This window comes from Rana temporaria, chromosome 7 (assembly GCF_905171775.1).
Source record: "Rana temporaria chromosome 7, aRanTem1.1, whole genome shotgun sequence".
Classification (NCBI taxonomy): domain Eukaryota; kingdom Metazoa; phylum Chordata; class Amphibia; order Anura; family Ranidae; genus Rana; species Rana temporaria.
In genome coordinates, this window is record NC_053495.1 from 47,955,117 (window position 1) to 48,099,295 (window position 144,179).

At 42.8% G+C, this 144,179-nt stretch overlaps 1 protein-coding gene across 3 annotated transcripts; it reads right to left on the reverse strand.

The window, feature by feature from the left end:
* Positions 1 to 11,724: 11,724 nt before the first annotated feature.
* On the reverse strand, positions 11,725 to 120,851 carry PPARG (peroxisome proliferator activated receptor gamma). Of its 3 annotated transcripts, none has more exons than XM_040359321.1 (8): positions 120,619 to 120,851; positions 97,780 to 97,934; positions 60,688 to 60,937; positions 56,547 to 56,716; positions 46,570 to 46,708; positions 24,744 to 24,943; positions 21,285 to 21,738; positions 11,725 to 12,434 (listed from the first exon to the last, which is right to left on the reverse strand). In XM_040359321.1, exons 3-8 carry the CDS (start codon positions 60,920 to 60,922, stop codon positions 12,187 to 12,189), a joined length of 1,446 nt encoding a protein of 481 aa, XP_040215255.1. In that variant the 5' UTR covers positions 60,923 to 60,937; positions 97,780 to 97,934; positions 120,619 to 120,851; the 3' UTR covers positions 11,725 to 12,186. The 3 variants fall into 3 exon arrangements, with proteins under 3 accessions (XP_040215255.1, XP_040215254.1, XP_040215256.1); XM_040359320.1 differs by having other exon boundaries at positions 97,776 to 97,934; XM_040359322.1 differs by lacking the exon at positions 97,780 to 97,934.
* Positions 120,852 to 144,179: the final 23,328 nt, after the last annotated feature.

Genomic DNA, 144,179 nt, shown 5'->3' on the forward strand with positions numbered 1-144,179 from the left:
CATTCATAATTACAACTGAAGATCTACGTTGGGATGGTTCATTCAATCTCATGACATCTTTATTATGTTATTTACTCACGATGAACAATTTATCACGTTGAATTTCTACATGGACTGATTGTTTTCATGTGGATTGAACATTATTACATCATGGTTATACCCTGTTGAGTATATATTATGTGGTGTTTTTTTACATTACACTAATACGTAGCGCTACACATTCACCCACACTCCTGGTTAAAGAAAGAGCTCTGTGATTGCAAACAACAAGCACCACTGCATATTTTAAGGGCATGCAGGTCCTCTTTGTTAAGGCTACCTTGCCAAGTGGACCTGTGTGCCCCGGAGACATGTGTTGGTGATTAGTCCTCAAAGAGCCAGAAAGGGGGGCCGGCAATTTAATAATATAAACAGACAGATCTCCGTTCCTTCAGGGAAATAGAGAGAGATCTGCTGGGCCAAATTCTCAAAAGAGATACGCAGGCGGAACTGCTGTTCAGCCTGCTTATCTCTGTGCCTAACTTTGGAAACGATCCTCAAAAGGCTTTTTCCAAAGTTAGGCAGAAGATCTGACATGTGTAAGACACTTACACGGTCAGATCTTAGGATGCAGTACCACATCCGCCGCTGGGGGCATTTCTCATTGAAATGCCGCTTTGAGTATGCAAATGAGGACTTAAGCAGATCCACAAAGCATTTCAGCATTGTGATTTCTGCGTAAGTTCCGATTTGCTTGCGCAAAACTAGGGCTGGTTTTACAATGTGGAAAATTAGTCACACCATGTAAAAGCCCATTCAAGCGACGGCATTTGTTATGCATTCCCGAGGGAGAACTCCACGGCAATTTGTAAAATCAAAACCGGCATGGGTTCCCCCCCCAGGAGCATACCAGGCCCTTAGGTCTGGTATGGGTTGTAAGGAGACCCCCCCTACGCCGAAAAATCGACGTAGGGGGTCCCCCTACAATCCATACCAGACCCGTATCCAAAGCACGCTACCCGGCCGGTCAGGAATGGGAGTGGGGACGAGCGAGCGCCCCCCCCTCCTGAGCCGTGCCAGGCCGCATGCCCTCAACATGGGGGGGTTGGGTGCTCTGGGGCAGGGGGGCGCACTGCGGGCCCCCCCACCCCAGAGCACCCTGTCCCCATGTTGATGAGGACAGGACCTCTTCCCGACAACCCTTGCCGTTGGTTGCGGGGTCTGCGGGTGGAGGCTTATCGGAATCTGGGAGTCCCCTCAAATAAGGGGGCCCCCAGATACCAGCCCCCCACCCTAAGTGAATGGATATGGGGTACATCGTACCCCTACCCATTCACCTGGAGGCAAAGTGATAGTTATTAAACACACAACACAAGGGTTTTTAAAATCATTTATTAGTCTGCTCCGGAGGCCCCCCTGTCTTCTTTAGCTCTAATACCAGGGGGGGCTTCTTCTTCCACTCTCCGGGGGTCTTCTCCGCTCTCCGGGGGGGGGTTTCTTCTTCCGCTCTCCGGGGGGGGGTTTCTTCTTTTTTCTTTGAAAATTGGCATGGAGTTCTCCCTCTCAGGAATGCATGCCGAGCGACGCTGTCAATATTTCTTTTTTTTTTTTTTGTTTTCCCGGCGCGTATTTTTTATTTCACCCGTCGCAACTTTATTGTCCCGTCGCAATCCACAAAGCCCGGCGTAAATTACGTTTGCGCGCTGCACGTCGGGAAAATTACATCACACGCATGCGCAGTACGGCCGGCGCGCCTCATTTAAATAGTAATCGCCCCCCGGAGAGGAAGACCGCCTTGCGATGGAGGCACTTAAGTTACACGGCGTGTAATTTCTAGGTAAGTGCTTTGTGGATCGGGCACTTAGGTAGAAATTTTAAGGCCGTGTAACTTAACTGCTGAAATTTAAGTTAGGCTACGTTTTTGGGAATTTGGCCCTGCTGTTCCTAGTGATCAGGAACCGAGATATCTCTCCTCCTCTAGTCAGTCCCCTCCCCCCACAGCTAAAAACACCTCCCTAGGGAACACTTAACCCCTTGATCGCCCCCTAGTGTTATCCCCTTCCCTGCCAGTGACATTTATACAGTAATCAGTGGCTATTTTTAGCTCTAATTGCTGTATGAATGTCAATGGTCCCAAAAAAAATTCAAAAGTGTCCGATCTATCCAATGCAATGTTGCAGTCCCGCTAAAAATCGCTAATTACTGCCATTACTAGTAAAAAAAATTATAATAAAAATGGCATAACCGTATCCCCTATTTTGTAGACGCTATAACTTTTGCGCAAACCAATCAATATACACTTATTGCGTATTTTTTTTTACCAAAAATATGTAGACGAATACATATTGGCCTAAACTGATGAAACATTTTTTTGGGGGATATTTATTATAGCAAAAAGTAATACATTTCAAAATTGTCAGGCTTTTTTTGTTTATATTGCAAAAAATAAAAACTGCAGAGGTGATCAAATATCACCAAAAGAAAGCTCTATTTGTTGGAAAAAGTGACATCAATTTTGTTTGGGTACAACGTCACACGACCGTGCAATTGTCAGTTAAAGCGACGTAGTGCTGTGTCGCAAAAAAATGGCCTGGTCATTAAAAGGGGCAAATCCTTCCGGTCCTTAAGTGGTTAAATCTATTTGGTGGTGACACAAAAAACTTATAAGGGATTTTACTTCTTTCCTACTCTAATCTAAAACTAGAAGAAAAAAAATGGTCATACAATTTATTTAATACATTTAAATTAAAATACTCTTGGGTAGATATGATTACTATGGGGTAGATCCACAAAAGGTAGATACGCCGGCGTAATTTAAAATTTCCCGCGTCGTATCTTTGTTTTGAATCCTCAAAACAAGATACGACGGCATCTCGGCTAGATCCGAGAGGCGTAGGTCTTCGTACGCCTTCGGATCTTAGATGCAATTTTTCGGCGGCCGCTAGGTGACGTTCCCGTCGTAATCCGCGTTGAGTATGCAAATTAGCAAACTAGACTTTCTTCTCTTCCACTGTGTTTGTAAAGGTCATGTCCTGACCATATACCTTCTGCACCAGCAACATTATAATATAGGGTAAAGCACTGCACAAAGATAGAGGTTGACTATTCAGACTTTTAATCATTCTAATTGAGAAATTTCATAAAAGTAATCGGGTTGCTATCAAAATCATGGAAGTAAAAACCTCTTTCATATTAACTACTACACAGCAAGCTATTTATAGTATTTACCTGTGAAGGCTTATTTTCACACCGACATCATAAAACACTCTAAAACCATAAATATAATCCTATGTGTCAATAAAGTGGGACCAAACTTAAAAGGTGAAACATTGCAATGTTCTAAGGAACATCTAGAACAGCCGTTTTCAACCAGGGTGCCCAGGTCAGGGTGCCTTGAGGTTTCTTCAGGGGGGCCTTGGCAAAATGCCCAAAAATGTATCAAAAATTGTATACAAGCCAGCAGGTGGATCAAGTCTCCCTTTTAGTTACACAAAGCCACGGGTTTTCATTAGGCACCATTACGCTTTTCTAGACACCGGCATCTTAACAACCAATGACATCATAAGTTAATAAGGAAGATGTCTGTTGCCTCCATAGCATCCTTGTTTGACCCTCCTCTCACCCTCAGCACTGGGGTGACATTAGCTGACTGATAGAGAGAAATTGAGGGAGAAGAGAAATATTGGAATTAATAGTCAGTACCAGTGTGCAAAAGTGTCCTTGCTTTAGAAGAATAAATAACCTCTAACTTTGGGTGTCCTACTTGTATGGATGTTGTTGCATTGCATGTAAAGCTATTAGAATAGTTTTTTTACATTTTAGAATGGGGTGCCCTGAGACTGTCCATCATTTTAAAGGGAGTCTCGACTATAAAAAGGTTGAGAAACTCTTATCTAAAAGTGTTGTAAAAAGCCCCTGCTCGCTCGGTTCCACTCTCCTGATACTCCTCTGCTGCTATTGAATCAGATTGCAGATCGCAACGTCTGATGGTTCGGTCATCCGATACTCCGGGACTCGAACTACAGCTATGTGCCATTCAAATCCAGTTGTAATAGCTCAGAACAAACACCAGGCAGGCTGTATGTAAGTTCAGACAGGAATCTCACTTTATTGGATGCACACAACACACTTTTATACATAGCAGTTTGAACACCCCGCCCAAACAACCACTTTCCTATTAGTCAATTGTAAAGTACATTCTAGTCCTCACTTAGGTCCTCTTGGCCCTGCCAAGAGGACTTGAAACAGGGTGAGCAGGGATTGGTACGATAGCTTGAATAGGAGGACTGAGATGTGTAGTGACACAAAGAAGTCTTAAGGCAGCCATACACGGTTCGAATTTCGAAAGAATTTTCTTTTCTTTCGAAAATCGTATCAAAGAATTTTCGTACAAATTCGTACGAGTTAGTGTGCTGCAGCAACAGCTGATTTTTGTGCGGCAAACAAATTTGAAGAATCTGACATGTTGTACATTTTTGGAAAAACAAACGATTTTCTGATCAATGATGGGAGAATCGTGCGAGAAATGTAATAGAAAAAAATGCGCATGTGCAAGAAAAGAATATTCCCGGAGAGAAACGAATATTCCCGGCAACATGAAGGTTTGGTCGGCTGAATTTCAAAAATCAATGGTGCCATCATCGGATCACAAAAAAAATGAACTTTCTGATTTTGAAAAATAAATGTGTTCGAAATTCGACTGTGTATGGCCTGCTTTAGGAAATAAAGTACATAAACAAACAAACAAACAAACAAACAAACAGTCAAACACAGAACAATGCCTTCCTTTCAGACAATGGAGCCATCTGGAGGGGGTTAGCTTTAAGACAGGGCAGATTACCCACCACTGTGTAATAGAATCAAAGGACAAATACTTGAGTATTTCAAGGATCATGACAAGTGTTAATTGTGCCTAAGCAGTACCCTGAAAAATGTACCTTTTGTCTGGATTCCCTCACAAATCATAGTATTGCACTTTCTGGTATGGGTGCCTAAGCACTCCCATGCCTCTTACAGCCTCATAGCTGTTTATCTGTAGTGTGAAATCCGCTGCCTCTGGCCGTCAGTCTTTGGAACTGGAGTTAGTGATGTCACTACTGTGCTGCTCACTGTTCTCCTTGCTGGAGGCTCTGGCATGAGGAAGCAAAGCCCTGTCTCCACCAGGATTGTTGGCGCGATATGCGGGCACAATGCAGAACAAGGCATGTGAGCCAATAATGGGGGAAGGGTCAGCTAAAGGGAGACCACAGATAATACGGGGGATAGTTATTTGTCCTCTGTCATTTTTTGGGCACCATTTCCACAGTTCAGTTCCCCTTTATTCTAAACAAATAACAAATGTGATATATTTCCATTCACATAGCTAGGATTGTTTTGTTTTTATGGGTCATGTTTAACTTAACAATTTCATAATCTATTTGTATCTTGCCATCTCAAAATTGTTTTTAAAAGTGTGATACGTTCGTACTACAATGCAAAAGCCTACATTATTCTGAATTTGTGTTCTTCTAATTCAGAATTATTACTATGATGAACTTCATCCTATTTGTGTTTACCATTCATACATTTCCCTTCCACCAATTTTCTCTTTTCACACAGATTGCCTCATTCATTTTTATGCACAGATTGTGCAACATCTGCCTTGTGATTGTGTTCAATGAACAGTAGGTAATTTAGGAATGTTGTATATTAAAGCAAAATCTTTGAAAATTTCAGAAGACTCCCCTTATCTACAGTCCATTGTATTTGACTTTCTTATTATTAAAGTGATTGTAAAGGCTGTTTTTTGTTTGAGTTTTTTTTTTACTAATAATTTTGATATACTTGCCTGCTCTGTGCAATGGTTTTAATATCCCCAAGAAGATTAAAAAACACTTACAAGATAAAGGATGAAAAGGAGCATGTAGTAATTGTATCCAGGTGATGTTCCCAGTATGTAATACTTCCAGTAGGATCCAGAAAACAACAGCCGGTGGACGCTGCAGGCTCTGGATACACAATAACGCTGTCTCGGTCAGTGTGGAGGATAGAGCATGGAAATTACCTCAGCGGAAGTGGGACGAAAACCAGCATGGAACACAAACTCGGAACTGCTAGTTGGTCATTGGCTGAAGAAGGAACCAATCAGCAGTTCCGAAATGCGTCCCTTTCTGATGTTGTTTTCTGGATCCTACTGGAAGTATTACATACTAGGACCTTCCTGCTATCGGAACATCACCTAGATACACTTACTATATGCTCCTTTTCATCCTCTATCATGTAAGTGTTTTTTAATCTCCTTGGGGATATTAAAACGTTTTTATTTCTGCACTTAGCGGTACCTTTGTTTGTTTTTCTGTTTATCATTAGAGATTGCTTGTCTCTCTCTGAGTGTGGCCCTAAGTGTAAGAAGATGTCTATCCCTTCCAAAACAGACTTTATTTGCTAGATCCTGATATCCGGAGCGCCCTTGATATATACTTTTTTTCAAGAATTTTAACTTTAGGCCCCCATGCTGCCACTACTGTTGAAACAACTGTATAACAAATTCATTGAAATGTAATAATTATGTAAGTAAGTGCCCTAGACAATAGTTTTATTTGCCAAAAACTGGCCTGTGGATAGGGTAAAAGGTGGGCCTTTCATAGGCACATTTCTCAGAAAATGATGAGTGATAGATTGCCCATGCTCTTGAAGAGATCTATTAGGTAGATTCACAGACAATCGCCTAAACTTGCGGCGGCGTAGCTTAGCGTGTTTAGGCTACTCCGCCGTAAGTTAGCTAGGCAAGTACATGATTCTCAATGTACTTGCCTGCTATGTTACGGCGGCGTAGCCTAAAGCAGGCGGGCGTAAGGGCGCCGAATTCAAATGTGTGTTGGGGGGCATGTTGTATGCTAATAGTGCTTGACATTATTTTTTTACTGCGCATGCGCCGGGCGCCTACATTTCCCAGTGTGCATTGCGGCTAAGTACGCCGCACGGGCCTATTGATTTCGACGTGGACGTAAACTACGTAAATCCCGATTCGCTGACGACTTACGCAAACAACGTAAAAAATTGAATCTCGCGGCGGGAACGGCGGCCATAATTTAACATTGTTATTCCACCTAATAGATGGAATAACTTTAGGCCTGCTAATGCCTTACGGAAACGGTGTAAATCGACTGCTGCGGCCGGGCGTACGTTCGTGAATCGGCGTATCAACTCATTTACATATTCTACGCCGACCGCAATGGAAGCGCCACCTAGCGGCCATCTGAAAAATTGCAATCTAAGATAGGACGGCGCAAGCCGACCTATCTTAGATATGTTTAAGCGTATTTCTCTGTTTGAGCATACGCTTATACTGATAAGTCGGCCTAACTCTACCTGAATCTACCTATAAATTTCTAGAACTGAGCCTGATATTTCATTTTTTCTTTAAAGGGACCATTTTATGTAATTCAGAAAAGGAAACAGTCACAAAACAATGTCTCAATTCTAAAATGTGCAAGGTATAACTAAGGGGTTATCCCTCGCATGTCCCAGTTATTCAGATTATGTCCAAAAGTTTGGAAATCTCAGCATCACACCTACAATTATCCACATAGTATAAAAGAATTCATAAAAATATTAATTAAACTGCGCTCTCTATTGAGTGTGTGCTATACACAAAAAATCATACCGTCAGTGAGTGCAATATCAAACAAAATCACTTTTTCTTCCTGCATTGTATATTCGCTTTTATATTGCCTATTGAGATGGAACTTTTTAATAAAATTGTGAACTTCCCTATGGGAGCCTGTTCTCTTCTTTTCATCACCCCACGGATGTCTGAAGATCTGGCAGCATGATCCGAGTTCACTAGGATCTCCCTTGGCTGAATCGTTGGAATATCTGCACCTTTCTGCACATATGACTACCTGTAATGGGTGTCACGGTTACATAGTAGGTGAGGTTGAAAAAAGACACAAGTCCAACCTATGTGTGTAATTATATGTCAGTATTACATTGTATAGTCCTGTATGTTGTGGTCGTTCAGGTGCTTATCTAATAGTTTTTTGAAATGATTGCTGCTCCCCGCTAAAACCACTGCCTGTGGAAGATAATTCCACATCCTTCCCGCTCTTACAGTAAAGAATCCTCTACGTAGTTTAAGGTTAAACTGCTTCTCTTCTAATTTTAGTGAATGGCCGCGTGTCTTTTTAGATTCCCTTAGATAGGTGATGGTGGAGGAAGATTCACAGACAGTCACCCCTAATTGTCTATACCAGCACAAATATTTTTTCTGCAAAGATTTATCTCTTTTGACATTGCACTTTATAGATATTGCACTCTATATTGGACACTTTATTATATTTGCTATTTATGCACTTGCACTTTATATATTCAATATTTGTATTGTATAATTTATAGCGATTGTCACTCGCTGGTGACACCAAGTGATTTTGTTTGATATTGCACTCACTGATGGTATGATTTTTAGTGTATAGCACACACTCAATAAGACCTGGACCATTATGCAGGTAAAGGACCTGGCCAGTTTTTGCGATTCGGCACTGCGTCGCTTTAACTGCAATTGCGCGGCCGTACGACGTGGCTCCCAAACAAAATTGGCGTCCTTTTTTTCCCCACAAATAGAGCTTTCTTTTGGTGATATTTGATCACCTCTGCGTTTTTTATTTTTTGCGCTATAAACAAAAATAGAGATTTTTTTTCCTCAGTTTAGGCCGATATGTATTCTTCTACATATTTTTGGTAAAAAAGTTGCAATAAGCGTTAATTGATTGGTTTACGCAAAAGTTATAGCGTCCACAAAATAGGGGATAGTTTTATGGCATTTTTATTATTATTATTATTATTTTTTTACTAGTAATGGCGGCAATCTGCGATTTTTATCATGACTGCGACTTTATGACGGATACATCGGACACTTTTGACACATTTTTGGAACCATTGTAATTTTTACAGCAATCAGTGCTATAAAAATGCACGGATTACTGTGAAAATGACACTGGTAGTGAAGGGGTTAACCACTAGATGGCATTAAGGGGGTTAAGTGTGCCCTAGTGTGTGACAGGACAGTGATAACTGTTTCCGATTACAGGAAGCTGTGATCACTGTCCTGTCACTAGGAAGACTGGGGAAATGCTTGTTAACAGAAGCATTTCCCCCTTCTTCCTCACTGTGACACGATCGCACGTATGCCCGCAGACATTGAGGCCGCGGGTCCCGCGGTCGGAGTCACAGAACTCTCGGCGGGCGTGCACGTCCACAATGCCGCTTCCCTGTCTGTGCCATGCTGTTGAAGTATATCGTAGTGCACTGGTCGGCAAGCAGTTAATTTTTTTTTTCATAACATAGGGGACAGAGTACCCCTATGTGATGATTTTTTAGTGACAGGCTCGCTCTCTCTCTTTCTAAAAAGGCGCTGCATGTCTTCTCTAGGTTCCACTGGATTTATTGCAATGCTAGCCAGGGAAAGTGACAAGGTGACCTGGAAGTGGCGTCATATACGTTGATTTCCGGGTCACCCACAAGAGGGGGAGGAGAGCAGACATGTGTTCGCTCTCCTCCCTCTACTTCACCCGCCGGCATCCGCTGTGTCGCTTTAAGGCCCGCAGATGAGCAAGTGGAGCCCAAAATACATGGTAGCGGTGCGCCATTACCGAAGGGGGGGAGTGTGGAAGCAATCAGACGGCAGCGCAGCCATCCGAATGCTTCCATCTGACAGGCTGGAGTCTCCTTGTCAGTTTTACACATAATCCAGGTGGTTGCAGACATCTGATTGTGTGTGAACCCCCCCCCCCCCCCCCGCTGTCAGGTCTATACAACGTACAAATCTAGCAGCGTAAGGGTTAAATCTTATCTGCCATATTACAAATGTAATAAAGTTGTGAAGTTATTGCCCTGCTTTGCATCATCAGCAAACACTGAGATGGAACCATTTATTCCAAACTCAAAACGGTTAATGAACAAGTTAAACAGAGCCCTGGGGCATGCCGCTCACAACTCTAGACCATTCAGAAAAAATATGCCATTAATCACCACCCTCTGGACTCGCCCCTGCAACCAGTTTTCTATCCAAGTACATACACTATCATCAATGCCAATTTGTAAATTTAGGGCCAGATTCTCAAAGGCGTTACGACGGCGCAACACCATTAGCGCCGTCGTAACACCTCATCTGGCCCCGGGTATCTATGCGACTGATTCTCAGAATCAGTTTCGCATAGGTACCCATTAGATCTGACAAGCGTAAGGCTGTTACGCTGTCAGATCTTAAAAGTAATTTTTTTTCCCGCCGCTAGGTGTCGCATCGTCGCTTTTCCCCGTCGTCTATGCAAATGAGGTAAGTACGGCGATTCCCGAACATACGCGAGGTCGACGCAGCAAATTAACGTCGTTTGCGCAGCGTACCCGACGCGTAAGGTTGCCCCTGCTAATTAACAGGCGCAACCAATGTTAACTATGGCCGTCGTTCCCGCGTCGAATTGAATAAAAATTAAGTCGTTTGCGTAAGACGTCCGTGAATGGCGCTGGACGCCATTTACGTATACATCTAGGCAAATGACGTCGGGGCGACGTCATTTAGCGCAATGCACGTCAGGTAATTTACCCGACGGAGCATGCGCAGTACGCTCGGCGCGGGAGCGCGCCAAATTTAAATGGTGCCCGCCCCATTTGAATTGGGCGGGCTTGCGCCGAGCAATCTAACGCTACACCGCCGCAAGTTTACAGGTAAGTGTTCTGAGAATCAGGATGTAAACCTGTAGACCTGCGGCGGTGTAACGTAGAGCTCATATATTACGCTGCCCAGGAGCAGCGCGAATGTATGAGAATCTGGGCCTAAGTGTTAATGGGGTACTGTATCAAATGCCATAGTGAAATTTAGATACACTACAGTGGAACCTCGGATTGCGAGTAATGTGGTTAAAGAGCGTTTCGCAATACAAAAAATGTATTTTAAAAAATCCTAACTCGCTTTGCGAATGTGTTGTCTCGCAAAATGAGCAGGATTCAAGCCAAAGGGATGTGCAGTACCGCATTTGTGCTGAGGTGGGAGGGCGCGGGAGCCAAGCGGAGCTGAACAGCGCTGTTCGATAATGCTCGGAAAGACGCGGAAACACTCCATTCCCAAGCCTTTCTGAGATTTGCCAAGGTCAGCCGGTGTCCTCTGCTTTTCCGGCCGTTTCCGAGGCTCTCCCTCCTCTGGCCACATGCGGTATTGCATGCCATTGAAGTCAATGCAGAACTAATTGTTTTCGTTTCCATTGACTTCAATGGGGAAACTCGCTTTGATATGCAAGTACTTTGGCTTACGAGCATTCCCCTGGAACGGATTATGCTTGTAATCAGAGGTTCCACTGGATATCCAAAGGCTTCCTTTATCCAAATTATAACTTACCTTCTTAATAGAATATTAAAAGCTTGGTCCGGCAAAAACGATCTTTCATAAACCAATGCAAGCAAAGTCAGTGATTCTCACCCCTTCCCTACTCTAACCAAAATCAATAGAAGATGTTTCCTTCAGACTCACTTTGCGAATATATGATATTTTTGGATAATTTTGCAGAAGGGGTGCCGCTTCTGGTAATGTTTTGATATTAGCATTCTGTATTATGTATCTATGCAATGCCAAAATCTTGGTAATCTGTAAAAAATGTCTGCCATTGTAAGAAATTATAATGAAAGAATGTGGTCAACAATTCAGGGAAGTTCTATTCTGTGCCATTTACCATATAAAGTATAGTGTCACAAATGAATATCAATCCACCACACATATCCTTTTATAACACATTTTAATATTAAAAGGTAATTGTACATTTGTTTTATAAACCAGTTGCATAAAATAGACCAGTTATATGAAAGCTTTGTGTCTTTTAAGGCTTTGTCACAGTAATGTTTTTACTGTTTTCCCTCATAAAAATAGTGCAAATTGTAAAAATACATAATTAGAAAAAAAGTTTAGTTCCGTACAGGTACTGGCAGGTCTCTTGTAGATGTGGGTTGGCACAAGTCTTTGTAGATCTCTTGTAGAAGAAGGAGGTCATCACAAGTCCTTGTGCTTCTCTTGCAGATTCGAAGGTTGATTCCATGGAGGATCTTGTTGCTCGCTTTAGATGTTAATCATATTTCTACAAGGTCTCTTAGCTCTAGAATAAGTGTGAGTGAAGAATCTACACAACATCTTGTAGAGCCATTGCGATGATCGCTGAATGAAGTAATGAAGGTATTGTCAGATGTTCAGTACAAATCCTTATAGATTTCTTGCAATAGTGGATGAAGGCTCATCTCGGCCTCCGTTTTCCTTATAACCTGCAAATGCTGAACATGCTCTGTCACCACTTGTCTAAGGTCCGTCATCTTTTGGAGAAGTTTAGCAAAGAGCTGGGAGGAGTCTGGGTGGTTTATCTTAAGCTGTAGCTCCAACGCTTGTAGCATTGTGTCCTGAATGTCTTCTATGGGCTTCACATTTAACAATCCGGGACGATCTGGAAAAAAAAAATACAGAAAATTGAAGAACAACAATTTAAAAATGTCCCATTATGGTTGAACTGTAGGCAGATATGACACAAATGAATACAATTCTGTAATTACAGTATCAATAAAAATAAATAAAAAAATTCACCCAGTGAAAGTACCAAGAATTTATCGGAGGATATCGGAGAACTGGAGAAAGTGCAGAGAAGGGCAACCAAACTGATAAGAGGCATGGAGGAGCTCAGCTATGAGGAAAGACTAGAAGAACTAAATTCATTCACTCTTGAGAAGAGGAGAATAAGGGGGGATATGATCATCATGTACAAATATATAAGGGGTCCATATAGTGAACTTGGTGTTGAGTTATTCACTTTACAGTCAACACTGAGGACAAGTGGGCACTCTCTACGTCTAGAGGAAAAGAGATGTCATCTCAAAATACGGAAAGGTTTTTTTCTGAGTACTAAGATTTGTAGGTAAAGTTGATCCAGGGAAAATCTGATTGCCTCTCGGGGGATCAGGAAGGAATTTTTTCCCCTGCTGTAGCAAATTGGATCATGCTCTGCTGGTTTTTTTTGCCTTCCTCTGGATCAACTGTGGGTATGGAGTTGGGTGTATGGGATTGTACTGTGTTTTTTATTTTGTTTGTTTATTTTTTTGTGGTTGAACTGGATGGACTTGTGTCTTTTTTCAACCTGACTAAATATGTAACTATGTAATTCCTTTACATATGTGGGAGAGGAAGAACCAGTACAAGAAGCCAATCAAATCATGTGCTGACAGGAAGCATGCTGAAGACAAAGTAACATAAACACAGAGATAAGCTCATCATTGTGCTGCTTCTCTTTTCACTGTCCAGTCACAGGCTAAAAAGGGGCCAGAATGATATGGACTCAGAGGAAGCAGATTGAATAATGCTGACCATCAGGCTGAAGACATCTAGTGCCAGCAAAAAGTACTATGGGATCAATCTCAAGATTGAAGGTGACTATTGCAAAAATAGCTGACTTTGCTATTTTTTCTTTCAATGGGCTGTTCATTTTTATCTTGGCATTTTTCAGTGCTACTTTAAAAAAAAATTCAAGCCGATGCCATTGTTGCCAGACTGGCAGTGCAAGCTGTCCGCTGACATCCGACCCGATCCGATCCGCTAAAAACAGACGTATGGGGACACGTATCGGATCGGGTAAGATTTGATAAAAACGGACATGCTGTCCGTTTTCATCAGATCGCTCCATAGGAGACAGCGGTGCCCGACAAGCCCCCTCCCCGCTCAGTGAGCAGAGAGGAGCTTGTCATCCGTCGGCTCAGCGGAGATCTGCGGACAGATCTCCCGCTGAGCTGGCGGGAGCAGGCGGACTCCGTATCGACGGAGTCCGCCTGTGTGAATGAGGCCTTACAGGTGCTGGCTCTGCAACAAATTAGGAAGGAAGATAAAGTCCTGGATGGCCGCAAACCGTTGAAGGCATCTTTCTTGATATCTTATGTAGCAGATGAAATCCATTACAGTTACTTCATGTTACAGAAGACAGGAAAAGATGCTGATGCGTTTCACACCGTATGGAGGTGCTTAATCAAAGCTATGATTAAGCACCGTCATACGGTGTAAAACGCATCAGTAGCTTTTCCTGTCTTCTATAACATGAAGTAACCTTATTTCACACTGGGGCTGCTCCACATTAGCAGTAATGCGCAGCTAGTTTTAGTGGTACTTTACCGTCGTTTTAGCTGCGCTTTTCGGTCGCTAGCAGGCGCTTTTAACCCCCACTAGCGGCCGAAGAAAGGGTTAAAACTGCCCACATTGCAGCGATTGCAAAGCACTTTTCAGGCGTATAGGAAGTGCTGCCCATGCATTCCAATGGGCAGGGGCGGATTAGGAGCACTGTATACAGCACTCCCAAACCACCACAAAGATGTTGCTTGCAGGACTTATTGTAACATAGCACAAGCGCACCGCTCCAGTGTGAAAGCACTCGGGCTTTCACACTGGGGTGGCATGGGAGGCGTTTTTCAGGCGCTATTTTTAGCGATAAAGCACCTGAAAATTGTAAGTACAGTTAAGTACAGTTAAGCTGATATGCAGTATATTACATTTTTGGTTTAGGGGTTTAGATATGTGTTATTTATGATCGTGTAAATGCTCCTAGGAGGAAAGATTATTCTGTCTGTATATTGGATTTAATTGGTCAATCTTGTGTCCTCAATTTAACGCACATACTGTATATGAGCAAACAAAAGATGTGCTGGCTTTTTCTGAAACAGAGATGGTGACAGTAAAACTTTATAAAAGTTGCAGTCTTCTTCTAGTTTTTATTGCTATATGTGTTCCTATTGTCACTGGGAAAGTGATTAAAGTGTATTTAACCGCTTGGCGACCATGTCACAAACATATACGTCAGCAGAATGGCATGGCTGCACAAAGCTTTGAATTTTGCACCGTGGCGGCGAGCTTTGTGACCGTGCCCACGGGACCTGCAGACTCGATGTCTCCCGGTGTCCCGCGATTGTGTCACGGAGCTGCAGAACAGAGAGATGCCTGTGTAAACTTACCGTTTTAGAGAGCGATCTTCTCCGCTGCTTCCGGGTATGGTCTTCGGGACTGGGCGTTCCTATTTGATTGACAGGCTTCCGACAGGCTTCCGACGGTCGCATACATCGTGTCACGAGTACCCGAAAAAAGCCGAACGTTGGTGCGGCTCTATACAGCGCGTGCGCACCGACGTTTGGCTACTTTCGGAAATAGTGACGCGATAGATGCGACCGTCGGAAGCCTGTCAATCAAATAGGAACGCCCAGTCGCGCAGCCCATACCCGGAAGCGGCGGAGAATATCGCTCTCTAAAACGGTAAGTACTGCTTCGATTTAAAAAAAACTACCCGATTCCCCTTGACAAAATAAGCCTCAATCTAAGGTTAAAAATTAACTTTTCGGGTGAACCTCCACTTTAAGCCCTGTACACACGGGCCAGAATCTCGTCAGGAAAAAAACGTTGTCTTTCCTTACGAGATTCTTGCCAAGAATCTCTTGCCGCCCGAGTGTACAGACACTCCTTTTAAAAGAACCACGGTTCTTTTGAAAGGCAAGAACGCGGTGACGTCATCACGTACGACGAGCGTCGTCTTGCCGCCATCTTGCTGCACCCTACCTATGCCTAGGAAGCTACCGCGCATGCGTCAAAGTCATTTTGAGCATGCGCGGGTTTCCACGGCGACAGGTAAGTATACACACTCTCGGGTTTCTCGGCAGGAAAACACTCCTGAGAATCACAGCGAGAAAATAGAGAGCAGGTTCTCTATTTTTCTCATCAAGATTTTAGGCAGTTTTCTTGACAAGAAACCTGAAAGCATCATACACACGCTCGGTATACTCGGCAAGAAAGCTCTGCCAGCAGTTTTCTTGCTGGTTCTTGCCGAGTAAACCGAGCGTGTGTACGAGCCTTTACAGTACATTTATGGCAGAGGACCATTGCCCGGAATGCAGAATTCTTGCACTATGGACATTCGGCCCTGGGCACCTACCGACCTAAACATTTCTATTGTTAGTTGCATCGTCAAGCCCTGTCCCGCCACAGCAGCTGTAAATTTCTCATAGAGTTTGGCAGCCTGCCTGTGCTCACAGCTAAAGGCTAGCGCTCCATGCATCGGGGCTAAATGCCCAGTGTGCTTGGGACTTTAGCGTGAAAAAGAAGGACAAACTATATAAGCTCAATGATGGGTTCCATTTAAGAGGGTGTCATAGGTGCATTTATTACAAATTCTCTGTAAATTATAAAGGCTTTAACAAACTAATAGCTAGATTCACGTAGGGCGGTGTATGTTTGAGCCGGCGTAGCGTATCGTATTTACGCTACGCCACTGTAAGTTAGAGAGGCAAGTGCTGTATTCACAAAGCACTTGCGTCCTAAGTTACGGCGGCGTAGCGTAAATGTGCCGGCCTAAGCGCGCCTAATTTAAATTGTGAAGAGGTGGTCGTGTTTTATGCTAATGAATCGTGACCCGACGCGATTGACGTTTTTTACGAACGGCGCAAACGCTGTCCGTGGACATATACCAGTGCGCATGCTCCAAATTACGCCGCAAAGACTTATTGGTTTCGACGTGAACGTAAATTAAGCCCAGCCCCATTCACGGACGACTTACGGAAACGACGTAAAAATTTCAAAATTCGACGCGGAACCGACGTCCATACTTAACATTGGCTGGGCCAGATTTTTTTGGACTAACTTTACGCCTGAAAACGCCTTACGTAAACGGCGTATCTTTACTGCGACGGGCAAGAGTACGTTCGTGAATAGGCGTATCGTGCTGATTTACGCATTCTAGTCGTAAATCAGCATACACGCCCCTAGCGGCCGGCGTAAATAGTCAGCTAAGATACCCGCAGTCGTATCTTAGCTACATTTAAGTGTATCTCAATTTGAGAATACACTTAAATGTACGACGGCGCAGATTCAGAGTTATGGCGGTGTATCTACTGATACGCCGGCGTAAACCTCTCTGAATCTGGCTATAAATATATACATTTATGAGATTAATGTAATATAATATCAGATTGTATTATATAGTACTGAACAAGACCATAATCTACATCTAGACCTGGTTTAAACCTGCTGTATTTATATAGTCTACAACTACAAGGAAATTAGCACAGTAAACTTATCCTCAGATGACATGGCTTTAATCTCACGTTTACTGGACAGTTACACTTTAACCAATCTGCTTTCTCTGCCTAATGATGATGCCAACTCTTATAAAATCTGAATGTAGCTGAGCGCAATGGCACAAGTCCTGCCTAGTACTAGCGACAAAGCCAAAGCACCAGGAAAGAAGAGAAGCAGCTAGAATATCTTTTCACTGGTGTCTGGTAGTGTCTATGTAAACCCTACAATGGACTACTCTTATTTGGTCCATTTTGGTCTGTTAAATATACAATTGAAAAGGTTTGCATATATCTTGTTGTATCTGTTCAATATTTGCAAAAATATCTGTTGATCCTGCCAATAATATAGTAAGCTGATATCTTCATGTGCTCCATGGCTCTGCTACACTCTTATCAGTTACATTGTTCCCAGTTTTTCTGTGAACTACAGAACACCTCCTGCTAGGTTATAGAGAAGAGGAGAAGGAAGGTGTTCTGTAGCCCTGCCCTACAGTGGCAACAATACTCCTCAAAGATACAGTATGGTGAGTGAGCATTGTCACCCTAGCACAGAAAGTGTGTTACCGCCGAGATCAGCAGGTAAAGGGCAAAAAGCTTGAAAAAAAGCTATACAGGTTAGATGATGGTCACCTGATCCTACCAGTTTCGACTCTATCAAGCTACAATATTTACAGTAGAAGCCCTAGATGGAGTGGGTATTATGTATCTGTTACCACAACTGAGATATGTATGTAGCGCCCTGCTCCCAATGATTGGTGTGCTATGCTAAATTTAGAGGGCGTCTGAGCCTATAGTTGGGCTCAGACTTTACTAATTCCATGGAAATTAGCCTCTGTTCTGGCTATGGTTGTGCTCGAAAGAAGTTTTCCCCTGTTGCCTGTAGGTGGCGTTACCACCTCAGGCTCGTGTTGGAACTCGGACGAACCATGGTGTGTTAAGTGACCCTTCTCTGCAGCAGCCCAGTGGGAGTGGTGCCCCGCGGTGCATACTGGGAAGGGATACTTAAGGGGCAGACGCCGTTTTTCGGGTCCTACGCCTCGTGGCCCTCCTGGCACGTGTGTGTGATTCCAGCCCTGGGACCACGTTGGTCCGAGGCTGCATCTCTATCGGGTAGGCCCAGCTATGCTGGCAGGGGTCTATGATACTAGAAGGGATCCCAAGCTGTCCATCCAAGTGGGGGAAGCTTCTTAACAAAGGAAACCGGGGGAGGTCCTGCCCTGGAGGAGCCCAAGCGAGGCATGCTGATGTCTCGGGATAGGCCTGGTGACCTCGTTATAAAAGGATCCACTACTCAATTTGTCTTACAGTCCGCCGGATCGGCTTAAAGGCTCTTTGACTGTAAGGCAGGAAGTTTGGGACTTAAATCCTGTGGCAGAGGATTCCTGACTATCCATTTTTTGTTCTCAGACGGTCTGTGGCAGAGACTGTTCTCATACTGTCCGTGCATCATTCCGGCTGCTGGGCCATGTAAGAGGGGTCTATCCAGGAGTGAGTGGTGAATACAGGAACTTTAGATACATTTTGTGCATTCTGTACCGCGTACCTGAACCTTCCCCTTCTCTCCTTCTACCTTCTACTTTCTTCACAAGTTTTATGCAGCAAAAATAAAACCTAACAGTTGAAGGTTTTACATCTTGTGTGGACATTGCAATTTTTACAGACTTTCTTCCCTGGACAACGAACGTAGAGGTAATGTGCAAAACCCAATTTAAACCAGCAGCTCCTTTGGGGGTAGTGCTACACATCCCTTACTACAAGAAAACATAGTTGCAATTTGAAGAGCAAGGAGAATCCCCAATTTTTTTTTAGCAATACATTTTTATTTAAAGTTATTGAGAATCCCCAACTTTTATTATGTGTCTCCACTAGGAGATATGCCCTTGCAACTTATTACAGTGGCAACTGAAATAGTTTGTTTTTCGCCTTACTTACTAGGACAAACAGAAAGAGTAAATCTCAATGGGGACACAGGCAGCAATAAAAGCTTAATAGGGGTGCTAACCTATAAATGGAATGGAGTTCCAGTTACCTACTGACTATAGTAGACATGTTAGACCAATCATGCTAGGGGAAAGACTGAACAGAGCTGATCCATTAAAGGCAGGCCATACACAGAGCAAAGAAATTCGCATGATTGCCCCGTCAACACAGACAGTGTCGGGAGGGGAATCCCTTCAGCCGATCCATTGTATTCTACCAGGGGGGGCCGCTTACAATGGATCGGCGGGAGGGAAGACATTGATAATTGCAAGTGTCTATATATTCAACTTGTTTATACATGTTCGAATCTTGGCTGGTTCCTGCTGAACCGGTTGAAATTCAAACCATCTATGGCTGACCTTATTCTCCCAATACAATTATAAAATAAGGGTGTCTGCCAGTGGCGGCCTGGCCATTTGCGGCGCTCCGGGCACCACCCCCTCTCTCCAGCCACCCCCTATATGACTAATGGATAGATTCATGCATGGCATGAAATCTATCAACGGCTGACGCTACCACCCCCTATTCAGGCGTCCGGCCCCTTTCCGGATGCCAAGCACCTGAATTACAGCGGCGTGGGTATATTTTTGAAGCGCCTGATTAGAGCCATAAGCTCTAATGGGCTTCAAAAAAGGTGAACTCATGGTGAAGAGCATTGCGCTACGAGCCCACCCAGGTGTTGCAACAGCAAATTAATATTTGCAGTTGTAACACTGATCCCCAATCCAGCCAATAAGAAGCAGGTCTGAGACTGGTTCTCTGATTGGCCGAAAAGAGAAGACTCCCGATTGGCCGACCGTGGAGAGCAGGGGAAGGAGGGAGGAAATGGAAGCCAGAGCCAGGAGGGAGGAAAATGAGGTTGAGCCACTGCCGCTGCTGAAAGAGGATCCGAAGCGCTGATTACATGGCATGATTCAGTGCACCAGACCCGCCGACTGACGGGGGAGTGGAGTTTGGTGTTACTGTTTGCTGCCCCCCCAAAGGAAATAATCGCCGGCAGCCACTGGTGCCCAATTCATAGATATGTGGGCAATACAAGTGTATACATCAATGACGTCAACAGAGACTTGAGGCTGTATTGAGAATGCATGTCTGTCTACTGTTTATGCATGATGTGCCGGTTACTGTATAAAAGAAATAGACACTTGAATATTCTTGCAGAAACCTTTTTCACTTATATAACCAGTTATTCCTTGTCAAGTAATTTAGTCCTGGAGGAAATGTTGCCAATGTGCCATGATAATCATGTTATTAATGGCTAACCAGGCCTCTGTGTGCATGTGATTCTATGCAATTTAAGCTCTTCATGTATACCGTTTTATTTATAAACAAGTCGCTTGCTGATTATAAGTTCCTACTGAACATGTAAAAAGATCAAAGGAATTCTTCAGTTTACCATTTATGAATAACAGGGAGGACAAAATAAGGCCACATTTGTTATCATTTCTAAGGAAAATTCATCAATTGAGAAGAACATGGGCCATTGCTGACCTTCTGAAAATCATAGTTGCCTGGCTGTCATGGAGAATCTCTGGTTTCAGTATTTTCTAAGTCACTGACCCAAGAACAAAAATGTGAACTATTGCAGCTGACCAATACCTTCATTTTGGGGCTGCATTACCACACACATATATATATATATATATACACACATAAAAAGGTGAGAAGGGATGTTTTGCAGGTCTAACACATTTGCTGTCCTAGGGCGATAACATTGCCACTTCACATATACAGTGTATTGAAGGCCTCTTGAGCCCCTTAGGGAAAGAGAGCCTTGACTGATGGGGGCATGGCCAGGTACTGGACAAGGCGGTGGTCACGGAAGGATTGGTTAGTTTGTAGGATGGGTTGGGCCTGAGCTCAGGTAAAAGGGATCGCCCCAGGGAATTCTGGGTCTTTTTGGAAGCGTGCTGTGAAGAGCTGCCCACCCTCCCGCCCCTTTTTTGTTATGGTATGTCACAGCTTGCTGTGTTTTTTTTACCTTGCCAGCAGAAAGTGGCCATAGTGGGCCATGCCATTTATGGACACCAGAAGTAGGCAGCCTGTCCAGCACTTATGGTAAGGACAGGCCCCTCCCCCCCCTTTTGGAATGGTGCTCACAGTACAACTGTGACTGGCACTGGTTATAAAATGTTGAAAACGTTATGTTTGCTTCAATAAATACAGTTTTGCCTCCATTAGAAATACAACTAATTTGGCGTTCAGCACAGAGAACATCTTACCTCCACTAAGTATGATGACAGCTATGAAGATGGCTAGATCGCTGTCGTCCAGTTCTAGTGCATTAAACCTAATGGCAAATTCAAACTTGGGTTCCATAAACCCAGAAAAGGGTTTCCTTAAACTCTTGAGAAACTCCCGAGTCATGAAGCCTTGTCCATCAGCAATGAGAACACCATCTTTATTCATGAGAGATGCCAGCATTGTAAATATGATCTCATGGACACCATACTTCAAGAGAGTTACTTGGTCGTTCAGGTCCAGGCTGACAAATCCCGGGATGTTTTTGGCAAATTCAGTGATCTCTCGCACAGCTTCCACAGAACGAGACTGACACCTCTGAAAAATGCGAATGGCAACTTCCTTGTTTTGCTCCATATAGGGCGACAGGGAGTATTGGTACTTGATTTGATCCTCTCCCATCATAAGAGAATTCATATCGTAGATTACCACAGGCTAAAGGAAAGAGATACATGCTATTAAAATACATACTTTTACAATATAGACTCATAAACTACTTATATAAATTCCCTCACTGCTAATAATTAAAAACCACTAGTAAAAGTTCTCTAAAAGGGAATTTATGTTTTAATTTTTTTTTTAAATATACCTGTTTGTAAGTTTGTATACCTGCATATGTAAAAAGGTACGTGAAGGTAGCCATATTAGATTGTTACATGTTCAGGCTATGCTTCCTGTGCAGGTCTACACGGTAGTTATCCTTTACTGCTCTTCTTAAAATGTAAGACTATGATTTAGTCAACTCACTAAGAGCAATGGGCCAGATTCAGGTACAAATACGTTACGCTGCGGCGGTGTAACATATCCCATTTACATTACACCGCCGCAGGTTTACAGCGTAAGTGCCTGATTCACAAAGCTCTTACCTGTAAACTTGCAGCGGTGTAACGTAAATCCGCTCGGCGCAAGCCCGCCTAATTCAAATGGGGCGGGCACCATTTAAATTAGGCGCGTTCCCGCGCCGAACGTACTGCGCATGCTCCGTCCGTCAAATTACCCGACGTGCATTGCGCTAAATGACGTCGCAAGGACGTCATTGGTTTCGATGTTAACGTAAATGGCGTCCAGCGCCATTCACGGACAATTTACGCAAACGACGTGAATTTTAAAATTTCGACGCGGGAACGACGGCCATACTTAACATTGGCTAGACCACCTAGAGGGCAGCCTTAGTTTTACGCGGCGTATCTCGACGGAAACAACGTAAATTTAGAGCGACGGGTAAAGCGTACGTTCGTGAATCGCCGTAACTAGTCATTTGCATATTCTACGCCGACCGCAATGGAATCGCCACCTAGCGGCCGGCCTAGAATTGCATCCTAAGATCCGACGGTGTAAGTCAATTACACCTGTCGGATCTTAGGGCTATCTATGCGTAACTGATTCTATGAATCAGCCGCATAGTTACGACGGGCGGATCACAGAGATACGACGGCGTATCAGGAGATACGCCGTCGTATCTCTTTTGTGAATCTGGCCCAATGTGCCCCTTCCTCGGCTGATATTTTATCTCAGCAGTTGTTTAGAAGTTAGGCCGAGTCTCTACATAATAATAACTCAAAATTTGTACTTGCTACATTTGTATCACACTACACTAAACAAGCTGTCAGGAAAGAAATATGAGGCTACCAATCAAAAAAAAAAAATGTGTCTATCAGCTCTGTATAGTATATAGCCAGCTTAAGTACCGTATTTATCGGCATATAACACACACTTTTTCCCCCTTAAAATCAGGGGGAAATCCTGGGTGCAGGCTATACGTACCCAGGTATCTGTAAGCAGGTACCCCTGCTGTCTGTAAGGGGAAGAGGAGCGAGCGCCGCCGATATACACATAGCCGAGTGTACTGTGTACTCAGCTAGGCTCGGGTCTGCTCGCAGTCAAGCCCAGTCCCACCATTGGACCTGTGTTAGGTCCATCATAGGAGCCTGGGCAAGGGGCGTGACTGCGAGAGGAGCCGAGTACACAGGACATCCGGTTCTGTCTATCTCTGCGCCGCGGCGGTAATTTTAAACGTTCAGAGTGCAAGGACACTGGGCAAGGCTGCATGGACACTGGGCAAGGCTGCATGTACACTGGGCAAGGCTGCATGGACACTGGGCAAGGCCGCATGGACACTGGGCAAGGCCGCATAGACACTGGGCAAGGCTGCAATGACACTGGGCAGGGCTGCAGACAGATGGACACTGATCATTCTGCAACAAGGGACAAGGCTGCAGATGGACACTGATAAGGCTGCATTGATGGGCATTTAAATGTAAATTTTTATCCTTAAACTTCCCTCCTAAAAGTTTTTTTCCTTAAAATTCCCTCCTAAACTTGGGGTGCGTGTTATACGCCGATGCATGTTATACGCCGATAAATACGGTAATTTAAACAGGCAAATTCGGAAGGCAAAGAAGAGTCAGAAGGCCTAATCTGCACAACTGGCCAGTGATTCAAAGTTCTGAAGTTAAATGTCACTATAACAGCCAGTCAACTAGCACAGCCGTGAGGCAGAACCTTTTGGTTCAATACCTTGAGTCACTAACTCACTATGCAGATACTTCTGATTTTTCTCCTTATCTTCATACTTGGCCATTTCCCAAAGAGGTCTAAAATGGCCGTCCCCATATTTTGTTTAAAGGTTCATTTTAATAGTTATCTTAAAATAAAATGTACTTTAATGTATATCTTTAGCCAAACATGCTGCTGTTTCCTATTGATAAGATGTCCCCTCACCTCATGTTCTGAAAATGCAACAGGAAGTGCGTGGAAATCTCTCAAAAGCCCTTTTTTTTTCTTCTCATTTCTGTCCCTGGGACAATTAACATCCTGACAAAAAGGGAGGGCAAATCTGTCCAATGGGGTTTCAGCCAGCATTGAAGAACCTCAAGTTTCTAAAAATTCATAACTCTATTTAAAAAAATCTTTGGCTTTAGATACATTTGAGTGTTTTCTATTTATGGCAGTAAGGTTATTTGTACTGACATTAATTATGTATTAAGATAATGCTAGTATACTGTAAGCCCTATTGATCCAGGATGAGTTCTATTAGTTCATTTTAATATTATTCCAATGTAAAACGGTCAGATAATACAAGGTACAGACTGTGATAACAGTCAACAGACACACTCAAATTGTCAGAATATTAGCTTGGCTGAAACAAACATCAGCTTTTTTTTTGTAGTAAACTTAGGCATGCTGCCAATATTAAACACCGGATGTTATTAGGTATTGCAATAATTTATTACTTTTTATTTTTCTTTTTTTTTACATAACATTTTCCTCTCTATAGTCACCCCTTGCTGATGACTTTATGAATCTGGATTTGACAAGATGTTTGCAGCACTTACAAAAGGAAGTTGACCTTCCATAGACCTATATATAATGCAAGCAGAAAATACAATTGTTTTAAATGCAATCCCAGTTAATGATTTATACACATAACGCCCACTCACTGATTTGTCCGTTGCCCTTCCTGTCAAGATGGCCCTTGCCTTGGCTTTTGTTAAAGGGAAGGACTTGAGATATGAGTCATACAAGTGCTTGGCCAAAACCCGTTGATCGGCGCACTCCGGATTCAGCTGGTCGATGTCACTGGAAATCTCGGCCAAGAGCTTCTCCTTCTCAGCCTGAGGCATCCGTCCAAACCTGATAGCTGCAAAACAGAATTTTTGTGTTACTGGGGCCGAGATTATTATAAAAAGGAGTCGCCATGGTGCGATAAAACACGAATGAGCTGTCATAAAATATGCAGTAAATGCGGCCCAGTGGATACGAAGGCTTGTCATTTTGGGGAATATTGCATGCCATAAACAAGAGGCATGTTTAATGAGCACTGCAAGCTAGACACACTTTGATGGATTCTGTCTTTAACTTTTATGATTGCGTCAAGCAGCAGATAATAGGTAAAAGTCAGCACTTTGTACAAGAATATGATATATAAAATTGTAGGTTGTGAAACATTTAAAACCTCAGACCATAAGGGAACCAAATGACTGAGATATTTGTGCTGGTTGGAATGTTATATAGCCTATCACAAAAAAAGTAACAAGATCAATTGTGAACAGGCAAAGAAGACTGTAAAGAACTTCAGCAAGATGTTTTAACATCTTAGGGAACTTAAGTACAAGAGTTTCAGACTCAGACGCAAGTTGAATACAGTATGCTTTTGACTTGCTTTAGGCTGCTTTTAAGTTTCCAGGTTATAGCTAAACTGCTTTAAGTTTCTTCTGAGATTCTTTAAGCTACTTTTGCATTTATGTTAACAATGTTGGGTATAGCCTCAGATAAACCGTATCAAAAATGTAAAGTAAAAACGTACCATCATCCACATTTTATAGAGACAAAAAACAGGGGAGGTGGAGGAAAGAGGTTTTTGATGGCTTGGGATCTTGTTGGCTTTGGGTGCGTAGGAAAGCAATTCCTTACTGCTGTACATATAACGTGATCTCTGCTAAATGTTTGTATCCCTGTTCTTAATAAATTACTTGATTTTATGGATTATTGCTCCTGAGGAAGGGGCATTAAGACCGTGCAACTAGTAGGAGGATCTTTAATCTATGAGGATTACTCCATTAATTTGATATCTTTTGGGAACAAACCTACGCGCCTTGGCTACTGTGAGGTTTAATGACCCATTTTATTGTTATTGTCTTTTTTTGTATGCATTTTATTTTGTAATAAATATGATTTTTATCTAACTGACTGTGTGTCTATCAGTACCAAGATAGTCTATTAGCCTTCCCTTGTTTGGGTTGAGTGTGTTGGGGGACAGCCTCATCAACTGTCCGCAACCTCTTTCCTCCCCTTCCCCCCTGTTTTTTGCATTTATGTTGATTTGTATTAAAAAGGAAAGCAATTCAGATGCAATCAAATGCCCTATTAGCAGGCAACCTATCTATTAAGTGTGGGCTGTCAATGTACTTCGACAAAAAAATACACTGATCCTCTTCTTTCTTTTTTTTGTTTGTGTGTTGTGGTGCTCTGCAGTTAGTATATTTTACGTTGGGATGCTGTTCACAATAATTGACACATGTCACAGGGCAAATGCATTGTATGCATTTCAGCAACACGCAAGTGAACTTGTGATTTGCTCATGCATGGAAAAAGCACCTTAACTTAACTTTTAAGCTAAACCTCTCCCATGACAGTAAATTTAAATGTACATTCTCAAATGAAACCTTCTTATTTACACCTGGATTATTTCAGCATATCATGGAGGGGATGTGCCTATATATTTGCAAATTAAGTCCAATAAACCAAATATATAATTTCTGTGTATTTCAGAAAACAAATTGTCTCTCTTTTCAAACTGAAAATCCTATCTGCTTGGCAGTTATGCTGATGTTTTAATACTTTCTTAAACAATGAACTTCAGTTAATTGATCAGGAAAGTCAAGAAAAAGTGAGACGTTCTGCTTTGCCTACCTGTTTTAAAGTCCAACGTCGGGAAATGTAAAAATTTCCCTTACAGTGGGGCTACACCTGCACTGCAAGTTTGAATTCCTCGTTTGGGTCTAGGTCATAAAGAAAAGAAGGCCTACATACCTGATCCTCCACTCCTCCATGCTGCTAGACTGGTCCCCACAGTATCTTCTCCCTCGTGCTCTGGCAGTCTAAGGTCCTGTCATCATCAAGATCAACACAGGGTCCATAACCCAACATTTGATTTGATGATGCCAAGTCCATCACCTGAGCATGGGGGACTACCATTTATTGGTGGAGCAGAAGTAAGGTAAAGTGCTTCTCCTCTCCCCTAGACTAAACAAGCAGGTAACCCTTGCAGTGTGGGAGCAGCCCCACTGCAAGGGACAATTTTCAAATTTAGAGGAGTTGAACTTTAAGTCAGTAACTTACATTATTAAAGAACGAGCATCAGCATGACAACCAGGCAACTGGCAATTAATGAAAGAAACGACAGCCTTCATATTTTCTTATAACAGGTTCCCTTATAGCTCTTTGCTGCATTTTGGAACTCCAACTTTTCCAACAGATTTGTAATAACACAATAACCAAAAGAATTCAGAATTGACAAAAAAAATCAAATTAAATGGTTTACTTGAGTTAAAATAAACATAAAATAAATCTGAACAATGCTCACTGCTGTAGTTAGGCAACAGGAAACATTACCCTCGGTAACATCATAAATTGCCAGTCTGAGGAAAAGCGATTTCAAGAAGTATCTTATGATTTATTGGTCATTTGAGCATGTGTTGTTTATTTTGCAATACCCACAGTGGAAAACAAGCCTATTTTCCTAAAGCTTAGGACCGCTGCCAGCGGAGACTCTTACATGGGTCTCGTGAACAAGGGCACTTAGCAGAAAATTGCAAAAAAAAAAAAAATCGTTTGTTTGCCCTGGCCTTCAAGAAAAACAAAATCATTTGTTTTCTATAGTCTATCCATCAGCCTTCTGATCATTCTAAATGATGAGTACAACACAATCTTTTTCAGGTTTTGCTGGACATTAAAATAGGTTACACCCTAGTACAGCCTTTTTTAACATGGGAGGAACCCTTGAAATAATGTTCTGGTCTCACGGAACCCCTACTAATTAATACTATACCTACAGCTCATGATACATTAGTGTGATGATCATTGAAGAATGCTCTTTACAGTTGTGGTCAGTGGGAAGAATCCCTCCTTAGGCCCCTTTCCCACTGGGGCGTATTTCGTGCGTTATTCAAGCGTTTTTCAGGTGCTTTGGCATTAAAAAAAGTCTGTAAAGCGCCTGAAAGAAGCCTCATCTGCAATCCCACTGCCAGCGCCCGAAAAACGCTGGTAAAGCACCGCTAAGACCCTAACGTTTTAGGGCGTTTTTGCAGTGCCTCAGTGTGAAAGGGCAAGGCGTTTTTACAGCGCTTTCAATTAATTACGATGGAGAGGAGCATTTTTGGAAAGTTTTTTTCAGCACCCAAATGCTGCTCCAAAGATGCTGCTTGCAGCACTCAGTGTGAAAGGGTCCATTGAGATGCATGGAGAGCGTTTTATGAGCGTTTCAATAGCGCTATTTTTAACACTTAAATGCTGTAAAAACGAGTGTGAAAGGGGTCTTACAGATAAAAAAAAGATCTTAGTTGCAAGTGGTTACTTATCTGAGAGGCAGTAATTGCTTATTGCTCTAGGGACCCCTAGCAACTTCTTGAGGAACCCTAGGGTTTCCCCAGAACCGTAGTTGACAAGGGTTTCCCTTGTATGTTAAAAAGCCAGTTCACTTAAAAGTTATATTGTGGTAATAGAGACTGGGTCCTTCCCAGATTTCCTATAACCCTTTGATGCTCCAACAGTGAGCTTTTCTTGATATAATTGTTAACTGTCTTCCTGTCCACTTGAGTGTATTGTATGTTCTTAATACCCTTTGCATGTTCCGACCATTTCTGTTTAACAGTAAACAAGTCAAAAAAAAAAAGAGCTAAACAGTCATTTCAAGAGTCCAAAGTTCTTTAATGATGAAACAAGTATCAAAAAGGGAAACAAAAAGACAGTCAACAATTTTCGGGAGCCAACTTTCCTCTTTCATCAAGGCTACAACTTAAATGTAAACAGAATATAATAAATAATATTAATATAATAATTATGGAGAAAATAACTAAAAAGTGTCAAAGAAAAAAGAATCATTCAGGTATGTAAGGTTAGTAGTTTAGCACAGTGTTTCTCAACTCCTGTTCTCAAGGCGCCCCAGCAGGTCATGTTTTCAGGATTTCCCCCAGATGAAACGGCTGTGGTAATTACTAAGGCAGTGAAACTGATCAAATCACCTGTGCAAAATAAAGGAAAGCCTGAAAACATGACCTGTTGGGGCGCCTTGAGGACTGGAATTGAGAAACACTGGTTTAGCAGAATGCCCACTAGGGGGTGTAAACTACCCAATACGAAGCTTATAACTGATATCCATTTTTAGTTAATGTTATCCATATTTATTAGAATAATTTTTGCATGCAATTTTTCTTGTAGCCCTGCAGAAAGGGGGTCATTGGCCCATGAAACACGTGTTGTTATTAAAAGGACTTTGGACTCTTGAGATGGCTGTATGTCTCTTTTTTACTTTTTTACTGTACATTGGTATTTCTCAGGTTGGGTAGCCACAGACTACTGTTAAACATGTGCCACTGAGCTCATTCAACGACTCCTGGTCACAGGTTAAAGATCTGTATCCATCACCTCAACCAACCTCTTGGTGGTCATTTCTGTTTCTTCCTCTATAATGCAATATTAATTTATGATTCAACATACAGTGTCGGTCCCACCTCCTGTAACTGTCATAGTAGGTGGGCAGACCTAAGACTTTAGAGAATACATTTCACCTATCCAGTCCCCAGGACTTTCAAGTGGATTAAGCCTTCCGTTACAAAAGACTAATATCTTAGTTTTGAGAGGAATAACCCTTTAAAATGTTGTTTCTTGAGAAATTCAGAAATATTTAGGGCTTGTTAACACCTGCCTCGTTCTTTGAACAGTGGTTGGTGGTGGACTACTTTTCAGAGAGTGGAGCAAGCATGGCTAACAGGCATTTAAGAGGCAATGCTGCCACCTCCAGAATGTGTTTTTTGACAACAGAATGGGATTTTACCACACAACTGCAAGCCTAGAGTTTGGCTTTTGGTTGCCATGTAGCATCATTCACTTAAAAAAAAAATATTTGGTGGTAGTTCTTGCTTAATGGGATGGGGGGGATCATTTTTGCTTCAGCGCAAAGCACTGCAGCTCTGGCATGTGTATGCCCCCATCCAGCTGCCTTTGCAGTAAAATTGCAGCTCAACCACGAACCATGATTGTAGCTTTAAGAAAGGCCATCATTACAGTAAATCTGATCTAGTGTTACTAATTAGACATGTGCAATTTGATTTGTTACGAATTTTTGGCAGACTCTTTTGATGAATGCATATGAAAACGAATTATCAGAAAAAAAGAAAATATGAAAGAACGAAAAGCCAAACATTTTCTATTATAATTAACTACTTCCTGACGGCCGTACGACTTTATACGGCCGCAGTGTGGATCTTAATATCCGGTTACAGAGACAAGGACGTGGATCTGTGTGTGTAAACACACAGATCCACGTCCTGTCAGGGAGAGAGGGGACCGATCTGTGTCCCTTGTACATAGGGACACAGATCGGTCACCTCCCCCAGTCAGTACCCTTCCCCCACAGTTAAAAACGTTTTTTTTTTTTTTTTATTGGGCTATTTATTAAAGCAATAAGTAAAAAATATAAAAAAACATAAAAAAATGTACAAATTTTTTTGTTTATAGCGCAAAAAATAAAAACCGCAGAGGTGATCAAATACCACCAAAAGAAAGCTCTACTTGTGGGGAAAAAAGGACGTCAATTTTGTTTGGGAGCCACGTCGCACGACCGCGCAATTGTCAGTTAAAGCGACGCAGTGCCGGAAGCTGAAATTTCACCTGGGCAGGAGGGGGGTATATGTGCCCAGTAAGCATAACAATTATTATAGTTTTTATTATGATTAGTATTTATTATTATAAACTATTAAATTATAGGTTAAATAGCTGAAGTCTGAAATTCTTCTATTCAGGTTTCTGCACCATAGTAGCTAATTTGCGATAAATCAGATTTACATTTTTTATTGGAATTTCCTTTCAAAATTTGGCTAAATTAACTCTTAGTGAACGTAACAAATACTGATGCATCTGAAGTGACGAAATATCCTAAGTAACAAATGCTGCATCTAAATAAACGGAACATATAAGCATGCACTTGAAGTTACGAATTATCCGAAGTAACGAATGCCACATCTGAATGAATGGAACAGAACGAATACGAATGCATTCGAAGTTACGAATGATCCAAAGTAACGAATGATCCAAAAAAAAAAGGAATGAAAACTAAAACTAAACTAGACTAAACTAAACTAATTTTTTGGTAGTGCACATGTTTACTAATCACAATAACAAAAACATGAATACGTTTTACTTGTTTCAGTTAAGCACAATCACCCTTATATGTATTAGTTGGTAAGTAAATCCATAAAAGATCTAAATTCTAATTGTTTTTCTCATGGAATCGCATGCTTCCTAGCATTTTCAATTTATACAAGTGTAAGTAAGTCACATATTGTAAATTATTCCTGAAACTGAAACCAAATATTAATAAACACCCACCAGGACAACCGTAAAATAAAACCCCAGAACCGACTTCCTAAGAGATTTTGCCAAACAATTTACTGTGAGCCCCCTAGTGGTGAATAATCATTAATGTCGTAATGAACTCAATGACATTTTCATTACTGTGCAATATTTGTTATCATCTACAATGAACCCTGGCATTTTCTAATCACTGAAGCACATAGCTCCACTGACTTTGCCATTATAGTATGAATGTTTGTAATGTTTTGTTTGGAATATAGACTTCTATAGACTTCTCATATATTACTAGAACAAGTGAATTTGTGAAAAATCCTTTGTTAATGCAAACGCTGGCTGAAATATTTATATACACAAATTCCCATTTAGATAATTAGAGGATCTATCCACTTCAGTCTAGCTGCTGCAAATTTTCAAATCGTTGGGGAATTTAATAAAGCCTTAGCATCACTTTTCTGGGGGTATGGCCCTTTAAAATGGCCTGCGCAAAATTAAAAAATGTCTGCCACCTGTTTTGTTAGCTTTACCGACACATGTGGCAGATTCAGGTAGTTCTTAATATTTTTTAATTAATGCATCAAATAAAAAAATAGTGACTTCCCTTTCATAAATAACAAAAGTAGGGGTAATTACACCAACTGTAAGTTGGCGTAGAGGGACAGGCAGGGTGCCCGTCTCTGTACACTGTGTAGCAGGTGGCACATCTGCTGTCGCCGAATCCTTCCCTTTCCACCTATCACTAGTTGTTACGGCTTCACAACCGACATGCCAACCAACCAGTGATGGTGACAGTGGGCAGTGCCTGATGGGGAAGCTGAGACACAAGTTCCCCATCAGGTTCACTCTCTCCTTGTGATTGACAGCAGGCATTGTTAGGATTCTATAGCCAATAGCAGGTTGTCTATTAGTTATGGATCTACCCACTGCCTGCTGTCATCATCTCATAAGGGGAGCAGACCTGACGGAAACTATTGTTTATGAATCCCCATCAAGTTTCACACAGCTTAAAAAATCCTTTGCTGTTGTCCTGTCTGTGTGACAGCTGCAGTGTCAGGAAGGAGGTTACTCCGCCCTCAGTGTACTTCCACACAGGTACATTAATTTGTTATCCCCACCGACAGTTACTCTGTGGAGGATTGTCGGAATCCTAAAGAGTGTCTAACTTCAACTTTAAGAACATGTTACAGCCAAATTTAGGGTGTAACATGACTCCAAGTGGACCCCCCACCAGCCCCAAAATGGATCCCCTTTGACAGCATCTGGGGGTCCTTCTTCCCCTCAGCAGCTGTCATATTTGAAATTAAGAGATAGACTGTTTTGTAGTTCACATCAGGAGAGCAGCCTAGGGGAAAAATCACGGCTCCCTCCATAGATACAGTGGAGGAAAGATGTTTCCACCCAGAAAAGCATGTTATTTTCCCCCATACTGGTTGGTCAGTCGGTCACCAGCCCCACACTTACCCCATCCTAGGTTGTGGGCAGCATTTCTTTGGGCGACGGGTGGAAGCTTCTCCTCTGCAGCAGGTTTCACCGTGCGTCTCCTCCCTCCTCTTCCTAGGCAGCCAATAGAATCACTTCTCCTTTTGGCCAATTGGGTGATGTGTCTCAGGACCCGCTTCCTGATTGGCTGGGAGGAGAATTAGGAAGGCACGCACAACACACAACTGGTTGTGCTCTGCGCCCCAAGCCTCCCTTTGTTGAAGCCTATTTGAGCCTCTGGCTCCAATCACATGCTTTAAAAAAAAAAAAAAACATTTGAAGCCATATGTCCGGCGCCCTACATGTAGATTAGGGGGCCGGGCGGCGCCCGTGAGCCTTGCATTACGTTCACTAAGTAATTGGCCTGTGGCAGAGGCCCGTTCCTCCCAGAAAACCTAAAGTGACACTTCGGCTGCCAGACTCATAGTAGGAGTCTGTCCGGGGGCACTTCACCCACTCTGGCTAGAGTGGCGACAAACTGCAATTGATACTACTGAGAGCAGGATTGCTCGGTTCCTATCCAGGCCTGATACTGCAAAGTTCTCTATCTTGCTTCATCAACCTTTTCTCCCTGTTTGATGTTGATGTTGGCCGTGTTGGGCCTGGAAATAAAGCATTTGAAAAACTTTATTCATTGACTGGACATTCGCTCACTATTCTACTCATCAAATACACCCCTAGACAACACTGAGGTAACTTAATACGCCGATCCCGACAACAATCAGCGGCTCCTTCAGGGGTAGCGCTACACTGTGTATGTATACTGTATGTGCGTGTGTGTATAATGTGTGGCCCCATAATCTATTGCCTGGGGGCCCCATAATCTCCTATTGCCCGGGGGCCCCATAATCTCCTATATGTCAGTCCGCCCCTGGTTAAGGAAACACATTAATAGCAAATTAGTGCTAAATTATCAGCACGCTCTTTATGAATTGGTCACAGCGATTAGCCATCTGGTGATTTCATCGGTTAAATGAGCAGCAAAAGCAAACAAGCAATATCAGTGCTTGAAATATTGTTTCTTAAGTGTCCACACCTATTTCGTTAACTCGAAAAGAAAAATCAATCTGCATTCCCTCACCATATTGTGCAAGTTCTTATCTAAGAAATTGGCAAGGTATTGATTTTTTTTTTAAATTAAACTTCGAGTACAAATAAAAAAGTTTTACAGAAAATAAAAAATAAGAGATAAATGCAATCGATGAAAGCAAGCTGCAAATCCAAACAATTCAAAAATTATTATTTCATCAGTTACTGCAGTATATATATCAGGGGTCAAGTCCTGGGGAAAAAAGTATGGGAACTCCCACCCAAGATCCACTCCCCCACCAAAAAAAATAAAAAATGATACGCTCATATGCATAATTACTAAACCGCATGTCTGCCGCGAGTTATCACAAGATTTTAAAAGAACTTCTTTTTAAATCCCACGATAACTCGCGGCAGACCTCCGCAATGTCTCCTGGGAACAATGACAAAAGCTCCCGGGAGACATTGCGGCATCGAGGAAGTGACAGAATACCCGCACACTACCCGATGAATCCATATAAAGGAAGCGGCCAGTAACATAAAGGATTACTAAGGTTCGCCTGCCCCTGACAGTGACTCGAGCTGGGCATCGCCGCTTAGTGAAGGATTGGCTTGGGCGGCTCGGCTGCTCTAGTCCTGCAAAGGGAACTGCGTTCCTGCTGTGAAAAAAGTGCAGGAACTCCGTTCCCACACGTTCCCGCAGGACTTGAGCCCTGATATATATATATTTTTTAAATTACACCTGGCTAAAATGTCATGAAAAGAATGTTCTTTAGAAATGAGGGTGTATTGGGTCTCTGCAGACAGCAGGACACACGTCGATAGTATTTTATCTACTATTTGTGTCATTACATCTGGGAATTTTTTGATCAAACATGAGAATAGAAAGGTAAATATGTTTTCTGTACCTGTAACCATAGATAATTGCAAATATTTTATTTATTTTTTATTGGAGTTCAATGAACGAGTGGTCAGGCTAAAGATATAGGCCCAGATTCACAAAGGAGTTACGACGGCGTATCTCCAGATACGTTGTCGCAACTCTGAGTGTGAGGCGTCGCATCTCTGCGCCTGATTCATAGAATCAGATACGCCTCACTGTTGCCTAGATACGAGCGGCGTAAGTCTCCTACGCCGTCGTATCTTGGTGTGCATATTTACGCTGGGGGCTAGGGGCGCGTCCGTAGATTTACGCATAGAATATACAAATGAGCTAGATACCCCGATTCAGAAACGTACGTGCGCCCGGCGCATTGGTTTACGTATAGCTTTTTTCGGCGTAAAGTTACCCCTGCTAAATTTTACGTCGTTTACGTCGTTTGCGTAAGTAGTACGCGAATAGGGCTGTGCGTAAGTTACGTTCACGTCTAAAGTATTGACTGTTTGCGGTGTAATTTGGAGCATGCGCACTGGGATACTTTCACGGACAAGGCATGCGCCGTTCGTTAGGAGCGTCAATTACGCGGGGTCACGAGTCATTAACATACAACACGCCCACTACCAGCCTAGTTTGAATTAGGCGGGCTTACTCCGGCCCATTTACACTACGCCGCCGTAACTTAGAGCGCAAGTTCTTTGTGAATATGGGACCTGCCGCTCTAAGTTATGTCGGCGTAGTGTATCTGAGATACGCTACGCCCGCCTAAAGATAGGCATTTCCTTCTGAATCCGGCCCATAGTCATTTCCTCTCTTAAGTCTCATACACACGATCAGATTTTCATCAGACAAAGCGTAGGACTTTTGTCCGAAGGACGTTGACCATGAACTTTTATTGCATACAAACAGCAAAGAATTGTCGACCAACAAACACAAAACTACGTGTTTTTTCAGCTCTTTAGCGCCACCCTTTGGGCAACTTCTGCTAATGTTGTGTTATGGTGAGCATTGCTTCTGAGCATGCGTGTTTGTACTTTGGAGTTTTGTCCGATGGACTTGTGCACACACGATTGGTAAATCCGACAACACACAATTGTTGGCAGACAATTTTAAAGCATGCTATTCAACATTTTTTTCACGGAAAATCCAACAACAATTGTCCGATGGAGCATACAAACGGACAGATTTTCCGACAACAGCCTGTCATCACACAATTCCTGTGCCACTGAAAAGTAATCCACCACAGGTAACTTTTCAGAGACTAACACAATGAGCTTTAACCAAGCCCTTACTGACATCTCTAGCTGCAAGGACAAACGCTCAAATTTCACAGCAAAAGCACTGATCTCATTCCATTTCATCTGTCAGCAGCACCGCTCCCCTTGCTGTCTCCTCCCATAGCACTTCTTCTGTATTTACATGAGATATTAGAAGGCTGGAAGACTAGGAGTCACTGCCTGAGTGGGAGCCAAGCCGCTTCCGGGAGAACCATCTGAACAAATTTAGTGCTTCTGCTCTGAAATGTAAGAATGAATTGCTCCACAAGGCATGCAGCTATATAGGTCAGTGAGGGATTGGTTACTGCCTCCCAAGACTATATAAATGTTTGAGTGTCTATAACCTAAGTATAGGTTCCCATTAAACAGTAAGTATGGTTTCCCGCATGTGATTGGATACTCAAAGTGGACACAGCTTCACTTTATTCACTAAACTAAGGTTAACTTTCGTTTTGCTATATTCTTAATCCCAGCAGTCAGTCAACCCCTCGGAGTAGGTTGACCCATTGAAAACAATACACTTCCTGAGTAGTTGATAACTTATCTCATCAGATGTTGGAGGAAACATTTACTGAAATAAAAATGGCTGAACTCCTGATAATGCGCCTTGCTTTCTGGCTCCAGCACTATTACCATGCAGATCAGGAAGGTAAAAATGAAGTCACAACTTCTTATCAAAATAATTGTTCCAAGTCTGTGACTTACAAAATTACTGAAGTCCATAGATTAAAATTACAGCTAGGGAACTGCTAGAATCCTAAAGAGAGGTTTTCAATAGCATTCTCCCATACTTCTGTAGTGGTCTATTCCTGTTAGGCAGGCGCTGCTTTAAATTTAGAGGGGGTCCGAGTTGTTAATTGTGTAATTATGGGCAATTTCGCCTCTGTTCCAGCCATGGCTGTGCTGGGAGTAACCACCATTGTTCGCCTAGGGGTGTTATTACCATCCCAGACCAAGGGGGGCAGCAGCAGAGTCAGGGTGTATTGGGTGTCCCCCTTGGCAGCCAATCGGTGGGGGTGATCAACCCGCTGTGCATGCTGGAGAGGGGTACTTAAGGGACAGACGCCATTTGACCGGGGTCGTCGGTCTGTCGTCCCACCACCCGGTGGCCCACCTGGCCGGGGGTGCATGCTCCTGAATCCTGGCTCCGGGACCACATTGGTCCGGGGTTGGGGTTTATCCAAGTGGGGCCTGCGTGTTCAAGGTGATCCTGTGCTGTCTGTCCTGCGGGAGGAAGCCACTTGATGAAGGAAGCCAGGGGAGGACCTATCCTGGAGAGGACCATGCAAGAGGCTGGTACCTTGGGAGAAGGTCTGGAAACTTCATCGAAGGATGCACCATACACTGAGAGGCTTGATGGTGATCGCCTGTCATGTCTGAGTTCTATAGAAGTTAGACTGGAGAGTTCCGGGTGCTGAATCCTGTGTCAGGGGATTCTGGACCGAAAGTGTCTCCTCATAAGGGAAGGTCTGTGGCAGAGACTGTACTGTATTCCATGCGCCATTCCGGCTGCTAGGCCAGTGAGAGGGACCTATCCGGGGGAGCAATACCCACTCTGGTTAGAGTGGCGACGAGAACTGTTTGCTGGAAGCAGGACTGTTTCCTATTTGTGATTATGCACCTGAACCTATCTACCTGTTTACCCTTCCACCCCTTCAACCGCTTATTCTTTCTTTCCAAGTTCTGCAAATAAATATTAGAAAAAGAAGTGTAAAGTGTGGACATTGAACTTTTTCAACTCTCTTCTACTACCCTGGATGGCGAGAAAATAGAGGTAACATGCCGCCCGAAATATTCAGCAGCTTCTCCGGGGGTAGTGCTACACTTTTATATTTGTTTTCCATTTGGAGAGTGAGAGAAAGTGAAGAAGCCCGTAAAGGATGGTTGTACAGACGTTGATCTACTGCAGGGGTCTCCTAACTGCGGCCCGAGGGCCAGATGTGGCCCTTTGCAAGCCTTTATCCGGCCCTTGGGGCATTATTCCTCCCACTGACACCAACAATGGTGCCCTATGTTTTCCACTGATACCAACGATGGGATACTATTCTTCCTACTAATACCAATAATGCCATATTTATATTCTCGCTGATGCTGGGCTCGGCACATTTTTTACCCCTGCTGGCCACAATCTGGCCCTCCTAAAGTCTGAAGGACAGTAGACTGGCCCTTTGTTTGGAGACCCCTGCTCTAAGTGATTGTTATTAATAGGAAAGCAGGGGGACTGACAGGAACACCAGGGATTTCACACAAAGGAAACAATACAAAGAGAACAGGATACTTTATCATACAAGTACATGGTACACCAGGCACATATCGGGAAAATAAAATGTTGGGTTTACATACTCTTTAATATTAGCTTCTGGCTTCAGTACTATTATTCAGTCACCTTATGTAAAATGCCGGTTACAGTAACACGCGACTATTGTGATGCAAGTCTTTTCTTTCCGGGTTTCTAACACACAGTCAAACAGCTCCAGATTGACTAATGAAGGGCTGCAGATTGCTTCATGCCCAGCAAGCTTTCCTTTTGTGATTAAAGCCCTGAGTGTTTACTGTACAGGAATGACAATCACTGTCCAGACAACTGAAAAGAATAACACAACAGTTTGCCGAGTTTTCTTTTAGAAATTACCAATAAACTGTGTAGAATTGCCATGAAAGGTCATCGATCACAGGGCATCAAAGCTTGAAGTGTAACTAAAGTTAAAACATTTATTTTTCATTTTGTATTGAGTAAGGGGGGTTATAATTCTCATAACTTTTTTTGCCATGTGTCCCATTGGGGAGATTTCCCTTCACTTCCTGTCCCATAGCCAAAACAGGAAGTGAGAGGAAATCCCTCTAAAGTGAGGGAATCCTGGGATGTCACCAGAACTAGTGTCCCCATTGGAAGATTTCCCTACTATTAGTGTTCTGATTTTATTTTCACTTTCGATGATAATGGTAAAAAGGACAAATTGGGAGGGTGAATCTCCATATCAGGGACACAGGCTGAAATAAAAACTGACAGATGTTCTAATCCCTTTCCACTAGAACTAAACTAAAAAAAAAAAAATTTGCCTTTAGTTAAACTTTAGAGATTATTGCACATGCCCTCAGCCAATGAGTGTTTGTACATCCAACACAGGACACCATCTTAAAAAATAAAGCTAATCTCCAGGAACATCGAAAAATGTCCTGTGGATCCCCTTATGAAGTTCACCAGTTAAAGTGACACTAAACTCTGGTTTCAATTATTATTATTTTTTTATAATATATATATATATATACACACACACAATTTTTTTTTGTAGGTAAAAAAATGTGCATTTATCCTTTTTTTGTAGAATGTAAAGCATTGCATTGTCAATCAGCAGATCTGTCGTATCTGTGTGCGCTCCCCAGGGCCATGGTAGTTCATTAAAAACTAGATGTTGGGGCTTGTAGTTCATTCACACACAGAGCTGTGTTTATGAATGACTTGGCTGTGTGGGTGGAGCCCTACATGACCGCGCCAATTTCAAAAAGTGACAGCTAGTGCAGGGAACTTCTCCCCGTACTGCTGCATACCTCCCAACCATCCCGGATTTTGCGGGACTGTCCCGCGATTCGCGGTAAATCCCGTGGTCCCGCGATCAGTGATAGAGTACCGATTCCGCGGCACACCCACCCACCCCCAGCGATTACCGCGATTCGCGGTAAATCCAGCGGTCCCGCGATTCGTGGTAAATCCTGCGGTCCCACGATTGCGATAGACCCCCCCCCCCCCTCAACAACCCTGATCCACGGAATTCCCCCCCCCCCCCCCCGTGCTCAACAACTTTGATCCGCGGAACCCCCCCCCCCCCGCTCAAGTTGAAAAGTTGGGAGGTATGCTGCTGTCACGTGGGGGGGGGGGAATCAGGGAGCAGCTGCAGCAGTGGGAACATGTTACATATTCCAGCTAAAAACTGGTAAAACATGTATCATGTTCCCAAAGGTGATCTTAATTCTCTAACTCAAAAAGTCAGTTTCTATTGCTCTCAGCCTCCTGCAAATCAAAATCCTTTTTTTTGCTGTGATCCAACTTTCTGTTAAAAGGTGGCTACGACGCGTTCCTTCTCCATGGTCCCACTGTATGAAGGAATCTTGCCACCTTCTCTTGGAGCCAAGGGACTATGGACTATGGGATTTGTAGTGTGCATAGCCATAGAGCAGGGGTGTCAAACTCAATTTCATTGGGCCGCTTCAGCATTATGATTGCCCTCAAAAGGGCCGGTTGTATCTGTAAAATTAGATGTCCAGCCCATCCCCTCCTCTTTACATTAGATGTCAAGAGCCACCCCACCATCAGAAGTTCAGTCCCCCACTCTCCCTTACATCAGAGCGCACCCTCTTGCCTTATGCTGCTGCTGGGAAGAAGCTGAATGCATTGCTTGAAAGCAGAAAGTAAGGGTCTGGAGTAGGGCCAGAGGAGGGCTGGAGCTCTCCTGCAGCCGCAGGAGAGGTGCGAGGGCCACATGAAATGGCCTGGAGGGCCAGATTCGGCCTGCGGGCCTTGTGTTTGACACCTGTGCCATAGAGCATTGCATATGACCACAACAAAGTAGAGGTTCAGATGTTACATAGGGGCAAAAGTTACAGTAAGGCCTCGTACACACGATAGGCTAACCAGAGGACAACGGTCTGATGGACCATTTTCATCGGTCAAAACCGATCGTGTGTGGGCCCCATAGGTTATTTAACCATCGGTTAAAATAAAAGCCAACTTGCTTTAAATTTAAACTATGGATTCCTAAACGATGGGAAAAACCGATCGTTAGTAGGCACAACTATCGGTTAAAAATCCACGCATGCTCAGAATCAAGTCGACACATGCTTGGAAGCATTGAACCTCGTTTTTTTCAGCACGTCGTTGTGTTTTACGTCACCGCGTTCTGACACAATCGTTTTTTTAACCAATGGTGTGTAGGCGCAACGGACCATCAGTCAGCTTTATCAGTTAACCGATGAAAACGGTCCATCGGTCCGTTCTCATCGGATGGACTGATCGTGTGTACGAGGCTTAAGACCTCTTTTACGCTAGGGGGGTGCGGGCGGTAAAGCACTGTTAGTTTTAACGTCGCTTTTTATAGCAAGGCTTTTACCCCCGTTGGCGCCCGAGAAAAGGGCTAATAGCTTCTGCAGCACTCCCATTCATTTCAATGGGCAGGGGCGGTGGAGGAGCCATGTATACACGGCTCCCACACCGCCCCAAAGATGCTGCTTGCAGGACTTTTTTTTCTGTCCTGCAAGCGCACCGCCTGGGTCTGAAGGAACTCAGGCTTTCACACTGGGGCGGCATGAGAGGTGCTTTTCAGAGGATCCAAGTGTCCTGGTGCAGCAAACTGTTTACATTGTTTCTTCTTGTCAAAACTTTAATGAAATGTGACATTTCACAGCGGCATTGTTGTGCAGTGAATTGCATCACAAACCGCTGTGCTGAAAAAATGTACCACATGCAGCACTATTTTTTTTTTGCGAACACCACAGCAGTGATGAAGTGTGAACTGACACTGTAAGAAACAAGGCAAACTGCCTTGTCTTTGCATTGGGACTGTACTGGGGGGCAAGGCAGCGTAGCACAGCGCATTGCAAATGATGTGAATAGGCCCTTACATTGCTGGAGTCTGATCACTCTGGGAGGGAAGAGGAAAGGCTTCGATCTGCCTGCAGCCAACTATTGCTGAGTGAGTATTCTGAAATGTCGGAATTTATTCATGCAGACATTTACGCTCCACTTTAGGCAGGTTAACAGGAACTTCAGCTGTTTTTTTTTTAAGTCAGCGGCTAAAAATACTGCAGTTGCTGACTTCCAAAAATCAGGTATTTATGTGTGCCTGGGGCCCAGATAGTTCTGGCAGGTTGCCAGCACGGCCATCTTGGATATGGAAGCTGGCTGTGGCTTTCCGAGCACAGTGCTTTGTGAATGGTCCAGCAGCCTCCTAGGACATGTGACATGTCTCAGGAGACTGTGGTAGGAGAGAGACGTCCTTCCCGCCTAGCCGAGGATTGCGGAAGTGGGATCGGGTATTGATAAAAATTGTTACTACCCCATAAAAACCCATGGGGTTCCTTCCACACGGGGCAGGCCCCATTGGAGTCCATCTGTCCGCTGATCCCTGCTGAGCAGACAAATGGCTGGTCCGTGTTTGCTCCACTTATGCAGAGCAGACAGACACAGCCCGCTCTCCTCTATGGGCAGTCAGATGACCTTCTGGCAATTTACACCCAACCGCCAACCGATCCGATCCACCAGATGGATGAGTAATGGATCACCGTACATCAGTTTTTAGCAGATCGGGTATAGGTGGGTGTAAACTGACACATATCTGCTGACAGTTGGCGCTCTATAGAGGAGACTGAAAGGTTTGTCTCAAAAAATGGACCTGATCGGTCCGCTAGTGTGAAAGGGTCCTAACTCAGATATTGATCGAAATGTGGGCGGTTCAGCAGGCACCAGCCGAATTTCGATTCATGTATGGGCTAGCTGGTTGTACACAAGTTGATCTATCGTTCAATTTATGTACAACCAGCCTTGAGGGGGCGAGCAGGAGAGTCAGGACGCTCTCTACGTTGCAGATAGAGAAAGGAGCTGTGTGTTAGTGGGCGTCCTGACTCTCCTGCTCGCCCCCTCCCCCCTCAAGGGAGGGGGCGAACACGACACTCCACACCAGGGAGAAAGCCTCGCATTACTGTGTGGAGTTACAGACAGAAGAACAGAAAGTGAGGATTTCTCAGAAGAAATAAGGACATTTAAAAGCAAAATGGAAGGATGAGGTAAGTGAAGGAGGACTGCACTTAGACCCCTTTCACACTGGGGCGTTTTTCGGGCGTTTTTTAGGCGCTTTGGCGTTTAAAAAAAGCCTGTAAAGCGCCTGAAAGAAGCCTCATCTGCAATCCCAATGTGAAAGCACAAGTGCTTTCAGAGGCCTTTCACACTGCCAGCGCCCGAAAAACGCTGGTAAAGCGCTGCTAAGACCCCTTTCACACTGAGGCGCTTTTCAGGCGCTTTGGCGTTAAAAAAGCTTCCTCAATGGGAAGGGGGCTTTAGGAGCGGTGTATTAACCGCTCCTAAAGTGCTGCAAAGAAGCTGCATGCAGGACTTTTTTTGACGCCCTGCCAGCTCAGCGCCTCAGTGTGAAAGCACTCAGGCTTTCACATTGGGATTGCAGATGCAGCTTCTTTCAGGCGCTTTTTTTTAACGCTAAGACCACTTTCACACTGGGGTGTTTTTCAGGCGCTTTAGTGTGAAAGCACTCGAGCTTTCACATTGGGATTGCAGATACAGCTTCTTTCAGGCGTTTTACAGGCGCTTTTTTTAACGCTAAAGCGCTTGAAAAATGCCCCAGTGTGAAAGGGCCCTAAGGTAAAGGAAGCTATTTAAGAAAAAAAAGAAATTGTACCTTTACAACCCCTTTAAGTGTTTCAATTTGTATGCAACCAGGAAGGCCCTTGCACTATGTGGTTTTGGTAAATCTGAAGTAAAAAATCTGCAGAAAATCTATTAGTGTGTATGGGGTATTCATGTGTGGATGGGAGAATCAATTTTTTTTTTTTTTTTTTTCATTCAACCCACTGGTTGAATGAAAAAAAAATTAATCATGTGCGACTTACTACTCTGTTGAAAAAATGCACCTTTAATGCATTTGAGTTTTTTATTTTTATTTCTTTAATAATTGGTGGTGTGTTTTCTGGTTACCTGACTCCCAGCATGCACCTGTGAAATAGCGGCATATGAGTCAAAAAACACAACAAAAATGAGAATACGTTTTTGATTCCATTTGAATGAGGAACTGAATTTTTGGTGAGGTTTTAAAAAACGCACCAAAGATGCAGCAAGCGGGACTTTTCAAAACGCACCACACCCTCAGCACAAACCCAGAGGATTTAAAGGGAAACATTTCTCTTGTGTTTTTAGTAACGTAAAAATGCAGCAAAACACATCAATGTGAAAGGGCCTTGAAAGTAATGGTAAATGTACAATGTACTTTTGTCAGCACCTGCACCTACATCAAGAAAAACGTATTTTTATTCTGCCTCTCTAACTTTGCACAATATCTGAACAAACCGAAGCACATACTTGCATAAACAAAAGTTAACCACATGCACAAGGGATGAAAAAGGCCTTAAAAAGGAAAAGGTTTTTTCCCTCATATTTAAAGCTGTAAAATGCTAAAAGGTTTGTATTAATATGACCTTGTTGGGCCCTGAAGGTATTTGCTTTATTTTTCACCTGATGTTTTAAAAGCACTGTCCACTCAACCTGCTGGGCCTGTTTGGCTTCATGTCAATGTGGAGTAATGAGGTAAAGGAATGAGGTAATTCCAGCAGGACTCCTCCTTCCTGAGCAGGCCTTTCTGGTGTTCATGCTTTCTTAATGGGCCGCTTTTACACTAAACAATCTCTGTCACGCCACCTGCGCTGCACGAGGAACCAATACTTTTTAAAAAGTCCTGAAAGTCACGAAGAAGAAAATTCCCAGAGACGCCCGCCATAACAGCTTCAGGTGACGATTTATGTAAAAATAAAATACCTGCAGCTTTACTGGATTCGCAGTTCAGGCTTCATTACATAATGCTGCAAAGATATGAGGAGCTTACAAACTCCTGTTACCTGAGAGCAACAAAATTTCATATTTTTTTTTAACTAAACCTGTATTTTGCAGAGTAGGCAACGCAACAGGTTTACTTTACAGTAATATAATTAAAGAAACATTGGGAGCAATATGGGCCTATACATGCAGTATCTCACAAAAGTGAGTACACCCCTCACATTTTTGCAAATATTTTATTAAATCTTTTCAAGTGACAACACTGAAGAAATGACACTTTGCTACAATGTAAAGTAGTGAGTGTACAGCTTGCATAACAATGTCAATTTGCTGTCCCCTCAAAATAACTCAACACACAGCCATTAACCACTTGCCGACCAGCGCACACACATTTACGTCTACACAATTGCATGGGCAGGCAAATGGACGTCACTGTACGTCCCTTTAAATCTGCCTCGCCAGTGCGCCCGCGGGTCCCGGGAACTCGATGTTTCTGGGCGGCCCACGATTGCGGTCGGCAAAGGCAGAACAGGAGGATGCCTTTGTAAACAAGGCATTCCCCTGTTCTGCCTAGTGACACGTCAGGGATCTACTGTTCCCTGTGATCGCTGACGTGTCACTGGTAGCTCCTCCCCCTAACAGTTAGAATAACTCCCTAGGACACACTTAACCCCTTCACCACCCCCTAGTGGTTAACCCCTTCACGGCCAGTGTAATTTTTACAGTAAATCAGTGCATTTATATAGCACTGGTCGCTGTAAAAATAACAATGGTTCCAAAAATGTGTCGAAAGTGTCCAATGTGTTCGCCATAAAGTTGCAGTCACGATAAAAAAAGAAAAACGCAGATCCCCGCTATTACTAGTAAAAAAAAAAAAATTGATAATAAAAATGCCATAAAACTATCCCCTATTTTGTACACGCTATAACTTTTGCGCAAACCAATCAATATACGCTTACTGAGTTTTTTTTTTTTACCAAAAATATGTAGAAAAATACATATCGGCCTAAACTGAGAAAAAAATAGCTTTTTTTTTAAAAGATAGAGGATATTTCTTATAGCAAAAAGTACAAAATATTGCTTTTTCTTCTAAATTGTCGCTTTATTTTTGTTTATAGCGCAAAAACTAAAAACCGCAGAGGTGATCAAATACCACCAAAAGAAAGCTCTATTTGTGGGGAAAAAAGGACGTCAAATTTGTTTGGGAGCCATATTGCACGACCGTGCAATTGTCAGTTAAATCGACGCAGTGCCCAATCGCAAAAAGTGGCCCGGTCATTTGGCAACCAAATGGTCCGGGGCTGAAGTGGTTAATGTCTAAACCGCTAGCAACAAAATTGACGTCAGCGGAGAATCTCAGCCCCTCCCACTGTAGTGCTTAGATCAGGTAAGGAGAGCGCCAGCAGGTGATGTGAGCGCCCGTTGGCACTGTAAATAAGGTATTTATAAGACAGTACAAATGTTAATAAGTAATGATGCTCAGCAACCCATAGCAATGATGTCAGGTGATGGTTGCTATGCTATTATACAGTTCACATGGCTCTGTGTCTTATAAACACTGGCCTTAGGGCCATGTCACACAAGTGATCCTGATAGGGTGACCATGTGTCCCGTATTGCCCGGGAAAGTCCCGCATTTTGCAGGTCTATCCCGGGCACCTTCATTCCAGGACAATACAGTGTCCCGGAATGTCTACTGATTAGTCAGGTCAGAAAAATGTTGCTCCCCCAACAGCTGAATTGCTCATGTGACCAAGCTCTTAGGGCCATTATATAAGGATTTTTTTTCTTATACTATACAAGGACATTATAGCATAGAACTGATGTGAATGCTACACCATAGCCTACAACAACCAGTAGGAGATAGGCTCTCATCGGTGGGCCGTCACTAGAAGCTGATAATATCTTATTCCAATGCACTGGTTGGATGACGTTTTTGTGGATACTGGACATTCTTCTACTCACCATTATGAGACATCCCAACAGCCAGACATTTCTGAAACCTGCAGTACTGACATTTGTTGCGACTTTTTTTGTGAATGCGACAATTGAGTTCACATCGTTCATAAATTAACTTCAACCTGATTGTTCTCCTGAAGAATCCCTATAAAGAACAGAACATTATCAGAAAACCAAAAATTGTGTTCAAAGGATTTATTCAGAAACAAAAGGATCTATGAACAACAAATACATATGCTAAAAGGTCTTAATTCCCTATCATATCATCAGTTATTTAAAAAATAGCTCCTACACCTTGATAGGACTTGACTTGGGATCAGTCTATACAACAGAGCTCAGGGTATGGAAAGGAGAGGCAGCATGAGAAGCCAATCAGTTGTATGCAATGTAAGGAGCATGCTTATAGGGGGAGAGAGCAGACAGGTAGGTTTAAAATGTATCAAAACCCAAAACAAAATTGTAATATATTGCAGTTTAACAACCCTAGATGTGGTGACTGCAATTTGTTTTAGGCTTTTTTCCCCTTTTATTTTCACCTGGTGATCCGCCAGTAAAACATTTCCTGGCTAGGTTCACACTTGAGTGGCCGTGCAGGGTGCAGTTTGCCTGGACACAAGAGCCCATTCATTTGAATGGGCTGCTGTGCCCCACAACACACAGGAAAGAAGTCCCTGCGATATTTATGAAATCGCAGTCCACGTCGTAAATAATGGTCGTGTGTGGGCTTTAACGATGTGAAAAAAACGCGCATGCTCAGAAGCAAGTTATGAGACTGGAGCGCTCGTTCTGGTAAAACTAGCGTTCGTAATGGAGTAAGCACATTCATCACACTGTAACAGACTGAAAAGCGCAAATTGTCTTTTACTAACACTAAATCAGCTAAAGCAGCCCAAAGGGTGGCGCCATCTGAATGGAACTTCCCCTTTATAGTGCCGTTGTACGTGTTGTACGCCGCCACGCTTTGCTAGAGCATTTTTTTTTCACGATCGTGTGTAGGCAAGGCCGTTTTAATGATTGGGTTGAAAAAAAAACGTCTTTTTTTCTAGACCCTTAAAAACATCGTTTTTTACACCCCGAAAAACGGTTGTGTGTACGCGGCATAAGTGTTACTGTACTGCTTAATATAAAAAACAGGTCTCCTGCCTTGCTGAGCTGTGTGACAGAGCCGTGTAAATCTCAGAACTGGCTGGACAGAAATACAAATCCTTGGGCAGTTAAAACAGCCCCCATGTTTGTATTTCATCTATGTATTAAGCTGTTTGCATAGAGTTTGGCTTTAACCACTTCTTGACAGCCGCCGTCATACTGCCGCAGGTCGGCTCGTTCCTACAAGTCCCCGTAGGTGAACGTCAGCTCCTTTAAGAGCCATAGCAGGCGCGTACACACAGTAATCAGTGCATTTATATAGCTCTGATCACTGTATTAATGTCAATGGTCCCAAAAAAGTGTCAAAAGTGTCCGATCTGTCTGCCACAATGTCGCAGTCCTGCTAAAAAAAAAAAAACAACAACAAAAAAATGCAGATCACCGCCATTACTAGTAAAAAAAAAAAAAAAATGCCATAAATCTATCCCCTATTTTGTAGACACTATACATTTTGCGCAAAGCAACCAATATATGCTTATTACCAAGAATTTGTAGGAGAATACATATTGGCCTAAACTGATGAAGACATTACTGTATTTATTGGCGTTATACGCAGGGGGCTGTGGAAAGTTTTTTCCCTATAACTTCCCTCTTAAAGTTAGGGTGCGTGTAATACGCCGATAAATACGGTATTTATTTTTTATTCATTTATTTTTGGGATATTTATTATAGCAAAAAGTATAAAATATAGGTATATAAGTATAAAATATAGGGGTAGATTCAAGTACCTTTATGCGGGCGTAGCGTATCTCCTATACGCTACGCCGCCGTAACTTTGAGAGGCGAGTATGGTATTTTCAAAGATTTTTCCGCCGAAGGCATAGCGTATTAGGGCCGGCGTAAGCCCGCCCAATTCAAATTTTGAAGCTGTGGGTGTGTTTTATGTATATTAACTGTGACCCCGCGTAAATGACGTTTCGATCGAATGGCGCATGCGTCGTCCATGGACGTATCCCAGTGCGCATGCTCCAAATGACGTCGGCAAATCGTCATGCTTTCGACGTGAACGTAAATTACGGCCAGCCCCATTCACGGACGAGTTACGCAAACGAGGAGAAATTAAAAAAATTTGACGCGGTTCCGACGTCCATACTTAACATTGGCTGTGCCATGTTTTTGGTGGTTTATCTTTACGTCTGAAAACCCCTTACGTAAACGGCGTATCTTTACTGCGACGGCCGGGCGTACGTTCGTGAATAGGCGTATATAGCTGATTTACATATTCTAGGCGTAAATCAGCGTACACGCCCCTAGCGGCCAGCGTAAATATGCAGTTAAGATACGACGGCGTAGGAGACTTACGCCGGCCGTATCTTAGCAACATTTAAGCGTATCTCAGTTTGAGCATACGCTTAAAGTTGCGACGGCGCGGATTCGGACTTACGACGGCGTATCTACTGATACGCCCGTCGTAAGTCTTTATGAATCTACCCTATAGTTTTTTTTTTCAAAATTTTCGCTCTTTTTTTGTTCATAGCGCAACAAATAAAAACCACAGAGGTGATCAAATACCACCAAAAGAACGCTCTATTTGTGGGGAAAAAGGAACGTACATTTTGTTTGGGTACAGCACCACATGACCACGCAATTGTTAGTTAAAGCGACGCAGTGCTGTATCACAAAAAATGGCCTGGAAGATCTTTCGGTCTGTAAGCAAGTAAGTGTTTTTTTTTTTTGTGTTTTTTTTTTTTTTAAACTCAGCTGAAAGACCATAGCTCAGAATATTTTATTCGCTGGCTCTGGTTTAGTGATCATAAATTAGTCGCAGCGAGGTCTATAGGGACTACTGTTTTATTTGTGAAACCTTTTTATTCTTCTGCCTCTGTAGTGACCTGATAATTCACTCACTAACCCAGATAAACTCTCCGCAATGAAAAAGAAAAAATGATTTACTTTATAAAACATGAGGCCGCAATTTATTATCCATCCAGCAGTTCACAGATCTGTAATATAAAGAATGAACTATTTTATGCTAGCCTATAATTTCCAATCAGTTGATCTCATGATAAACTGACTCTTCTCTGGCCTCCGAAGAGAAATGATCTGGCAAAGCCAACTATAGCGAATATCCTCAATGCTTAGCTTACAAACCCAAAGTACTGTGAATTACAGAAGGTCAACAGGATAGGACCACCCACACATACACTTTGTTATTATAGGGAGGTAACATTTCAGCAGTTTACATTTTTGATACGTGTGCATCTGTGTTACTTCCTATTCCTGCTACTCCTATTTTCTGCTTTCTCAAAAACAAATGACAAATTAATATTTTTGTGCATCCAGTCCTGCGATTTAGAAAGCTCTGCCACACAGCACATCCCTGTCTGGAAGAGCAGAAGACTCATTTGTTTGCTGCTGCAATTGCAAAACACTTAAAGCAATATTAAACCCCAAACATTTATTATATTGCAGCTTACCAATTCTTAGATGTGACGGCTGCATTAGTTTTCTTTTTATATTTCCTTTCCTTTATTTTCACCATGTGATCTGGCCAGTAAGTCTGTTGTTTTTCAATAGAACAAGCTGTCCTGCAGATATAGCAGTTAGAGGGTTGAGATAAACCATTTGCTACTGCCAATGGGTGCTTACAATGATCAGATTTTATTTATTTACAGTAAACCAAAACTTTTATCCAAAAAGAAACAAAACTGTGGCTGCAACTGCTTCAGTTTGGCTTCATTTTGTTCATTTATAGGGTTGGTGTAAACGGTTTGGAGCTGAGCAAATGTTCAGCCCGAACATTGCCCGTTTTCTTGTTCGGCAGACACCCAAATTTGCGAGGCGCTTGGCGGGATGTTCGCATTGCACCGTGCATTCAAAGCCAAAGTTTTACCCAATCAGGACATAGTGTAAAGCTTGTTGTTAAGTACTGGACCGGGAATCCGGCCATGGCATCCTTAAAGCGGGAGTTCACCCAAAAATACATTTTTAACATTACATTCAGCCGAGTTGTCCTAATGACAATCGGCTGTTTTTTGTTTTTTTTTCCCGTACATACCGACTTTCACCGCCGCTTCCGGGTATGTCGTCTTCGGGACTGGGCGTTCCTATCTGATTGACAGGCTTCCGACCGTCGCATACAGCGCGTCACGGGTTGCCGAAAGAAGCCAAACGTCGGTGCGGCTCTATACGGCGCCTGCGCACCGACGTTCGGCTTCTTTCGGCAACTCGTGACGCGCAGTATGCGACGGTCGGAAGCCTGTCAATCAGATAGGAACGCCCAGTCCCGCACAAGACATACCCGGAAGCCGCGGTGAAAGTCGGTATGTACGAAAAAAAAAAAAAAAACAGCCGATTGTCATTAGGACAACTCGGCTGATTGTAATGTTAAAAATTGATTTTTTGGGGTGAAACTTCACTTTAACAATGGATGAGTCATCAGCTGTCAATGGGCTTCCCTGCTAACAGCTGAATGAATTTTTTTTTTGCTGGCAATATAAAAATCTGAAGAAAAAAACATAATAGGGGCCCCCCCCCCCCAAGCCATACCAGGCCCTTCGGCCTTAATACTGAGCTGCTCCCCCCCCTTTCCTGATTTGCTGGGCTGCATGCTCAGATAAGGGTCTGGTATGGATTTTGTGGGGACCCTACGTTTTATTTTTATTTTGGTGAGGGTTCCCCTTAAAATCCATACCCGACCCAAAGGGCCTGATATGGAATGGGGGGACCCCACGCTGTTTTTTTTTCCACATTTTTCTATTGCCATTTTTTATTAATGCCAGTTTTGCTGCAGCAGGTTCTATACACAGTACAGATGCACCACTACAGGTTCTATACAGGGTACAGATGCGTTTCACTTTAGGCATCATTAAAATCACTGCTTCTTTAAAAGCAATATTTTTGTTAACGTTTTCATTGGTACATGCTCCACAGGGCAGTGCCCAGGCCTCTCATACCCTTTTTATGGCCAAAAATCTCCATACAAGCCTTCAAAATGGGGATTTTAGATTTTTCAAGTTCAGGTCCCATAGACTTTAATGGGGTTTGGGTTTGGGGTTTGATCCGAACTTTGCTATGTTCGGGAGTTCTGGTGCGAACCAAACAGAGGGGTGTTCGGCCCATCTCTATTAGTGTATATAAATTTGCTTGTGCATATATGGCCCCGTACACACGAGAAGACATGTCCAATGAAAACGGTCCGCGGACCGTTTTCATCGGACATGTCTCCTGGGAGCTTTTGGTCTAATGTGTGTGTACACACCATCAGACCAAAATCCCTGCGGACAGAAAACACGGTGACGTAGAAGACACCGACGTTCTCAAACACGGAAGTGCAATGCTTCCACGCATGCGTCAAATCAATTCGACGCATGCACGGGATTTCGGGACGCTGGTTACAAGTCATAACCAGCGGACATGTCCGATTAGGTGTACTAACCATCGGACATGTCCGACGGACATGTTTCCAGCGGACAAGTTTCTTAGCTTGCTAAGAAACTTTTGTCCGCTGGAAACCTGTCCGCGAGGCCGTACACACAGTCGGACATGTCCGCGGAAACTGGTCGACCGTGTGTACGCGGCCTAACACTCTAATTTCCCCAGACTGATGATGCTGCTGTCCAGAGGTGCCCCATGTGCTCCTTCATCTAGAGTGGAGACACGCCAATACAGGTGGTGTGTTACTGGCCAGATCACCAGGTGAAAACAGAGGGGAAAAAACGAAAAAATAAATAAAACGAATGCAGCCACCACATCTAATGATTGCCAAGTTAAAATAGATTGCATTTTTAGTTTGGTGTTTAATATCTCTTTAAGAGTTAAAGAGGAACTTCATCCCTTGCCTCCATTTTTTCCCCTCTCTTACCTCCACTACAGCATTGTCCCCAATTCAGATACTCACCTGCCCAGTAGATCCAGCATTGTCCTGCTGTGACCCACAACCCCTGTCCTGCGCCGCCATCTTTCTGGTTCAGGCAGCCCAATTCCCTGATGATGCATGCCAGGCTTGCCCTCCTCTGGCCTCTGTGAATGAAAGTAGAGCATCCTGGGATATGTGATGCCAAGGCCGGGGGTGGGGTGGGCAGAAAAACATAGAGTGCACAAACATTAAAAAAAAATGTTCTTGACAATCTTATGTGGAGGGCAGGAAGAGCACAAGAATACCCAGTCTTTGAATGGACAATAAAAGAGGAAGCAACAGACTAATGAGCTAATTTCTCCATCACTCTGCCCACTTCTCCTCCAAGCATGTTACTTGTAAGCACATGAGCACCGCAGTACAACCAATTGGCTCCTTGTACTGCTCCTCCCACTTCCAATCTGAGCTCGGCTCTACAGGGACTGCAAGAGGTTTATCCCAAGTCATATTCAGACGCGTACACTGCTTGCATTGTAAAATACATTGAAAGAGGAAGTAAACATTTAAAAAAAAAAAAACCTGCAAGACAACGGCATAATGAGCTAGTATGCATAGCATATTAGCTCATTATGAATTAATACCCAAGATCGAAGACCCCGAAGCGACTCTTGTTTCTCTCCTCCGCCGCCGCCATGATACCCGAGTGACTTCCGGTTATCGTGGCTCCGGCGCTGTGATTGGCCGGAGCCGCGGTAATGTCACACCCACGCATGTGATCGCCTTCACTAACAGCAGGCTCAGTGCGCCTGCGCCGTTGTCTATGGCGCGCATGCGCAGAAGACATCAGTGCAGTCTTTTCTGCAAATATCTCCTAAACCGTGTAGGTTTAGGAGATATTTGTTGCACCTACAGAGAAGCCTTAATCTAGGCTTTCCTATAGGTTAAAGTGGTCTGTAAGGGTTTACAACCACTTTAATGATGTACAGAGGTACCTTGGATTACGAGCATAATTAGTTCCAGCATGCTTGTAATCCAAGGCACTCGAATATCAAAGCGAGTTTCCAGATAGGAATCAATGGAAACTCAGATAATTAGTTCCAGTGGCACTGCTAGTTCATGCAGTACCGCATGTGGCCAGAGGTGGGGGTGGGCGGAGACATTTGGAAACACTCAGAGATGCTCCGAGTCTCAGAGTGGTCTTTTAGCATCTTCGATGCCCCCCCCCCCCACACACACACACCTGGCCACATGCAGTACTGCATACCCCAGAGGCTTGACTCCTGCTTGTCAGGTTTTTTTTTAAAACAGCTCATATTGCAAAACGCTTATAAACCACGTTACTCGCAATCCGAGGTCTTACTGCATTAATAAATAAGAGATGCATTCATTGGTATCTTTTATATCTGACTGTAGTTCAGCCTTAAAGTAAACAATAATAAACCCAAGTGATTCAAACTGAGCATATAGAGAAGAAATGTAGAATTAGATCATTCCATGAAAACCACATGCCAAAGCTATCAATAGATACAAAGATGTCTACAGGAGAGGTCACTCCTGTCCTCCATTGCTGCTAATCAAGCACAGATCATGCTTACTTATCTTCTACGGTGGTAAATGACGGGTCTAAAACTAGAAGGTAAAAAAAAAAAATCGTCTAAGGCCGCGTACACACGATCAGTCAAAACCGATGAAAACGGACTGAAGGACCGTTTCATCGGTCCAAACCGATCGTGTGTGGGCCCCATCGGTCAGTTATCCTTCGGTCAAAAAAAAAGAGAACTTGCTTTAAAATTTTACCGATGGACGCCTAACCGATGGGTCAAAAACGATCGTTAGTATGCAAAAGCTGGGTCAGCTGGGTCAAGATGGGTCAAAAGGCCGCACATGCTCAGAATCAAGTTGACGCATGCTTGGAAGCATTGAACGTCGTGTGTTTTACGTCACCGCGTTCTGACACAATCGTTTTTTTAACTGATGGTGTGTAGGCACATGAGACCATCAGTCAGCTTCATCGGTTAACCGATGAAACGGTCCTTCAGTCCGTTTTCATCGGTTTTGACTGATCGTGTGTACGCGGCCTTAGGGCTCTGGAGGAGATCACATGCTCCTCCCACACAGCATTTTGAAGCCGTTTACCTAGGTCCTGGGCTTCCTGGAGAGGTAAGGGCAACCAGGAAACACCACGGGTGGCACCGGAGGGGATGTCAGGACGTGCACTGTACTGTAAAAGTGATTGGGAAGCTCTATAACCACCCAGATCACCTTTACATGACAGTCAAAAGTAGTCTGAAAAAGACAATACCAAGCTTATGATTGCAGCAACCATGAGCTTGCTTAAACCCCTTGACAACAGGGACATTTATAAAAGTACCTGGGTAGACAAGTGCTTATTGATTATTTGTACACTGGGAAGGCAATATTATGGCGCAAAAAGGGTAATCCTGGAGTTCAGCTTTAATTCGGACTGCTCAGGTTTTTGCAAGGTTAACTCTAAACTCTACAATTATGATGAGATTTACAGCTCATTCATTACCACAGAACAGCCTAGAGTTATGTGAAACCTGAGAAATCATCTGAAATTAGTCACGCTAAGATAACCCAGCAGTTAGTGAAGGTGAGATAAATACTAAAAGCACCTCCCCTAACAACCAGTCCGGTCTGTACACATGATACACACTCATCGTATGACCACTTCTACTGTTCTTGTGCAAAGCGGGAGCTTTTGGACCGTGCAGATCTGTTTTTGTGTCTAAATCTGTAAAAGATCTAACGTTTGGTTCAAATTGGTCAGTCCAATGTAATCCGATTTTTTTATCTAGGGTGTCAAACAATCCGATATTAGTACAGGGATCTCCCCTGTTGTATTATTGTGTTCTGACCAGGGTCAGCGCTCTCGGTCATTGACTAAGGCCCCGTACACACGAGAGGATTTATCCGCGGATACGGTCCAACGGACCGTATCCGCGGATAAATCCTCTCGAGGATTTTCACGGATTTGGATCCGATGGAGTGTACTCACCATCGGATCGAAATCCGCGCCGAAATCCCCTCGCGATGACGTGTCGCGCCGTCGCCGCGATGATGACGCGGCGATGTGCGCGACGCTGTCATAAAAGGAATTCCACGCATGCGTCGAATCATTACGACGCATGCGGGGATCCCTTCGGACGGATCGATCCGGTGAGTCTGTACAGACCACCGGATCGATCCGCTGGTTCCGATTCCAGCGGATAGATTTGTAGACATGTCTACAAATTTTTATCTGCTGGAATTCGGAAATATCCGCGGATAAATATCCGCTGGAATGTACACACCATAGAATCTATCCGCTGAAACCGATCTGCTGAGATTTTTCAGCGGATGGATTCTATCGTGTGTACGGGGCCTTAGAGTGCTAATTGGGAGCTGGACGGCTGCTGGTTTTCCAGCATGCTCGCCCAACAGAAGCCAGCAATCAGACCGGCTGCCATACACATGGGCCAAATGTCGGCACCAACGTATCTTCCTTTACCCTAGTGCAGTCCTCCTTCACTTACCTCATCCTTCGATATTGCTTTTAAATTTCCTTATTTCTTCTGAGAAATCCTCACTTCCTGTTCTTCTGTCTGTAACTCCACACAGTAATGCAAGGCTTCCTCCCTGGTGTGGAGTGTCTTGCTTGCCCCCTTCCTTGGACTACAGCAGAGTCAGGACGCTCTCTCCAGTGCAGATAGAGAAAGGAGCAGTGTGTTAGTGGGCGTCCTGACTCTCTTGTAGTCCAAGGGAGGGGACGAGCACGAAACTCCACGTCAGGGAGAAAGCCTCGCATTACTGTGTGGAGTTACAGACAGAAGAACAGGAAGTGAGGATTTCTCAGAAGAAATAAGGACATTTAAAAGCAAAAATCGAAGGAGGAGGTAAGTGAAGGAGGACTGCACTAAGGTAAAAGATTTTTGCCTTTAAATGTTTTCCTACATGAATTTCATAACTATTGACCTAAACACTCTATATAAAGTTTACACCGGATGTTATTTCTGCCACAATGTAGTATTTATGTTACCTTACAGCCTTCACATGCATGGACACCATAATGGAACCCTGAGGCCTTGTCTCCACAAACTCGACATTCTATGGCAATGTAGGAATTGGAAGTTTCATCTGGTGGTTTACTGAATGACTGAGTCTTGTCTGAGTAGTAAGGCGGAGAGGGGGGCTCCAATTTGATTATGTCTGGGTTTAAAAAAAAAAAAAAAAAAGAATGATTGGACCACAAATTTGTCAATAAAATTATTTTCTCAGGTTTGTACAGCTAGACAGAGGACACGTGTGGCAAGCAGTAGCAAGAAATCACAAATCATTCATTACTTTTCTGATTTCAGGAAACTGAAACCTGTGTTTCTATGATGGGTTATTGTATTTTAATCATTTTAAGTACTACTCCTTGCACTTACAGACTAAGCATTTTATAAAGCTGAAAATAACAAATTTAGAGACTTGGCAAGGAGAATGGGCAAAGTGACAGGTTCTCTTAAAAAGCCCACCCTCCTATCCGCTCATTCTTTCTTTTCCTATACTTCCCCAACACTCTATATGCCTGTGGGAGCGCTGAGAACTACCCACAATTACTAATAATAGTAAGTTGACGTCATAATCTTCACCTTGCCCAATTAGAGAATGCCTTGCATTCACTGATATAAATACAAGGCCATCTACGAAAGTGACCCTGGTAGTAGCAGCAACCACTACAGTGATTGTCGGCTTCCAGACCGGGAACTCAGGTATGAAATATGCATATTTACGTTGGTCCAAGCTGAACCAATGTAAGTATGCTATTAAGACAATAACTTGTATTCAGCTTTAACCATGTGCAAGGATCAACATGGACTTAGGAGACCCAGTGATCCTGCAAAAGAACAGAGTGTTGGGGGAGCTTGGGGAAGGTAAGTATCAGTGGGTGGAGGGGCACCTTATCAGTAAAAGCTGTTACACTGCAGTTTTATAATACCAGAGATTGTTGATCCAGTAGGGCACAGGTGTCGAACACAAGGCCCGCGGGCCGAATATGGCCCTCGCACATCTCCTGCAGCTGCAGGAGAGCTCCAGCCCTCCTCTGGTCCTCCAGACCCTTACTTTCTGCTTTCAAACAATACATTCAGCTTCTTCCCAGCAGCAGTATTAGGATAGGGGGTGCACTGTAATGTAAGGCAGAGTGGGGACTCAACTTCTGATGGTGGGGTGGCTCTTGACATCTAATGTAACCGGGGAGGGGATGTGCTGCACATTTAATTTTACAGATACAGCCGGCCCTTTTAAAAGGGAAATCATAATGCTGATGCGGCCCAAGATGAAATTGAGTTTGCCACCCCTGCAGTAGGGGATCATGAAGGATCCCCCCCCCCCTCTCACTGGAGCAAGTTACTTGCTGCATAAGGTTATTTTTGCCTTCCTCTGGATCAACAGTGGCTATAGGGTTCTGTACATGGAGATTTTCTATCTGTTCATTTATTTATTTTTTATTGGTTGAACTGGATGAACCTGTGTCTTATATAAATCCAGGGATTTTTTTCAGCGGGAACGCAGTGGAAAGCAGTTCAGGCAACATCCAGTACTGAATGCATGCAATAGCAAAGGGTTGTAGTTAAAAAGGTCATGTCCGTTTGGGGAGTAGGAAATTTAACCGCACCCATCGGGTCTATACCTAGAAAAACAGCATTTGGTGATGGTGCACATGTTGGAATTACACTATTGAAGGACTTATGGACTTTTTGATGAATTATTTCAACTGATTATATATTAAGCACAAAGCACTTTATTATGTATATACTAATGCACGTTATTTGTTTATGGTAATTGCTAGGAATTAGCATAGTCCGTATTACTAGTGCCCCCTATCATAAAAATACCACAATCACTTAAAGTAAGCACTCGTTGCACTTTGAGGGGAGCAGCTGAAATGTATATAATATTTTATTTTTATTTTTTATATATTTTGTATTTGTGTCTATAGGTCAAGTTTTTTTTTCTCCTTTCTGAATGGCAAAGGGTGCTGGCGTGTGCTGGAGTGTCTATGGATACTGACCAGTTGGGGATATATTTTTCTGTAGAGAGTATATTTTTGGGGGGGTATATTGCTGCTGGGGAGGTCTATTATTGTTTTGGAGGAATCTATTGTTGCTGGGGGTTTGGGGGGTCAACTGTTGCTGGGAGGGAGCTACTACTGTTGAGGGATGATTATATTATAGCTGACTGCTAGAGTGTCTATTAGACATGTGCATTTGTTTTTGTCCGAATGCATTTTCGCCTGAATTTCGTGTATTTTTGTTATCGTTTTAACAAACGAAAATGAACGCGCAGAATCCGAAAGATCCGACATAAAAAAATGCTTCATTTTCGTTTTCGTTGATACAATTCAATATAGATAGGAGATTCGACAATAGCAATCTGTGTCTATCGAATCTGTGGTTGAATGTGCCTAACCTAACTCTATTAGTCCAAGATTATTCTACATAGAGAGGAAATATTCGACATAGAGAGAAAAGATTTGTAATTTTAGAGACAGTGTTGGGGTAGACCATTTGACATGAATGACGAAGATTCGAAGAAGCAGCGAAAAACATACAAACTTCGAATCTGTCATTGAAGGCTTATGGTGTCTGTCGAAAGTTCTAAGAAGATTCGACGGAGCAGCTAAACTGTACGAAGCCGCACTAATACATTTCCGGTTAAATGCTCGGCCCATAGGCTATAGAAGAATTTGAATGTTGGTTGACTAGTAATAGTAATTTATAAATATAATTATTACTTGTGTCATACAACATTAGAATTCTCCTATAGCTTGTAGGCGGTACATTCGACCGGAAATGTACGATTGCGGCGTCGTACAGTTTAGCTGCTCCGTTGAACATTCGTCAGACACCATAAGCCTTCAATGACAGATTCGACCTTGATTAATTTGGATTTTCGGACGAATGTATTTTTTAACAAAACAAAATAAATAAAAATGAATTTTGGGAGCAACTAAATAAATTAATTTTTTGGAAGAAAACAAAATTTTCGTGCACATTTCTAGAGTCTATAGGTGCTGGCTGTGGGGAGATTGGTTGTAGAGAGTCTATAGTTTTTGGGGGGTAGGGGGGGGTATTTTTTTGTGGGTGGACCATTGTTGATGGGTGGATCTATTGAGGAACTATTTTGCTGCTTTTCTTGTTATCATTAACAAATTCCATAGGAATTACTTAGCACCAAAAAATTATACTTGGTTCTGTATCCTCTAAAAGGGGTGGTACTGGGAGGTGGGTAGAGGGAGGAGCCAAGGAACATGCTCACAGGTGGGTTGGGGGCGGAAACAGGGGTGACTCCGAAAGTGGGAGTTCCTGCACCTATTCTTGGAGAAAAAAAAACATGTAACCATGCAACTTTAACACAAGGAGAGAAACGGTAAAGGCAAAAACGTTTAAGTAGATTCCATTTGTAAAAATCTCATTTCATTTTAAAACAGGACATATACAGGGCAATATGCATCAAGAGAATTAAGAAGAAACCTGGCTGCATCAGTTGGCAAAGCCTATGCGTCAGCAATCCTGGGCAGCCAACTGAGACAGTTTGCACAGGTCTGCAACAGAAATTCTACTGGAGATGAGCCAGATTTTAGTCAGATTTTTTTCAAGCTGTATGGGTGAGCTGGACTATAGACCACCTCTTCTTTATGTTAAAGTAGTGCGGCATTGGGGAACCAGGCAGGACCGACAACACTTTGCGATTTGATCGCACCAAAGGCAGCAGCATGGTCAACAAACAGGAAGTAAGGAGTTCAGGAGGTATCTAGCAGATTAAGGCGTTTTTTCTAAACTTGCAGCTTTTAAAAGTGATGTAACATGGGGCAATATGCATTCATTGCAGAGATTTAGGACAATTTTTTTTTTTATTTAGTCCACACACACAGAAGTTTTGTGGATTCAACTTTAGAAGTCATTCTACACCATGCGATTATTTATGTTACATCTTTACACACAAATAACTGCCAACCCTGAAAAGAACGAGCCATTGTCTGAAAGAGGCAAAGATAATCCCATCCTATTCTATTACTGTAGGTCTAGTAATTCTTGCTTTATCGATTGCCCTGACGTATTAGATGGAGGCTCTGCATTGTATCTATACAACACTCCAGAAAACTCTGATGAAAATGGAAAAAGTCGGCGTACTTTGGCAGTCTTGGAGTTTCAGGTCATACTTATAATCAGTGTCCATCTGGTCATTTCGACACAGCAATGGTTTATCTTCTAGAATGTCTTCATAGTGGGGAGCGGAGATACTTGTAAAATCCACTGTGCCAAATGGCTTAATGTCAAAGCCCTGGGAGTGGTCGTCAATGCAGGACAAGTCCATTGTGTTCATCCCAAAATTCATGCTCCAAAATGGCATTTCTGTGTCCACCATGGTTGATGTGGTTTCCTGCAAAATAATATAGATATACTGTTAGCAAATTTAAAAAGTACAACAAAAGTTTATTTTAAGTAAACTTGGATTTCGTTTTGGCTTATAATTAGTTTTAAAGCAGAACTAATCCCATCAATTTAACGGTTAAAGTGTTACTAAACCCAGGACCCTGCATTCACTATATATGGTCTCCCACAGTACACAGAACGTAGAAATGCAATAATTTTAGTAAATATAAACTGCTAAATACCTTTTCTCATCAGCAGTACATAGCAGTCTTGTGACTTCTATCAGTGTCTGGTTAAAGCTTTTAGGACTAGATTTCATACTGCACTGGCTGACCTATCAGAATGCAAGACCCCTGACCCTCTGCCTGGACAGTGCTGATTGGCCCTGTGCTGATCACATGCACTCTCCCAAGAAAAAAACAACAACTCTGTAGCAATACAGACCAAACTGAGCATGTGCAGCCTGACTCTAGTAACTCTGTCTTATCCGGACATATTTTGGAGACCATGCAAGAAGGGGCCGGATCTGTGCATACAGGATCCAAAGGTCTTCTTAGACAATGCAGAGGATTAACCCCTTAGGTACCGCAGTGAGTATAACAAGCATGCTTTACTGCATATACAGACTGATTTTACTGTTTAAAAAGGATAAAGCAGAACTAAACCCTTCTATCCTTTTCGGCCAAGGAAGCTGCCATCTTAGCCTCTGTTTGATCTGATGGCCCCAGGAGACATTAGGCAGTTAAGAAATCGACCAGTTAGTACTTTAGATACTTAAAGCGGTATTAAACCCTCCCCCAAAAAAAAAATATATTGCAGCTTACTAATCTTTGGGTGTTGTGGCTGCATTTGTTTCATTTGTAGGCTTTTTTCCCTTTATTTTCACCTGTGATCTGGTCAGACGTGCAAGGCTGGATTCCCCGCGGGAGTCAGAACCCAGAAGAGGTGCAAATACCTGTCTCAGACAGGTATCGGCACCCCCCTCCCCACTCAAAGGTGCCAAATGTGACACCGGAGGGGGGGAGGGATCCAAAAAGCGGAGGTTCACTTTTTGTGTGAACCTCCGCTTTAAATACTTATAACTATATTATGAACACTGAGGTTTTACAAGATACAATAGGATCCATTGATATCAGTAAAATTGAGGATGTATCCTAGAAACCTTGTTTGCAAAGGGAGAAAATAAACTGACAACACAGTCTACAACCTTCTTTATTATACATTGTTCCTTCCTACCTCCCAATTAGCATCTGCTACGCCGTATATTTATTACCTGATGTGCCCACAAACGTGTTTAAATAAATCTATTAAAGAGTTTTGATAAGCATTTGTCTACTTGGCTGTATGTGCCAAAGCTAAAATACGTATTTTTTTTTAGGAATACTACTTGTTACAGTTTGCTAACACCAAAGAGACATTTGACAGAAACAATTTTATTTTTCCCCCACCCAACTGATGATAAATGAATCTCTTTAGTCAATAAAGGTGCTTCTTGACCATAATCATGTATGCAAACAATGTTATCCTTTCCTGAGAGAAACTTTGAAGCTAGAAATGCTGTTTGGCTGTCATGCTACATCTCTCTTCAATATTGAGTCACTAACCCATAAGAAGCATGCAAATAGGAAATTCTTATCTAAAAGAGCACCATGCTCTCCACACTGGGAAAAACAACGGACAAACCCTTATTGCTTTCAAGAACAGTTCATTTAAATAAAAAATGTTTAAAAAATGTCACTCTTCTGTCTAATGCCTCTCACACACGATCAGAATTTCCGATGTGATAAAATCTGATGGAATTTTTGGTCAGAATTCCGTTCAAGCTGTCTTGCATACACACTGTCAAACCAAATTCCGACCGTCCAAAACGCGGTGACGTAAAACACTACGACGAGACGAGAAAAATTAAGTTCAATGCTTCCGAGCATGCATCGACTCCGACTCCGTCGGAGTTCCACACAGACGATCGGAATTTCCGATAGGATTTTTTTTCCATAGGTATGTTTTATTTCTAAACTCCGACGGAAAAAAGTCTGATGGGGCCCACACACCGTTGGAATATCCAATGAAAAAATTCCGTCAGACTTTCTGATCGTGTGTACAAGGCATAAGGGTTCACCACTCACAATAAACATTAGATGGGCATATAATGAACAATCATTTACCCGTACAATATGGGACACTTGAAGGTTGGGACAAGATTCAAACTAACAGCTTATGCAGCATTTCTATCTAATGGTTCTTCCAGCAATATTTTATGAAGATACATTTTGAGACTTTTTAATATTTATGGCAGCTCTTGCATGCACCAGATTAAAAAATAAAAATATTACTGAAAGTTTACTTTACACAGAATACTACTTCATTTTCAAAAGTCACATAGCAGTCTGACACTGGGTATTACGCACATAACAAGCAAGTTAGAAGAAAACATCATAACAAGCAAGTTAAAAGAAAACACCATGGCCTTGTTCATTGCCATTTACTGCTATGATGCAACATGTGACAAGAACTCAAAGATCAGAACAAATCCGCTACCGAAAAGAAGAAAAAAATCCAAATCATGTCACTACAGATACATAATAATTCTGGATCTATATTTTTAATTTGTCTATGGATGGTACGATTTACTGTCATGGAATGCAGAGTTATGCCCTGTACACACGATCGGTTCGTCTGATGAAAACGAACCAATCGATTTTTTCAATCAGATATCCGATGAAGCTGACTTTAATCAGTCTTGCCTACCCACCATCGGTTAAAAATCTGATCGTGTCCAACACGGTGACGTAAAACACAACGACTTGCTGAGAAAAATGAAGTTCAATGCTTCCGAGCATGCGTCGACTTGATTCTGAGCATGCGTGTATTTTTGACCGATGGATTTCCCCACAGACGATCGTTTTTTAACCATAAGAAAAATTGAAAACAGGTTCTATTTTTTTTTCACCGATGGGAAAAAAACTGATGGGGCCCACACACGATCGGTTCGTCCGATGAAAACGGTCCAATCGGTCCGTTTTCATCAGACGAACCTATCGTGTGTACAGGGCATTAGAGTGTTTATACAGGTCGAGGAACTTTGAGTTGACTTCTCAAATCCCTGTTAACTAGTTTCCCTCTACTGCCTCAGTCTGACCTCTTCTGTCTATCAACCACTCTAACCCTTCAAGGGCCCATCTGCTACCATTCTTCCTTTTTCAGGTGTGCCCTAAAAATACTCTGTGCACACTACTGTCCCTGCACATCTTTTTAGTTTTTCAATTTAAAGTCACCCCACACCCATCTTTATTAGAGTCCAACTCCAGCCAATAATATATCTTTGGATCATGTGGGGAAAAGTGTAGTTCTTCTCTCAGGTTGTTCCTGTCTGGGCAATTTTCCTCCACTTCATGTTCCAGAGGAACTACAAAAAGTAAAGCTTCCCAAAGTGAAAGGAAATCCCAACTATGCAAGTTATTGTCATAAAAAGTGTTTGGGGACCCGGGTCCTGCCCCAGGGGACATGTATCAATGCAAAAAACTGAAGTTTTTTCAGGAGCAGTGATTTTAATAATACTTAAAGTGAAACAATTCAAGTGAAATATTCCTTTAAAGTTTGCATCTGGGGGTGTCTATAGTATGCCTGCAAAGTAGCACGTTTCCCGTGTTTATAACATTCTCTGTACAAAATTACATTTCTAAAAGGAAAATAAGTCATTTAAAACTCCTCGCGGCTATAATGAATTTCCCGGCAATACAGATCAAAGTCATTGAAAGTCATTTAAAAAAAAAGAAAGAAAAAAAAAGGCCCTTCAGGTCTAGTATGGATATTAAGGGGAACCCTGCGCCAAATAAAAAAAAATGTCATGGGGTTCCCCCCAAAAATCCATACCAGACCCTTATCCAAGCACGCAACCTGGCAGGCCGTAGGAAAAGAGGGCGGACGAGAGCGCCCCCCCCTCCGGAACTGTACCAGGCCACATGCCCTTAACATTGGGAGGATGCCTCGTCCCCACAACCCTTACCCGGGTCCCCAAACACTTTTTATGACAATAACTTGCATATTAACCTTTAAAATTAGCATTTTAATGTTCGTGTCCCATAGACTTTAACGGTGTTCGCGTCTTCAAATACATTTTTTGCCTGTTCACATGTTCTGCTGCGGACTGAACCGAGGAATGTTCGGCTCATCCCTAATCATGACTGTGTCAGGCAAGGCTAGTCATTGCAGCCCGAGGCACCTGCCACGAACGGGCCCTAAAAAAACTAGACCACATTCAAAATGTGTAATAATAGCTTTTCTGCATGCTGCAGCTTTACTAACTATACCATTACTCAATAGATACAATGGACACATAAAGAGCCTTTACAAGAAAGAATACATGTATTTTGTTACTTCTGAGAACTTCCTTAATTAAATGGTTAATGCTTTTTCTTTGTAAGAGCTTCAGAAAATTATCACATTTTTAACATTTGATATTTATATTACAACAGGACATTTAATTCTTTCTAATGGTCTGTTTTCTTTAAAATAAGGGTTCCCGTAAATTGAGCACTTAATCAGGCACCATTACTGGACATTAAATGCTTAATTAGCTGTTAGACCGCTATGGTCAGGTCATCCTCTTAAACTCTGTCCTCCTTGGAAAGTTAACAAGTCTAATTTTAGGTCTCGTAACCACTGGTATCTGTCATCACAAACAGCATGACTGGTATTAGTGGTATGAGTTATAATTCAGATGAATATAATCCAGATGCCTACTGCACCGGTCACTCCAATGATAGCAAATTGGCCTTTCACCCACTGAGATCAAATAATATCATTAACTGAGTGGGAACTATTCTAGCTTTCGAAACAATAAGTCATCACCACCAGAAAAACATGTCATTTGAAGTTTCAGAATCATTAGAAAGAGAAGGATTAGAATCCCAGTTGGGTTTTTATTGCTATCTGTGTCTGTAGACAGGGGCCCCGGCCTTCTTCTTCTTTACCAATCTTTATTATTGCCTCTGTCTCTATAAGATATTTACTCTCACTTCTAGCCTGGTGCAACCACTGTCACCAGAATGAGAAATGAGGGGAAATCTTTCTATGGGAGCCACATATATTGGTAAAAATGGAACTGGGGTTTTTGCCATTTCCCACTCTATTCAAAACTAAAAAATGTTTGACTGGCCATACAATTTAAAGGGAATCTATCCTCTAATCACAAACCTAACTGATTAACTGCCCTTTAGCATCCTTTGGTACCCAATGCTGTTTAATATTTGCCCATCCTGAAGAAACTGCTGTACCTGGTTTCCTGTATACATCAGTCTAAAGCCGCGCACACATGACCATTTTTCATGTCATGGAAAAAAAATGAAGTTTTTCTCGACGTGATTCCTCTCAAGCCTGCCTTGAATACACACAATCGTGATAAAAAATGCTCGAGCAAAGCGCGGTGACGTACAACACGTACGACAACACTATAAAGGTTAAGTTCCATACGAATGGCGCCACTCTTTGGGCTGATTATGCTCATTTCCGTCTCATAACTTGCTTCTGAGCATGCATGTTTTTTCCCCGTCATTAAAGCGTACACACGACCGTTTTTTCACGATGAGAAAAACAAGGACGTGAAAAAATAGAGCATGTTCTACATTTTTAATGCCCATTTTTCTCGTCGAGAAAAATGCTCTGGAGCCTACACACGACCGTTTTTAACGACCAATTAAACATTTTTTATTTTTTGCTCGTCATGAAAAATGGTCGTGTGTACGCTGTATTAGGGTCTCTGGTTGAAGAAAAGTTTCAGTAAGGCCAGCTTGCTTAATTCACAACTTAAAGTATATATAGTTTTAGATTTAGAGTTTGTAAGAGATAAATTGCTGTCTGTGTCTTGTTGGGGAGATTTCTCCTCACTTCCTGTCTGAGAGATGCACAAGGAAGGAAGAGGAAATCTCTCCAATTTAAGAGGGGTTTCTATTGTGACTGACATCATCGGAGCTTAGACATTCAAACGGCCGGAGAACATGAATCCGTAAGGAAGACCAAATCAAGATGGAACCGCCGTGGCGGGTAACAGCTCAGTGCCGGATGGCTCTGTTTAAAAAATATATCAGTCACAATGTGCTAGTATGTGGTGAATAGAATCACATTATGGTACAAACTTGCAGTGGGCCCATTGAAAACAACAGGTTTGTGGAGTTTATTACCTCTTTAAAAGGACACCCGTTCATAGCAACTGTGAGAGGGGATCCAAAGAGCGTTTGCACTGGAATATTTGGCTGTCAATGACAGCCATGATCTATTGTAAAACCCAGAAGGGATATTGATTAGTTGCTGGGCTTAAGATCATGTACCACTTCAACACTGATCAAAGAGGAAACACTTATGATGTCATAGGAGCTTCCCGTGAGCTCCAGCAAGCAAAATTCCTAATTTGCTGACAAAGAATATTTTCAAATATTAGCTGATCTTCCACCACCCTCAAAAATACTAGGTAGACAAATACAGGCTGGTATTTGCATAGCCATAAGTCAGGAATTATTTAGTCCCTTTGTCAGATTTCTACCGGCGCACATGAATTCCAACAACAGGTGAGTGCTATAAAAATGGCCTTTCCCAGTGTTGGGTAGAGTGCCAAGTGTAGTTCCCCACTTTGACCATTAGTTGTTACCTTAGCTAGGAATGAGAGTAGGTTTAGAGAGCCCTTGAATCGAGTAGAAAGTGTAGTCACCTAGAAAACCACTAAAAGGTCCCTAAACCAATAGTGGGGAATGAGTCTAGGGAGTGGCAGCACTGCCTCTGCGAGTGTGGGGCATTTTGAAAAGTGGGTCTATGATATAAATAGTCATGGGCATTGTAGTCATGGGAAGGTTCTGGAGGATGTATATATGCGATTATCTGCATTCAGTAAACTGTTAAAAGGCTATAATTTTGTGGACTTTTTATTTTCGAACCTCAAAAACATGATGTCCTCTGGAAATGGGTCCATTGCCAAAAAAGCCTAAAGCAGGTATGGGACAGACTACTACTTGGGGGGGGGGTGAGGATTAGGCCAACACAGGGGTCTTCTGGGGTGTGATCATAGAACTGAAGGATCCAGTAGCCTAGCTTCCAGGCCATGTACGAAGAGGCTGCCCAGCTGCTTACTGAACAGAGAGGGTCTCTTTGTTGGCACAGGTGCCGTTAAAACAACAAAGTGTTCTCCAACTGAATAAGGTGGAGATCATCCCGCCTCTCCACCTTGTTTGAAAAGATTCAAAGTATTTCCTGAATGGCACACATGCCAAGTAAGTGACCTTCTTCATTCACAGTGCAGCAGGTTAACCGCTTAGCATGCGACCCAGAAGATAGTAAAGATTACGGTAGTAGCAGTGCGTAGAAAACTGAGTTCCAGCTTCCACTGAGATCCTACAGGTATTGAATATACATACCTGCAATGGTCTAAACTGTACCTATGTAACTATGCAAAAATTGTCATGCCTGAACTTCATATTTGGAGAAGGATAACAACTTTTTTTTTTTTTAGACATTGCAGGAACAGAGGTACATTGTGGGAATGCTGAAAAGTTCTTATTTTAATACAACTATAGCTATAAGCGGCAAAAGCCTTACTGATTTAGGAAAACACCGGAAAATAAGCTTTTTTTTTTTTTTTATATCAGTAACTACATCAGCTGAGCGGGTCTGTATTTCAAGTAACACGCATACAACAAGTGGCCGTTTATTGGTTTATTGATCTCTGTCCAAAGTACACATAGTTGACTGAAAGAGTGCAGGTTATTTGTAGCTAGCGATAACAGGTCAGCTCTGTAATTCTGTGCCTGAGCACAGTTTGTACAAGGCTTGGGAAACAGGTGTAAGTGATCAGGGCCTTGATAGTTATTTCACAGGTAGTGACATGTCTAGTATGTGTAGTCTAATAAGTTCAATTTTCTTGTACAATTTTCCTTTAGACCCCTTTCACACTGAGGCGCTTTGTAGGTGCTATAACGCTAATAAATAGCACCTGCAAAGCGCCCTGAAGGAGCAGCTCCTCACACTAAAAATAGCGGCGCTTTACCACTGACGCACCCACTGCCCCAGTGTAAAAGGGGCCTTATATTTACCTTAACTATGTAGTGCAAGCAGGGGCGGACTGACCATTGAGGCACTCGGGCACTGCCCAAGGGCCCCATGCCACTAGGGGGCCCAATCAGGGTTGCCAGGCTCAGTAAAACCAGGGACAGTATGTAAAAATCTGTGTTTTTTTTACATCTGTCCCTGATATGTCCAAAACCGACATGCTTTTGATGTGAAAATCCCGAGATTTTAGCTGCCCCGCCTCTGCACTGCCTCCTGGCATGTTGGCCATCTGTAAGACCGGGGGCCCCATAATCTTCTATTGCCCGGGGGCCCCATGAGCTGTCAGTCCGCCCCTGAGTGCAAGGGCCTGCCTAATTGGCTACAATTGAAAGTTGTTTTGTTTTGACCTCATATTATATATTTTTTGTTAAATGTAAAGGAACATTGTACCAAAAGATTTAACATGTATGGCCAGCCTAAGGGCCGAATGAAAAAAGTGTGCCCATCAGAATTGTTTTTAAGGAATTATTTATTTAGTATGCTTTTTGTTCTGTGAGTGGAAGCAAAGTTAAAAGGAGTTGTCTATGCGCTTGTCTTATGTACTCCTAAAGCCCTGTACACACGATCAGTCCATCCAATGAGAACGGTCCGAAGGTCTGATGTGCCTACACACCATCAGTTAAAAAACGGATCGAGTACAACATGGTGACGTAAAACACAACGACGTGCTGAGAAAAATGAAGTTCAATGCTTCCAAGCATGCGTCAAATTGATTCTGAGAATGCGCTGGTTTTTAACCGATGCTTTTGCATACTAAGCGTCGGTTTTGACCTATCGGTTAGGCGTCCTTCGGTTCAATTTTAAAGCAAGTTCTAAAATTTTTAACCGAAGGATAACTGACCGATGGGGCCCACACACCATCGGTTTGGACCGATAAAACGGTCCTTCAGTCCGTTTCCATCGGTTTTGACCGACCGTGTGTACGCGGCCTACGAAACCGTAAGTTGCTAAACAAAACACAGGCGCTGCACCATATTATTTTTTCAAAAACAGCATTCATAAGCATATATTATTATATATATAAATGTATTATATATATATATATATATATATATATATATATTTATTTATTATTTATATTAATTCACTTGCAAAGATTCATGGGTGCACAGGTTCAAATGGCACAACAACCACAGCCAGGACTAACATATCTAAACGAGTTCCCAAAAACATCCTGTGGCCAGCATAAGAAAAAGTTTAAAAAAAAAAAAAAAAAAGTTCTACTTTAAAGAGTAACTCCACTTTTGTTGAGAAAAAAAAATCCCCTCTGGGTGATCTATGTACATTGCAAGGATTTTAACAAACGTTGTTTCATATTCCTACCTTTTGTTATTCTGAAGAAATATATGTTTGTTTTTCTGTGTCCATGTGAATGGGAATCATTTTAAAATTATCAATCAGCTGCTGCACCTGCAGGGCTCGAATAAGGAAAGTTGAAGGGCCTGCTTCCCTTTGGATTTCCTTTTTGGAGTATCTTGCCAAAAATTAAATTTTAGCTGCAGAGAGATGCCCAAAATCTGTCTTAGGTCTTCGTGCGGACTTCTGTGAAAATCAGTGAGCCAATCAGGGCCGCCATCAGGAATTATGGGGCCCCTTACACAGCTTCAGGCATGGGCCCCCTGGAGCAGAGAACCGGGGGGGGGGGGGGGGGGGGTGCTGCCGCCTGAAATTGAGAAGCGGGGGTGGGGGCTGCCGCGGATTGAGAAGCGGGGGGGCCCTTTACACAAAAAAGAAGAAATAAAAAAAGAAAAGTATAAAAAAAGGGGGTAGCCATCTGGGGACCTCTGGGCCCTTTAATAAAAATAAAAAAGATATATAAAAAAAATATATTTTTTTTAAAAAGGGGGTTGCCATCTGGGGACCTCTGGGCCCTTTAATAATATATATAAATGTTTGTGTGTGTGTGTGTGTGTATGTATATATATATATATATATATATATATATAAAGAAATTACAAAAAAGGGGGGTTGCCATCCGGGACCTCTGGGCCCTTTAATAAAAATGAAAAAAAGAAACCTCTGGGCCCTTTAATAATAAAAAAATAAATAAATATATATATATATATTAAAATAAACATTTATGAAAAAAAAGGGGGGTTGCCATCTGGGGACCTCAGGGCCCTTTAATAAAAAAAAAAAAATATATATATATATATATAAATAAAAAAATAAACATTTATAAAAAAAAAAGGGGGGATTTGCCACACATGGGGCCCTGGGGACCTCTGAGCCCTTTAATAATATATATATATATATATAAAAAAATATATAAAGACAAAAAAATATATATATAAAAAAAAATATATATAAAAAAATATAATTTTTTTATTAAAAAAGGGGGGTTGCCATCCGGGGCCCTATAAAAAAATATATAAAGACAAAAAAAAAAAATATATATATATATATATATATATTATATATATATATATAAATAAAAATATATAATTTTTTTTATAAAAAAAGGGGGGTTGCCACCCGGGGCCCTGGGGACCTCTGGGCCCTTTAATAATAATAATAATAATAATATTATATATATATGGGGACCTCCGGACCTCTAAAAAAAAAAAAAATGGCCCTTTATTAAAAAATAAAATAAAAATATATAAATAAAATATTTTTTTATAAAAAATAAATAAAAAAGGGGGGTTGCCATCCGGGGCCTCCGGACCTCTAAAAAAAAAATTGGCCCCTAAAAAAAAAAAAAAAAAAAAAAAAAAAAATTTTTTTTTTTTTTTAAAGGGGGTTGCCATCCGGGCCCCTGGGGACCTCCGGGCCCCTTACAGGTGTAATGCCTGTACCCCCCTGATGGCGGCCCTGGAGCCAATCACACAAGCAGTACAGACACCTCCAGGTTGCCATATTGCATTTTATAGAAAATGGCCGCGCTGCAGATTACAAAAGGTCATTTTTAATAGCATTCTATCATAATATGATTTGTGTAGCAATTGTATATGCTTTATATATTTTATTTTTTTTTTGCTATTTTTTCTCCCATGAAAGTGGAGTTACCCTTTAAATGTTAACCTGAAAATAGGATGCCTTGTCTGGAGTTTTCTGCAACCCCAGCTCAATAACATGTTTTCAGACATTATTCCCAGCAAATGAGAAGCTCGATGTGTGCAGTATATTCGGATGTAACCTTTCACTCACTTTACTTATTTTAGTATTTGGCTTCCACGTAATTGTCCCAGCGGGAGAAGATGAACTTCCTTAATGTGAAGGAATATGGCAACAACGGGTCATAAGCCTCAAATCAAAACATATCAGAGAATGGGCATATCCACTATAATCGCAGAAACTGAAGATAGATAAATAGATGGATAGACAGATAGATAAAAAAATCAGACTTCGATGCAGCTCTCAGAATAAGAGTATTTGGTAATTGATCCTGCCATTAGGGTTCTTATGCAGGCACTTCACTCTTGTAGCACGGTCACAATTCTCTGTCTATGTCTCCCAATTATGCTTCTGTATTGTCACCCTGTAAGATGCTTCCCTAGTAGAGAAATATGTTCCATTATTCTTAAAGGTCTATTCACATCAGCTAGATCAGTTGCAGTGCAGTTAACACATATGTTAGATGCATTGCTTTAAGACAGAACATGGACTGCATAAAACGCACCACAAGAGACCAAACCTTGGAATAGCTGCATTTTTATTAGCTCAGTTTACTATTGCTTTAACCGCTTAAGGACCGCCCCACGTACATTTACTGCGGCAGGGCAGCCCTCGAGCGTAAAATCACATACCTGTACACGAGTCCTTCCTGTGGGTCTGGATCTTGCACGTGCGCCACCTGAAACCCGCTTCCGCTGTAATTGGACACAGCGAGAGGCAATCAGCGTGTCTGGCAGGCACTGCTATTGTTCGTAGAGAGGCAGAACGACGGTCTGCCTATGTAAACAAGGCATATTTTTGTTCTGCCAGTAATAAAGACAGAGATCTTGCGTTTCTGCTTTGATCGCCCCTGATGTTTGCGAGCGTCAATTATAGAGTGACAGTGCATTTTTTTTTACCACTGATCACTGTATTGGCATCACTGGTCCCAAAAAGGTCCACCGCCATTACTAGTAAAAACAAGAAAAAAAATTAAAAGTCCATAAATCTATGCCATAGTTTGTAGATGCAAAAACTTTTGCGCAAACCAATCATTATACGTTTATTGGGATTTTTTTTTACCAACAACATGTAGCAGAATACATATTGACTTAAACTGATGAAGAAATTCGATTTTTTTTATTGGATGAATTTTATAGCAATAAATATTGTTTTTTTTTTCAATTGTCTGTCTTTTTTTGTTTAGAACGCAAAAAATAAAAAATAAAAAAATCGCAGAGGTGATCAAATACCACCAAAAGAAATTTTCATTTGTGAGAAAAAAAGGACATAAATTTTGTTTGGGTTCAGTGTCACACGACCGCGCAATTGTCAGTTAGTGCAGCGCAGTGCAGTATTGCAAAAAATGGCCTGGTCAGGAAGGGGGTAAAACCTTCTGGAGCTGGAGGGGTTAATCATTGAAGAACATTGCTAAGCTCAGTGTTAGTAAACAATCAATTTAACAATTTTAGGCCAAATCTAATTCTTTTTATAAAGGCGATAATACGGCACTGTCTCATCCTACAATTTCCACACAGCTGGACACTTTCTGTTGTCATGTGTTTTCACTAAGAAGCTGTGTCCTTGAACTGGGACATAAATGGACTTACAAATCACATCAGGAAGCTTAAAATGGAGGATTCTGGCTAGGGGACAGCATCAGATAGGCTATTTTAGCTTTCATTTCTCTGTGAGAAAGGGGACAGTTTACAGGACCTGTACGTCTCTGGAGTAAAGTGGTTCCTGAGGATAAAAATAGAAACAGTTGCAATCTTGAATATGAACCTAATTTTACTAATTCTATGTTAAAATTAAGCTGAAATGAACAAAAAAAAATACTGTTATTCTAAAAAAAACATTATTATACCGAACGTTGCATTGTAGGGGCCCTTATTTTAAAGACCAACATGGTCCTGGAACCAGGAACACTGCGTGGCACGGGCACCCTGGCCTGTAAGGAATATACATGTGTAGCGCTTAAAATGACTAAATGAAAATCAAATACCATACAATGTGAAATAATAAAATTAAGACACATATAACAATAATAAATTGATGTGCACAGATCATATATGAGTCCCTCTGGTGGGAGGAACAAGGAATGTGCCTGACTGGCACGTGATGCAGGTGATCTGATACACCTGCTGGTTGGTAACAAAACACAAAACTGTGATAACCAAATAAGTATTAAGTGAAAAAGTTCATCAACATCAAAGAGTCAATCAGGTGAGTAAGTGAATAGATGTAAATGCGTGACTTCTTCAATGTGACAATCCCACCACCGAGAGAAATGCAGGCTTACCGGAACACGTTGACCAACCATGACGTATGCCACCGAAGGTCAATCAAAGATTTAAATGACAGATGTCATAAACGATCCTTGGCAGGAATCATGCGCCCAACCGGTCAGAGTGTCTTTCAATGGGATGGGTATATAGGAACAAGCTGGAAACTGTACTTGTAATGGAATCCCCAAACTGGTTTGCTCAGTATATTAGTGGTGCATACAGAAAAGAGAGAGTGGCCACATAGCGTAATTCCGTTTGATAGATAAAAATTAAGTTTTTATTCACAGCTATCAAACTTACATTTGGCTGGAGTTTAAAGAGCTCTTGCATGCAAATGGGGTGGCAGTGGAGTCCTCCGACACGTTTCGTGGTCAAAGCACATCGCCTGTAAGGCCATTTCGCTGGGGTGCCGTGGTATGGTCACCCTGAAGGTGGACGCCACACTGGAAGAAGACCCAGACCAATGGCGTCTGTCTCATAAATACCCTCCCCCAGCATGCACAGTGAGGAAAACTTCTGATTGGCTGCTGGGAAAAAGCACCCAAACCTCGACTCCACTGCTGTCACCTATCGTCCTGGGGTGTGCTCAGCACCCCAGAAGCGACAGAATTAGCCCACAGCATAGCCAATCTGAGACAGAAATCCAAATTTAAGCAAAGAGCATGAACACAGATAATGGTACTAAAGGGCATTCTACACCTATGCTCCTTGGGACACATTACACCTTACTGTCATTTACATAGAGGTCACCATGGCAAGGAACTTGTAATTGTTGCAGAAATTGTGGTGCAGGATTGAAGCCGAAATTGTGGTGTAGGATTGAAGCCAGCTGGGTCAATTGACTAACGTGTATAGGCCATTCACTTAGCAAAGTGAGCTTAGTCTAGATCATGTTTACATCAACCATCCAATCATGTGCAAGCAAAAAAAAATATATATATAATTTATTTTTTTATTTCCTTGTCCTTGACGGGGTATTCAAAGGGAACACAGCTTCTTCTTAATTACATATCAGTAGATATTCAGTTTGCAGAGATCATTTGCTCGGGAAATAATCTCTACTCCCTTCCTAAATCAACCCCATTAGCTTACAGCAGGCATGTTCAAACTGTGGGTCACATTCGGCCCGAAGAGCTAACTAACCTCAAACCTTTGGCAACCTGCACAGCCTCCTTCAGGTGCACACCGCTCTACTGAATTATTGCTGGTCTTCCATAATCCCGACGGCTGTCATAGACAGGCCACTATTTTGCCCACCTCGCCTCTCTTCTCTTTCTTTCCTAACACACAAATATGGGGAAAAGAGCCTTTAACCAAGTGGATTTCATCTAGTGACATCCATACAGGGGTTCTGAAGGTGGATTCTCACAGTTGTGTGATGTGCTCGGTGTCATTCTGGGAGCATGTGAGTGCATTTTGTGTCATTTTATCTTTGCTTAATAAAGACTTTTATTGCACCAGTAAGGCATGCACTTCCCTTGTCTGTTTTTTGTTTAGATTGTCCACAGTCCTTGTTTTGCCAATTGGATGACTGCAAAGACCCTAATATAATGAAGGCTGAACACTGGAAATACAAAAAATACAGTCACTTCCAGCGCTAATAGGTCTTCCAAGGTGTGGCGTAACAGATATCAGATAAAATAGTGGTGTGAAAAGGTATAGATGGTATCCCAAAGCTAGGTGGATGCTGCCTTCCTTAGATGGGGTAATCCGAAAGTAACTACAAGAAAAACAGAAATGGAAGGCGCGCGCACACCTAGTGCATCACCAGAGATAATTTAATATTTTTTTTCTTGCATAAAAGTGGGTACTCACAAAATGCAACTGACAAAAATCCATAAACACAGTGCATGGACATGCACAGAACACGGGGTACAGCTAAAGCGCCTCGAGGGCGCACCCCCTTCCTCAGAGCTAGGCTCCAACACTGGTTCTGAGATTTTTTGGTTGGTCACACCTGAGTGTGAGAGTAGGATTAATGGTGATCTGCTTAATAAAAATTTGATGGTTGTGATTAAACAGTGGTTAAATATTCAACGGGGATTGGTCCTACCGAAAATGATGATGACGATTGCTGTTTAAAATCTTCATTATGCCATTCACCGTAAAAAATTTGAGATTCTGAACTGTCTAATTTTATTGTGGCCTGCGATTGGTTACCAAATCACTTAACTACTTGCCGACCAGCTGCCGCAGTTATACGGAGGCAGGTCGGCTCACCCTGCGCAAGAGCCCGTCGCTATACGTCAGGCTCTCGAAGCGGCCACGAGGGGGGGGGGCCCCGCTCGTCCCTGACTCCTGTGCGAAGTGTCCGCCATAATGTCGCAGTACCGAAAAAAATACCGCTGATTGCTACCATTACTAGTAAAAAAAAATATTAATAAAAATGCCATAAAACTACCCCCTATTTTGTAAACGCTATAACTTTTGCGCAAACCAATCAATAAACGTTTATTACATTTTTTTTTTTACAAAAAATATGTAGAAGAATATGTATTGTCCTAAACTGAGGAAAAAATTTTTTTTTATATATTTTTGGGGGATATTTATTATAGCAAAAAGTTAAAAATATTAAATTTTTTCAAAATTGACGCTCTATTTTTGTTTATAGCGCAAAAACTAAAAACCGCAGAGGTGATCAAATACCACCAAAAGAAAGCTCTATTTGTGGGAAGAAAAGGACGCCAATTTTGTTTGGGAGCCACGTCGCATGAACGCGCAATTGTCAGTTAAAGCAACGCAGTGCCGAATCGCAAAAAGTGGTCTGGTCTTCGACCAGCAATATGGTCCGGGGGTTAAGTGGTTAAGTAGTCAGCGCTCTTCAAAAGGTCACAGCTTACAGCCTGCACCAATTATCAAATCGGCCCAATGATTCTTTGGCATATTGTATGTTGGTGCTAAAATAATTATTCCTATGTTACATAGGTATGTTTTGTCACAAGAAATCTGTGGCACAACACATAATATTGGCTTTAGGATAAAGACTTTCTAACGTCATGATTAGTGATAAGGAGTTAAAATTAGGTGCCGGGTAAACGGAGAATGAAAGGAGGTGGATGGGACATAGAGATGGCTAGCTGTGTTAGTGAAGGGTTGGAATTGGAGTATGTGGGAAGGAAGTGTAGAAATAGGCAGATGTATTGATGCTTGCTCTCTCTTTTTTTTTTGTATGAGAATGAACATCAAGTTGTATAATGGAAAAAGATTTAATAAAGATATAAAGTTAAAAAAATAAAAATAATTAGGTATAGGCTTAGGGCAGATAGGGTTGAAGTTATTGGATTAGATTGAGGAATACAGAGTCAGTCTACCCAAAAATAAAATTTCAGGTTTTGAAAGATACAAAAAAAAAAAAGAGATGAAATACTCCAAGGTGGGAAGATACACCAGAATCTCTAGGGTAGGTACTACCTACCTCTAAGAAGTGACTCAGTGCCCCGATTACTGATTACTTTTGTATATCTTGTCAATTAATCATTGCTATTGCTACCGGAGCTTCTGGATTTCAAGAAACACCTTTTTAAGAAGATTGGCTAAGTTGATATTTTTAGCTGATTGTTCATACATGTTCATAATGAACATGTACAGCCATGCTGACCATTCATGCATGATTATACATATACTGTATCAGATACCCCTGGTGCTGTCCAAATCTCAGGAGAACATAAGGGTTTGCCTAACTTCTCAGCAGAAATTCACTTTCCAGAGGTGTCTGCAGATGCCTATAGACATTACGATCATGGGTGAATTTTTCAGGATGTATTTATTTATTACCATAAAATAGTTAACAGGTGATCTAAGCTGGACTTGGTAATGATTTCCAGATCATCATCCTCAGCAGATATATTGGAAATGTTCTAAAGGCCTTATTAAAACTATATTATTCCAAGTGGACCTGACAGCTTGCCGTATTTTTCGGACCATAAGACGCACCTGACCATAAGACGCACCTAGATTTTAGAGGAGAAAAATTAGAAAAAAAAAATTCTGACCCAAATATGTACTGAAATATTTAGTTTAGTTACTGAGTTACCGTACTGTAAATGCCTTATTTAGTTTTTTATGGCACTGCCGTTTACTGTTTGCTGTACAGATTCTGTACAGATGCTGTTTGCAGATGTTCATGAGGGAACGACCAATTAGGTAACACTGTACTGGTCATCTGACTCAGGAGAGCACGCAGTGCACGGAGCAATACGAAGTGATGTCATGTGGGCGTAACTCCGTGCACTGGACATGGTGCTAAGCTTCCTGGAGCCTGCTTCCCATACTGACATGCCGCCGAGGACCAGCCCGCTGAAAACCCAGCCGAAAACCCCCCTGATTAGCCCGCCGAAAACCCAGCTGATTAGCCCGCCGAAAACCCCGCTGATGGTCCCCTCTCATGGTGTCCGCTGATGGTCCCTGCTGTTGATCCCCGCTGATGATCCCGCCAGCTGCCTGCCTGTGTTTTGTGTCCACCGCTATGTGAAATGGCGATGACAGGGGGGGGGGGGGCTGTCCATTCAATATTCGGACCATTAGACACAGGGACTTTTTCACCCATACATTTGAGGTAAAAAAAGTGCATCTTATGGTCCGAAAAATACGGTACTTCTTGCTTCTCTCCTCTTTTCAGCTTAAAATTTACATTTATGCCAAGCGTACATGTTTAGGGAACTGAAGGCTTATAGTCATCCCTCCAGGTGGTCAGAACATGCTGACATAACAGACCTCTTTTCACATCATATGCCCCATACACATGATTCGAATATCGTACGACTTTTTTTGCTTAATAGTCGAAAGCAGAAATTAAATAGGTTATTAAAGTCATGAAAATTCTCATACAAAAAAAAAAAAAAAACAGGAAGTGATGTCATGTGTTGTAATGTATTTGTATTGTATTTTCGGACGACAACTGTACTGACTAAACTAAAATAGTACAACCTGGTATCATACTAGGAAAGTTTTCGTGCATGTCTGATAAAATAATATCGGATGAACTGTCATGATCGGCTCTTGAAAGCTCTGTACTAACGATCCGATGATCGTACGATTCTTCCACGGACAACATTTTTGGTATGATATTCGGATCGTGTGTACGGGCCATTATGACCAACTAGTCTTGGCACCTCAAGATAAGATTGGTGCATGTTGGTGCTGGGGTGTCAAACAAGCACAAGTCTGCATGTACTGTATATACCCAGATCATTTGAAAATGATAGGCTGGCTATTGGTTTGCGTATATATGATCTGTCCACTGTCTAATCTGTATAACTTGCTTAAATCTTTTGTTTGCATTATACATTCATCGCTGTAAGAAAAAAAAATTCTTTGTTCGGGGTTCCCCAGAAAGGTGTGAAGCTGGAAGTCTGAGCTCTGATTATACACACACACACACACACACACACACTGTTTGCATAGGGCAGGACTGTATTTTGCGTGTGAACTTGTATTGGACTTGATAATGATCTCTATGGCCCATTACAATTTCACTGGTTTGTGATTTGCTGCCCAGGACACACCTATAATCCAGTTCCTCAACCATAAAATCTTCAGCACTAACCAGTTACATATCTTTATCATGGCATTTTTTTCCTTGTTAGAAGTTAATATGCTTTGTATTCGTGTTCTCTTTTTATAGAATCTTTTAATTTAGTTATAAATTAACTCCAGCTTGGGCAGGTTTCTGATGACTGGCTGTATTTGGCAGAGTCTTGAATTCTTTCTACCAGGGCCGAGTTAACAAGATTTATAGACGTAGCAATTTAAAAAAATATATATACGAAGTATCTCACAAAAGTGAGTGCACCCCTCACATTTTTGTAAATATTTTATTATATCTTTTCACGTGACAACACTAAAGAAATGGCATTTTGCTACAATGTAAAGTAGTGAGTGTACAGCTTGTATAAGGCCCCATACACACGAGAGGATTTATCCGCGAATACGGTCCAGCGGACCGTTCCCGCGGATAAATCCTCTCGAGGATTTCAGCGGATTTCTCTGCGATGGAGTGTACTCACCATCGCATTGAAATCCGCGCCGAAATCCTCTGGCGATGACGTGTCGCGCCGTCGCCGCGATTATGACGCGGCGACGTGCGCGACGCTGTCATATGAGGAATTCCACGCATGCATCGAATCATTACGACGCATGCGGGGGATGGATCCGGTGAGTCTATACAGACCAGCGGATCCATCCGTTGGGATGGATTCCAGCAGATAGATTTGTTTAGCATGTCAGCGAATATTCGATCTGCTGGAATCCATCCCAGGGGAGAAATATCCGCGGAAACAGATCCGCTGGAGTGTACACACCATAGGATCTATCCGCTGAAACCCATTTGTTGGGATTTATCTGCGGATGGATTCTATCGTGTGTATGGGGCCTAACAGTGTAAATTTGCTGTCCCCTCAAAATAACTCAACACACAGCCATTAATGTCTAAACCGCTGGCAACAAAAGTGAGTACACCCCTAAGTGAAAATGTCCAAATCAGGCCCAAAGTGTCAATATTTGTGTGGCCACCATTATTTTCCAGTACTGTCTTAATCCTCTTGGGCATGGAGTTCTACTCCTCCGTGACAACATCACAGAGCTGGTGGATGTTAGAGACCTTGCGCTCCTCCACCTTCTGTTTAAGGATGCCCCACAAATGCTCCATAGGGTTTAGGTCTGGAGACATGCTTGGCCAGTCCATCACTTTTACCCTCAGCTTCTTTAGCAAGACATTGGTCATCTTGGAGGTGTGTTTGGGGTCGTTATTATGTTGGAATACTGCCCTGTGACCCTGTCTCCGAAGGGAGGGATCATGCTGCTGGTTTTCCAGTATGCTCGTCCGACAGAAGCCGGCCGAACGCCATCTTCTGTCAAGACCAGCTGCCATACACATGGCCGGAATGTTGGGTGTTCTTTATTGAACGAGCTGATGTCGCCCAACATTCCACCCGTGTGTACTAGGCTTTAATATTGAGAAATGTACCATGCAAATAGCCCCTTCAATCTACTCTACACAAAACTAAACTATACATATAGCAGTGCAATTACCTTGTACTCTATCGTTTAACATACACAAAACACTGGCAGACAAATATCATTAGGTGGGATCCATTATATATGATATGCTAATCACAATATCACAATACAGAGCTTTGGGTCCAATTCACACAAAGAGTAACAGGCTTAACTCGCTAAGCATTATTTAACGTAACATTAATTATTTTCAGCTAATTTTGTGAGTGATTTTTCAGTGAATTTTTTTTAGACACTAATGGAAGGAAGTAATTGTCCTTAGGCCAAATAATAATCATTTTAACTTACTGAACTGAGCTTCAGGCCTTGTTACACCTATGTATTTTTAGTGCTTTTTGCATTTTTTTAACTAGGTTTCCTATGGAACACATTCTGTAGTGCAAATCTGCAAAATGCACTAAAAATGCATAGGGGTGAACCAGGCCTAATGCCGCGTACACACGGTCGTTTTTCGGCATTAAAAAAAAACGACATTTTCAGCATGTCCAAAAAACAATGTTTTTCCAACTTCATCATTAAAAACGATGTTGCCCACACACCATCGTTTTTAAAAAATGATGAACAAAGCGCGGTGACGTACAACACGTTCTGAAAAAAATTGAATGTAGACAGACTATAGATCAAAGGAAGCATTGTAGTTGAGCCATAGAAAGTCAGTTTGGTTCAGGCTCAAAATATATGAATGAAACCCACTAGACCACATTTTTTGCAAAGACATCTTTTACTTTTCACAGTTTGTTTTACTGTTCTGTGCTAATAAAATTTTGTGTTCTGGAACTCTTTGAAGATTTGTTTTTTAAAAAAATTCATGTAAGATGCAGAGATGAGCCAACCTACAGTATTTGAATCCACATGTGCCTTGATCTTACCAATTGGAGTCAAGGTAGCTCAATTTTCAGTAAATTTGCCAATCTCATTGAACATCTTTTAGTGGTCAGGATTAAAGCTGCCGATATGTAAAAACTTAGCTTTGTCATAGACCAGGGGTCTCAAACTGGCGGCCCTCCAGCTGTTGCGAAACGATAAGTCCCATGAGGCATTGCAAGACTGGTAGTTACAAGCAGGACTCCCAAAGGCAGAGGCTAGGTGGGACTTGTAGTTTCGCAACAGGTGGAGGGCTGCCAGTTTAAGGCCCCTGTCCTAGACAGTTCCAGTTCAGATTTGTAAAGGGTATTAACACCCTAAACATACCCAGGCACAAAAAAAAGGGGGGCGCTGGTGCAACTGACAAAAGGGGGTTTGACAAAGGGAGCCACACCCCGAAATGCATTACCACGCCCATTATTATCACACATAACATCATTACGGGCATTTTGTGGGCCTGCTACACTTTCCTACTGCCCACAGTGGTTCTTATCCATGTGATATACGCACTCAGTCTGCTGCTCCTGCTGGCTCTTCCTGGTGTTCCCTGGTCAACTTTCTGGTTCTAAGCACCTTACATCACATCCATGCAGAGGGGCTTGCTAAGCATTGACCACCTGGTAGTCTAAGGCCTGGTACACACGATAGGATTGATCCGCGGATACGGTCCGCCGGACCGTATCCGCGGATAAATCCTCTGGTGGATTTGGATCCGTTGGCATGTACTCACCATCGGATCCAAATCTGCGCGGAATTAAACCGCGGTGACGTGTCGCGCCGTCGCCGCAATGATGACGCGGCAACGTGCGCGACGCTGTCATATAAGGAAATCCACGCATGCGTCGAATCATTACGACGCATGCGAGGGATGGGTTCGGACGGATCGATCCGGTGAGTCTGTACAGACCACCGGATCGATCCGCTGGAGCCGATTCCAGCGGATAGATTTGTTAGCATGCTTACAAATTTTTATCTGCTGGAAATCGGAAATATCCGCGGATAAATATCCGCTGGAACGTACACACCAGGGGATCTATCCGCTGAAACCGATCCGCTGAGATTTTTCAGCGGATGGATCCTCTCGTGTGTACGGGGCCTAAGGCCAGTGTGCAAGTTATTTGATTGCCGCTATAGGATTTTGCTAGTGAGGACAATAGCTCAAAAGAAGCATAAGCAAACTCTTGGATCGGACCCCATTACACAGTCTACTCTCTTCCCAGTGTACATTTCCCTTTCTCTTGTTCATTATATTGCACAGGACATATTGCACCATCCTGAACTGTCCCTCTTTCCTCACTGGCTTCCCCCAGTGATTGCAATCCAATAGGTTTTCATTGGATAGGAATGTCATTCTGCTGCTCCACTCTCTGTTGCCTATTCTAGTGCTTCATCTCTCAGTGAGCTTGTCTGGGGGGGTACGGGGTGGCAAATTAGGCAACTGCTCAGGATTTCCTTGTCAGTAGTGCTCCAGGTTACCATTCCTTCTATTCTTCTTGTTCACCTCAATTTTGCCACAGGAAGAGTTCCCCACAACAATATAATTTGCACTGTATGTCGAGTACAGTACACTGCTCTATATGACACATGCTCCACATCTTTCTACTTCGTACTCCCATGACATAAGGCATGTGCTCCACACCACTCTGTACAGCAGTGCTTACCAATTAACAGTGGTCTAGGGGGTCTCAACTGTGGCCTCTGATTTGACCAAAGTCACACATTATGTTTAGTATAATAATGTTTAGGATACACAATGCAAAAAAAGACTGTCAGAGAGTGCAGGAAATGATGGTCAGAACCTGTGGACATGCCAAGAGTGGTTGGAGATTGCAGACAAGCTGTAGGAGACAGTAAAGCACTGTACACACGCTCAGTTTTCTCTGCGGTAAAAAGTCCACTGTGAAAACAGAGGGGAAAGCCGAGAACCCGGCAGGAAAACTGCCATGGAGCTTTGGCCGGGAACCCTGGCCATGTGTATGCTTCATCGGCACTGCCTCGCAGTGTTTCCCATAGGCAAGTAGTAGATCTGGCGGGAAAAAAAAGCAGGTTCTCTATTTTCCCACCAGGATTCCGGACTGTTTTCCTGACGCGAAAACTGCGATGGAGAATACACACGTCCAGGTTTTCCCGGCCAAAAGCTCTCCTGGCAGTTTTCCTTCTGGGAAAAACAATTGTGTGTGAGGCCTCGTACACACGACCAAACATGTCTGCTGAAACTGGTCCAGCGGACCAGTTTTTTTATCGGACATGTTTGGTCGTGTGTACGGCCGGCCGGACAATTTTCCGGCGGATCGGACAGGTTTCCAGCGGACAAATGTTTCTTAGCATACAAAGAAACATGTCCGCTGGAAGCCTGTCCGTTGGACATGTTCGGTCGTCTGTACGACTCACCGGACATGTCCGCTCGGCCGAAAGCCCTTGCATGCGTCAAAGTGATTCACACGCATGCGTGGAAGCATTGACCTTCCAGGGTCGTGCACGTCGCTGCGTCATCATCGCGGCGACGACGGGGCCACGTCACCGCGTATCCTGTCCGTGCGGATTTCTGTTTGATGGTGTGTACAACCATCAGACAGAAATCTCTGAGCGGACATGTCCGATGAAAACGGTCCGCGGACCATTTTCATCGGACATGTCCCCTCGTGTGTACGAGGCCTATGAGTCTTAAAAGTCTGGAGACATGTTACATAAAGTGAGTAGAGATCACTGCTATTACACCATTACAAATCAGTATGCCCACTCTCCGCACAGACTGCTGGGGTCTTAGGGCCATACAAAATGCATCAAATGGTCGCTGCATGTTAGGAACCACGGCTATACACAGAGCCGCATGGCATACTCCGCAATATATACTCCACATCATTCCATTCAGTCCACAATCGGTATCTACTCTGTCTCTCAGCATGGTCAGATCATGTGCAGTGGTATACATATATACATCATACTTGTCCATCTAAAACACCTAATTGTGCAGTAATGGATACCAGTATGTTATGAAACAATCCACATCATTCAACCACAATTTACCTATTTATAATTGAGCCCATATTTGCCAATCTCCATTAACATGGCATAGAAATCTCACTCACTCCCATTTCGCAATGTATCTTCATATGACCTATAATCAAACTCTCTCAACCTTTTACCCAATTAATTTTAAGCCCATGAAGCCAGACAAACACCTACACACTAGTATGTGTCATGGATAACTTCCTTTTAATGATAACGGGGATGCGATGTGGTTGCTGCAACTTCCCACAGAAAGTATTCGTAAAGAGAAGCATTCGAGATCTGGAGGTTGCCCAATCTATCGCAATCCACAAATGACGAACAAGACATTATAACCTAGGCAGATGTTAATGACTAATTCACTTTGTGGTTTATAAGCATAATCAGTCAACAGGTTTAATCTTGTGTTAATTTGTATTTCTTGCTGTAAGCTATGTTTGATTAAATATTTAATTATTCATCCAAAGCGGCAGATAAAAGATTTTAAAATTTGATTTAGAAAGTGATTATCTATTAAAATGCTTAAGTATTACAATTTATACAAACAAAAATCATCTTATGAGTAAAGGAATAAAAGAATCAAAGTTTGTTAAAATTGAAAAAAAATAAAATAAAAAATTCTATGGCTTACAAATTTGAATGATGAAAGTAATCACATTTTAAAAGAAGTCCATGTAAGCGAAAAAAATTATAGTTAAAAGAAGCAAGTTTTTCATATATCTGGTGGTTCTGTGGCAGTAATCCTAAAATCCTCATTACAATAAAGCACAAGTTTTCACTGCCTGGAGCTATGTGCTTAGAGGAGTGGAAAGGGAGACAGCAATTAAATGTTTTCTGGTGTTAAATTAAAACCAGTCTGTAAATTGCTCTTTCGTTCCCATGCTTTCTACTGGTATAAATTGATTTATCAGCGTTTCAATCCTTTAAAACAAAATGTACAAAAAAAAAGTTATAAAACAAAATTGGTTCAATCTATGTAAAATAGATATTTTGTCTTCCGGTACTTACACCACCTTAAATTTCTTAAATTCTACAAATTTATAAAATAAAGATTTAATAAAGAAAGTTTTACATTATATACAATATCTCACAAAAGTGAGTACACCCCTCACATTTTCGTAAATATTTTATTATATCTTTTCATGTGACAACACTGAGAAAAAAAATCACATGTCCAGCCCCGCCCCCCTACAGTTAGAAACACATATGAGGTCACACTTAACCCCTTCAGCACCCCCTAGTGGTTAACTCCCAAACTGCAATTGTCATTTTCATAGTAAACAATGCATTTTTATAGCATTTTTTGCTGTGAAAATGACAATGGTCCCAAAAATTTGTCAAAATTGTCCGATGTGTCCGCCATAATGTCGCAGTCATGAAAAAAAATCGCTGATCGCCGCCATTAGTAGTAAAAAAAAAAAAAAAAAATGCAATAAAACTATCCCCTATTTTGTAAACACTATAAATTTTGCGCAAACCAATCGATAAACGCTTATTGTGATTTTTTTTACCAAAAATAGGTAGCAGAATACGTATCAGCCTAAACCGAGAAAAAAAATGTGTTTTTATATATTTTTGGGGGATATTTATTATAGCAAAAAGTAAAAAATATTGTTTTTTTTTCAAAATTGTCGATCTATTTTTGTTTATAGCGCAAAAAATAAAAACCGCAGAGGTGATCAAATACCACCAAAAGAAAGCTCTATTTGTGGGAAAAAAAGGATGCCAATTTTGTTTGGAAGCCACATCGCACGACCGCGCAATTGTCAGTTAAATTGGCGCAGTGCCAAATCGCAAAAACTGGCCAGGTCCTTTACCTGCATTTTGCTCCGGGTCTTAAGTGGTTAAATGTAACCATATCACTACACTTCGAGGCGCCTCTCTTCTCTTTTATACTCTGTAGCTCCTGTTCGAATTTTCTTTCGAATCCCCTTGTGGATGGAAATTTTATGGTTATACAACCTATCACATTGCTATCGACTATAAACCGAAGGACTTGAAATAGTAAAATGGTTGTGGAACGAATCATCCGAGTTTCCATTATATACAGTATTTCTTATGGGGCAATTTGCTTTGATATACAAGTGCTTTGGATTGCAAGCATGTTTCCAAAACCAATTATGCTCGCAATCCAAGGTTTTTAACTGTACTTTGTTCTTCAAGGTAAGTGGACATTATTTATTCCTTTAGTGATTTAACTCCAGTAATTAAGTTTCAGTGTTCATACTCCTACTAACTAGTTCTTAGGCCTCGTACACACGGCCGAGGAACTCGACGTGCCAAACACATCGAGTTCCTCGGCCAGTTCAGCCCTGAAGCCGCCGAGGAGCTCGGCGGGACGAGAGCTCCCATAGAACAACGAGGAAATAGAGAACATGTTCTCTATTTCCTCGTCGAGCTCCTCGTCGGCTTCCTCGGCCGAAAGTGTACACACGACCAGTTTCCTCGGCAGAATTCAGCCAGAAACTCGGTCGGAAGCTGAATTCTGCCGAGGAAACTGGTCGTGTGTACGGGGCCTTAAAGTGGTTGTAAACCCTTACAGACCACCTTTACCTACAGGTAAGCCTAGATTAAGGCTCACATGTAGGTACAAGAAATATCTCCTAAACCTACACGGTTTAGGAGATATTTGCAGAAAAGACGGCACCGATGTCTACGGCACATGCGCGCTGTAGACAACGGCGCAGGCGCACTGAGTGTGCCATTAGTGAAGGCGATCTGGCTGTCACTGGCGGCTCCCGCATGCATGCGCAGGAGTGACATCATTGGCTGGAGCCGCGATGCCTGGAAGTGAAACGATGGAGGATGCGAACGGGGGCCGTTGCGGCAATCTCAGGTAAGTAATTCATAATGAGCTAGTATGCTATGCATACCAGCTCATTATGCCTTTGTCTTGCAGGGTGTATTTATTTTTTATTTTTTCAGGAGGCTTTACTTCCTCTTTAAGCATGGTACTGCCTATGTGGAGGCCAGGTATTCTTCACTCATTCACAATAAGGGAGGGAGCCCCACTGCCCCACCCTTGAAGGAAGGAGAGAAAAATCTGCCTTGGGCTGCATTCACACTTTATTCACTCGTTTTTTTGCAGGTTTGCTGGGGCCTATGATACAACATGGTATCGTTTGAAAAATGATTAGCTACAAAAGCAAACTAATACCTTTATGTACAATAATAACGCTAAAATACATTTAAATAAAACAAAATGCTAACACAATCCAGAGATTATCTGAAGACCACAATGTTCTCTTCTGATTAACGTAGACCTAGAGTATTACTACAGCCTGCTTTTTTTTTGTGTGACACAAATGCAAATTTGCACAATACTGTATAATAAAAAGTTCCTTTAAATGCTTCATAAACACTTAGGCCCTTCATAAACATACATCGGCGCATATTTACGCCGACGCAGCGCAGAGAGGCAAGCACTGGATTCACAAAGCACTTGCCACCAAATCTGCGCTGGGTTTTCTAGGCGTAAGTCGTCATAAGTGGAAGTGGGCGTGAGCCATGCAAATGAGGCGTGATCCCATGCAAATGATGGGGCAACAGATCGTCATTGATCCGTGATCCGAACCGAAGATATTGATCCGAACCGCACACACGTGATCCGCGGATTGATTTCTAAAAAAAAAAAAGTGCGCATGTTCAGTCCACACACAACGTGGTCATGGCGAGTGGAGGAACGGAGGAGCTTGAACGCCCCGCGTCATTTAAATCCCCTGTATGGGAGCATTTTGGCTTCCCTGTCAAATATAATGATGAAGGAAAGAGGTTAGTTCATAACGATACTTGTTTTTTGTTAGGCTTTCACCAGTGACTATAAACAAAATCAATCTCTCAACTAGTATAAACAGGATTTTTCAGTCCTAGAAGAATTTTCTATAAATAAACATACAAAAATGTGCATGATCGTTTACGAAGTATTTAATAAAGATAAAAAATAAGGAATTTATTGACAAAATTTTGCATTTAAGAAATTATATTTCTAATGTAATTTTTGACAAGTTGTGTAGTTAATTGTTACATCTAATTTTGGTATAATATCACTCATGTGTTCAAATGTTCTGGATCATCGGGGGGGGGGGGGAGTATTGGATTGAAAGAAAAAGGCAGGGTTTGGGAAGGTACGGAGTGGTCTAACTAGTGAAAGTGAAAATATTTTATATTATATATAAAAAAATTCCCCAGCCTAAACTGTTATGCCTCATACACATGGTCAGACTTTTGACCATGCAAAAGTTTGCCGTGAGTCCGTCGGAAGTCCGACGGAAAGAAAGTCCTTCGGACTTCAGAGAAAAAAAGTCAGATGGAGGCTACACACGGCCGGACTTTCCGAGAAAAAAAGGCTGTCTGACTTTTTTTCTCGGAAAGTTCAACCGTGTGTACGAAGCATAAGAAACATATTTCATGAGTGTGGATGATAAGAGCTGTGTAGAAGCATTATTCCAAATTACCGTATATTTTGCTTATTTCATAATGTTGTAAGCTGGGCCAATTAGAAACATCTCAGGACCAGTAAGTGTTTTAGAATAACAATTTTTGAACATCAAGGACACACTTAAGTGCATTTGCCTATTGCAACTATAAATATAGTCCCTTTTATTCACTAAAAATGATTAATGGAATTTGATTGATGGGCAGAATAAAAAATTGAGGCAAATTTCCAAAATGCCCCACTCACATGTGAGCAATCTGAAGTGTTGAAGCACTTTAACGCTTGACACTAATGCCGCGTACACACGATCGTTTTTCGGCATGAAAAAAAAAACTTTGTTTTTCAGCATGTCCAAAAAACAAAGTTTTTCCAACTTCATCATTAAAAACAATGTTGCCCACACACCATCGTTTTTGAAAAATGATGAACAAAGCGCGGTGACCTACAACACGTACGACGGCACTCTAAAGGGGAAGTTCTATTCGCCTTTGGGCTGCTTTTAGCTGATTCCTTGTTAGTAAAAGACGATTCGCGCTTTTTTGTCTGTTATAGCGTGATGAATGTGCTTACTCCATTATGAATGGTAGTTTTACCAGAACGAGCGCTCCCGTCTCATAACTTGCTTCTGGGCATGCGTGGGTTTAAAATTTCGTTTTTGCCCACACACGATCATTTTTAACAACGCGAAAAACGACATTTTAAAAAACGATGTGAAAAAATGCAGCATGTTCGAAAATTTTTTTGGTCGTTTTTCAGAAGCCGAAAAACAATGTGAAGCCCACACACGATCATTTTAAATGACGTTTTAAAAAACATGTTTTTTTTTAATGCCGAAAAACGATCGTGTGTACGCGGCATAAGATTTTCTATATATTTAATGGTGCCAGTTTATATATGAGTAGTGGTGCAACGGATCGTCATTGATCCGTGATCCGAACCGAAGATATTGATCCGAACCGCACACACGTGATCCGCGGATTGATTTCTAAAAAAAAAAGTTGTGCGCATGTTCAGTCCACACACAACGTGGTCATGGCGAGTGGAGGAACGGAGGAGCTTGAACGCCCCGCGTCATTTAAATCCCCTGTATGGGAGCATTTTGGCTTCCCTGTCAAATTTAACCACTTGCCGACCTCCTCATGTAGATATACGTCAGCAGAATGGCACGGACATCAACGTACCTGTACGTGCTCTGCTTGACGTGGGTGGGGGGTCCGATCGGGACCCCCCCCCCCCGCTACATGCGGCGGTCGGTAAGCCTCGGGGAGCGATCCGGGACGACGGCGCGGCTATTCGTTTATAGCCGCTCCGTCGCGATCGCTCCCCGGAGCTGAAGAACGGGGAGAGTCGTGTGTAAACACGGCTTCCCCGTGCTTCACTATGGCGGCGCATCGATCGAGTGATCCCTTTTATAGGGGAGACTCAATCAATGATGTCAGTCCTACAGCCACACCCCCCTACAGTAGTAAACACACACTAAGTGAACACTAAATGTTACAGCACCCCCTGTGTTTAACTCCCAAACTGCAACTGTCATTTTCACAATAAAGAATGCTGTGAAAATGACAATGGTCCCAAAAATGTGTCAAAATTGTCCGAAGTGTCCGCCATAATGTCACAGTCAGGAAAAAAATCGCTGATCGCCGCCATTAGTAGTAAAAAAATAAAAAAAAATAAAAATGCAATAAAACTATCCCCTATTTTGTAAACGCTATAAATTTTGCGCAAACCAACCGATAAACGATTATTGCAATTTTTTTTACCAAAAATAGGTAGAAGAATACGTATCGGCCTAAACTGAGGGACAAAAAAAATTATATATGTTTTTGGGGGATATTTATTATAGCAAAAAGTACAAAATATTGCATTTTTTTCAAAATTGTCGCTCTATTTTTGTTTATAGCGCAAAAAATTAAAACCGCAGAGGTCATCAAATACCACCAAAAGAAAGCTCTATTTGTGGGGAAAAAAGGACGCCAATTTTGTTTGGGAGCCACGTCGCACGACCGCGCAATTGTCTGTTAAAGCGACGCAGTCCCGAACTGTAAAAACCCCTTGGGTCTTTAGGCAGCATATTGGTCCGGGCTTAAGTGGATAATGATGAAGGAAAGAGGATTAGTGGATAAAACCGTGAGAGTGTGTAGGCACTGTGGCACAAGAAAGCCGTATGAAACACATCAAGCATGGCCACACATTTGAAGCGACATCACCCTGGTGTTTCACTGACAGGAGTGAAAACGAAAGTGAAAACGAAAATGAAAGCTGCTCAACAACCGCTTATCACCGCAGCATTTAAGCAGCCCCTTGTTGCACAATCAGACCGGGCTAAAGTCACCACAAACACTATCGGTGTGTTTATAGGTGCAGACATGAGGCCATATTCGGTTGTGCAAAACGAGGGTTTTAAAAAACACATGCTGAAAGTGCTTGAGCCACGTTACGACATTTTTTTTTTTCTGATCCGAAAAATTATCCGATCTGTGACTCTGATCTGAGAAATGATCCGAACCGCGCGTTTTTTTGATTCGTTGCACCCCTATATATGAGCATCAAAAATTGTGAAAAAAATATATAATCAGCACAATAAACCAATATAATAATGTGAAAACAATATATAATGTAATTAACCTACTAATAGTAGTAACGCGATTGCTGCCCACAAAACTTAGAGTGTATCCACGTGTGACTCTCAATATATCAAACAGAACGAAATATAATGTAGCGCAACCAAAATCAAATACAAATAAACAAGTCCAAATATAACAAAATTCCACCGATGTGTAATTTTTAGTGACAGTTCATACATTCCCAGTGACTTCAGTGGCCACCACCTCTAGCTGGAATTCCTGCTCACCTCCAAATGTTGACCCCACTGCAGAGTCACACACGACTGTAATTATATCTCTCATGATGCCTTGGGAAAACAACTCCTTCTCCTGGTGTTCATGGACAAGACAGACCTCCCGGGTTCTCCCTAAGTAGATCACACTGCAGAGTCACACACGCTTAGTGTAATAGCTCTAAGGATCTTTCAGGACCACGAATGCTCATCATAGTGTACCTAGACAACTCAGACCTCTTCCCATGAATTCAGTCATGTGTGACCATAAAAAAAAAAGCAAACCATAGTGCTCTCTGCTAATAACATTTATTAAAACTGCAACTTAGGGATGAAATACTCACATACAAATGCGAAAAACATGCATATCGTCAATTATGATGTGAACGGAGAAAACGTCCTGAATAGCGACACTTCGCACCTGTACGCGTTACACTCTCTGATGAGCTTTTTCAGCAGGTCTGGTTGATCATGATTGATGATATGCATGTTTTTCACATTAGTATTTGAGTATTTTATCCCCAAGTTACAGTTTTAATAAATGTTATTAGCAGAGAGCACTATGGTTTGATTTGATTTATATGGCCACACGACTGAATGAGATCGCTGGAGGAGGTCTGAGCTTTCTAGGTGCACTGTGATGAGAATTTGGCTTGAAAAAAAAAAGTCCATGAACGTCTTGGGGTTGATTTATGTGTTTTGGCCCCAAATAATGGCCTTGTATGATTCCCGTGAGGTTTTAAGACAATTAGCGTTTATGGTGTGCAAATGTTTTTCCTATACGTGATGAACAAATTGATATACAATTGTTCCGTTTATAAATCACCAATTTTCATACCTGGGATTAACGGGATTTTACCTGGCATACCGAAATTTTGCTCCAGTTGCCAGGCAATCCCTGGAATGGTTACATCTCAAGTGTGTATCTTGTGAAATCACACACACTGGGTCCTGCATTTACGAGCTGCCAGGAGAGGATGAGCGTGGGAGAGGAGGGAGAGGAGCTGTGCCCATGTAGAAGCAAAGTAGTCCAGTTGAAGAACTACCCCCACTATGGAAACAAATGTCACTGCCACCCCCAGGCTTTTCTGCTGGCAGGAGCAGGGACACAGGGAACTAAAGGTGTCAACAAAGGGCTAAATGTTTGATTGTGAAGATTCAAAATGAAGAGGTGTGCTACTATATATAAAGAAAAAAATGAAGTACCTACAGTACGTACTTGTTGTTTGTTAGTCTTCATTGTGAATATGTATGCAGCGTGTATGTGTATTGCATGTATGTTGTATGCATGTATATTGTATGTTATTAGCCCCACCCATCACTCTGCCCTCCATTCTCATGAATTCTGACTGTTATAAGATATGCATATTAAGCTACTTTCTCCGTCCTGCACTGTCCAGTGGATATCTGGTAAGACCAGATGAATTGGCGGCTAGTGATCCATTTTTTGATGGTGGGGGGGGCAAGCAACCCCCCCCCCGCCAGGTCCGCACTTGCCCTATCCAGGTCGCGGGCGGCTTCCCCCTTCCCTAGCTTCTCCCCCTGGCCAATTCGGTCTTAAGACCTGCTTTCTGTCCTGATTGGCCAGGAGGAGAAGCAGAAAGACAATAGCGAATGTTGGTTTGCTAATGTCACAAGTGGCTGGGATCGGGACACTGTGCTCTTCGCCTGAGCTCAACCTTTTTTGAAGCCAATTAGAGCTTCAGACTCTAATCATGTGCTTCAGAAAAAAAACCTCATAAAAATCTATGCGTCCGTCACTCTGCTTGGAGATTAGGGGTGAGGGCATGGAGATTAGGGGGAGCGGCGCCCCTTATGGACCGACCGCCGTTGACCAGATGTAGTCTCTAGGTGCATTGCAAGCATATAGCTGGATTCACGTAGGGCGGCGTATTTTTGAGCCGGTGTAGCGTATCGTATTTACGCTACGCCGCCGTAAGTCAGAGATGCAAGTGCTGTAGTCACAAAAGCACTTGCCTCCTAAGTTACGGCTGCGTAGCGTAGATGGGCCGGCGTAAGCTCGCCTAATTCAAATTGTTAAGAGGTGGGTGTGTTTTATGTAAATAAACCATGACCTGATTGAGGTTTTTAACGAACGGCGCATGCGCCGACCGTGGACATTTTCCAGTGTGCATTGCTCCAAAGTACGCCGCAAGGACTTATTGGTTTCGACGTGAACGTAAACTACGTCCAGCCCCATTCATGGGCGACTTACGCAAACGACGTAAAATTTTCAAAATTTGACGCAGGAACGACGTCCATACTTAACATTGGCTAGGCCAGCTTTTTGTTGAACTAACTTTACACCTGAAAACGCCTTACGTAAACGGCGTATCTTTACTGCGACGGGCAAGCGTACGTTCGTGAATAGGCGTATCTCGCTGATTTATGCATTCTAGGCGTAAATCAGCTTTCATGCCCCTAGCGGCCGGCGGAACTAGACAGCCAAGATACGACGGCAGAAGAAGATTTTCACCGCTCCAGGTGAGCCCTATAGACAATCAGGGACGGTCGGATTACCAAGGTGCTGGCAATGCACGTAGCAGTAGCAATAGGAGGAAGGGGATGGACAGCCGCACTCCGAAATAACTTTTCAAAAAAGTTGTCTTTTATTTTCAAGCAGGAACATGCATAATCACCACAACCATAAACCAGGACAGCCGACTAGTTTCGCACTCTTGCTAGTGCTTAATCAGGCAGTCGTATCTTAGTTACATTTAAGTGTATCTCAATTTGAGAATACACTTAAATGTACGACGGCTTAGATTCAGAGTTACGACGGCGTATCTACTGATACGCCGGCTTAACTCTTTCTGAATCTAGCTAATAGTTTCAAATAAGATAGTTTCTGCAAAGATATAGAACTGGCACATGATCTTTTCAGATATTAACAAGTTCCACTAAACCCATGTGAGCTACTGATTTCTTGCATCTTTATAAACTCATTAGATATGCTTGACTGTAACAGGAAGATTTAATTTGTACTTTATCCAGAAGTCCTATGCCTTAATATGACAGAAGAGGAAAAACACACTCTAAATGTAACACACACTAAATTGCAGTCACAAGCCATTACCATGTGGTCCCACGACTTGTCTGAAATAGCGATATTCTAAATGCTTTAGACAGAAAGGGCTCCTACAGGCGGGCATGAAACATCGGCCTTCATGTGTGATATAGAGCACAGTCAAATAAAAACTTTGTGCTGTGCTAGCTCATACTTGCCTGCTTTACATTGCATTGGCCCAAACGGGGCTGCATTTGGCCATATAAATGCATTGCTTGCAGGGAGAGCATTCAGAGAGTAGGACAAATTCTTCCTATGTTAAGGCAAGTGCCAAGTGCTTTCCTGCATTCTGCACGCATTTGTAGATACCCTTAAAAAGTCCACTTTTGTGGAGAAAAAACATTGAGGTATCTGCTCCCCCCATCCCCCTGAAAGATGCCAAACGTGACACCAGAGGAAGGAGGATTCTGAAAAGCAGAAGTTCCATTTTTGGGTGGAACTCTACTTTAAGCTTGTTCTATTAAAGCGGAGCTCCACCCTAAAGTGTAAATTCCACTCATCGGAACCCTCCCCCCCCTCCGGTGTCACATTTGACACCTTTCAGGGGGAGGGGGGAGCAGATACCTGTCAAAGACAGGTATTTGCACCCACTTCCGGGAGTCCTCACTACGAGGATTCTGCGGGTAGGCTGTCATTTCCCGCCCCTGCCCGTTGTGTTCTGGGAAACACTCGGCTCCCAGAACACAGCGGGAACCAGTGAGGACGGCGCTGCGCGACTCGCGCATGCACCGTAGGAAACTGGGCAGTGAAGCCACAATGCTTCACTTCCTGGTTCCCTCACGGAGGATGGCAGTGGAGGCAGCAGAGTGACGAGCGATCGCTCGTCCTCTGCTGCCGACGACGCTGGACTCAAGGGGCTAGATTCAGATAGGTTACGCGGATCTAAAGATCAGCTCACCTATCTCATTTACGTTACGCCGCCGCAAGTTTTTCAGGCAAGTGCTTTATTCACAAAGCACTTGCCTGTAAAGTTGCGGCGGCGTAGCGTAAATCCACCCGGCGGAATTCAAATTTGGCGGGTAGGGGGCGTGTATCATTTAAATGATGCGCGTCCCCGTGCCAAACGAACTGCGCACGCACCGGCCGCGACTGAATCCCAGTGCGCATGCTCCAAATGACGTCGGCAACTCGTCATGCTTTCATCGTGAACGTAAATTACGTCCAGCCGTATTCGCGAACGACTTACGCAAACGATGTAAAAAAATCAAAACTCGGCGCGGGAACAATGGCCATACTTAACATAGGATACGCCGCACATACCCCTCATATAGCAGGGGTAACTATACGCCGGAAAAAGCCGAACGAAAACAACGTAAAAAAAAGCGCCGGGCGGTCGTTCATTTCTGAATCAGCGTAACTCCTCATTTGCATATTTCTCGCGCATACAAACGGAAGCGCCACCTAGCGGCCAGCGTGAGATTGCAGCCTAAGATGCAACGGTGTAAGTCACTTACACCTGTCGGATCTTAGGGATATCTATGCGTAACCTGATTCTATGAATCAGGCGCATAGATACGACGGCCGGACTCAGAGATACGCCGTCGTATCTCCTTTCTGAATCCGGGCCCAGGACAGGTAAGTGTCTTAATATTAAAAGTCAGCAGCTGTAGTATTTGTAGCTGCTGGCTTTTAATAAAAAAAAATCTGCAGAGATCCGCTTTAAGCTTTGACAAAAAAAAAAATGGAAGCTGATTGGTTTCTATGCAGAGCTGCACCGGATTTTGCACTCTCCAGTTTAAAAATTCAACCCCACTGTCTCTTCTGCAATAAAGACACTTTAACCTTCCTCTTCACAAGAGGTTGGACTTGATGGACTTGTATTTTTTTTTTCAACCTCACCTACGATGTAACAAGATGGCTACATACTCAGCTACATTCTCGGCACATGTCACTGCTGGGATGAATGAACGCCTGTGCGCATGGGTAAGAGCCATTTTAAGATGGCCAAAGACACCGAACCCAGAAGAAGCCAAGGACAAGATGTGGGAATCTAATGGGGAGCTTGCAGACGCTGCATCACTAATGGGGTTTCGTTTTCTTTCCAACTACTTAAAACAAAAGAACAATCCCATTCCTTTTTCCAATATATTTTTTTACAGCTAAGCAATCCAAACAGAAGAAAAAAAATCTCACACTTACCAACCTGGTCCAACACGGTATTATAGTTTAAAGTTGAACTCCAGGCAAATCCTTTGGCAGTTTTTACCTCTGTCCATCCAACTTTGAGATTCTTGAAGGGAAGGGGACCTGGTTTTTCTCTGTTGCAGTTGAATAACACCTACAGGTCTTCTCCCAACCCTGTGAATGGTCAGAAAGAGAAACAGCAGACTGATCAGCTCATCTCTATCAGCATATTTCTTGCACTGCAGCAAACTTCATTAGCCCGTATACCAATCCCTATTCTCCTAGCCAGACCAGAGTTCTATTATACAGGGACTGCAAGATGGTGATATTTTTAAGGTAAGTGATTACTTGCATAAAAAAAAAAAAAGCCGCCCCCCCAGGGCTTGCATCATTGGATTTGATTGACAGCAGCAAGAGCCAATGGCTGCGCTGCTATCAATCTATCCAATCAAGAGCCAAGAAACCCCGGGCAGAGGGGAAAAGCATGTCTCCGCCAAGGGATCAAAGGGGGTCAGGTAAGTAAAACGGGGAGGCTGGGGGGCTGGTCACTGTCAGAAGTTTTTTCAACTTAATGCATAGGATGCATTAAGGTAAAAAACCATGAGGGTTTACAACCCCTTTAAGCCTTGACCAGCAGCCTTTACAAATGAATGACAGGCTGACAGATACCATGACTGTATGCCTGTAACTGCACTGGTTACAAGCACACAGGGACAGAAAAGCAGCCGTGGACGAAAATAAAATGGAATTCTGGCAATGTATGCTTTATTTGCGTCCGTGTACACAAGCCCATAGATGCAAAAATGAATACCGAACCTAATTATTTGTGCTTTTTTTTTTTATCTGCCTGGAGCTTGGTTTGAACACAATTCCCTATTATGGACTTTGCTAATATTTTTTAGCCAACATTTGCCGTATATTGAGCATTTCTTCATGGTATGGCATGGTATAGTCCATCCACAACAAGCATGATGAACCAGACAAAGAACGCTATGTGTATTGCCTGCATTAAAGCAGAAGCACCCGTTGTTCAGACATTCTGAAGGATATTATAGCCTAAGGCCCCATACACACGATAGAATCCATCCGCAGATAAATCCCAGCAAATGGGTTTCTGCGGATAGATCCTATGGTGTGTACACGCCAGCGGATCTGTTTCCGTGGAGAAATCTCCTCTGGGATGGATTCCAGCAGATCGGATATTTGCTGTGCTGCACAACATATCCATCTGCTGAAATCCATTCCAACGGATGGATCCGCTCGTCTGTACAGACTTACCGGATCCATCCGTCCAAAGGGATTCCCCGCACGCGTCGTAATGATTTGACGCATGCGTGGAATTCCTTTTATGACAGCGTCGCGCCCGTCGCCACGTCATAATAGCGGCGACGGCGCGACACGTCATCGCCAGAGGATTTCAGCGCGGATTTCAATGCGATGGTGTGTACACGCCATCGCATAGAAATCTTCTGAAATCCTCGAGAGGATTTATCCGCGGATACGGTCCGCTGGACCGTATCTGCGGATAAATCCTCTCGTGTGTATGGGGCCTTACAGAGGGATTCATCGGTATGCACTGCATAGTGTGTCAAGATGGCCATATATAGATAGAAATTCTTCGGAAAATTTGCACAAAATTTTCAGAACATTTGTTTAATGTTCAAAACATTTTTTTTAATGTTCAAAACATTTTGTTTAATGTTCAAAACATTTTGTTTGCTTGTAACATTTGATTTTGGAACGAATGGACTTTACCAAACAAAAACCACATACACTGTAAAGCCCTGTACACACGATCGGATATCTGATGGAATCTAATCCAATGGATTTTTTCGTCGGATATCCGATGAAGCTGACTTTCATTAGTCTTGCCTGCACACCGTCAAAAATCCGATCGTGCCAAAACGCGTGATGTACAACATTTTGACAATTTGAAAAAAATTAAGTTCAATGCTTCCAAGCATGCGTCGACTTGATTCTGAGAATGCGTGGATTTTTTGTCCGATGGAGTTCCATACAGACGATCAGATTTTTCAATTGTTTTTTTTATCCATAGGAAAAATTTAAAACATGTCCTATTTTTTTTACACCGATGGAAATAAAACCGATGGGACCCATACACGATCGGTTTGTCCGATGAAAACAGTCCATCGGTCTGTTTTCATCAGACAAACCGATCGCGTGTACGCGGCTTTAGAAATTTGTTTGCTTAAAGAAACATTTTCCATTCTGCTCCTTCAAATTTTCTCGACCCCACTAATGATTAGAAAAGCAAACAAACTTTCTTAGAACATTCTTTTACCAAGAATTTTCATTAAAAATTCTACCTGTTTATGGCCAGCTTTAGTAGGAAGCTGTAGCTTGGAAAAAAGAAAAAAAACTCTCAGGCTCGGATTCAAAAAGCACTTGCGCCGACGTATCTCGAGATACGCCGCGTAAGTGCAAATATGCGCCGTCGTATCTGTGCACCATGCCCACAAAACTAAGATACGCCTAAAAACAGGCTTCATTCCACCGACGTAACTTGCCTACGCCGGCGTAGAGTGAGCGCATATTTATGATGGACGCATGTGGCGCTCCCATTGATTTTCTATTCAAATATGCAAATGAGGGAGATACGCCGATTCACAATCGTACTTGCGCCCGACGCAGGCTACGACTGGTGCGCGTAAGTTGTACGTACGGCGTAAAGTTAAGCCCCATAAAGGAGTTGTAACTCAGCAGCATCCATGCAAAGGGCTGCACCAGGGAACACAAATAACAACACAACCTGGGGAAGGCCCAGGAAAAAAAACAGGCCACCAGGGAACACAAGCCCGCACATTTTACGTAGTTTACGTTGGACGTGAATATGACTAGGCGTAAGTTACGTTCACGCCGTAGGCAGTGATCCGGTGTATCTTAGGCAGTTGTTCCGACGTGATTGTGAGCATGCACACTGAGATGCGCCCACTGGACGGCGCATGCGCCGTTCGTTATACGCATCTGTCTGGCGCTCGGCCCATCGTTTGTATGGGGTCACGCCTCATTTGCATGGCTCACGCCCACTTCTACCAGGCAGGAAGTGCTTTGTGAATTCCATGCTTGCCTCTCTACGCTGCGTTGGCGTAGCGTAAAGGAGATACGCTACGGCGGCATAAATGTGCGCCAGTGTCTGTGAATCCGGGCCTCAGTGTATTCCCAGCCTAAGCTATATTACCTGAGCTTCTTACATCATATTGTTCAACCCCCTTTCTGCAGCCATTACAAGGAGGTTTCAATTTCTCTACCTGGATAGCTTTTCATAGCCCTGTCAAACAATCAAATACTAACATGCACCAAACATTCTTCGACAGAAAACAGTTGCCATAGGAAAATTATTATTATTATACAGGATTTATATAGCACCAACAGTTTGCGCAGCACTTTACATGAGGACAAACAGTACAGTTACAATACAATTCAATTCAGGAGGAATCAGAGGGATGAAAAGGTGTGCAGAAATCCACATTTTGCACCCCACATTGTTCTTGTAATACAACAATGTTTACTCCTAAATAAAGTGTTACATTGAATCTCTACAGAGAAGAAGGATAAACAAATATGTATACATTCCGTTGTTTGAAGTTAGGATTATCTTGTATAGGTCTGTTCAGGTGGTCTTATTCCCATAGAGTGGAGACGTCAAACCACACACCCTTTCGGATTATAAAGTCTTGAGGTACATTCCTGCACGTATACAAAAGTTTTGTAGTCTAGATTTTTTTTTTCCAGATGAAGATGGCTACATGATGTTTTTTACGGCTATTTATGTACATATAAATCTAATACTCCAATAGGACCTACTGCAAATGGACCTTCGAACCGCAACTCTTCTACTGACAAATTCTTTGGGTTCATTACATATTCATCCAGAGGCAGGATAAGAGAATATAGGACCCCCCGGAACGTAGCACCTTTATTCTCCCACATGCCTTCGATTGACACTAATAAGGATTACAGTTGACACAAAGACCCCATTTGCATTGTCTGTACTGGTGTGGCTCACCCCATCAGACACCAATGGCCAGATTCACGTACGGCGGCTTAAAGTTGTGCGGGCGTAGCGTATGTAATTTACGTTACGCCGCCGCAAGTTAGAGAGGCAAGTGCTGTTTTTACAAAGCACTTGCGTTTTAAGTTACGGCGGTGTAGCGTAAATTTTCCCGGCGTAAGCGCGCCTAATTCAAATTGTGAAGAGGTGGGCGTGTTTTATGTAAATAAAGCATGATCCCACGTAAATGACGTTTTGAACGAACGGTGCATGTGCCGTCCGTGGACGTATACCAGTGTGCATGCTCCAAATCACGTTGCAAATAGTCAATGCTTTCGACGTGAACGTAAGGGGTATTGGGTAGTTTTTTTAAAAACGAAGCAGTACTTACCGTTTTAGAGAGCGATCTTCTCCGCCGCTTCCGGGTATGGGCTGCGGGACTGGGCATTTCTATTTGATTGACAGTCTTCCGACAGGCTTCCGACGGTCGCATCTATCGCGTCACGATTTTCCGAAAGTAGCCGAACATCGGTGCGCAGGCGCCGTATAGAGCCGCACCGACGTTCGGCTTCTTTTGGCTACTCGTGACGCGATGTCACGAAGCCTGTCGGAAGACTGTCAATCAAATAGGAACGCCCAGTCCCGCAGCCCATACCCGGAAGCGGCGGAGAAGATCGCTCTCTAAAACGGTAAGTACTGCTTCGTTTTTAAAAAAAACACCCGATTCCCCTAGACAAAATGAGCATGAATCTAATGTTAAAAAAAACATTTCGGGTGAACTCCCGCTTTAACATTGGCTGCGCCATCTTTTTGGTGGTTTATCTTTACGCCTGAAAACGCCTTACATAAACGGCGTATCTTTACTGCGACGGGCGAGCGTACGTTCGTTAAATTGGCGTATCTCGCTGATTTACATATTCTAGGCGTAAATCAGCATACACGCCCCTAGCGGCAAGCGTAAATAGACAGCTAAGATACGACGGCGTAGGAAGACTTACGCCGCTCGTATCTTAGCAACATTTAAGCGTATCTCAGTTTGAACATACGCTTAAATGTAGGACGGCGCAGATTCAGAGTTACGACGGCGTATCTACTGATACGCAGGCGTAACTCTACCTGAATCTACCTACAACAGTCTACAAGTGCATTAATCCTTGTCATTTGTTCTTTTCTGTGGGTTTTCTGCTGGAGAATGAAGGTTGTAACTTGGACCCCTGGACTAGGATGCAGTAGTGTATTTAGGTTTTGTGCCGCCCTAGGCCTGACTAAATTTGTGCACCCCCTAATTTAAATATGACCCACCCCTCCCTGTCAAGGCCATACCCCTTGCTGTTTAAGACCCGCCCTGAAATTTTTGAGTGGGGACACTAGTTCTGAGGGCCTGGGGGGGGGGGGGGCAATGAATTTCCTTAATTTGCATAGATTTCCTCTCACTTTCTGTTTGGCTATGTGGCAGGAAGTGAAGGGAAATCTCTGCAATGGGACAGGGATGGTAAAAAAATAAACTGACAGGGGCTATAACCCTCCCTTACTCTATCCAAAATGAAAAAAAAAGTGTTGCCTATAGTTCTACTTTAAGCACAAATTTCTGATAACTTTATGGAGAGGACTAAGAAGATATAACCATGCCGATGGTGCAGCAGAAAACATATAGCACAGTGAGGAAGGTTTGTGGTCCAGGATGATAGGACAGTCAAAATGAGAAGCAGCGCCCCCCACAGTAGCGGAACTCCAGCTGCCCGCATACCGGAAGCAGTGCGGCTGCTTTATGGGGGTGCTAGACTAATTTGCCTCTCAGCCCAGTCCGCCCCATAAGACTGACGCTACACTAACAGTGTAGCGCAAGCCGGCGGGGACTCTTTCTGTGCTGCCCCATGCCTGGGCCTTGTTGGCCTAGGCCAGGATACAGCATTGCTAGGATGCCATGTGGATAGTCTGACTTTATATGCATCTCCTGGAGCCATGGCCTCCCGCTAGTACCACCAATAAGAGTAACAGGCACATGTCTGTATAGACATTTAACTGGTAAACTCAAACTATAACCCACATGGAGTATGGCTCTGTGCACATTGCTTTTCAAGATCCACAACAAAAAAGGGTTGTTTAGCATGCCCACATGCAGTCTGCATATTAGTAATATAATTTTTTTTATCTATATCATCACTACCTATAAGATGAGCTACATTTTGGGCTTATTTATCACCAGGAATGTAAAAAGTGCACAAAAGCAATGCACCCAATCATGGTACTACTTCCTGTAACCAATTTAATGCAACATAATTAAATATAGATTAACATTGCTAGGGCATTGCATATTGCACTTAAAGGCTAAGGGCCAGATTCACAAAAGAGATACGACGGCATAGAATCAGTTACGCATAGATAGGCAGAAGATCCGACAGGTGTAATGGACTTACACTGTCGGATCTTAGGATGCATTACCGCGGCCGCCGCTGGGGGGAGTTTGCGTCGTAAACCAGCGTCGGGTATGCAAATTAGGAGTTACGGCGATCCACAAAGATTTTTTCCATCGTTACGTCGTGCGCCTAATTTAAATGGTACTCGCCCCATTCTATTTGGCCCGCCTTGCGCCGGACGCATTTGCGATGCACCGCCGCAAGTTTCCAGGTAAGTGCTTTAGGGATCGAGCACTAAACCTGCAAACTTACGGCGGTGTAACTTAAATGGCTTAAGTGTCCCCGGCGCAATTGTACGTGAATCTGGCCCTAAATTCATCTTTTGCAGAAAATAACCTATGCAGTCAAGGGGTCCCAGTAGATATTAAAAACAGTTCAGCTTTGTAAAATGTTCAACACTTTATTGTCATACCCATTAGCCATTGGTGCTCCCCTTGGAAGACTGGTGGAAAAACATCTGATCAAAATTCCTTGCGTCCTGCCTTGTCGCTATGTTATGCTATGTTTTTCACATCCTAGCAACGAGGCAGGACGTGGGGATTTTTGACCAGGCTTCCATGAGGGCTCAAATGGCCCATAGGTTTGACAATTAGGCCCCGTACACACGACCGAACATGTCTGCTGAGACTGGTCCGCAGACCAGTTTCAGCAGACATGTTCGGTCGTGTGTGCGGCCGACCGGACAGGTTTTCAGCGGACATTTGTCCAGCCGACCCTTTTCCAGCGGACAAAAATTTCTTAGCATGCCAAGAAACATGTCCGCTGGAAACCTGTCCGTCGGACATGTTCGGTCGTCTGTACAGACTCACCGTACATGTCCGCTCGGCCGCCATCCCTCGCATGCGTCGAAGTGATTTGACGCATGCGTGGAAGCATTGACCTTCCAGGGCCGCGCACGTCGCTGCGTAATCGTTGCATCGGCGGCGCGGCCACGTCACCGCGTATCGTGTACGCGCGGATTTCTGTCTGATGGTGTGTACAACCATCAGACGGAAATCTCCGGGCGGAAATGTCCGCTGAAAACGGTCCGGCGGACCTTTTTCAGCGGACAGTCCGTCCGTGTGTACGAGGCCTTAAATTAATTAAACTTTTACAAAGCTGCAATGTTTTTTTTAAATCCACTGGCTGCATAGGCTATTTTTTGGAAAAGGTGAACGTAAGGCTAGGTTCACACAGATGTGGTGCAATTTCAATGAGTTTTGTAGTGCGATTTGAAGGATCACATGCAGTGTGACTTCACCCGCGTTCAGCTGTAATTTCAATGCAATGCAATTCTCTCTCTCTCAGGACTTGAGAAATAAAGCACAGAGTCCTAGAAAATGCACTGGAATCACATTGATTTGAACTATGCGTTTTCCATGCAGTTTACATTCAACTACATGGGGCTCCAAATTGCACAGCATCAGACCAAACATGCACAGGACCCTTTTCAAATCACAGGGCATCTGGACTGCATATATGTGAACGGCCTCCATAGAAACACATGTTATTTCCCTTGTCATGCAATTCAGTGTGTTCTGGAACGTATCCGAAATCACATGAGTGTGAATCAGGCCTTAAATTGACAGTAAGCCTAGGTTCACATTGCTGCGGGTTAGAAATTGTGCGAATCCAGCTGAAATCGCACAATTTCAACCTGGCAATGCAGTCCGACTTCGGGGGCACAGATATCTATGGAAATCGCACCCAAAGTCACCAAAAGTAGTGCAGAAACGACTTTTCCGATTCGGACATTGCTATTGCCGGTAAACACAGTATTTTATTACAAATAGATTATAGGGCCATCAAGTAGTGGATGTGTATGAATTATTTTTGGAGAAAAAATATATTTTTTAATCACTATAATATATCGGCTTATCTAGTTATCACGTTAAAACAATAAATGTGCATCTATATTAAGTCACCTGATAATGACAAATATAAATCAATCATCTTTAAACAGGACTGAGTCATTAACGTAAAATCTGATTATTATGGATTGCTGTATTTTACAGATCCGTATCACTCCTTGTGATGCATTACTAGATTGATATACAGTTTTTGAAGGCATTATTCTAATATTACAAGAAATGAAGGTGTGAACCCCAGTGACACAAAGAACCTGCACTTAGCTTGTGTTTACTCTCATGGTTTAATTGTGCTCCCGCTCCCTATTCCTAGACACCAGTATAAATGGATCTAAGCCGGTGCACCTGTTTGCTCACTCTCTACCTCTAGAATAAACACGAACCTGACTGTCAAGGAAAAAAAACCTGCTTGACATCCTAATCATTCAGTACAGAAAAGAATGTGACATCGCAACCACTCAAGAACATCGCAACTTCAAGACATCGGGAGCTAAAGAAAGGAAACCTATACAAAACTCCTGATTTTATGTGATTTTGTCAGCATAGGTCATATACGGTAACATTACAGTAGAAATATTTTCCAGCACACCATGGAACGACGTAAATAGCGTCCAAACGGATGTTTTATTGCATGATCACAACACAAAGAGAGTGCAATGTTTCGGAGCCGCGCAGGGCCCCTTCGTCAGGCATGCTCACATGGTTGTTGCTACAAGCACCCAAATCCGAGAGCAGATCCAGGAAAGTGTGCGATGGGAATATGAAGTATGTATATACGGCAACATGACTGCCAACAATTATTTCCTACAATAACGGTGGCCATACACAAACGTTTTTCTTGACCTTGTTCTGTTCATGGAATACTGACACATGCTGGGAATGATCAATGTGTGGCCAAAAGGATTTACCAACCCCTGGACTTCAGTCCGCTGGGAATCCCGGGGGGGAAAACTGAGAACCTGCTCGATAACTTTCCCCCTGTACACACCAGAGGTTTTCCCGTCGGGAAAACTGCAGTGAGAGATTTGGCTGGGAATCCCGGCCATGTGTAAGGTCCACCGCAGTGTTTCCCATACGGAAACTGCCAGGAAAAAGACCGCCAGGAATCGTGGCAGGAAAATAGAGAACATGTTCTAATTTTTCCTGCCAAGATTCCCGGCGGTTTTCCTGTTGGGAAAACTGCCATGGAGCATACACACGGACAGTTTTCCCGGCCAAAAGCTGTCATGGCAGTTTTCCCGACGGGAAAACTGGTTGTGTGTATGAGGCATTAGGTGCTTTCTCCCTTTCCACATGCCATTTGGCACTCTTCAACTGTTCTAATGCATCCTTGTTCTCTTACTTCTTTTTCTATCCATATACCCATCTGCCGCGTACACACAGTCAGAATTTCCGACAACAAATGTTCGATGTGAGCTTGTTGTCAGAAAATCCGACCGTGTGTAGGCTCCATCAGACATTTGCTGTCAGAATTTCCAACAACAAATGTTTGAAAGCTGGTTCTCACTTTTTCAGACAAAAAGTTCTTGTCAGAATTGTTCTCGAAGTGTTGTACATCACCACGTTCTTGACGCTCGGAATTTCCAAAATTTGTGTGACCGTGTATATGCAACAGTTTGAATCAGCATTCCGTCTAAAAAAATCCACGGTTTTGTTGTCGGAATGTCCGATCGTGTGTACGCGGCATTAGAGTGTAAGCCCAGCCCGGACAATAATCCCATTGCCATCTGGTTTTGTTATGTGCGTACTTGTTTGAAACACTTTGTACAGCACCTCGACAGATGATGGTGCTATAGAAATAAATAATAATGAAAATAAAGCAAATTGATTTTCAATAAACCAGAAGACTCTTATGCATCCTTAGATACACAACAATAGGCGCCTTTGCCGTTTGGGCCACCGACAGGCTTTTTTAGACTCCTTCTAACTCATCCAGTTCAGCACCTTCCTGAGAACTTCGTAGAGGGTCCAGGATGGGGACCCCATGGCATTAACATCGACCTTTAAAATCCTGTGTGGCGACAGGATGTTCTCTACCTGCGCCTATGGAAGGTTGCATAGTTTTAACTCACAGGATTACTGCAACCTAAGCAGATGTAAGTGTAGCTGCTGGTTATTTTTGGGTGGCACGTTACCTCTATGTTCTCGTTGTCCAGGGTAAAAGAAGAGTCTGAAGAATTTCAATGTCCACACAATGCACTTCTTTTCTTTACATTTATTTTGCAGAACTTCAGTAGAAAAGAAGGATGAAGGGTGGAAAAGGTAGATAGGTTCAGGTGCATAGTCACAAATAGGGAAACACTCCTGCTTCCAGCAAACAGTTATCGTCGCCACTCTAGCCAGAGTGGGTATTGCTCACCCTGATAGGTCCCTCTCACTGGCCTAGCAGCCGGAATGGCGCATGGAATAAAGTACAGTCTCTGCCACAGACCTTCCTTTATGAGGAGACACTTTGGTCCGGAATCCTCTGCCGCAGGATTCAGCACCCAGATCTCTCCAGCTTTGGTAGAACTTTTAGGCCAAACAGGCGACACTGTCCAGCCTCTCGGTGTGCGGTGCATCCTTCGATGAAGTTTCCATGCCTTCTCCTAACGTACCAGCCTCATGCATGGCCCCCTCCAGGAAAAGTCCTCCCCTGGCTTCCTTTATCTAGTGGCCTCCTCCCGCAGGACGGACAGCATAGGATCACCTTTGCAAGGCAGGCCCCAGCCAGACTACTGGGCCCACAAATGAAGTCACAGCCCCTGGCCAAGGTGATCCCAGAACCAAGACATGCACCTCAGGCCAGGCGGGCCACAAGGCACATGGGAAGACCAACGACGACCTCGCCCAATGGCGTCTGTCCCTTAAGTACCCACTCCCACTGATTCGCTGCCGGGGATAATACCCAATACACCTTGACCTTGCTGCAGCCACCCTTGGCCTGGAGTGGTAATGACACCCCCAGTCGAACAATGGTGGATACTCCCAGCACAGTCACCGCTGAAACAGAGGCTAAATTGCCCTTAATCACTCTTGTCTGAGCCAATTAACAGCTCAGACCCCACTTAATTTAAAGCAGCGCCTGATCAACAGGAGCAGGGAGCTACACAAGTCATTTTGTTTTCTTTTTCAATATAGTAGAGTCACTTCCTACATTATAAGTGATCTCCCACCTTTCTTCCTCAGTGACACGGCAAGTTGCCCCTTGGACCTGCATCTAGCCTCTTGCGGATGAACCCCTTTGACCTCCGTGGACCACCACACCCTAAATCCCAAAAATAATAAAAGCCACTTACAAGTGCTGATTATCACTCTCCTACAAGAAACAACTGTTAAAAGAGATCTTTGAACTGCTTGAGTCTCTTGCTAATCTTGGACTCAGTATGCGTTTCCTGATGGATCAATCAGCTGATGATTTAGGCAATCTTAAAGGTAGTGTCATAAAGGATTTTAGGGGTTAATAAACGGAACAGGAAAAAGTAGGCATGATTGTGCATTTCTTTTTTTTTCATGTTAGTCTCATATAGAAAATGAAGAGGTTACTTACATTACGAAAAAAAAACTGGTACGACAGAATGCAACTTCAGAAGTGATGTAATTTCTTGTATTGTATTATATTGTAATGTATTCTGTCGTTTCTGAGCACGTGTGGTCTTGGTCTTCCAATTTTTTTTGCACAAATACTGTACTGATTAAAGCGGATGTGCCACTAAAAAAAATATTAAACACCAGCAGCTACAAATACTGCAGCTGCCTGGAGTCCAGCGGCGTCCGCAGCAGAGGGCGAGCGATCGCTCATCACCCTGCTGCTCCCCCCTCCATCCACGGTGAGGGAACCAGGAAGTGAAGCGCTTCGGCTTCACTGCCCGGTTCCCTACGGCGCATGCGCGAGTCGCGCTGCGCCCGCCGATTGGCTCCCGCTGTGTGCTGGGAGCCGAGTGTTCCCAGCACACAACGGGGGACAGACGGGATGTCAGAAAAAACCCGTCTTTTGCCCGTGACGTGTGGCCGGAAGTGGGTGCAAATACCTGTCTTTAGACAGGTATCTGCACCCCCCTCCCCCCTGAAAGGTGTCAAATGTGACACCGGAGGGGGGGAGGGTGCCGATCAGCGCGACTTCACTTTAGAGTGGAGATCCGCTTTAAGACCTAATTCACACCGATGCAGGGGGCAGTTTGCATATTCCGGGTGCATTTTGCTTTTTTCAATACACTTTTTGATCCATTGAAGTCTATGGAACCAAATACCAGAAAAAAGTCCCTGGCTCTTTCCATAAAATGCACAGATGCGAACGTGACCCATAGAAAACCATGTTAACGGGACTGTAGTATGTGTCTGCTAAACTGAAAACACGCTAAAAAAATACATAGGTGCGAACCAGGCCTAAACGAATATCATACATTCTGTTTTCGGATTAATTTTGCATAAACTGTTGTGATCGGCTCTCAAAAGCTTTATACTAACAATCAGATTAGGTTATGATCGCATCAAATGTGGTATTTTTTGTCAGATTTTCTGATCCTGTGTACTAGATCTTGTGACCTTACTTGTAACCATCTTAATGCTGATGTATAGGGTGCTGTCGATCAGGGTTGCCAACCTCCCGCAGCATTTTTTACTGACAAAACCTGCAAAATTTACTTTGCGAAGCACATTTTTTACTGGCAACCTGAGAAAGTACAGAACTCCTATTAAAAACCACAGTGAATATAAGAACAGTATAGACATGATATGGAAAAACTGACAATACCTATAACAAGGTAATTTGCACTTAAAAAGTCAACACAGCATGAAATTATGAGCCCCTGATATTTACTGGCAGTTGTAAAAAAACAAAACAAAAAAAACACACAGATTTTTACAAACCGTCAGTAAATTTGCTGACGGTTGGCAACCCTGCCACCGGTGACTACTAACACTATTCACTTGCATTATACAGCCCCTGTCTACTCATTGGGATCCATTAAGCCTGGGGTCTCCAAACTGCGGCCTGTGGGCCAGATGTGGCCTTTTGGTTGCCTTTATTTGGCCCTTGTGGCACTATTCATTCCGCTGATATTGGAAACTATTCTGCCCTCTGACCTTAAAAATAGGGTACCATTTTTCCCACTGACACCATCAATGGGGCACTATTCCTTCACCTAATAACAAAGATAGCAACATTTTGAGTATAGCCTCAGTTAAAACTTATCAATCTTAAAGTAAACAAGTACCATCATCCATGATAAGTGATAGAAAGTTGGACCGGATGAGCATAGGGTAAGGGCTGCTAGTGCCGTCTAACCCATAAATGGTCACCAAGCATAGGGATGTTGATTTGGACTTTTCTAGGTACTGATAACACAACGAGTAAATAATATAAAAAATATTACACATAAAAAAACTATACAGAATTAAAAACACTTTTGCAAAACCCCACAATTGAAAACAGCATTTGTTAGGCTGGGTTCACACTACGGTTTTCCCGTCCGTCAGCCGCATACGATTTATATGAAAAACCGTATGCGGCTGAAACGGACGGGAACGTATGGAACCGCACATATGTGCGTTTTCCATTGACGTTAATGTTAAAGGAAAACGTATGCGTTTGCCATACTGTTTTAAAAACGGCCGCAAAACCGTGGTTGAACACGGTTTTGCGTACGTTTAAAAAACGTTTTGCCAGCAAATCGTACGCACCCGGATGCATCTGAGTGCATACGATTTGCAATGCATTGTCTATCTATACGTTTTCCCGTCCGGGCCCGTACGTTTTCAATACTGAAATCGTATGCGGCTGACAGACGGGAAAATCGTAGTGTGAACCCAGCCTTAATAATGGAAGACCGTCACGTTTCTGTTGTAGTAGAGAAAGGCGAAAGCCTCAACCGGTTTCGCGGTTAGCACCGCTTCTTCAGGAGGGTCTGTATAATACAATACAAATAAACTAGCTAGTTGTGGGGTTTGGCTCATCTGTTTTTAATTATGTATAGTTTTTTATGTGTAATAAATATTTTTATATTCTTTACTTGTGTTATCAGTACCTAGAAAAGTCCAAATCAACATCCCTATGCTTGGTGACCATTTATGGGTTAGACGGCACTAGCAGCCCTCACCCTGGGCCAGATTCTCAGCAGAGTTACGACGGTGTATCTCAGGAAACTCTGTCGTATCTCTGTTTTTTGACCCGGGTATCTATGCGAGTGATTCCTAGAATCATTTTCGCATAGATACGGCCAAGATCCGACAGTGTAAATCACTTATAAATCACTTATGTAATTCGCCACTGGCCGCCACTGGCCGCTAGGTGGCGTTTACGGTCAGGTCTCATTTGACTATGCAAATGAGCCTGATACGCCGATTCCCGAACGAATTTGCGTCGCGTAGTCGTCGCTTACGTCGTTTCCGTAGGCGTAAGGTTACCCCTGCTATATAAGGGGTAACCTTTTGCCAGTCCGCCGTATGCCATGTTAAGTATGGCGTCGGGTCCGCGTCGTCTTTTCCCGTCGGGTACGTAGTTTTCCTAAGTCGTTCTTGAATACGACTTTACGTCAATGATGCACACGTCGGCGTCCTTGCCGTTTTCCGTCGTAAGCTGGAGCATGCGCACTGGGCTATTTTTCAGCCCGGGGCATGCGCAGTTCAATCGACGCGGGGCGCGCTTAATTTAAATACAAGCCGCCCCCTTTGAATTACGCGGGGATAAGCCGGGCCATTTACACTACGCCGCCGCAAACTACGGAGCAAGTGCTTGAGGAATACTGCACTTGCTCCAGTAAGTTGCGGCGGCGTAGTGTAAATGGCTTGCGCTATGCCGCCGCAGAATGTACCAGAATCTGGCCCCCTATGCTCATCCGGTCCAACTTTCTAATACCAGAGATAGGGCACTATTTACTCCCACTGATGCCAGACAAATTTTCGAATCCCACTGGCCACATTCCGGGCCCCCCTAAAGTCTGAAGGACAGTAAACTGGCCCTTTGTTTTGAATGTTTGGAGACCCCTGCATTAAGCCAACACACGCCATACTCCAGCTCCACAAAACGGTCTTTGACAATACTGGAAGCTTCACAGACTTCTGTGTTTAATCCCTATTTGCAGCTTGCGGCAGTGTTGCCAACCGTCTGTATTTTTACGGACAGTTCATAAAAACGGGCACTTTTTTCCCCTGTTCGTAAATGTCCGTGGTTGCGGGAATGTGCCAGTAAAAATAGCCAAGACAGGGGGTGATGTGACTAAATAATTTGCCCTTTTTATTCCGAAAATAACAAAAATATGTTTCTTTACCTTAATATCTACCTTAAATCACATTGCTATTTGCCTAGCGTACTTGTTTGTAGCCTTAAAACTGAAATTTGCACCTAAATACGTAATTTAGTAACTTTTGTCAAATGCCAGTAAAAGCGTGGCATACGCCAGTCAATTTTGGGTGTCGTGCCAGTAAATTTCAATCTGGTAGGTTGGCAACACTGGCTTGCGGTGGAGGAATAGACCACTTGCTTTTCACATATTACAAAATTTTTACAGGTTAACAAGTCAGTGAACCCAGTGCGTCGTTTATTTCCTGCCCGACGATATTTTATTGCAACATCTCGTGATGGGACCTTACGGTGTCCTGAGAGCAGACTGTCTGACACTGCACATACGATGCAAAAAGTGGGTTCCCCAACACCACTTACTTCCCAAATCACGGCACATCATGTGACCTGACAAATGAAAGCTCTGCAAAGAAAGTCTTGCTGACTCATGTCAAGAATGTGATCTGTGACGACAGCCCGAGAAAAGGGTTTTAATTCTTGTGTCAGATTTTGTAACAGAGTTACAGCACTCTGCGCTGCCGTCGCGATGGGCGATTTAAATTAAAAGTTACAATTATAATGTAAAAAACTGTAATCCTATTACATTTTTAATATTTTTTTTAATATTCACAGATAAGTAAACTAGAATGTAAATGGCACGTTTTAATAGCTTATTTAGCAATTCACCTACTAATACATTTTCAGGCTTATTAACGACTTAAGCCCCGGACCATATTGCTGGTCAAAGACCAGAGCACTTTTTGCTATTCGGCACTGCGTCGCTTTAACTGACAATTGCGCAGTCGTGCGACATGGCTCCCAAACAAAATTGGCGTCCTTTTTTTCCCCACAAATAGAGCTTTCTTTTGTTAGTATTTTATCACCTCTGCGTTTTTTTAGTTTTTGCGCTATAAACAAAAATAGAGCGTCAATTTTGAAAAAAATATATATTTTTAACTTTTTACCATAATAAATATCCCCCAAAAATATATAAAAAAACATTTTTTTCCCCTCAGTTTAGGCCGATACGTATTCTTCTACATATTTTTCGTAAAAAAATAAATAAAAAAATCGCAATAAGCGTTTATTCATTGGTTTGCGCAAAAGTTATAGCATTTACAAAATAGGGGGTAGTTTTATGGCATTTTTATTAATATTTTTTTTTACTAGTAATGGCGGCGATCAGCAATTTTTTTCGGTACTGCGACAATACGGCGGACACTTCGGACACTTTTGACACATTTTTGGGACCATTGGCATTTTTATAGCGATCAGTGCTATAAAAATGCATTGATTACTATAAAAATGCCACTGGCAGGGAAGGGGTTAACACTAGGGGCGGGGAAGGGGTTAAGTATGTTCCCTGGGTGTGGACTTACTAGGGGAAATGACTGGCATTTCTCTCCCTGACAGGGACACACACAGCTCCCGGTTCTCGCTCTGTAACGAGCGATCGCGGATGCCCGGCGGTGATCACGCGCCCCTAGTGGCCACTTCGAGAGCTGATGTAGAGCTACGGGCTCTCGCGCAGGAAAGCCAACCTGCCGCCGTAGAACTGCGCGGCTGGTCGGAATCTAGTTAAAGAGCAGCAATTACTACTCACAGTGCAACAATAACATTTCAGTTCAGTTCTGATCTATAAAGTTAAATGGGTGACAGCACTTTGCAGGCTGCTATGCCTTAAATAAGACTCATTATACTACGCAACACTTAAAAAATACAATAGTTTGTAGTAAACCATAAAATTTGACATACAATATCATTATGCAGCTGCAGATCCTAATGTACATATAGTATATAGAGCAGTAACTAGTCTACATCCTCGGTTCTAATACATCACCAATTTAATTGATCTGGAAGCGAGCTCTACTACATCAAACACTGAACTTCAGTCTGGCTATGCTATATAGTAAGTCTTCTTGTGTAGGCTGGATTCACACCTATGCATTTTTAGTGCTTTTTGCAGATTTGCTCTACAGAACGTGCTCCATAGGAAACAATGTTAAATGGACTGTAGTGCAAATCTGCAAAATGCACAAACCATGCATAGTGCTTTTTGCATTTTGCAGATTTGCGCTACAGTCCATTTAACATTGTTTCCTATGGAACACGTTCTGTAGAGCAAATCTGCAAAAAGCACTAAACATTATTATTATTATTATTATTATACAGGATTTATATAGCGCCAACAGTTTACGCAGCGCTTTACAACATCAGGGAAGACATTATAGTTACAATACAATTTAATACAGGAATGATCAGAGGGCCCTGCTCGTTAGAGCTCACAATCTAAGGCTGGATTCACACCTATGCAGTTTTAGGGCCAGATTCATAGAAGAAATACGCCGGAGTATCTACTGATACTCCGTCGTATTTTCAAATTTGCCGCGTCGTATCTTAATTTGTGATTCACAAACAAGATACGACGGCATTTGGCTAAGATCCGACAGGCTTACAGCTTTGTACGCCTTCGGATCTTAGGCTGCAATACTTCGGCCGCCGCTGGGTAGAGTTTGCGTAGTTTTCCAGCGTCGGGTATGCAAATTAGCTTTTACGGCGATCCACGAAGCTACTCGCGCGCGTTACGTCGTCGCAAGTCGTTTTTTCCCGTCGCAAAGTTAAGCCTGCTTTTTCATGGCTTAACTTTACACCAGCCATGTTAAAGTATGGCCGTCGTTCCCGCGTCAAATTTTAAATTTTTTTTTTTTCGGCGTAAGTACGTTACGCACGTCACCATTCACAAATACGTCGGGGCGCCGTAATTTCGCGCAAAGCACGTCGGGAAATTTACTAACGGAGCATGCGCAGAACGTTCGGCGTGGAAGCGCGCCTAATTTAAATGGTACATGCCCCATTTGAATTAGGTGGGCTTGCGCCGGACGGCTTTACATTACACTGCAAGTTTACACGCAAGTGCTTGGTGAATCAGGCATTTGCGCTGAAAACTTGCGGCGGTGTAACGTAAAGACGATACGTTACACCGCCGCAATTCTTTCTGAAACTGGCCCTTAGTGCTTTTTGCATTTTGCAGATTTGCACTACAGAACGTGTTCCATAGGAAACCATGTTAGATGCACTGTAGTGCAAATCTGCAAAATGCACTAAAACTGCATAGGTGTGAATCCAGCCTAAGATCAAACTGGACTGTGTGTGAAATATTTGTGCCTGTGATATTTTAGCCTGAAATGCTATCTCTATTATGCTGGATTCACACCTATGCAGTTTTAGTGCTTTTTGCATTTTGCAGATTTGCACTACAGAACGTGTTCCATAGGAAACCATGTTAGATGCACTGTAGTGCAAATCTACAAAATGCACAAAAAATTCATAGTGCTTTTTGCAGATTTGCGCTACAGTCCATTTAACATTGTTTCCTATGGAGCACGTTCTGTAGAGCAAATCTGAAAAATTCACTAAAACTGCATAGGTGTGAATCAGGCCTTAATCCAAGGCGGTAGGCTAAGGCTGGATTCACACCTATGCAGTTTTAGCACTTTTTGCATTTTGCAGATTTGCGCTACAGCCCATTTACCATAGTTTCCTATGGAACATGTTCTGTAGTGCAAATCTCCAAAATACAAAAAGCACTAAAACTGCATAGGTGTGAGTCCAGCCTTAGCCTATCGCCTTGGGTTAAGGCCTGATTCACACCTATGCAGGTTGCGGTTTGCATATTCCAGGTGAGTTTTGTGTTTTTCGATACACGTCTATGGAACCCAGAAATAAATCCCTGACCCTTTCCATAAAATGCACAGATGTGAACGAACGTGACCCATAGGAAACCATGTTAAATGGAATGTACTGTGTTTCTGAAAAACTGAAAACGCACTAAAACAAATGCATTGGTGTGAACCAGTTCTAAGGCTGGATTCACACATATGCAGTTTTAGTGCTTTTTGCATTTTGCAGATTTGCACTACAGTCCACTTAAAGCGGAGGTTCACCCATAGAGAACACATTTTCCCCTTAGCTTCATGCTCGTTTTGTCTAGGGGAATCGGCTAGTTGTTTTAAAATATGATCCGTACTTACCGTTTACGAGATGCATCTTCTCCGCCGCTTCCGGGTATGGGCTGCGGGACTGGGCGTTCCTTCTTGATTGACAGTCTTCCGAGAGGCTTCCGACGGTCGCATCCATCGCGTCACGATTTTCCGAAAGAAGCCGAACGTCGGTGCGCAGGCGCAGTATAGAGCCGCACCGACGTTCGGCTTCTTTCGGCTACGAGTGACGCGATGGATGCGACCGTCGGAAGCCTCTCGGAAGACTGTCAATCAAGACGGAACGCCCGCTCCCGAAGACCCATACCCGGAAGCCGACGGAGAAGATGCATCTCGAAAACGGTAAGTACGGATCATATTTTAAAACAAATAGCCGATTCCCCTAGACAAAACGAGCATCCATCTAGGGGGAAAAGAGAAAAAAAAAACTAATTGGGTGAACTCCCGCTTTAACATGGTTTCCTATGGAACACGTTCTGTAGTGCAAATCTGCAAAATGCAAAAAGAACTGAAAATGCAAAGGTGTGAATCCAGCCTAAGGCTGGATTCACACAAATGCATTTTTAGTGCATTTTGCAGATTTGCACTACAGAACGTGTTCCATAGGAAACCATGGTAAATGGGCTGTAGTGCAAATCTGCAAAATGCAAAAAGCACTAAAACTGCATAGGTGTGAATCCAGCCTAAGTGGATCTTCCAATGAGTACTATCCAAGGTTCTAACCTGTCTACAGAGCCCAGTCTCTGATTCTGTGCACTCAACAGGTGAGCTACAGCCAAGAGATTTTACCTGGGCATGGACGCCTCCCCCCTCCCAGAGCATGCAAGTCTTGTTTTACTGGTAAGTGAAAGTGAACTCTGGTCACCTGCGCTGGAGGGGAGAGCTCAGCTTTAGTCAATCAGGCCCATAAAGTCAACCTCTGACATCCGCATCAATGTACATAAGGGCTGGTATTTCTAGTTTGTACACTGCATGCAGCCCAGGCCAAAGTCCCCTGTGCCATCTATGCTAATCTTATCTTATGCAGATCTTATACTGAGATTGTACAATATTTTGCACATGTCTAAAATGCATGCCATGTTATATACTGACTAGCCTAAAATCATATGCATCCTATATTGTTGAGTCTAAAAAAAAAAAGTATACAGTTTTGTATTCTGTCCAGTCTAAAAATATACATAATATAATGATTAGTTTAAAAAAGTATATCATATACTGTCCACTCCTAAAACATACATCATATACAGTCCACTCCTAAAACATACTGTACATCATATACAGTCCACTCCTAAAACATACATCATATACAGTCTACTCTTAAAATGCACATCATATACAGTCCAGTCTTAAAATGCACATCATTTACAGTCCAGTCTTAAAATGTACACCATATTACATATTATTATATTACATATGTATTACAGTCTAATAAAATAAATTATATAATAAGTGTAAAAGTGTGTATAGTATGCTGTCCAGTCTTAAAATGTAAATCACATACTGCCCAGTCTTAAAATGTATGTCATATTATTCAGTCTAATAATGTACATCATATACTGCCCACTCTTTAAATGCACATCATATACAGTCCAGTCTTAAAATGCACATCATATACAGTCCAGTCTTATAATGTACACCATATTACATATTATATTACATATTTATTACAGTCTAATAAAATATGTCATATACTATTGAATTGTACATCATATACTGCCCACTCTTTAAATGTATGCCATATACTATTGAATTGAGTCTAATAATTTACATCATATAATAACCAGTGTAAAAGTATGTATCATATGCTGTCCAGTCTTATAATGTACATCATATACTGCCCAGTCTTAAAATGTATGTCATATTATTCAGTCTAATAATGCACATCATATACTGCCCAATCTTAAAATGTATGTCGTATACTATTGAATTGAGTCTAATAATTTACATCATACATACTTTTACACTGGTTATTATATGATGTAAATGATTAGACTCAATAGTATATGACATACATTTTAAAAGTTTGTAAAAGTATGTATCATATGCTGTCCAGTCTTATAATGTACATCATATACTGCTCGCTCTTAAAATTTATGTTGTATACTATTGAGTCTAATCATTTACATCATATAAAAACCAGTGTAAAAGTGTGTATCATAGTCCAGTCTTATAATGTACATCATATACTGCCCACTCTTAAAATGTATGTCATATACTGCCCAGACTTAAAATGTATGTCATATATTATTCAGTCTAATAATGCACATCATATACTGCCCGCTCTTTAAATGTATGCCATATACTATTGAATTGAGTCTAATAATTTACATCATATACGGTAATAACCAGTGTAAAGTATGTATCATATGCTGTCCAGTCTTATAATGTACATCATATACTGCCCACTCTTAAAATGTATGTCATATACTATTGAGTCTAATCATTTACATCATATAATAACCAGTGTAAAAGTGTGTGCCATATACGGCCCAGTCTTAAAATGTACATCATATATTGACCAGTGCCACATACTTTCTAGTCCAAAAAAAAAAGGTATACTGTCCAGTCTAATAATTTACATCATATAGTGACTAGTATTATAATGTACATCATATAGTGACTAGTATTATAATGTACATCATATAGTGATCAGTCTAAAGACGTACATCATATATAAAATAACACATGCCTATTAGTCTAAACTTTCCTGCATGCAATGTACTTGGCAATCGTTTAAAGGTGGCCACACACGTATTGATATGATCATACAATCACTCATTCAATGCGACTAAAGTGATTAAATCAAATTAAAGTTTGCAAACCAAAGTTCCTCCATTCAATTGTAAAATCTCAATCAATCAATCTCAACTCTCATAAGTCGAATGTCTTTGGCAGAATTTCGTCGCTTGTCTAATATCTGCGTTTTCAGGAAAACCAGTTGCAATTCAGATCAATTAAGTGATCAGTTGCATTTATAACCAAAAGATCGTATTTTTGATCAATATTTTCAGCCCACTGCAAAAACGCTCTATGACAGATCGCTCGTTTTACGATTGCTTGTATTTAAATCGCTCGCCGCCTTAAAGCTGAACACACACAATCAGACTTTGATCTGCCAGATCAGATCTATTTGCCAACAACTATGCAGTATGGTGAAGTGACTACCAAACAATCCATCCTGGCAGAGCTCACAGTTGCTGGTAAATGATGATCTGACAGTCCAGTTTGGCGCAATCTCCTAGCAACCTCATCACCATGAGCGGCTGGCAATGATAAAGCATGGACAGAAAGTTTCTGCAGAGATCCCACTTGTTGCTCTCACTGACCTGCACAGTATGATGAGAAGTAGTCAGGCTTGCAGCTCTCAGTGATGTGCCATAGGCTGCTGGAAGGAGGACCCAGGCTTTTGGGGTGATAATGTCCCTTTAAAGCTGCAGTGGCAGCTGTCAGATGGAAGTGAGACCTCTCAAGTCTCTCTGTGTCTCATCTCATGTCTGTAATGTTGTGTCAGGAGACTTGTCACTGCCCTCTCCCTCCTCAGATCCTCCCTCTCTCCTCCTCCTCCTCCTTCACAGTGTGAGTGGCAAAGAGTAACTGTGACACCATCATCCTCACTGAGCAGCACTGATCACTCTTCTCACTGATACAATGTATCAATCAGAGTCCAATCATTTATTGTCAATGGAACCAGATTGTGGGTCACACTGCCACCTGCTGGACACCAGGATTTCTGGGCCGCTGCTAATGACATGTAGACCACATAGGAAATACATATTATACAGAATTATTCATTTACTTGTTGAGCTGATGACACATGGGCGATTTCCTCGCCGAGAATATTCGCTGCTACAATTCGCTAAAAAAAGGCTTTTTTTTTGCTAGCAGTTGCATTGTTAGAGACGATACAGAATTGGATTGCGCTCTGCTACAAATTGATCGCTCTCAGTCAACGATTTGTAGTTCAGCATAGCGATTGCTGAAACACTCAATAGAAAAGCAATATGCCGCGTACACACGGTCGTTTTTCGGCATGAAAAAAAACGAAGTTTTTAAAAACGTCATTTAAAATCATCGTGTGTGGGCTTTACATAGTTTTTCGGCTTCTGAAAAACGACAAAAAAAAAATTCAAACATGCTGCATTTTTTAACCACTTAAGCCCCGGACCGTTTTGCAGCTAAATGCCTAGGCCAGGTGTTAGGTGGTCCTTAAGTGGTTAACAAATAATGACAAGCGTATCGTACATTTTAGCATGCTTTTTGTGCATCCCAGCAACACGCAGGTGTGAATGAGGCCTTAGGGCCTTAGGGCCAGTTCACACCACATGCAGTCCAGTGCGTTTTTTTTTCTGCATCAAATACACATAGATAGAAGGTTATATGGTGTTCAATGGCATAGTTCACACAAGTGCGATCAGTTCCAGTGTGTTCCATTTCCAGAAAAAAAAAAAAATAGAACATGCTGTATTCTTTTTCTGCATTGCAGCCATAGGCTCGCGCTGCTGTCAATCACGTCCAATGACACGGCGCGGGGGGCGGGGCCGAGTGATACAAAAAAAATATTTTTTTTTTACTTACCCTAAATAGCTGTTGCTATGCGGAAGTCCCGAATCTGCCTCTTCATCTTCCGCGGTGGATTCTCTTCCTCCTCCTACACTCGGTTTCTTGTTGTGAATGGGGCGCGCTGCATTCTGGGAACTGTGTGTACCCCAGAAAGCAGCCGGCCCATTCACAAAGCGCCGCGCTGCTCGCACATGCGCAGTAGGGAACGGGCAGTGAAGCCACACGGGCTTCACTGCCTGTTTCCCTTACTGTGGATGGCGGCGCCTGGAGCTGCCAGGATCGAGGATCGGCTTCGGGGGGGACTGACACCGCTGGCGACTAGGACAGGTAAGTGTTCTTATTAAAAGTCAGCAGCTACAGTGTTAGCAGCTGCTGAGTTTGAATTTTTTTTTTTTTTTACCGGACCTCTGCTTTAAGGTGTTGAGTCCTTGCGGGGGGAGCCGAGACAGCCCCCGAGGGACCCCAGAAGACCAGGTTCGGGGCCACTCTGTGCAAAACGAGCTGCACAGTGGAGGCAAGTATAACATGTTTGTTATTTAAAAAAAAAAAAAAATAACTTTACAAACCCTTTTAAAGCGGGGGTTCACCCAAAAAATTTTTTTTAACATTACATTTAGCCTAGTTGTCAGAATGACAATCGGCTGTTTTTTTTTATTTCATTGCTGTACATACCGTATTTTCACCGCCGCTTCCGGGTATGTAATCTGCGGGACTGGGCGTTCCTAATTGATTGACATCCTTCCAAAGGCGCATACAGCGCGTCACGAGTTGCCGAAAAAAGCCGGACTGCGAGTCGGCTCTATACGGCGCCTGTGCACCGACGTACGGCTTCTTTCGGCAACTCGTGACGCGCTGTATGCGCCTTCGGAAGGATGTCAATCAATTAGGAACGCCCAGTCCCGCAGATTACATACCCGGAAGCGGCGGTGAAAATACGGTATGTACGGCAATGAAATAAAAAAAAAACAGCCGATTTTCATTCTGACAACTCTGCTGAATGTAATGTTAACATTTTTTTTTTTTGGGTGAACCCACACTTTAGGGTCAAGAAAAAAAGAAGGGGGGGGGGGAATGCACTGGAACACATCAAAAACACATATACAGGAAAACTTCCGGACTGCGTTTCTATGGTGTGAATTGGCCCTAATTGTTAATGGCACTCCAAGTGTGGCTAGCAGACTCATGTTTTTTCACGTGACAAATACGCCAAAATGCACAGCCCAAAAAAAGGTGCAGGCGCTCATTTGGGGAGTTTGTCGTACAGAAGACAGCCCATTCAACTGAATGGGCTTCTCTATGATGCTGCGCAACAAACATGCAAAAAAAGGGGGTATATAAAGTAAAATCTTGGTTTGAGAGCGTTTTGCAAGACAAGCAAAATGTTTTAATAAAATTTGCCTTGATATACAAGCGATGTCTTGATATAAGAGTAGCGTCATGTCACAACTGAGTATAAAAAAGAAGAGAGGAGCCTCTAAGTGTAGCACTATGGTTACATGTAATGAAGGTACAACATTCAGCAACTTATTGCTACACTTAGAGATGCCTCTCTTCTCTTTTATACCCTGTAAAAAATGCTTTGATATACAAGTGCTTTGGATTACAAGCATGTTTCTGGAACAAATTATGCTCGCAAACCAAGGTTTTACTGTGTGTATATATATATATATATATATATATATATATATATATATATATATATATATATATATATATATATATATATATATAACTCAACGTGTGTGTGTATGTATGTTCCAGCATCACGTCCAAACGGCTAAAGATATTAACATGAAACTTGGCACACATGTTACTTATATGTCAGCAACAAACATAGGATAGGTGGTTTAACCCTTACCCACCCCCATTTGCCATGGTCGGGGTTTTTCTTTAAAGTCCCATTCAACTCTATGGGAAATACATGTTACTTCATAACTTCCAAACGGCTGTAGATATTTCGATAACACTTGGTCACATGTTACTTATATGTCCACTTAAACTATAGGATAGTTAATTTATCCCTTAACTACCCCCATTTGTGAGGGTCGGGGTTTTTGTTTAAAGTCCCATGCAAATCAATGGGAAATGTATGTTCCCACATAACTTCTGTACGCCTGGAGATATTTCAATAATACCTGGTACACATATTACTTATATGCCAAATAAAAATATATGACAGTTAAATTAACCCTTACCTACACCCTTATATAAAAGATGGCTATATTTATATTACTATGATTTTCCTCCCCAAAAGGTTAAGCTAGGAACACCGGGCAACGCCGGGTATTCAGCTAGTTACTGTATATAGTTCAGCCTGTTTCTTATATTTTATATTTGGTATTTTCTAACAACTGCTAATCTGTACAGAAACTGAACAAGCAAAATGGAAGAATAATTATAAAAAGACTTCCCTGTGCTATCATTTTAAAATCTGCAATCATCAGGCAAATTATTCCGTTATCTCGCACACCATACGGTAACTTTGCTAGGTTGACAAACGTCTGGATCTTCCTTGTTTGGCACTGTGCATGTATTACCAAATTTATTACCAGTTTGCCATCTGATTTCTAAGTATATTTACACCCCAATGAAGAACTCTTGCTTGTTCATTTCACTCTGTCAATATACCGTCGAAAGCAATTTGTGCTATCTGTATAATAAGAGCCACAAAATACCTGTCAATGGCTCCTGCTGCTGCCAGTCAAATCCTGTGAGCAGAGATAGGGTGCAAGGCCGAGGCATGCTGTGTGTGTCTATGCCAGTGTTGCCAACCGTCCGTAGTTTTACGGACAGTTTGTAAAAACAGGCACTTTTTTCCCCGGTTCGTAATTGTACGTGGTTGCGGGAATGTGCCAGTAAACATAGCTGAGATCTGTTCGGCTTGGAACTGTGCATGGAGATTGGAGGCAGGGGGTGATGGTGGCTGCGGTGGCACCACAGAGGGGGATGGAGGCAGGGGGCAATGGAGGCAGGGGGAGATTGGAGGCAGGGGGTGTTAGTGGCAGAGGGTGATTGGAGGCAGTGGGTGTTGGTGGCACTGCAGAGGGGGATGGTGGCACCGCAGAGGGTGGAGGATGGAGACAGGGGTTGTTGGTGGCACCGCAGAGGGGATTGGAGGCAGGGGGTGATTGGAGGCAGGGGGAGATTGGAGGCAGAGGGAGACTGGAGGCAGGGGGAGATTGTGGCTTCTGGAAGAATGGTCAAACATTCCCATAGACACACTCCTAAACCTTGTGGACAGCCTTCTCAGAAGAGTTGAAGCTGTTATAACTGCAAAGGGTGGGCCAACTCAATATTGAACCCTACGGACTAATACTGGGATGCAATTAAAGTTCATGTGCATGTAAGGACAGGTGTCCCAATACTTTTGGTAATATAGTGTATATTGGCATCAGTTAACCAGCTGACTGGTTCAGCATCCTTGTGTAGCGCCTGGCTATTATCAGAGCCGGTGCTATTTGAAATTTAGAGGGAAAGTTCAGAGAAATCGTTGGCTCTGAACTAGTTTGATTGTTCAAATTTGGGTCTCTGCTCTAGCTTGTCTGTGCTGTGGGCTATCCTTTTGTCCGGGGACTCCCGTCACCCCCGGATGGCAGGTGGCAGCAGTGGAGTCAAGTGTGTCTGAATGTCACTCCTTAGCAGCCAGTCAGGGGTTGGGCCACCTCGCTGTGCATGCTGGGGAGAGATATAAAGGGGGAAGACGCCATTACCTTGGGGTTCTTCCTTGTATGGCACCCACCATTGGGGTAGCCATTCCACGAAAACCCTACACATGGCCCTCCTGGCTGGGGTGTGCGTGGGTAGCAGTGTTCCTGGCTCCGGGATCATACTGGCCTGGAGTGATTGGTCTGCTGCGCGGACCCAGTGATCGACTGGGTCCCCAATCTAAAAGGGGTCCCGAGCTGTCCGTCCCACTGGAGGAAGCTGATCAGTGGGGAGTCTGTCCAGAGGATACCGAGTACTAGGCTGGTGTTCCAGGAGGGGCCTGTCTGTTCATCGGGGGACCACCCGGGTTCTGAGAGGCTGGATGTTGGTCGCCTCTCAATTGCTAATTCACCGAAACTACTTGAAGGAGATTCGGGTGCTGAATCTACATAAAGAGGAATGTGGACCATAATTGTCTCCAAACCATTGGGAGGGTCTGTGGCAGAGACTTGATCCTAAGTTCGAGTGACACTCTGGCTGCCAGGCTGGCAAGAGAGGCCTGTCCAGATGCACTATACCCACTCTGGCTAGAGTGGCGATGTAACATTGTCGTTGGAAGCGGAACTGTTTCCCTAGCAAGTTATACCTGAATTTGCCATTTTCTTATTTCCTATCTCTTCACCCATTTCTACTATTAACGTTTTTACCCGGCTGAGTAATAAAAGCACAGAAAAGACGCCTGTCGTGTGGACATTCCCTTTATTGCAGCTCTCATTAAATACCCTAGACGGCGGAGATACAGAGGTAACTTGCCACCCAAAACAAACCAGCAGCTCCTTCGGGGGTAGTGCTACACGAATACTCCAGGCTTTTCTAAGGAGATGGGAATATAACTCATAATAGTATTATGAGATTAGGGATGGGCTCAGGTGTGTGCGGATCATAGTGCCAACCCCCCTCAGCTATCCCGCCAGGTAGCCCTCACTGCATACAGCCAATCAGACAGTGAGGCATTTCCTGGCCCGCAGCTGCACATACACATGCTGCCTCTGATTGGTGATATGATGATGATGAATGTGCAGTAACGGCTTCCTGGCAGGATTTCTCAGGTGGGTTGGGACTACGATCGGAACCCGCCTGAACCCATCCCTAGTAGGCATGAGGTTTAATTAAAAATAAAAAGTGGAAAAAACTGCGCTAAACCAAAAAGAAAAGAAGAGCTGCCAGCAAACAAACAAAGTAAATAGAAAATCTAAATAATTATTACAGCGCTAAAAATGTATCAAAATACAATGTCAGTGATAACATACGATATGTGACATAAATAACAATAATAATGACTAAATAATAAAGTCCATGGGCCAGATTCAGGTAGGAGATATGACGGCGTATCTCCAGATACGCCGTCGTATCTCTGAGTGTGCGGGGTCGTATCTATGCGACTGATTCAGAGAATCAGTTACGCATAGATTTCCCTAAGATCCGACCGGCGTAAGTGTCTTACACCGTCGTATCTTAGGCTGCATATTTACGCTGGCCGCTAGGTGGCGCTTCCGTAGATTTACACGAGGAATATGCAAATAAGGTAGATGCGCCGATTCAGAAACGTACGTCCGCCCGGCGCATTTTTTTTACTTCGCTTACGTTAGGCTTTTTCCGGTGTAAAGTTACCCCTGCTATATGAGGCGTATCCTATGTTAAGTATGGACGTCGTTCCCGCGTTGAATTTTGAAAATCTTACGTCGTTTGCGTAAGTCGAATAGGGCTGTACGTAAGTTACGTTCACGTCTAAAGCATTGACGATTTGCGGCGTAATTTCGAGCATGCGCACTGGGATTCTTTCATGAATGGCGCATGCGGCGTTCGTAAAAAATGTCAAATACATGGGGTCACACTAAATTTAGATAAAACACGCCCACATCATCCACATTTGAATTAGGCGGGCTTACGCTGGACCTCATACACTACGCCGCCGTAACTTAGGGCGCAAGTTCTTTATGAATACGGAACTTGCGCCCTAAGTTACAGCGGCGTAACTTATCTGAGATACGTTACGCCAGCATAAAAATATGCCGGGCTATCTGAATCTAGCCCCCTGTGTGAAGACCAGATATCACAAATAATGTGATACTGGAAAAATAGGACACTGAATGTGAAAATAGTCCATAAACAAACAAGTGTGTGACTCTCCAATCGCTGGCATGGATTGACAAATAACTGGTTGTCTGCAGGGATCATAAAGGCACCAAATATAAATGATAGGGTACTCTTACCATGTGTTGTGGACTCTAACTGCTTTACAACAGTGAGTTACAACGCTTAGTGGCCTCTTGGGACCTAGGTCACTGCAACAAGGACTCCCCGAATGTTGGTGCGTTTCTCGATCCTTCAGGTGGAATGAAACCAGGAACAGCAAGATTGACAGGAACCAAACAAATGGGCCTTCAGATGCAGGAAAGGAGTTCTCAAACCTGGTTATGTCCACGGTACGTCTACCCTACCCTACCTGTGCTCTTTGTAGGAGATTTGGGCCTAAAAATACTATTTACCTTTATCCCGTGTCTGGCCAATTTTACACTTTCCTAAACCTATCCCATCTGTTAAACCATACTCACTTGGCCCTTTTTCGGTCACGCATGTACACCACTATCCCCCTCCAATAAAAATGTAGCTTTTTACTTATGGTTACCTTTAAAATCTAGTTGATAGGTCCATCTCCTCATACATCCCCCATGGCCGCCACGGGAGACCCCTCTTGGTGGTCTTGACATTTGAGCTCACAGGATCCTTTTAGGTAAGCAGTACAGCCCTTATTCCCCAACATTTATACTGTATTATGTCGCTGTTCAGATGTGCTTGTATGAATCTTTATACTTGCTCAATCCTTTTTTCAGCTATTTTATTGTATGTCAATTAATTTCAGAACTTCTCCCGACGAAGCAGCATTGGCCGCAAAACTAGTAGAGACCCTCCTCGTGACTCCTACCTCCACCGTGATTTTCCCCTAGGGGTTTATTAGTACCGGTGATATGTATGGCTCGTCACGACGTTCATTTTTATTGTATATTGTTGATGTGCGCAGATGAGGCTGCACCGATGGGCACTGATGAGGCTGCACTGATGGGCACTGAGGTGGCACTGATGAGGAGGCACTCATATGCAGCACTGATAGTTGGCACTGATATGCAGCAATGGTGGGCACTGCTGGGCACTGACAGGCAGCACTTATGGGCACTGATAGGCAGCAGTTATGGACCCTGTTAGGCAGCACGGATAGGCAGCAATGATAGGCACTGATAGGCAGCACTAATAGGCATGGATAGGTGGCACTTATGGGCATTGATAAGTGGCACTGATGAGGAGGCACTGATGGCCATTGACAGGCATCGCTGATGAGCACCGACAGGCAGCACTAGTGGGCACTGATTGGCAGGACTGATGGGCACTGTTGGGGCTGCACTGATCATCAGGACACTGATGATCAGTTCCCTGATTGTCAGTGCAGATGTGCCTGCTGAGGAATACAGCTTACCAGCTCTCCTCTCCTCACACGCTGTCAGTGTGAGGAAAGGAATGCGATCAGTAAAATACAGTATTGTGCCATTAAATGAAGCTGATGATAGTAGCATATACACATACTGGACAAATTCCACTGATTATTTATGATGGCTGAGTAAATGCTATGCCATTCGCACAGTTACCGTATTTATCGGCGTATAACGCGCACCCCAATGTAAGAGGAAAATTCCAGGGAAAAAATGTTTTTATTTTTTTTTCAAATAAACCACTATGAAGCAAAATAATGGTCAGTGCCAATCAATGCAGCCTGATTAGTGTCCATCTGCAGCCTCAATGCAGCCTGATGCCCATCTGCAGCCTCTGTGCCCATCTGCAGCCTGATCTGCGCCCATCCAATGCAGCCTCTGTGCCCATCTGCAGCCTTACCATCTCTCATGCAGTGCAGGAAATCAGGAGGGGGACAAGCGCCCGCCAAAATCACTGAGCTGTCATCTTCTGTTTACAGTATTCATCTCTCAGTCGACAGTCACATACACAGTCCTGCCTCCGCCATCGCCATTGGACTAGTTATTGTGATTGACAGAACACTGTTCCAATGTTGGTGGCGGAGGCGGGACGTGTGTGTGATGTCAGAGCCGAGAAAACAGGACATGGCGGCTCGGTGATTCCGGCGGCGCTCGTCCCCCTCCTTCTCCTCCGAGGTACGCTATCGGCGTATAACACGCACCCGTGATTTCCCCCCTATTTTCAGGGAGAAAAAGTGCGTGTTATACGCCGATAAATACGGTAATTTTTATTATAATTGTTAGAGGCCATATACAATCTCCTGAAGTTGAATAGGATGTTCCACCACATGAAGATGAACACAAGTTCAAGCCTCCGCCCTTTATTCACTCACCAGAAATATAACCTATACACGCATATATTGACAAATCTCCACCAAAGTGATCCACCAGGTCTGCACGCTCCACGGCAATGGGCACCTCAAATTGGTCAAAAGGTGTATAAAAAAGTCGAAAGGCCTAGTATGGATTGGGGGCACTCTGTTTTGTTAAATGCACATTTTATGTTGATTTTTTATTGTCGACACTTTTGGTAACATTTTGCTGTCATGGGGGAATCCCCCGCTGACAGTAGGGATGAGTCATGGTTGTTAAGGACACTGGAGGGAAGTAAAACCTGTTGTAAAATGGATGTAAACTGAAGTGAACTGAACTGAACAGATGACGCCTGTGTAAAAGGGGCCTTAAAGTGATATTAACTCCAGAGCTAAAATAATAATTCTCGCAACGCTACAAGACTCTGGTCCGGCTGCACCTGGAGTATGCCATCCAGTTCTGGGCTCCAGTCCTCAGGAAGGATGTGTTGGAACTGCAGAAAGTCCAGAGAAAGGCAACAAAGCTAATAAAGGGAATGGAGGACCTTAGTTATGAGAAAATACTACGAGCACTGAACTTTTTCTCTCTGGAGAGGAGACACTTGAGAGGGGAAATGATTTCAATGTACAAATACCGTACTGGTGACCCCACAATAGGGATAAAACTTTTCCCACGAAAGGGAATTTAAAGACACGTGGCCATTCACTAAAATTAGAAGAGAAGCGGTTTAACCTTAAACTGCGGTGAGGCTTCTTTACTGTAAGAGCAGTAAGGATGTGGAATTCTCTTCCACAGGCGGTGGTTTTAGCGGGGAGCATCGATAATTTACAAAAACTATTAGATGGGCACCTGAACGAACACAACATACAGGGATATACAAATGCAATACTGACATAAAAGTACACAGGTTGTACTTGATGGACCTGTGTCGTTTTTCAACCTCACCTACTATGTAACTATGTAACACACCAAGCCGCAGCTCGCCCCGGCCCCCTCCTCATTGGCTTACTGGCTGTGATTAACAGCAGCAGTAGCCAATGTCTCCCACTGCTGTATCAGCCAATGAGGAGGGAGAGTCCCCGGAGAGCCGAAGATCTCATGCACATCGCTGGATCACGATGGGGCTCAGGTGAGTATTAGGGGGACTGGGGGGGAGCTGCAAAGAGAATGTTTGTTTTTTACCTTCATGCAAAGAACCACTTTAACCTCTTCAAAACTGGGTACTTTTACCCCCTTCCTGCCCAGGCCAATTTTCAGCTTTCAGTGCTGTCCCACTTTGAATGACAATTGAGCTGTCATGCAATGCTGTACCCAAGGGTAGCCAACCAGTGGCCCGCAGAGCCCTCTGATGTGGCCTGTGACCTCCTGCTCTGGGATGGCGGGTTGGCAAGCTTAGATTGCAGGTTGCCTAGTCACCATGCCAAAGCATCAGTGTTGTGAATGAAGCCAGAGGTAGAGGAAGAAAGCATCTGTGGAGCAGAGCCGCATAAGCCGATGTTTCCTGTATAGCACCAGCTCCTGTCATATGCAGAGTGATACCTGCTGGGACAGCAACAGCCGGCGATACCTGAATAGAAGACTGGTATTAAACATAAGTTTGTTACTAGAATCAGAGGGCTAGATTCACAGAGAGATACAACGGTGTATCTCCTGATACACCGTCGTATCTCTGACTTAGGCCGGTCGTATCTATGCGCCTGATTCATAGAATCAGTTACGCATAGATATGCCTAAGATCCGACAGGTGTAACTGTGTTACACCGTCGGATCTTAACTGCAATTTAAAAATGGCCGCGGGGGGCGTTCTCGCTGATTTATGCTGAGAAATATGTAAATCAGCGAGATACGCCAATTCACGAACGTACGTGGGCCCGACGCAGTTTGTTATGACGTTTACGTAGCGGTTTTCCCGGCGTATACTTACCCCTGCTTCTATGAGGCGCAGCCAATGTTAAGTATAGCCGTCGTTCCCACGTCGTCTTTTTTTTTTTTACGTCCTTTGCGTACGCCGATTCTCAAACCCGATCGTCGCAAGTTACGCTCACGCCGAAACCACTGACGTCCTAGCGACGTCAGTGGGAGCAATGCACGCTGGGAAAATTCACAGACGGCGCATGCGCATTTAAATCGGCGTGGGGATGCGCCTGATTTAAATAGTACACTCCCCCTAGCCGCGGAATTTGAATTCTGCCGGGGGATTTACGATCCACCGCCGCAAGTTTAGAGGTAAGTGTTTTGTGAATTACCCACTTGCCTCTCAAACTTGCGGCAGCGGATCTTAAATCACATAGATCACGCGGATCTAAAGATCCACTGATCTATGTGAATCTAGCCCACAGTGTATACAGTTGTGCTCATAAGTTTATATACCCTGGCAGAATTTATGATTTGTTGGCCATTTTTCAGAGAATATGAATGATAACACAGAAACATTTTTCACTCATGGTTAGTGTTTGGCTGAAGCCATTTATTATCAATCAACTGTGTTTACTCTTTTTAAATCATAATGGCAACAGAAACTACCCAAATGACCCTGATCAAAAGTTTACATATCCTGGTGGTTTTGGCCTGCACACAAGTTGAAACAAAGGGGATTGAAAGGCTATTAAAGGTAACCATCCTCACCTGTGATCTGTTTGCTTGTAATTAGTGTGTGTGTATCAAAGGTCAATGCGTTTCTGGACTCCTGACAGACCCTTGCATCTTTCATCCAGTGCTGCACTGACGTTTCTGGATTCTGAGTCATGGGGAAAGAAAAATAATTGTCAAAGGATCTGTGGGAAAAGGTAGTTGAACTGTATAAAAACAGGAAAGAGATATAAAAAGATATCCAAGGAATTGAGAATGCCAATCAGCCTAACGACTATAGTTTCACTTTAATTAATCATCCACATCATCTGAAAACGTTGCCACTAAAACCACCAGCCCAAGTGCACATGTAATGTAGGACTGCATTAATTCAAAAGTTACAATCGTATTGCCAGTGGGGATGAACGACACCTATCTAACATGCTCTGCCACCAAGCTTTCCATCTTAGTAAATCATCCCATTTTTCTATAGCTGATCAATGATTTAACCTAACAGCAGTTTAATATACATTGCATGCATCCAGCCGGTCAGTCTTGTGATGTTCCCTGTCTTGTGATACAGTGTACTCATCCACATCTTTCTATCAGTCAGGAGCAAGGACATTACAATTTTCCCTCTGTCTCTCATTTTTAAATGAAACTTGACATACACGGACACACATTAGACTCAGTTCACTGAGCTAACATACCAGGATAAGGTTTCTTATTTTCAAAAAAAGTGATCGTCATTTTCAGTGGAGTTCAATGAGATTTGAAAAAAAAAAAAAAAAAAAAAAAAAATATATATATATATATATATATATATATATATATATACAGTCATACAGGCAAAAATAAAGATACTTATCCATGGTGTGCTAAACATTTGTGAAAGAAGTTTATTGTGGCTTAATTGCTGGAAAAGTCATTTTCACCCTGGCTTGTTTACCTCTAATACATATTGGATACACTTAGGCAGACAATTTTATATTCAGGGTGGGGCAAAAGTAGGTATACATTACTATCAAGGACATGGCATTTTGTTTTCTTCTACTTTACAGGTACTGAGGACGCAATGGCCAAAAGTAGGTATACAGTACTGATCGGGTATAGTCCCTTAGGTGCAAAATCCCTTGATCCTGTCCCTGATCCTTAGATCCTGATCCTGTGTAGTCTCCTAGGTAGACCAAGTGAGAAAATATAGCTGCACACTGACATCCATCCAACGGGTTTATTGAATGACTGCCATCAGGACTAAAACAACGGACAAAGGAGTGACAACTTTTCACACATACATTGTTCTTCTTCTTCAAATTTTTTTTTTAATGTGTGAAACCATCGCAGTATCTGCCTGTAGACCTGTGCATTCATTTTCGTTTGAATGCATTTTCGTCTGAACTTGAGGTACTTTCGTTATCATTTTAACAAACGAAAATGAACGCGCAGAATCCAAAATCCTAAAGATCCGACATAAAAAATGCTTTATTTTCGTTTTCGTTGTTACAACAGTTCGATATAGATACAAGATTCGACATGATGCTGAAAATAGCAATCTGTGTTTATCGAACCTGCGGTCGAACGTGCCTAACCTTAATTCAAATAGTCCAAGATTGTTCTACATAGAGAGGAAAGATTCAACATTATAGAGACAGTGTTGGGGTAGACCATTCAACATGAATGCCGAAGATTCAACAAAGCAGCAAAAAACATACAAACATCAAATCTGTCATTGAAGGCTTATGGTATCTGACGAATGTTCTAAGAAGTTTCGACGGAGCAGCTAAACTGTACGATGCCGGCCACAATCGTACATTTCCGGTCAAATGCTTGGCCCATAGGCTATACAGTAGAACATTTTGAATGTTGGTTGACTAGTAATAATAATTTATAAATATAATTATTATTAGTGTCATACAACATTAGAATTCTTCTATAGCTTGTAGGCGGAATATTCAACCGGAAATGTACGATTGCGGCGTCGTACAGTTTAGCTGCTCCGTCGAATCTTCTTAGAACATTCGACATACACTATAAGCCTTCAATGACAGATTCGACCTTAATTAATTTGGATTTTCGGACGAATGCATTTTTTAACAAAACTAAATAAATAAAAACAAATTTCGGGAGTAACAAAATAAATGTATTTTTAGGAAGAAAACTAAATTCCGAAACAAAATATTTCAGTGTGAACGTGCGATAGTGCGATTGTGAATGAGCTCAGAAATTCTGGCCTGCAATCTAAAGCCTGACTTAGAGTAATGTCCAACATTCCCAAAAACCTGCATCCATACCCAAAGGCTGTTTTATACTGTAGTTACCTTGTGATTGCCTATTTATTTGGTGCACCCCCATATTTTCCGGGCATACACCCCAGTGTGCCTCCTTGGTTGGCGCCGGGGGCCAGCAGTTCTCCTCTCACTTGGAGGGGAGTCTGTTTTCAGCTGCTGCATGTTTAGAGCACGGGCGACTGTTTAATGCTCTCTATAGCACCATTCATTGAAGCTCCTGAAGAAGCGACATCTCCAGTCGCGAAACATGTAAAGCTGATTTAACTCTTCAAAAGGACCCTTTGGAAACACCCAGGAGATACTCTCTTTTCAGCAGGGGTTTTGTTTATTGGTACAGCCCCGCAGCAAGTATCTCCTGTACACCAAGTATTTCCTGTGGACAAACCATTTGGCCTTTTTCTAATTTTTGTATTTCTATCTTAAAAGTATTATGTGTATAGTACATGTTATTATGTGAACTATTACAATTTGGCTATAAACTCCATCTTTCTTTAAATCTCCAATTCAAACTACTATTAGGATGTGGCACCTTTATAATTAGAGTGTTGATTATGCCCGTCATATGGAGCCTTTGTGCCCGTCATATGCAGCATCTGTGCCCATCATATGCAGCTCCTGTGCCCATCATATGCAGCCTGTGCCCATCATATGCAGCCTCTGTGCCCATCATATGCAGCATCTGCCCATCATATGCAGCCTCGGTGCCCATCATATGTAGCATGTGCCCATCATATGCAGCCTCAGTGCCCATCATATGCAGACTATATGCCCATCATATGCAGCCTCTGTGCCCATCATATGCAGCCTGTGCCCATCATATGCAGCTTGTGCCCATAATATGCATCCTCTGTGCCCATAATATGCAGCTTTTGTGCCCATCATATGCAGCCACTGTGAGCCCCTGCTTGCCGTATGACCGGCATTTGCCCCATCCTGGTGGGGGGTCAGGCAGCAGGTGAAAGTGGCGAGCTGTGGGACATGTAGTGTCTGGTGCCCATTAATCTGCCTTGCATCCTCCATGCTTCTCTGTCCTCCTGTGCGTCTCTTATTCCGTTCCGTTAGGTGTCCAATCGGAGTGCCTGTGCCTTCAGCCAATCAGGTGGGGGTATTAGACCTTTAGGAGGAGCCATCAACCTCAGTGCTGTGTGAGCACGGACAGCTAAGTGAGGAGCTCTGTTATGCAACTGACCTTCTGGGGCATGTGTGAGTGCAACTGTGTTTCTATTACACATATGTTATTCCCAGTTCATTTATTTGCGCAATGAGTTTTGTCACTATTTTCTTTTTGAGCAACACGGGTTTATGAATGATTGAAAGTAATGAAGGTTTGAAAAGCAATCCATCACATCATTGGAGACTCTAATCCTGATCATCTGGGTATCGTTGTCCTCCTGATTTCTATTTTCACCAAGGAGTGGTGTCTGACTTTTTTTCTTAAACACTAATAGATATATGGAAAGCACGTTCAATTATTTTCGAACCACTTTATTTATTTTAATGGAGGTTCACTGGATATTAATATAATTGTTTACATATTGGATCATTAATATTGTTTACATATTGGATCACTGTGCAATAATTAAGGTTGATGATGGCGCTTTATTAACCCTTACTTCTAGGGTATTAGACCTGCACTTCCTGATTGGCTGAGAGGTGGTTCAGTGTTAGAAAAGCAAATATTAATTTGCTTTTCTAACACACCTGGGTGGACTGCAAGCTCAATGCTCTGCGCTCCAAGTCCACTTTTTTTAAAGCCTATTAGAGCCCATGGCTCTAATCAAGTGCTCAAAAAAAACACCCCAGCCGATGTGATTTAGGCCCCTGGCGTCCGAAAATGGGCCGGATGTCTGATCAGAGGGTGGTTACAGCCGCCATGGATAGAATCATGCAAGACATAAATCTATAACTTTTACATAGAGGGGGTGGTGTAACAGAGGGGGTGGCGCCTGTGCACCCTTTATGGACGCACCACCACTGCCTCACATGTCTACTTTGGGAACTTGAAGACAGTGGCAGAAGGATGACTACCGCAACACTGACATTAGGCTGCTGTTCTTGAGACTGGCTGATTCTGAGTCATCATTCTTATCAGATGCAGAGAAGCATCTTGAACATCTGCTTCCGCTGAAAATAGTGTTCCTCTGTGGGGTCTTCTGCAAGAGAACAGAGACTGATTAAGTCAAAGTTGGCCCATGTGCTCCCCTTCTTCAATATTCACCCAAGTCCATGATAAGTCCAGTGCAGGCAAAAAATGCTCCATGGTCACCTCTAGGGTTTGCCGAAAGAGCATTGTATTCTGAAAGAGGGGGGGTTCCTCCTGGCAGGATACAATAGGGCTGCAAGGGAGAACCCAACATCAACATTGATCATGAAATAGAATATTCACAAATCCTTTTTCTCTTGACGTTGCCCTTGATGTCTTGGTATCTCTCTTTAAGATTATCTTCACTCCGTGGTGCTATTCCCACTGCATTTACAGTTCTGGTAATGATTTTCCATTGTTTTTTGATTACTCTTAAGCATGTCAGGCCAGTGGAGTGAAGCTTAAAGAGTATCTGTGAGTGCCAAGCTAGGGACCCAACAGGGACGCTTGAGGAAGATACTCAGTGAGAAGATTGGAAGAGCTCAGAAGATCCAGTGGCAGTGGATGAGCGGACGGGGAGCTCAGTTGAGTGAGGATCTAAAAAGGAGATTGTGGAGGAAGTGAAAGAGTTCATTACAACCTTTGTTAGAAACTGTTCAAGATTGTTGCCATAGGAGACAGCGTGTCTACACATGCAGATGTGGTGTCCGGCTGGGTGCCTTTCCCTGCATGGCTGTTTACCTATAGAAGTCTCAGAGTCTGCTAATTTAACATTGCAACTACTAAAGGGTGTCCGGGCCCTAACCCTCTCTCCCACAGTTCTCTTTGCATTCAAGAAGTGTCTGGTGCCCATTAATCTACCTTGCATTACACCCACTATGCCTCATAACCCACTCTACACAGAAGGAATGTCGGCTGTCCCTAAAGCCTCGTACACACGATCAGTCCATCCGATGCAAACGGTCTGAAGGACAGTTGTCAGAGGTTAACCGATGAAGCTGACTGATGGTCCGTCGCGCCTGCACACCACCAGTTAAAAAAACGATCATGTCAGAACGCGGTGACGTAAAACACAACGACGTGCTGAAAAAACGAAGTTCAATGCTTCCAAGCATGCGTCGACTTGATTCTGAGCATGCGCTGGTTTTTAACTGATGGTTTTGCATACTAACGATCGGTTTTGACCTATCGGTTAGCAATCGGTTAAATTTTAAAGCAAGTTTTCTTTTTTTTAACCGAATGTTAAATAACCTATGGGCCCATCAGACCGTTTTCATCGGTTTAACCTATCGTGTGTACGAGCCTTAACTCTGGTGGTCACCATTAGGCCTGGAGAGGCTCAGAACTTGGCTACATTTAGTTTTAACTTTAAAAAAAATACTAAACTATTTGTGCTTGTGTAGAAGGGTGAAGGGGGAAGATGATGAGAGGAAGGTTTTAAAATTAAAAAATATAGATTAGGGATTGGGGGGAAATGTTTTTTTTTTCTTCCTCAACAAGTTTTAAAGTGGTTGTATACTCATTTTTTTTTTACCTACAAGTAAGCCCATAATAAGGCGTACCTGTAGGTAAGAGGAATATCTCCTAAACCTATACAGTTTAGGAGATATTCCCTTTGCATGCAGCCGCTGACATCATTGCGGCTCCAGCCACTCACAGCGTCGGAGCCGTAAACCCCGAAGACACGCCAAGGGCAAACTATCAGCTCCCTTGGTGTGGACCAGGATTAGATACTGATGCCTACTTCTAAGGTAAGTATTAGTATTTTCTAATGAGCTAGTATGCGGTTCATACTAGTTTACAATGCCATTGTGTGCTGCCATAAAAACATGCAGAGATGAATCTTTATGTTAAAAATATCACATAAGACACTGATCATTCTGATGCTTCCAATCAACAAAAACAATTCTACTCACTTGGCAAAATGATTGCTCCTTTTACATGTAGCGCTACCCCCGAAGGAGCCGCTGATTTGTTGTTGGGATCTGCGTATTAAAGCGGTGGTTCACCCTTAGAGGGCACTTTTTTCCCTTAGCTTCCTGCTCGTTTTTACTAGGGGAATCGGCTATTTGTATTAAAATATGAGCATTACTTACCCGTTTACGAGATGCATCCTCTCCGTCGCTTCCGGGTATGGGCTGCGGGAATGGGCGTTCCTTCTTGATTGACAGTCTTCCGAGAGGCTTCCGACGGTCGCATCCATCGCGTCACTCGTAGCCGAAAGAAGCCGAACGTCGGTGCGCAGGCGCAGTATAGAGCCGCACCGACGTTCGGCTTCTTTCGGCTACGAGTGACGCGATGGATGCGACCGTCGGAAGCCTCTCGGAAGACTGTCAATCAAGAAGGAACGCCCGCTCCCGAAGACCCATACCCGGAAGCGACGGAAGAAGATGCAGCTCGAAAACGGGTAAGTACTGCTCATATTTTAATACAAATAGCCGATTCCCCTAGACCGAACGAGCAGGAATCTAAGGGGAGAACATTTTTTTTTTAATACATGGGTGAACTCCCGCTTTAAGTTACCTTAGTGCTGTCTAGGGGTATAGTTAGAGAACAGAGTATTGAGCGAAAGTCCAGACAAGGAATAGAGGTTTTCCAATGCTTTATTTCTAGGCCAACGCGGCCAACACCAACATCAAATAGGAAGAAAAAGGTTGATGAAGAAAGAGGGAGAACTTTGCGGTATCAGGCCTGCATTAGAACCGAGCAATCCTGCTCTCAGTAGTACCAAATTACAGTTCGTCGCCACTCTAGCCAGAGTGGGTGAAGTGCCCCCGGACAGACTCCTGTCACAAGCCTGGCAGCCGAAGTGTCACTTTAGATTGCTGGGAGGAACAGATCTCTCTCACAGACCTGGCTCTAGGCCTCTGCCACAGGCCAATTACTTGAATGAGCTAAATGGACGAATTAAGCGAATCCTCCCAGTAGGTTTTAGCATAGGTCACCGGACGACAGCAAAGCGTACCTGTCAGCATTCCGGTCACCAGATCCCTGATTGGTTCGTTCAAGCCCTGTTGGACAACCTGCCTCCGGGTTCTCCTCAAGCCGACCCCCCACTCGAACGGCATCCAGCCTGGGATCTTTTCAATAGAACTGGGGACCCAGTAAGTCACTGGGGCCCCTCTCGGCAACATAGAGCTCCGCGTAGCATTTGACCCCGGCCTGGAAGGTCATCGCCGGGGTCCGTTGGATGCGCGCACCCTAAAGGTGGATGCCGCACCTGGAAACTGGAACCCGCGGGAAGAACCAATAAAGATGGCGTCTGCCACAGATATACTCTCCCCCAGCATGCCCCGGGAGGGAAAACTCCTCTAATTGGCTGCTGGGGGAAATTGCTCTGCCAGAACCCCTCTAGTGCCACCTGTCGCCCAGGGGTGGAAACAACACCCCAGGAGCGTAGGCTGACCTATAGGACATTTCTGGAATGACAGCAGCCCAAATTTGACAAATTGTGAATGGGAGCAAGAATAATGCCGCGTACAGACGGTCGCTTTTTGTGATGAAAAAAAACAACGTTTTAAAAAACGTCATTTAAAATGATCGTGTGTGGGCAAAACGTCGTTTTATGTCTTCAAAAAAACGTCAAAAAAAAATTCGAACATGCTTGAATTTTTTGTGTCGTTTTTCAAAACGTCGTTTTTTGTTTCACAGAAATTGACCGTGTGTAGAAAAAAACGACGTTTAAAACAACGTTTTTAAACCTGTGCATGCCCAGAAGCTAGTTATTAAGCGAGCTTCAATGGAAAAAAGTGGTGAACGTAACCTCGCTTTGCTAGAGCATTGTGAAAAAACGATGGTGTGTAGGCAACGTCGTTTTTGAAAATGAAGTTTCAAAAACGTTGTTTTATTTCATGATTTAAAAAGTCGTTTTATTTCATCACAAAAAACGACCGTCTGTACGCGGCATTACTCTCCCATTCCCCACTAACTTTAGCGTAGTGCCCATACTGGAAGTAAGGGGGCGCTACATACATTTTTGTAAACACATTCTGTGTGTAAGAGCCAATCACAGTAAAATGTGAGAGAGCTAATTAGCATTTTTATTTCCATTTCCATTAAAAAATGTATTTGTTATCCCTATAAAGGCCAAAGTGCAAAAATCTATGGATCATGAAGGAATGAGGGGCCAACTGTGTTGATTGCCAGTGGAGTCAAATTTTAAACATGTATTCATCTTCCCTACAAAGCAGCATAAAGAATAGATGGGCCCTAATGAGTTTGAAAGGAAAGCTTTGCAGTTTCTAATGACATCTGAGGAGGTTCTGCTCTGGTGGACGCAGCTCAGGGCAAGCCAATAAGGGCAACTGAGTTTAGAACCAGTTCAGTGACTCTGTATCACCTTGGAAAAAGTTATTTTATCACCCGTGTATCAGTGAATAGTTCAGACTTTGAACTGCTGGCGTGCACAGAGGAAGGCCTGCCATCAAACACAGCAGCAATTTTCTAGCACTAATGCAAGAGTGAGGAACATGTGTAAAATGAATGTAATTCTTATCTTTCTGGTGCCGCTAAAGTAATCCAGCTCTGACAGATGTTGCAGTGTAACTTTAACGTCACCATTATGATGAGTGCTTTTACTCCAGTTGAATCATAACATTTATTTCCAAGAATTATTTAAAGGATAAGTGTGCTTTCAAACAAACAACCAATCTAATCTATCTCCCTTTCTAGTTACAAACGTAGGGCTAGATTTAGGTAGACTTACGACGGCGTATCAGTAGATACCCGTCGTAAGTCCGAATCCGCGCTGTTGTATCTTTAAGCGTATGCTCAAATTGAGATACGCTTAAATTTTGCTAAGATACGACCGGCGCAAGTCTCCTATGCCGTTGTATCTTCGTTGCATATTTACGCTGGCCGCTAGAGGCGTGTACGTCGATTTACACCGAGAATATGTAAATTACGTAGATACGCCTATTCACGAATGTACGCTCGCCCGTCGCATGTAAGATACGCCGTTTACGTAAGGCGTTTTCAGGCGTAAAGATAAACCACCAAAAAGATGGCGCAGTCAATGTTAAGTATGGACGTCGGAAAGCCGTCGAATTTCACGTTGTTTACGTAAGTCGTCCGTGAATGGGGCTGGGCGTAAGTTACGTTCACGTCTAAAGCATTGAGTATTTGCGACGTGATACTGAGCATGTGCGCGCATGCGCCGTACGATCGGTGCTTCATTTACATGTATGGTAATTAATCATGAATTCATTACCATACAACACGCCCCCTACCTGCCTATTTTGAATTAGGCGGGGTTACACCGGGCCATTTGCGCTACGCCAATGTAACTTAGGAGGCAAGTGCTTTGAGAATACAGTACTTGCCTCACTATCTTACGTCGTAAGACAGTTATACGGCGGCAGGTCGGCTCCCCTGCGCGAGAGCCCGTAGCTATACGTCGGCTCTCATGCAGGCCACTAGGGGCGCCCCCCACTCGCCCCCCGACTCCCGTATACGTGCCTGGTGGGTGCCGGGGCACACGCGATTGCTCGTTACAGATCGAGGACCGGGAGCTGTGTGTGTAAACAAACAGCTCCCGGTCCTGTCAGGGAGAGAAATGCTGATCTTCTGTTCATACATTGTATGAACAGAAGATCAGTCATATCCCCATGTCAGTCCACCCCCCCTACAGTTAGAACACACCCAGGGGAACATACTTACCCCTTCCCCGCCCCTAGTGTTAACCCCTTCCCTGCCATTTTTATAGTAATCCAATGCATTTTTATAGCACTGATCGCTATAAAAATGCCAATGGTCCAAAAATGTGTCCGAAGTGTCCACCATAATGTCGCAGTACCGAAAAAAAATCATTATATATATTTCATATATCACACTATATCCACAGAGCGCTTGGATCAGTTTTATCTTCGGATAATTTCTGATATATTTCTTACCGAAAAAAAATCGCTGATCGCCTCCATTACTAGTAAAAAAAAAATATTAATAAAAATGCCATAAAATACCCCCTCTTTTGTAAACGCTATAACTTTTGCACAAACCAATCAATAAACGCTTATTGTGATTTTTTTTTTAACGAAAAATATGTAGAAGAATACGTATCGGCCTAAACTGAGGAAAAAAAATGTTTTTTTTTTATATATTTTTGGGGGATATTTATTATAGCAAAAAGTAAAAAAATATAAAAAATTACAAAATTGTCGCTCTATTTCTGTTTATAGCGCAAAAACTAAAACTGCAGAGGTGATCAAATACAAAAATATAAAAAAAATACAAAATTGTCGCTCTATTTCTGTCTTATAGCGCAAAAAACTAAAAACCGCAGAGGTGATCAAATACCACCAAATAACGCTCTATTTGTGGGGGAAAAAAAAGACACCAATTTTGTTTGGGAGCCACATCGCACCAATTGTCAGGTAAAGCGATGCAGTGCCAAATCGCAAAAGTGCTCTTGTCTTTGACCAGCAATATGATCCGGGGGTTAAGTGGTTAAACTGATGTTGTCTATTGGAATGTATGTCAAGATCTGGTAGAAGCAAAATTAACAGATTGTAAATATAACTCAAGAAGTAACCTCAACAAGTTTTACTGCAATAGGTCAATAGCCTAAAGGCTGACGATACACTAGCATAACTTCAAATCAATGTTTGTGTAGATCACAGTGATGACAAAATTCGAAAGCGCAAAGATGGGAAACGGTGAATGCGGTTTTCGTTTGGGAAAGTTTTCACTCCAAAATCAAAAGTTAAGAGAAAAAGCTTTTGAATGGAATTTGTTGAGACATCGGATAAAGTGATGAGAATTTTTATACAAATGTCTGAGACTTGCTAAGTATTCATTCTTGGGGATGAGTGGGAACAAGGGAGTAGTGGCTGAAGCTAACCCCATGGTTTCTCCACTCAAAAGGATTTTCCTGGACTATCTCGGTACTGATAATGAACAGAATACAGTATAATATAAAAATAATTAATTTATTATAAAACAGATATAAAATAATACAATAAGCACATATACATATTTTGTATATGTGCTTATTGTATTATTTGCTTCATAGATTGGCCCTCCTGAGGAAGCGGGCTACCGCGAAACTAGTCGAGACCTTGACCAATCTATCAATTTACAACTACAGATGTCCCTTGGGTGACCCCTGAGCATCTGTTTTTTGTTTATTTATTTTTTAGAATGTTAATTTGTATATCTGTTTTATAATAAATTACTTATTTTATATTATACTGTATTCTGTTCATTATCAGTACCGAGATAGTCCAGGAAAATCCCTTTTGAGTGGAGAAACCGTGGGGTTAGCTTCAGCCACTACTCCCTTGTTCCCACTCATCCCCACTTACTTGAATAATTTGGATGATGGTACGTTTCTACCTTTTTACTATGTC

Excerpts from the sequence above, each read along its gene's own strand:
- PPARG (XM_040359322.1), bottom strand. The coding sequence starts at position 60,922 with ATGGTGGACACAGAAATGCCATTTTGGAGCATGAATTTTGGGATGAAC. Across the intron at positions 21,739-24,743 it reads GAAGGGCAACGGACAAATCA|CCTGTGGTAATCTACGATAT; the intron begins GTGAGTGGGCGT and ends TCTTTCCTTTAG. Across the intron at positions 12,435-21,284 it reads TGTCATCATACTTAGTGGAG|ATCGTCCCGGATTGTTAAAT; the intron begins GTAAGATGTTCT and ends TTTTTTTTCCAG.